Below are 144,179 nucleotides of genomic sequence, written 5' to 3'. Positions count from 1 at the left end.
AGATGCCCTCCAAATGGGCGGCTACAACCCCTCCACAGCAGCCAGGCCCACAGCCCTCACTCAGCCTGCAGGGACATGCTCCCCAGGACAGCCCCTGCCCTCCAGAGGGACGATGCTAAGGTTCCTCGGGAGCGTCCCCAGCAGTCACGGGGACCACGAGCTCAGCAGTAACTCACCCTGCACTTGCTTCCCCAACGTCCTCATGTCGCCCTCCTGCATCCCATTCCTGCTTCTGGGGACCACCTCTCCCCAGAATACCAATCCCCAAGTCCTCGCCTCAGGCTCTGCATTCGAGGGTCCCAAACGAGAACAGACGGCCAACGTCAAGCTCGCACTAGGTCACTGGGGGCCTTCTGGTCAAGACAAGCCCAGCTGAGTGAGGCGTGTACACACTCCTGGTCATTTCTGGTCAAAGCCGGTGGGCTATTTTGTACTGTTAGAAATTCCCGATTTAGAAAGCCAAGGAAATACTTGGTTCCATTAATAAGATACACTTACACTCAGCTAAAACTGGAGAAAAGCAAAGGGTATTCATATCCCGACTGACATTTTTACATTAAAAACGTATAAAGGCACTGCGGCTCACTCAGGTCCAGGCTGGAGGCCATCAGAGTTCATGGTTCCCGAGGAACTTCTGACTCTAAGCTGGGCCTGTATCCCGGTTCAGGCCCCGCTTCAGACCCCTGTGGGTCCCAGCCCACAGGTCAGCAGGGAAGCCCACCCCCACCTTCTGAAAGCATCACGAGTTAGGACCTTCGGTCACCCACACCTAGGGCTCTGCTCGAAGGTCACCTCCTCAAATCCCCAGGCTTCAGTGTTACTCTCCTAGGCTGCTGTTACAAACTGCTACAAACTTGGTGGCTTAAGACCAATTTATTCTTACAGTCTGGAGGCCAGAAATCTGAAACCAGTTTCACTGGGCGAAAGTCAAGGTATTGCTGGGTCTGGTGCTTTGTGGAGGCTCTAAAAGGAGAATCCGTTTCCCTGCTGGCATCCTAGCAGCCACCTGGATTCCCTGCATGTGGCCCCTTCCTCCATCTTCAAAGCCCATCACTCTGTCTCTGTTTCCATCATCACATGGCCTTCTGCTCCATAATCACATCGCCCTCTGCCTCTCTCATAAAATGACAATGGTCATTACATTACATTCAGGGCCCCTCCGGATACACAGGGTAATCTCTCGTCCCAAGATCCTTAGATTATCACACCTGCCAAGTCCTTTTTGCCATCTAAAGTCACATGCACAGGTTCTGGGAATTAGCATGTGACAGTCCCTGGGGGGCCATTATTCAGCCTACTACACACCCTCTCAAAACAACACAGCTCTTCTGCCCACGCCTCCACCTGGCTTCAGGGATCACCTCCAACATTCTTTGTTTATCATCTGTTTATTTCCTTTCTCCTCCACCAGAGAAAATGCTCCTTGAAGGCAAGGACTCCATGCTGTACATCCGGAACCACCTGGAACACAGCAGGCACTCAGCGAATTGCTACAGAATCCCCTCAAGGAATCAGCATTTGTACCTTTCACAAGCTCATCTGTAGGGTCCATGGGCAGGAATCCACCCTCCTGACTCAATGTTGCATCCCAGTCCCTGCACGGAGCACGAGGTAAGATGCTCTTAGTACCTGCTGCTTGAACATAAAAGAAAAGTCCCCCCAGGTACCTGTGATCTGCATCCCAGTTTGGGAGCAAATGATCAGCTATCTCCCGGATGGTCCCAGTTGCACCTACACCATCCATACTCCGGCTCCCTCACCTTCAGCGATTATTCCCCTACCCATGAACACACAGTGCCCTTCTCCCTCCTGCCACCACCCCACCCGGGGGCCAGGCTTCTCTGCCCCGGCTTAAGCTCTCCCCAGCTTGGCCCCATCCCACCAGCCTCCTTAGCACCCACTGCCAATTCCCTTCACTCCGGCCAGATCAGCCACCCACCAGAAAACTCCTACACACACATCCCACCTCCTCCTTCAAGGCCCAGTGGCTAGCCAGGGCTCCCACAAAGAGACCTGTGATTCCAGGTCTTGGTGACACGCACGCCTCCTCCCCACCACCCCCGCCCCGGTTAAGGGACGGCACTTCCGGGCAGTCCGGTGCAGGTGAGCTTGTGATGCCTCTGGTCCCCTGGGCGTGAGCCTCTGATGAGCACTTCTGTTCTCCAGGGAAGATGACGCTCCATTTCTCCTGTGCCCTCCAGCCTCTGGGCTTCGAGTGACAAAGCAGGAGGACTCTGACGTTTATGAGCTACTCGAGCCGTCCAGCACGCCCTCCGTCCATAAAATGGGCGCAACATGACCGCCTGACCGCAAGCTTTACCCCAGCAGGTGAGAGCGACCGGCCCAGCGCCGGCACGAATAAGTGTCCAAACACAAAAGGGACAACCCTGGAAAAGCCACAGGTGCCACCAGCCAGCCAAGAGCAGGCGACATCCCTCCTCATCTGGGAGAGACCAAGAGAGACCAAGCCCGAGGACCACAAAGTATCACCGGGGGTGAGGTGGGGGAGGTGTTAGGGCCTCCAGATAAAATCCAGGACACCCAGTTAAATTTGAACTTCAGATACGCAACAAATAATTTTATTACTCTAAGTATGTCTCGAAGAGTCAAACATACTGGGATGTAGTACATTTTTACTTGCTAAACCTGGAGGAAGGGGGGTGTGAGGGTGGGCCCCCAGTCTGTACCAATCAGAGGGGGCTCCCCAAGAAGTCCAACCTCAAGGGGAGAGGTGGGAGGTGGCCACCCTGGGAGGGGGCAGGGTGAGCGAAGCCCCCATGGGTCCAGGTCCTCTCCTTCCAGAGTTCACTGACAAAGAGATGCACTCCACGGTATCAACTTCCCATTAAAGAGCTTTCTCAAAAAAGAAAACCTTTCTTGCTAGCTATAAAAAGGAGGCGTTTCAAGAATATTTTTTCATGCCGGCATAATTCTACAAGAAACCACAAACAAAGCCGTGATTCTGACAACAAAGATTGCCATGGAAACGAATCACCTCGATCCTGAAAATCATGACTTCACCTCACATTCCACCAGAAACCGACCCCAGATTGTTAGCAGAAGAATCCTTGTGCAAACAAACACCAGCCAACTGTGGCTGAATGGCAGGAAGTGTAGCCGCTTTTTCTAATTTTAACTTCCTCCAGGAATGCATTCGTTCTAAACAGGCTGGGCCCAGGCTCCCCAGACCCCGCGTTCCTTTTGTAAAACACCCACCTCCAGGGGCCACAGTGAAATGCAGATTTAAAGCTGCAGGGCCGGGAGGAAGTGCACCCCGCGCCCGCCTGACGTCCAGTGCTGACTCAGATTTTCTCCAAAAATGACTAAGAGACTAAAGCAAGCAGTTTGAGCAGGAAAGCACTCCCAGACCAGGGGGCGAGCCAAGAGGGGAACAGAAAGGGAGAGACACCTTGTGAAGGCAGCAACAAATAATTACAATAAGCGGGACCTAATCTCCCAGCCACGATGCCTTGGCCAAGACCAAGGACCCATGGGCCAGAACTGGAAACGCCTGGAAAACGGTTCTGCAAATTATCGCCCAGGACTGGATTCGGGAAGTGCCTCGCTGGATATCTGAAGCCCGTGTGGGCAAGTAAACTGGGAGGCAATATTTGCAATGCTCACAGCCAAGAAAGGCCTATTTTCCAGAAAATTCAAAGAACTACGATACGGTAAGAAAAATAGGAAAAACCATGAAAACGATCTTCAGATCAGAAGAAACTGGAGCGGCCAATAAACATTAGTTTACGGCTGATAATGAAGATAGCGTAAATTAAAAGCCCTCTCACCTCCGTCAGGCCTCCTCCCAAAACGAACAGTCAGACAACATCAGGGATGGAGGGACGGTGAGGATGTGGAACAACATGAATGACCTGGAATGTGGTTGGTGGGACGTGAAGGGGACACCCTCCATCCCCTGGCCAGATTTGTCCCACAGATGGGTACAGAGATGCTGTGCTGAAAAGGTGACTTGTAACAGCAAAGTGCTGAAAAGAGCTCTGATGCCCAAGAGCAGAAGGAATAAGGAAACTGAGGTCCAGTACACGTGGAAAACCATGTCAGAGAACTGCAGCTGTGGACCTCAAGAACACATGAGCCAGGAGGGAACACTCAGAAGGATGTCTATCAGTTACCTACTGCTGGGTAACAAAAGACCACAAACAGGAATCCAGGTGTGACTTAGCTGGGTCCTTTGCTTCAGGCTGCGGTCAATGCCTAGGCCGGGCTGGGGTCTCACTGAAGGCTCGACCGGGGAAGGTTCTCCTCCTACACTCCCATGCTTCATGGCAGCACTCGGTCCCTGGCTGGCTGTTGGACTGAGGGCCTCAGCTCCTTGCCATGTGGGCCCCTCTATATGGAAGCTTGCTTCGCCATAGCTAGCCAGAGAGAAAGTCCGTTCTCAAGAAGGACGTTATAATCTTATGTAGCCTGTTCGTGGCAGGGACACCCATCACTTTGGACGAATTCCGTCAGTTAGAAGCAGGTTGCTAGGCTGGCCACATCCTGGGGAGGATGACACAAGGCTGTGAATGCCTGCAGGTGGGGACCACAGGGGCCACATTAGGGATGGCCAGCCACAGACAGATAGCGCGTGGCTCCATTTACATAAATGAGAAGACGTGGAAAACAAACGATATTGCTTGAGGAGACGATGCTAGCTATGCTGTACAACTATAAATAGCAAGGGAATGACAACCACAGAATTCCTGAGGGACTACTTTGAACACCTATATGGCATATCAGATAAAACACATTCGGAAGGGGGCAGGTGAGAGGGTGCTGGGATTGGGGAGGGGCCCCAGAACTCCAAAGTCAAGGTAAAGATCCACTTCTTGGCCTTGGTAGAGGCTATACCAGTCTATACGAGTGTTCACTGTTTCTGCAATTTGCTATTCATCCCAGATATTTAAGTTTTATTTGTATCTATTCAAGATTTAGGGACCACATGGCTTGGCCCCTGATACCCCAAGGAATAGAAGGGGCAAAGCACTTCAGGGCTGGGGATCAAGCCACTGCTTCCCGTTCGCCTCGCCCTGCAGAGAAACAGACCAGCTGTGACCTGAAGTAGGGCCCCACCTAGAAGTCCTCCTCCCAAACCAAACTCACAGGCCTCCAGCTTCACCTGGAAGCCATGTCCTCCTGGGCTGGATTAGGACTCTCAGAATTCACCCCGCCTCTTCCCACTCACTCCCCTGCAATTAAAGGCGCAGGTCCTAGACGCTGCTGAGCTGGGCTCTTCATTAATCCAGGGCTCCCCACAGGGCCCTGAAATGCCCTGTGATTGTGGGGTTTGTCCCTCTTCAGGCAGCAGAAAACAAGAACCTTTGGTTTCTGGAAGTTGGGAGTGACCCAGACCACATCCTGTTTGGCTGCGGCATGGATTCAATCACGGCAATATCATGGAACAAAAGAACTTTCTACGCGGGCTGATGGGCGAGACTGCAGCCTGCAGCAGGGAAGGAGCCCAGCCAGAGGTCCGCGCACAGGGTGACCCTGTTCGGTGAGCACACACGGCCAAGTAAGTGCACACCAGCTGGGCCTGGGGGGTCGTGAGATGCAGGGAAAGGGTATCTGGTCCCCGCTGCCCACAGACGGAAAGCAGACTGTGCAGGGAGCCCTGCCCTTTGCCCACGCCCTACACCCCCGGACACAGCGGGCTCTCAAGTACTTGTTGAATGAATGGGTGACAAAGCACGTTCCAGATGGAGTGAGGAAGGAAGGTGAAGCTGCTCTTGGCCGTGAGAGCAAAGCCCGAGGACCACGGCAAGGCGGCCACCCTGCTCCTGGGGCTCCTGTCCCACAGCCGGCAGAGGCACAGGGAACATTCAGTACCGAAAAATCAGGCCCTCTGTAGAAAATCCTCCACAAGCTGCACAGCCTGCTTGCACTGAAGAGCTGAAAAGACCAGAAAAGGTGTTTTCACAGCACACCCGAAGCGTGTAAGGAATCTGGAGGAGTTTCTTCCAGGAAGGCCTGGGGAATGTGGTGGTATTATCTCAAACGGGGGATGAGATCGGCAGACCTGAGTTTGGGAAGCAAAGAGTGGTGAAGAGAGAACCTTTGGGAAAGCCCAGACAGCAAGGAAGAGGCCCCAGGTGGGATCAGAACACCAAAGCGGCCATCCCGGCTCTACGTCCATCACGTACGTGAGCCTCCGGACCCAGCGCTCGTCTGAGAGAAGGGTGACCCCAGAAGTTCCCAGGACCCGGAGCTCACCCAGTGCAGGGACCCTAAGCTCCGGTCTGATGCTCGTCCGTGTAAACACATCGGCTGGGAAACCCCACCTAAGCAGGTGCCGGGCTGGGTGGGTTGCCCAGGGTCCAGAAGCACAGCTCCCACTCTCGTCCCACCAGTGGGACTAAAGCAAGGAGCAGACCTGCCCTCATCTCTAAAAAGGTGCAAAAGGGGCCTCCCTGGCGGTCCAGTGGTTAGGATTCTGCGCTTCCACTGCAGGCGGCACGAGTGCGATCCCTGATCAGGGAACTAAGATCCCTCATGCTGCACGGCATGGCAAAAAAATTAATTAAAATAAATAAATAAAAAGGCGCAAAAACGGCATCCAAATGGACATCCAACTCGCAGGCTGCTGTGGGGAGTGAATGGTACACATGAAGTGCTTAGAACAGCTCCGGGTCCTCGGTCGACACTACCTAGGTGCTCGCGGTTTTACTCTCCAATGAGGGACCACGTGTGCGCACAAGGGCCGCCCAGGACGGCTGCCATCTCTCCTGCTCTCCCACCTGCCACCCCCTGGTCGCTTGCCAGCTGAATCTCATCCCTGTTCTCACGTTCAGGCTTACCTCCCGATTTATCCACCTGAAAAAATTTCAGTCCCGGCCCCCAAGGAGAAGCATGGGCCCCACTCCTTGCAGAAGTCACCCCCCACCAGCCCAGACTGAGCCTCTGCCACTCAGAGTGCGGTCCCCACGCCGGCCACCTCCTTCCTGTCACTCGGGAGCTGGTCAGGAACGCCCGGGCGATTCCTGGGCACGTAAGATTGGCCGGAGGACGGCAGGTCCAGCTGGAGATGGACATTTGTCCCCACGCCGTCCTGGAGCTCGGTCCTCTAGGAAAGCCTTCTGGCCTAAGAAGATTACAAGCTCCAGGGCATGCAGGGGCCCTGTGCCCGCGTGCGTGTGTATGCGTGTGCATGTGAGTTCGGTGACTTCCCCAGTGCTGGGCGTGTAACAGCACTCACTCCCTGAGCCCTGACTCACCGCATCAGCAGACGCCTCGATGCAGCCGTGCATACTTTAATCAGCCATCTTCGGAGGAGAGACAGTCTCACCATCTCATGCCATTTTCCGTGCATCAACCCCTGAGCCGCTAACAGGATTAGGGGGACCCTCGGTCACCACCGCAACTCCCACCGCCAGCCTAATGCTCCACATTCCGAATCTGAGAGCAGTTTATAAACAGGCCCATTGTCCCCGCTGCTCTGCTGCCTTTCTCAAGTTCACCTGGCAGAGATGACCTGTGTTTGTGTTTGGAAGCCGGCTGCCTTGCTGGCTGGGAGAGCAGCTCACCGTTCAAAGTCTGGTCCAGGAGAGAACAAAGAACACGCTGGCCGGAAGAGACAGGCCATGGCCTCACCTCGAGGGGGCTGGGCACCATGTTTGGCAGAAAAGGCAACTACTAGCCCGGGTGTGGAGGCCTGGGCTTCTCCCTGGCAGGGGGCGACCGGTACCACTGGCCGGCACCGCAGGGCACCCTCCGGACACCAGCTGCGGTCACTGTGTAAAGCAGATGTAAGAGCAGAGGGCCATTCCTGGCCTGAGAGCCGTGCCATGGAATCCCTGTCACCCACTGGCCTTCCCTTCCGCTGTTTTGTCTCTTTTCTAAAATAAACTTTCTTTCAGAATAGGTTTAGATTTACAGAAAGGATAGCACCGGGCATTCCCATACGCCAAGCAACACCTAATTTCCCAACGATTAAATCGCGCACTAGGACAGCCCGTTCGCCAACGAATGAGGATGACATGTTATTACGATCTAAAGTCCGCCCTTTGTTCAGATTCCCTTAGTTTCTCCCTAATGTCCTTCTTCTGCTCCAGGATCCCATCCAAGTGCCACATGACATTCAGCCCTGTCTCCTGAGGCTCCTCTGGGCTGTGACAATTCCATAGACGCTCTTTGTTTTCAACGACCTTGACAGTTTTGAGCAGGACCAGGCAGGTAGCTTGTAAGTGTCCCTCAGCTGGAATGTGTCTGATGGTTTTTTTTCATGGTGAGACTAGGTTTGTGGATTCAGGGGAGGAAGGGGGCAGAGGTGAAGTACCCTCATCACACCGTATCAAGGGCACGTACTGTCAACGGGTACTTAATACTGGTGATGTTGACCTTGGTCACCTGGCCTGGCATCTATGAGCCCCCTTCTCCAGGTCCCTCCCTCCTTCTCCGCTGAAAGTCCCCCTACATCCATTGCCAGCCAGAAGGGAAAAAAATACAAGCTTTTCTATTTATTATAAAACAAGCAACAGAAGTGCTCAGCCCAAGTGCAAGAGAACAAAAGCCTAGCACGGCTGCAGGAAGCTCTATGTAAAGGCCTCTCAACCACACACACACTACCCTCCGCCCTCCTAAGGATTTAAGTTGGCGACTCAGAGCTTTCAGTTGACTATAACATCATCAGGAAGTCACAACCTGAGAGGCCTGGATAAATAAATAGAGGTGAAAACCAGGCCTGTATTTATAAAAAAACAATTTCTAGGAGAAGGGCCCAAATACCACCTGTCCTGTTTGGGCCTTTATACATACCTGGCCAGGTGACCTGGGGGGCCCCCCTGCACGGATGGATGGATTACCTGATGAGGTCCCTCAAGTCTGTGGGCGTCCTTCAGAGGGGTCACTGGATGAGAGCTGGGCCCCGAACCCTAGGAGACGCCGGCATGTATGGGGACATACACTGTCCCTGACACTGAACTCTGCCCCAGACCCCTGTGCTCTGGAGTCATCAATCAGTTTAGAGAATTGCTCAGCGTCTGTGTGCGACCTGGAAACTTTGGGTGGAGGAGCCCCGAGGATGAGACGGGAGGAAAGAAACACATCCACTTTTAGCTCCTTTCTGGAAGAGAAGCAGCAGAGTGGCTGGGGGCTGGGGAGGGAAGTGAGAAGGCTCCAAGTCAAACCACTTTTGTTCGATTTTTGACCCTCCAAGTTCGGGGGAACTTCTTGATGCCTCGGTTTCCCCAAACGCTGCATGAAGAAGCTCACAGTGCCTGCTTCCTAGGTAGGATTCTAGAACCAGGCATGAGCCTCCAAGCAAAGGAAGGTAAAAGCTGGTTACAGGATGGAATTCAGGCCCTGGATGGAAGGGGCCCCAAGCTCGGGGGCAGCAGGATGTCTGGGTTCAGGTCTGCCACGGTGGCCTTGGCACGTGACTGAACTTCCCCAGGGAAGTTTTTCCAACTGTGAAAGTGACAAGGGGCAGAGGGCTCAGTACCGCGCTGCCCCAGAGCTCACAGGCTGGAAGGATTCCTGTTGGGGAAAACAACTCAACCCAAACCGAGCTCCTTTCTCCCGAAGAGCTCTCCAAAACAGAGCTGCTGGACACTGGCAGGCACGTCCAGCTCTGCACCAAGCCAATCCCAAGAAATCACCGTACCCCCAGCCAACACACACCCATGTCCCTGCCCTGTCTCCTCGGGGTGCCAGGCCGCTACCAGCTGGGCTGAGATGTGAGCCAGGCACACTTCACACGCGCCTGTAATCGGGGTTAAGTTTTACGATTATCCCCATCACAAATCACCACGTGTCTCGGGCAGCAGGCCTGAGCGGTTAAGGATGAGCTGCATGCCCCGGGGTGGGCACACGGACTGGCTCAGAGCCACCTAATTCCTGCCCCTCCTCCCACCCAGCGGCCAAAAGCAACCCAGTACCTGCCAGTGAATGGGGAAGCCGGTGGGGGGGCTACAGAGAAGCCGGAGCAGCTGTGCTGGGCACGAACCCCTCACTCTTTCTGAGCTAGGGAAGCTGGTCCATGCAGCGAGGGAACAGAGCTCCAGCCTCGCGGAGCAGCTGAAGGGCCAGCCCATCAAGGCAGAAGCCTCAGGGCCAAGTGGAGCTAAAGATTCCGGAAGCTTCTGGGCTCCCAGCGGGCCTGGCAAACCCAGAGTTGCATTTCAGGTTAACTGTTAGCCAAGGGCTGCGAGTCCACAGGGCCGCCCACCCTACCCGCCCCCGACACTGCACATTTTAGGGGGCAGCAAAGGATCCAGTTCACGCCTTTCCCGAATCTCCAACTGACCTTCCCCCAGGTGAGGAGCTGACCCACTGAGGCAAGTGAAAACATTCCTTCTTGAAGGTTCCAAACCACACCTACCAAAGTGGACGCAGGAAAAACACTTCGAGATTGGCTCGCACTCGTGTGGGCAGTGCGAGCTACAGTCCCCAAATTCAGGCTTCAGAAAAAGGAGGGGTCTCTGGGAAGCGTCCAGCTGAAGGGGCGAGGCAGCCTCCCTGTCCCAGAGGGTGTGTAACGTGCATTTCTTCTCCGGAAGCTGGAATCGCTTTCAGCCTGGTGCCACCACAGAACAGGCAGTGATGAGATAGCTCCTTGCCGGCTCCATTTCGGAACAGAGCACTGAAACTACCAACCTGCACCTCATCCTGCAGAGAAGTGAAGTGAAGAAGGTGCTTCTCCTGCCGGAGGACGCCTGCTACAATTCCACCTTAGGCAGCGAGGCTGGGAGGGAGATGTCCAAACTGGAATGCACAGGAGTGGGTGAGCTACTGCTTTCAATCAATGCAGGGGTCGTGAAGAAGTGCCGACATCACGTCCTCAGACCACGGCACTCAACTCGTCCCAGGGACGGCTAAGGAGCCGCATGGCATGGGTGACATTGGTGTGGCCAGAGAACGCTGTTCCACACAGCTGCCGAGTGAAAAAAGCAGGCTGCAGGAGTGAGCACGAATGACCCCGTTTCTAACACCACATCCATGTGACAGTGATGGGGTGACAGGCAGTCAGATGCCTTTTCATTTCTCCTGCAGGCTGTATTTTCTAAATCAGTGATAAGCATGGATTACATGTAAAGAAACAGAGAAGACAACCGATGGCCCCTCTTTTAGAGGCACTGGGTGGCTTCAATTCTTACATTTCAAGTCTACAGGGTGACAGTCGTCACGACACACTTGAACTATATCAACTCCTTAAGGAACCCGCAAAGGGGAACGTAACTTTCCGGGATGAATGCGGGGAAGAGGGCGGGTGGGAGCGGGGCTGTGCCCACTTTTCACAAGGAGCTCCCCCTTCTAAATGGTCTATTCAGAAATAAGCTCCCCCAGCACATGTACGTGGGAGAACCCCTCAAAATCTCCATCAATTCACTTGAGTTTTCATTTTTACCACAAGTACCTATAAAGAAAAAGGCTCCTCAAAAACGCTGTAAAGAAAATCTAACTAAATACTGTTTAAAAAGGGCAGGCTAAGCCAATAAGCGTATGAAAAGATGCTCAGTACCACTGTAGAGAATGCAAATCAAAACCATGGGCTGTCACCTCACACCCCTTAGGCTGGCTACGGGCAAAAAACGGAAACTGACAAGTGTGGACGAGAATGGAAAAACTGGAACCCTTGTGCGGCGTTGGTGGGAATGTAAACTGGTACAACCGCTGTGGAAAATGGTATGGAGGATCCTCAGAAAGTTAAACATAAAACTATCCCATGATAAAGTAACCCCACCTCTGGGTGTCCGTCCAAAGGAAGTGAAGGCAGCATCTCAAAGAGATATCTGCCCACCCACATTCATAGTAGCGCGATTCGCAACAGCCAAGAGGTACAAAACAAATGTCCAAGAACAGAGGGATGGATAAACAAATTGTGGTCTCTCCATATAATAGAATATCTTTCAGCCTTAAGAAGGAAGGCAGTTGTCATGTGCTACAACCTGGATGAACCCTGAGGACATTATAAGTGAAATAAACACCAGTCACAAAAAGACAAATACTATATGATTCCACTTATATGGGCTGTGTAAAAGAGTCAGAGTCACAGAAACAGAAAGTAGAACGGTGGTTAGTTATCAGGTGGTGCTAGGGGAGAGGGGGAAATGGGGAAAAGTTTAATGGGTAAGTTTCAGTTTTCCAAGAGGAAAAAGTTTTAATGACCTGTTGTACCACCATGTGAATACAATTTACACTACTCAACTGTACACTTTGAAGAACTGTTAAGATGGTAAATTTTTTACTAGGTTTTTCTTTTTTAAACCACAATTCAAAATAAATAAAATTTTTAAAAAGAGAGGGAGGGGGCTTCCCTGGTGGCGCAGTGGTTGAGAGTCCGCCTGCCGATGCAGGGGACGCGGGTCCGTGCCCCGGTCCGGGAAGATCCCACATGCCGCGGAGCGGCTGGGCCCGTGAGCCATGGCCGCTGAGCCTGTGCGTCCGGAGCCTGTGCTCCGCAACGGGAGAGGCCACAACAGTGAGAGGCCCGCGTACCGCAAAAAAAAAAAAAAAAAAGCAAGATAAATGCACTAATATCAATATGATTAAAACATGAATATAAACTTGGAAGATCAATCATTACAGCACTGAGGTTTAAAATGTTAGATAACCAGGGACTTCCCTGGTGGTGCAGTGGTCAAGGCTCTGCACTCCCAACGCAGTGGGCCCGCGCTTCGATCCCTGGTCAGGGAACTAGATCCTGCATGCCGCAACTAAGAGTTTGCATGCCGCAACTAAGGAGCTGGCGAGCTGCAACTAAGGAGCCCATGAGCCACAGCTAAGGAGCCTGCCTGCTGCAACTAAGACCCAGTGCAACCAAATAAGTAAGTAAATAATTAACTAATTAATTAATTAAAAACAAAACAAAAGCCCACTTTGAAGAGGGCTTAAGGAACAGAAAAATAGAAAATGAAAAAGAGGGGAGTAGGGAACCTTTGCTTTTAAGGCTGGAGAGTTTCCAGAGAATTTCTCTTTCAAAGAGTTGTGGGTGGGGCTTCCCTGGTGGCGCAGTGGTTGAGAGTCTGCCTGCCGATGCAGGGGACGCGGGTTCGTGCCCCGGTCCGGGAAGATCCCACATGCCGCGGAGCGGCTGGGCCCGTGAGCCATGGCCGCTGAGCCTGCGCGTCCGGAGCCTGTGCTCCGCAACGGGAGAGGCCGCAACAGTGAGAGGCCCCCGTACCACAAAAAAAAAAAAAGAAAGAAAGAAAAAAGAAAAGAGAGGGAGGTCCTATACAGTAGCCTATTTTGTTTTCTTCAAGTAGTTTCTGCAATTTCAGTCTGGCAACGCCCCGCAGCAACACACATGGAACTCCTTTCCACTGGGGCCTGGGGCCCCACAAGACAGGTCTAAAGCACTTTACAAAAAAGTCTCCTTGCCAATCGCTTTATGAGGCAAAAAGTGATCCTGACCCCTAAAGCTAACAAACCAAAAAGGAAACTATACCCAAGCCCCGCTTGGGAATACAGACTCGGAAACCTGAGCGATACAGGTCGGCAGAAGAATCCGCAACACAATGGAATTAGCCCGAGGAAGGTGGTTAAAAGCAGAGACACAGCCTGCTCCAGTGGGGACGAGTGACTCACTTTTCACTTGCCAGGTGTCGGTAATATTTGGAATTGTTACAAAAGCACCCTATTCTGACGATAAAACAATTTAATAAGCACTGCGACATTTTTGAAAAACCATCATCTAAGGAATGATGCCATTCAAGACATGGGTTCCAATGGGGGTCACTCTAAGCTGGGCATAGAGTCACCTAGGATGCTTTTAAAACGAAGGATGCAAGGGGCCCAGCCCAAGGCCAACTGACTGTAAGGGAGGGACCTGCGCAACCCTCACAGGTGAATGTGATGCTCGGAGGACAAGAGAAGCCCAGCTGAGGTACAGAGGTTCACCAAGACCCCCCCTTAAGTTCAGGAGCAAAGGAAGGATGGCATCCAGGCCAGTCCTCAATACCAATGACTGCGACTGTTGTGACCAACGTAGCCGGAGCTAACACAGGAAGACATTAGGGGCTACAGCGAGTGAGAGAGAGAGGGAGAGAGTGAGTGTGAGTGTGAGTGTGTGTGTGTGTGTGTGTGTGTGTGTGTGTGTGACATTTAGCCTGAAGGCCTGAGGAGGCGGGTGTACACGCGTCAGGTAGGGGGCCACTGCGGCATCTCAGGGACCGGCGGGCAGCTGCAGAGACGGGCAGGCCAGACAGAAAGCTCGAAGGCCGGCCTGTCAGACCCAATGCGGTGCTGAAGAGCTCAGGCTTACTCTGTGAAACCAGGAAGGCCTTGGAGTGCGCAGGTCAGGAAGAAACACGATCAGCTTGTGTTCTCAGTTCTTGGCAAAGGGCAAAGGGCATGGCTGAACCGTGTCCAGCACGCTGAAGCCACCAGGAGTGTCCGCTGAGGGAACCAAGGAATGAGCAGCAAGGACGGGGGTGGGGGGGAGGGTCGGCCTCCCAGGCAAAGGCAGGTCACAGAGCCACGCCAGGCACAACTGAGGCCAGCACCCGGTGCCACGTGACCATGGGGTCCCACCGAAACCCTGTCCACGTGACAACACACAACCTCCCAGACACACAGAAGGGACCGAGCGCTGGGGAGGGGGCCCCGAAAGTCTACAGGCCAGGCTCTGACTGCACCTCAGTCATCCCCAGATCCAAGTGTTACACACACAAAATCAAACCACACTCAAGACTGCAAACCCCAACTGATTAGAGAACCAGAGAGCTCGGCAGCATCACGGATGCAACATCACAGGAGGAAAACAGCACCCGTGGACCCTGGGAAGAGGGGACCTGGGGGAGGAAGCCCGGCTGAAACGCTCACTTTGTCCGGGGAGCAGCAGACCCGAGTCCTGACACGGCTCTCAACACGCACCAAGCACTTACAGCAGGAATTTCTCCTTTTCAATGAATGTAACTAAGCCACGGGCCACGGGTCTGCCTTCCAAACCACAGTCAGCAAGAGGACACGAGAAGCAAGCCCTTCAAGGAACAGGGCAGCAATGGAACCGAGCGTATGAGTTAGTACACCAAACGTGAATCACCCAGGAAGGGGCTCTAACCCAGTGAGGAGAAGCATTTGTCTCTGCGTGAAACACACCTGAAAATGACCCAGAAGGGGTGACAGTAAAGCGGTATCAGGAAAGGTAAAATTCAGGCCACAAACACTGAATACACACACAAGAGCATTTTTTGATTGACAAAATGGTGAAGCGATCAAAAGATCCAATTATGCTGAAAGAACAACTAACACGTACGAAGGAGAAGCTGCTACAGTTGATCCAGAGAACTTGACAAAACCGCAGTCACGTCGGGAAACAGGAGCCCGACCCTCGAATCTGACAGCACAGCGGACAGAGCATCATCTAGTTACAACGTGAAACATAACATAATCAACGAGCATAATTTAAATGACCCACACCCACCTCCACGTCCTGGACAAGATGCAAAAGGCCGTGCGAGTATCCAAGGAACATCCGCAAACACTCAGAAGCATTCTTGACACCCGAAAAACCCTCCAAATTAGAAAACTGTATGGGACAGCCCCTGGCCCCAGTGCAGTCAAACCAGAAGTTAACTAGAAAGTAAGAGGGAGGAAAAAGGGGAAAATAGACAAGGAAAAAAATTAAATACTTAACCAAATAACTCTTGGGTTAAAGAGGATATTAAAATAGAAACGAGAGATGCCTTAGAAAACAACAAGGACGGCACTGGGGTCCACCTGGCGCCAGGCACTCAGGTGCCTCTCCAGAGTACCCCAGCACGGAAACACCACTGTAAAGCCACCCACCCCACGGCCCACCAATGGTTCTACTGATGTTGCTGCTTCCAAATATTCCCCCATGAGTTCAAGCGGCCAAAGAGGCAAGATCTGGAACCTTTCATCAGTCATCACTGTGGTCACCAAGGTAACCGGGGTCCCAGATCCCTTGGTGGACCAAAGCCCACCTTTCATCCCATCAGCCGTGGATGGATGGGTCCCAGAGGACCAGACGGCCACCCTCGCTTGACAGAGGGAAGTCCAGTGGGGCTCCTCCATGGCTGGCAGGCAGGAAAACCGGAGGCACCATGACGGTAAGCAGGGAGCTTCCCACACTGCACTAATTATTAGTTGAACATGTCATGGCTAATCAGAAAAGCACCATAAAACAGAGTTACTTGAGTACAAGCTCTTTAGGTACAAAGATTTACCTCTAAAACATTTACCACGCAGAGTCATGAAGACACCTTGACCGAATGTCTGGCACAGGGCCTGATGGGTGTAGATCTTGATAAACGACAGCTTTGAAGGAGGCAGGAGAGGACTGGGCCACAGCAGGAGGGCTCACATGTGTGCCAAGTGTGACAGTGCAGTGTGTGGGGGGGGTGGATTGAGACCCCCCCCCTTCCTGCCCAGTTCCCCTGCCGCCCCCCAGCATTAAGGTCTCTCTCCTGTGCTCAAGCCTTGGCTCCGGCTGGGGGTTGGGAATCGTCCCCGTCAGACGGGCCACCTGGCTGTTACCTGCCCATCCTCATCTCACCTGAGACCTCACATTTCCTGACCTGTCCGCCCCCCGCCCCCGACCTGGTTCCCATAAGCAACTTGTTGGCCCCAGGATTTCCCTGCCTGGGGGAGACCTGGCCCCCGGTGCGGGGCAGAACAGGTAAAAGTTGATGGCTCAGACCCAAATCCTGGCTTCTGCACTCATGGGTCAGACAAGTCCCTTCCCCTTTGGCACCCTAGCTTCCCTGTGATCCAGACATGCTAAGTGTCCCTCCCATCATAGGTTGGAAAGATGAATAGTTTAGAGGTAAAATGCTGAAGACGTTGGCTGGCATACGGCAGATGCTACTGGTGTCCTAATTATTACCACCGTTATGAGCACAGCATAAAGGTGCTACGCAAGAACGCCAGACCAGGACCCAAAGGAGAGGGGATGCGTAAACACGGTTTGTTAGCAAAGTGGGATTACATATCTTTGTACTACTCCTATTATCAAGGGTAATGTCAGCTTCGTTAAGGAGAGCATGTATGCTTTCTCCACAGACAGGCAATGTGTAATTAGTTTGATACGGGCACTATTTACCATCAATGAAAAGAACTATTTCCGAAGTTTCTGATCCTTGTAATTCAGAGGAAGATAAGAGAGTCAAGGCACAGGCGTCCTCAAATGCAGGACGTGAGAAAGAGTCGATATAACGTTAAAAACAAGATGCCGCTGTCTAAGACGGGCCCACAGGGGCGAGAAGTGGGAGGCGTGTGGCAGCGCTGATCTGACAGGTGCTCGGGAATGAATACCCTCCAGGGCAACGTCTGGTTCTGTGTCATTTTCAATGCACTTAATCCTCCCACTCCAATAGTCCACGTATCCACAATGGGACAGCTGCATGTACGGCCCGGCATTCATGTTTTGGGTAAATAACGCCCTCAGTTAATATCCAGGCATAAAGACCACATAAAAGTTTACTCCCTGGTATATTCCGATACTCGCTGTGTCCATGGACACGATAACTATCCTTTGGGTTTCAGTTTCATCATCGGTTAAGATGTGAACAATGCCACCTACCCCTCTGTGTTTTGGGAGGATCTCACGTGTAAGTGAGAGGACCTGGTATACTGACTGCCTGTAGGTGTTTTACAAATATTAGCTGTCATTTCTCCTTTTTCTCCCCAAAACATGTTAAATTTACAGTTTACTTTGTTTTGTTAAAGACAACGGAGGGGGGTGCGGTTGGGTGGGAGATGACAGCCCCAGACCTGCCCACCAATTTTCACACCCAAACCACTGTTATTTCTTCTGTTCACTCCCTTCCAGCCCTGTGTGCAAGCTCTACAGAGCTGCCCATCTGCAATTCCCAGCACTAAAACCTGAAGGCAAAGGACAACCGCAAACAACCTGACATATTCAAAGTCACACATGCTCAAGTTTTCCCCTTATGCCTAATTTACAATCATCTGCTAAACCGTAACGGCTTGTCCTGAACGCCTTACTCACCTGTTACTCTCAGGCTGCCAACACCGGACCCCCAGGGAATCACTACTACTCTTTCCATTTTCCTGCTCATATAACCCCGCTTCTTTCCAGAATAATAATGACCCTCAATTTAGCAAGCAGCCAACTTCTTGACAATTTCACTAATGACAGAAAAAGCGGTGTTTATGACATCATTTTCCAGCTTTCAGTTCTGTCCCTTTTAACCTTGATAAAGTCACGGTGTTACCCCAAGCAAGTTGAGGACAGCTGGTTGTCCAACTGGAGCAGAAGTTTTTCCCCAGAAGTAGACACAGGATTAGCCAGGTTAATGTGGGGTAGACACAGAAATCCTCCAGAAGGCCAGCAAAGCTCCAACTCTGCAGTGACCAACTCAAGTGGGGTAGAGAAGGGGGATGTCAGGCGGGGAATGACTGCCCGGCCTGGTGAGGTTTGCAACCTGACAAGGAAAACCAGGACTCGCCCTGCCTGTGCTCCCGAGCCGTGTCCTGGGGGGACAGCCACGCTCAGAGACCGCCAGGGACTCAACCGACCAGGGCCAGGTTGCTCTGATCTGTCTCACTGGGTCCCTCTGATGTGGTTTTATCTGGAAAATCTCCACACCTTCATCAGTACCTTTTCCTTTCTGGAATATAAGACGCTGGGACTCTTAACGACCTGACAGTTGGCTCAGTTTCTAAGTGTCATTTTGGGTAAGAAGCGTAACTCTTAAAACTGAACAGGTTGGTCATTTAATCAATTGGATGATTCTATGAGACTCTCACAGCAGGTCAGGAGGGAGAGGTACCCCGTGTGGGTCGCAGAGTGGGGTGCCAGGAGCCCCAGGAGGGGAACCCAAGGTGGCTGTGGGGCAGCAGGGCTGTGAAAGGGAGGCCCCAGTCATCAGCTCACCTCCCGGGCCCCTTGCAAGTCAGGCTCACACGTGTAATCGTCTTCCTGGCGGCTGAGATAAAAGTTCAAAGCTGACTGAAGCCCAGAAGGACCTGCCCTTCCAGCCACCTGCCACCTGCCTCTCGCATCCCCACCCGGTGCTCCCAGAAAGCCGGCACCCCTATCGGTTCCTGGCACTCACTCAACCACCCGCTGCCCCCAAGTCCCCCCTGTGAGCACCACCCAATTCCTTCCAGTCCCCCTACTTAGTAGGGCTTCTTTGGGGAGCCTGTCCCGAACCCCAGCACACCCGGGGAAACTCGACCTCCTCTCCTGGGGCACTGGTGGCCGATTCCCTGCACAGAGGCTGTCCCTGATGGTCTCTCCATCCCCCCAATCCCCCACAGCCCATCTGGCACACAGTGGATTCGGAGTGAGGGAGGGAATGAATGAGTTCAAGTCAAACACGAGCTAACGGGGGGCGGGGGGGGGTGGCTAGGGCAACGTCCCAGAGAGTTACAAGAGGGCCTGGCTCTCAAGCCCCCCAAAACTCCATGAGGTGGACCTGGCACCCAGAGCAAACAGCCAGCATGAAAGGACAGCCCGAAAAGTGCCGCCTCATCTAACACCAGCGAACCATGACTCATGGATACCTCGGAGCCAAGACAGAGGAGGCAGCCAGGCCCCCTGCAGAACCACACGCAGGACACAGGCCAACAAATATTCCGCCCGTAACTCAGCTTCCCTCTCCTGCCAGAATGAAGAAGTCCTGTGACACCAGACCACAGCTAGAAATCAAAATTACGGCCTTCCCATCAGCGGAAGGTATTAAGCACCTTCTCCTCTTACCGAACCCAAAGGTCTCAAAAATCAAGTCTGTGCCGTCACCGTGTGCCAAGTCAAACTGCAGCTCCTCAAGGGACGCAGCTCCACGAATCACTCAACGGCCACAGTGACAGGACCCTGGGGAGCCTGGAGTGCCAGTTCCCGAAGCCGAGCGCGTAGAAATCAGACTCGTCCGCTTCTGGGAAGGAGTGAGCCCTTGAAGACGCCCCCCAGAAACATCTCCTAAGTTTTAGGACACACGGTTTCCCCCCTATGTTACTGTTTCTGAAAGTGGCATGTATGTGCTGTCCCTAAAATTGACATGTGCACTTCCAACCCCTGCCCGCGAAGCTCACGCTGCAGAGAACATTAGCACTCTTGATGATCAGAAATCAGTTTCCCCCAAAGGAGTCCCAGCAAGGCTAAGACTGGTCTCAAAGTTCACCAAGTCTTCTTCAAAGTACTTATTACCTTCCACTGATGGAACTTTCCTGAATATCACTACCTTTGGACATGCTTTTCTGAGCAGCAATTATACAGTTCACTCAACCGTTAATATAGTTAAAAGTTCTTTATACATTTTAAGGATAAAAGCACAAAACTCACTGGAAGAAGAAACTTGCATGTAGTGAAAGATGTTCACTGCAGTGCTGTTTATAATTTCAAAGTCACTGGAAACTGTCCATGAATGCGGACTTGTTAAAGAGGGTGCATCCCCGTACAAATGTGACACAAAGTACAGGATGCAAACCTGTACTTATTGATCTGGAGATAGGTCAACAATTTTCAATAAAAAGCATAATGTTCATTCAACAATGAGTGACTGATTGAAGGATTACTACACATCAGGTATCTAGTGAACTAAAAACGAGTTCCCACTCCACCATCCTGTTTTGTTTGGAAGAGTCTAGATTTACATGTGAAAATACCTGAAAGACACAAAAATGCCCAGAGCAGTTACCATGAGTGGCAGAATTCCACTGATGAAACTTTTTTCTCCTTTTGCATTTTCTAAGGTTTCTAAGATGAACATACGATTACTTGAGTAACTGTGGGGGGGTGGCAGGGGGGACTTAAGCAGACAGGGTTTTTTTAAGAAAAGAATGAAAAATCACAGCAAACTCTTTCCCTCTTCCCATAACAATTCGTATCTAGAAAGGACATATGTTGAACACAAGATGCTTCACCTCCCTCCCCCACCCCCAAGGTAGCTAGGGCAGGTAAGGCCTTCTTGCAAAGAGGCACAGAGGCCTCCAGCCACTGGCTGCTGGTCCCCCCAGCCTACCAGCCAGGGCCATTCTGGATCTCAGGTCTCGGACTGGGGTGTCACTTGCTGACTCCACCCCTCTCCTCACTTGTCACCTTCCAGTCCGTGAAAACTTATTTCAGCTATTTCTGTTCCCTGACGATGCGCTGGGTACAAAAAACAGTGTTTAGAAGAACACGATGGATGGTTAGTCACTTAATTCTTGAATCACCTATAATGAATTTCAGTTGTGCAAATCGTGTTGCTTCATATTTGATTGACGGAAAAGAAAGAGCCATGTACAGAAGACTCCAACGTGAGCCTGAAATGCGACCAAAATTTGAAATGTTGGTTTCCTAATCCAGCACATAAAAGTGAGATAGCCAAATGGCTGCCAACCGGCACAAAACCAGAACAGAGCTGTCCTCCTAAAAATGTCGGAAACACTGATTTCCGAAGTCACAAGGGGGAAAAACCCACAACTTCTGCAAGAGGATATTTGGGACGGGATGATGGGGAGGAAAAGTGAGACCAGACCATAGTAGGTGACTGCTTTTACACCATCACTACCGCCACCACAGGCTGCCAAGTGGCCCTGGATCACAGGCCCTGGCCCAGCCCTTTACATGAATTACTTATATGTGCTATCGATACACCAGCTCCAACCATTATTCCCAGTTAAATTCAAACACGGACCTTTATTTTCTACTTCTGTAAGGGACATATACAAATATTTGACACCACTTGTCAAAACAATGATTCTCAGGGTAATTTTAAAATGCTTAAAGGTACCTGCATTTTTCAGATACTCCATTTACAGATGGTCCCTGACTTACATCTCTTGACTTTACGAGGGTGTGAAAGCAATATGCATTCAGTAGAAACGGTACTTCGAATTTTGAATTTTGCTCTTTTCTGGAGCCAGCGTATGTGGGTTTGACGCTTTCCCATGATGCTGGGCAGGGCAGGGAGTGATCATCGGGGCCAGGAACCGACACACTTAAAATGATTCTGCACCCCGACAATCATTGTTTTTCACTTTCAGTACAATATTCAATCAATTACGTGAGATATTCAAAACTCGATCACCAAACAGGCTTTGTGTTCGATGATTCTGTCGGCTCCTCTAAGCGTTTGGAGAACGTTTAAGTTAGAGAAGGCTAAACTATGATGTTGGGTAGTTTAGGTGTAATTAAATGCACTTTCAACTGACGATATTTTCAGTGTACGATGGATTTATCGGGACACAACCCCATCCTAAGTTGAGGAAGAGTTGTATTTCTCTGTATCCGAAAGCTATAAACATTAAAATCCTTCCCAAAAGGGCCACAGCACGAACGGGTAAACAAAGGCGGGAAGCCGGACTCAATGAAACGGTAAAGGGCAGAGCTGCAAGGGGGCCACTGAACAGCGTTTACAAGTCAGCTGATCATTATTCATAGAAATTACTTCTATCCTCTAGCGTAATTTTTAGCTGTGAAGATGTCTAAGAAGGCTCTCAGCGTTGCCGCTGTCTGGTTACTTGGTAAGGCACCACCCTCGGTCTTCATCCTGGCTGGTCCCTCTTCGCTCACGGAATGTGCTGTCTGTGCAGCGAGGATGCAGAGATAAAGATGCAAGCCCCATGCCTAGCAGAGCCCTGCCTAGGGGGACAACGGACAGGTGAGGAAGCAGCTGTCAGCTCCTGGCCTGGGCAGTCAGGAAAGCCTTCGTTGAGGAGCCTCAGGGAGCTGGGACTTCGGGGCAAATGAGGCCCCCAGCCAACCCCCAAAAAAGGCTGGTGAAAAGGCACGGGGGCGAGGGAGTCTTCTAACCAGTTGCTCCCAATGACAACCACTTACACCTACCTCTATCCCTCACAGTCCACGGGGCCGCCACACCCCCTCACTGGACCCTGCATCTCTCCGCGCTGGTCCTAACACCCCGTCAGCCCCCGGCCAGGCCTCCGCAGCCCGGAGCATCCCAGGCCCTCTGACGCAACTCTGGGTCCTTCCTGCCTTGATATCCTCAAAAGACAGTCCTTTTTCTTTTATCACTAACTCAGTGGCCTATGCCCCTTGTCCTTGGTTTTCTAGAAGCTTCCCCACTACCACAGTCACACGGCTCTAACAAGCCAAACCCAGTGGCCCCTAGACTTCCGGGTGTTACTTCTCTGATGATTCGTAACCAGAACTGTCCTGTTTGCACGGGGCTCCCTTCCCCCACACCCCAACCTTCTCCTCGGCTTCAGGGACACGCGGTACACATTCTCCCACCATAGCTGCTTCTTTCCCCCGCCCCCTTGGCCTTCCCGCCCCTCTTCATGGGGTGACTGAGAAGCGTGCTCCCAGGCCCACTCCACACTCAAGGCTGCAGTGAGCTCTTCCACGATCACGGGTTCGGCTCTAAGGAAGTGAGGCCCGAGCCAGCCCTCTCTCACACGGGTGACCCCTGACCAGCAGGGCGGACCCTGCGTGTGTACAACCCAAGGGTGATGCCTCCTTAAGTCTGCACCTGAGGGCCTGGCTGGCCCCTCCCGGCTCACAAGCCTGGCTCAGAAGTTCAGTGACACTCCCCTTCCCACGCGCCTGCTGCCTCTCAAGGAAGCTCTTACATTTTAAATAATTGGACTGCTAATTATGACAGAGAAAAAGCAATCAGCTTACGTGAGCAACCAAGCTCAGATGCTTGAAGAGCCCTCAGCCATCGAGTTTCTCCTTTCTTCACTTGGACGGTCCTGGGAAGCTCCTCTAGACGCCGGCTCTCTGCTGCAACATCTGAGGTCAACTCACCAAACCCACCCAAGGAGCCGTCTCCCCAAGGAGCGATCTCTCACTTCGTCCTGAACCCTCCCTTCCTCCGCAAAGGCCCATCTGTGTTCCAGACCAGCAGAAGCAACCAAGGCCCAACAATGTCGTCCGCCCCCGTGGAGGGCCACTGGAGTCAGACCGGCGACTGGCAACTGGGAACATGTGGGCCCTTCCTCCACTCCGAGGCTTCTGCTGGAAAACCTTCCCTCACCCCACACGGAAAACGTTCAACTCCTTGGCCTCAAATACAGGGTCTGCCATGCCTCATCTCAAACCACACCTCTAATTTTCTTCTTACACAAATTCCCTGCATCCGTGGAGTTCAACCCTGGACACACACAGAATGCCGATTCCACTGGGCAGCTTTGAAAATCCCCCGGGGTGATTTTAATGTGGAGTCTGAGTTTTGAAGCACTCAACTCTTGCTGGCCAAACTAGGCTACTCAGTGACATCCAAACCCTCTCAGTACATACAGCTCCTGGGCAGCCGTGGTCCAAGCAGAAGCCCAGGCAACCATTTCATCCATTCTACAAGGGGGGCTGTGCTGCTGGGCTCAGTGCGATGAAAGGCAAGCTGCAGCCCACTCTAACTGGCTACACGGATTGTCAAATACTTAGTAATACTGCCAGACCCGACTGGCAGCTTGAAATCAGCCATGGTGGGAGGATTTACACCAGGGCAGTTGACGGATGCTACCATCAAGACGCTTTGTTTTTTTCCGGGGAGCAGGTTGCCCAGCACACTTCGGGCTCAGGGACCTGCAACATGGAAAAAGCCACGAAAAGGAACATGTGAATTCCTTCCAGGCCTACAGAGCTTAGGAGGCTTCCCTGTTTCGTAAGAACAGGGCAGGGTTTTCCTCAGTGAAGCAGACTGGGAGAACAGGGAAGGGGAGAGAGATGAGAGGGAGATTTAGTGAGAATACGGAACCACAAAAATCCTTTCACGGAAAGGATTCTTTTCAATTTGTTCAGAAGAGTTGGGCTACCAGGCATCAGCTCTGAGAGTTCCCCGAAGACCTAGCTTTGATGGAGCAGGTAGGAATAATCTCATTAGTATACCCTTTATTTGATTGTAAAGTGGAAGGCGGACCCTTATCTTACATTTACTCCACAGCCTTCCCATAATCTTAATCTTATTCTAGTAACCTCATCTGCCCAGAATACCCTCTTTTCATGGTACAAGGACAAACTTCAGAGCAAATTCTGTCTGAGTTGTCCCACCTCCAAAATCGCAATCTTCCAAATACATCAAACTTTACCTTGCAGACCGGGCGCAAGGGCACGGCTCCCGGGGAGCAAAGGTGCAAACGGGTCGCTTTCCATTTAGACGACGAAGATTCCTAGGGTTTTAAAGATTTCATCACCTTTTTTTGGTCATTGTGTAAGGGAGACAGGCACTCTGCTATCTCCATCCCTGTGTCTTCACGCTCCCGAAGTTGTGACCTGTTTCTTTCTTTCTGGCACACTGGGAGTTATGACGAAGAGCTCTGGGCCCAGGCAGGTCCAGAATCAAATCAAGCACTTACTGGGACGATTAGATTGGAGCAACTACTTCAATTCTAGCTTCCCTGTAAAATGGAACCCCTAGCTGTTTTTGCAAGGATAAAAGTGTGCACACCGGGGCTTCCCTGGTGGCGCAGCGGTTGAGAGTCCGCCTGCCGATGCAGGGGACACGGGTTCGTGCCCCGGTCCGGGAAGATCCCACATGCCGCGGAGCGGCTGGGCCCGTGAACCACGGCCGCTGAGCCTGTGCGTCCGGAGCCTGTGCTCCGCAACGGGAGAAGCCGCAACAGTGAGAGGCCCGTGTACCGCAAAAAAAAAAGTGTGCACACTGGACCTGGTCTATCACAAACCCTCAGCAAGCTATGCCCGTTAAAAAACACCCCGAATCTCGACTTAAATTAGTTGAACTCAGTACACCATTCTATTCCCACAAGCCCATATTTTCTTACTGAAGGTTTGGGAAGCTACTTTCTACACCTGGTGAATGGGAAGCAGTGAGGCACGATAAGGAATTTCACCCTTCCTAGAAACACATCACACACACTGTTTCTAAAATACCTTCAGCATTCTCTTGCCTTCTAAAGGCTGAACACCGCGACACCCTTTCCCCTGAGACGCTGATACTCATGGCATCAGACACGTGGTCCAGTAACACACGATGCCCTCGGGGCCCACGGAGAAGCAGGCTCGGGCTCCCCGGAAGACCCTGAGTAAGTAGCTGGATGGTTCCCTTGTGTGTGAGGGCTGGCTGAACTGTTTTTTTGTTACTCTCCAGGGTGTGATGGGAGAACATGGGACTTCTATTGTGCAAACAGCTGGGGAGGCGGGGGACCCAGCTCGCTGGAAGCCCAGTGCAACACTGGATGGCCCCCGGGTTCCCCTCCAGGCCACGCAGTCATGGTGAAGTCTACTTAGCTGCATGGTGACCCTTCCTAGTTCCTGGTTATCAGGCAGTGACCTCAGGGCAAAGAAGTCCTAGTGTCCATCTCCAGGGCCTTAGGAAATATCCCAGGGGCCTGAATCCAATTCTCAGAAGAAAAACTGCGACGTGGCCCAATTCCAGTGTCGAATTTGAAAATAACAAAGCTAAGGGAGACCCACGTGGATGGAGCAAGGCCCACTGGCTGAACAACGGCTTCTCCTCAGTTGAGTATCGGGCAGGCACACGGCTGGTTCCTCAAACACGGAGCCATGGAGGTTTGCCCCGAGCATGGGGTGAGGTCAGCCAGGGCCCAGCGCAGCGGTTAACTCCTAACCTTGTTCGGGCCAAGGGCTCCCCTTAAGAAGCTGAGGGAAGCCAGCTGGCCTCCTCCCCGGGAAGAAGGAAGCGCACACACCCTCCCACACTTCACAGGCCTGAGTGCCAGGACTTAAACTCAGGAATGGCCTCCCAGAACCCGGGGTGCAAACCCCATTGACCTCAGCAAGTCTTATCCTCACACTACAACTATTAGAATAAGGAAAAGGTCTGTTGAAGCAGCCGGCAGGAAAACAATTCCAGGCTGCTGGGTAACCAGAAATCCAGTTAGCAAACAGCTGCAGAGAAGAAAATCCAGGAAGACTCCCCCTCTCCCCCCTACGCGGAGAAAATTCGGGGCACAGTACTAAGAGCCGATGAGCCCCGGAAGGACACTTATCAGCAACTTGTCCAGACCATTTTCTGGGTCCCCCCTGTGTCTGGGCTGTGGTCAGCTACTAGACACTGGGCAGAACAAAGTGCTGGTGGGAGCGACAATGAAAAAAAAATGAAACTATCGAATGACAAACTGGAGCCCTGGAGACCTGCTAAAGAAAGAGGAGCTTCCTTCACGGCTGCTTTGCAAGAGGAACAAAAGGCAACCTGTGTGGCACCTCCGGCTCTCGGTATCAGACGTTAACAAATGATATGAGTTTCTCCCAATTGTTTAAAAAGCCCCGTAAAGCACGATGCCAGAGGCTTGGGACAACAGGAAAAAAATTAAAGCTCACAGAAGCTTCTCAGGCCCCGCAGATCTGAGCTAGTCATTGTTCATTTCGTAAACAAGGGAGCCATAAAACAAATGCCTAGGAAGCCAGGGTTGTTCACAGCCTGAGCCCTTCTCCCAGAACTAACTGTTCCCTCTTGGATCAGCAGGCCTCGTCATTCTGGATGGCCGGGCATCAGGCCTGTGAATCCTGGGGCCCGTCTTAACGTCAAAGCCCCCTTACACATCTGCCCACGTGCAGAAAGCAGACAGGGAAGGTGGATTGGGGAGTTCTGTCTCCTTCCAAGCCCCCCATTTTCTGAGGGGCTTAGCCTGGGCCGACTGTACTGAGCAGGGAACCAGGAACCTTCTCCAGACCCCACCGGTCACTCCTGGCGCCCGTTTCCTGGTCAGGATGGCCAAGTAGGAGACAGACTGTTTTATTTGATGACGAAAGCAAGGGACACCCCCAGCCCCGCAAAGTACAGCGGCTGTCCACCCAAGGGTGTCAAAACGCTTTGCAAACCACCCATTAACTTTTATGGTGCTCTGAGCAGCAGATTGAGAATCATTACCTTCATTTTTTCAAGGCAAGGAACCAAAACCACAGCCAATCCAGTCTGAGCCAGTGGTCTAGCTGACTGCTGGCTTCTCTCTCCACCTCCAGCCTACAGAAGGCATGGAGAACACCACACACTGGAAAGGGGACTCAGCCTGAGAAGGGAGCCTGGCCGATACACCCAAACTTTGGTGCTCGGAGACAAACCCATTTAGAAGGGTGGGAAGGGGAGAGTTGCACAAAGGGATTGCTTTCATTTAGTCAAGAGAGCCTCCACTGGTAAACTTACCGATTAGATCGGCAAGCCTGTGAAATGTGAATATCAAAGAGTGTAAATACTGAGGCCGGTAGGAACTGTGGGATCAATGATGGTTTGTTTTACTGTTTATACTTCTGATTTCTACCCAGAGAATATACTGCTTTTGTGATCGGAACAAAAGTTATGCGAACTTCTTACTACTGACAAAGCACACGGTACCGATCTGCTGCACTAACTTGGAAAGAATAAGCACGGATAAGATCCAGCCCGGCGTTCCCTTTTTAAATCTCATTGACCGGTGAGGCTCCACCGGCCTCTCCGCACGCAGGAAGCCCGGCCGCCGTCCCGCTGCGCCCCCCTGGCGGCACCGCCGGCCGCCCAACACCCCGGGGAAGGGCCAGCGCGGCCTGGTCCCACTGGCTGCACGACCGGCCCCGGGCTAGGAGTCGCCGCACTCCAAGGCAGGGATCCTACAGACCACCAATCCGCACCGCGGAGCGGGCTTCCCGGGAAACACCACTCAGCAACGTGCGTCTCTGCCGGCCGTCCCCACCCGCCCGCCGCCGGCGCTGTCACCTCGCGGCTGCTCGGTCCCCGGACGGCTAAGCCAGAAATCGGGGTTTTCATTTCCATCCTAAAATGAAAGGTCTCCGAAGAAGTTGAAATATGCATTGTCACCAAGTTTAACCCGGGACCGCGCGCCCTTCCCTCCTCCCCAGGGCCGCGCCAGTGGACGCCCCGGCCCCTCCAGCCCTCAGAGCGCCCAAGCCCCCCGAGCTGAGCGCCCCGAGGACGCGTCCGGTCGCCGAGGGGGGCCACCCTTCAGGGCCAGCCTCGGGAAGCGCTAGGGCCAGGGGAGAGGGATCCCCCGGGCGTACGCGGGGGCCATGAGTGCCGCTCCGGGCCCGGAACCCCGGCTCGCCCGCCTGCGCCGGGGTGACTGGGTCCCCCAGGAGCACGAGGGGCGCGAGAGGCTTCCCGAAGCCGTCCGGCGCCAGCCGCGCCCGGGCACCCCGGAGCCCCGAACTCAGGCGGCAGGGGAACGAGCAGCGCCCGCGAGGCGTGCAAACCCGCCGAGCCCCAGCAGGCGCCGCGGGAGAGAGGCTGGGAGCGGGGCTGGAGCGGCCCGCAGCGGAGAGCCCGGAGTGCAGCCTGCCTACCTGGCTCGCATTGCGTCCCACGGGTTCCTGCGGCTCGCCTCGCGGTCTGAGAGCTCTCCCGGCCGGCGGCGCGCGCGGAACCGCGGGAACCACCGCGCGGCGGCGGTGGCGGCGAAGGGCCGGGACAGCCGAGAGTGCCCCGAGCGCTTGGCCCCCGCCTCCGCGGGCGGAGGGTGGTCCCCGCACCGGGGCGGGGCCGCGGGGGCGGGGGCGGGGCGCGGGAGACCAGGTCCAAGGAGCCAGCTGCAGGGGTGGTCTCCCGACCCGGGCGGGGTCCAGGGGGCGGGGGCTCGGAGGCGGGGCCACGGGCGAGGGGTGGTCCTGAGCCGGCGCTGGGCCTTGGGCGGCGGGGGCAGAGTCTGAGCCGAGCCCCCTGGGGAAACTGGGGTGGGAGGAAAACCTGGAGAAGGAGGTGACCGGTCCTAGCCTGGGCCTCCGGGAGGCAGGGGCGGAGTGTGGACTAGCAGAGGGAGGGGCAAGCTCAGAGGGGGCGGGGTCTAGAAGGCGGCCGAAAGGCGGGGCGGGGTGTGAATAATTAGTGGGTGAGGCTATAGTGGAGGGGCGGGGCCTATGTGAAGCTGCCGAGGGGAGGGCGGGGGTGAGGGGTGGAAAAGCAGGGGGTGGGGCCGAGCCTTTGTCGCCTGGAGGCTGGGGGAGGGGCAAGCGGCGGCGGCCGGTAGGCGGGGGTGGGGTGTGGTCCGCGGGGGCGGGGCGAGGGATGAGGGGCGCGGCCGAGCCGGGGCGCGCGGGGAGGCCGGGCGGGGGAGCGCGCGCAGGCTAGGTCTGGCGCCGCGTCTCCCCGAGCCCCGGCGGGGATCCGGCCTGGGCGTCTCCTCCTCTTCCTCCTTTAGGCGCCGGCCAGGGAGCGAGGTCCAGGCGGCCGGGCGCCCCCGGGATCGTGGTCCTTGATACCGAGCAAATCTAGAAGTGGCTGTTGCATATCGACATTTTGGCAGCGCTCTTAAGCCCCTGGCATCTCCATCCTCCCACTCCTTCTCTGGGAGCCCCACGCGGAGACCCCTGGGTGAGGTTTGGATCCGCAAGCTGGCGTTGACCAGGCCGCGGACGGTGGCGCCTGATTCTCAAAATCCTTCTTACAATACACTTGTCTAGGACCGTGGAAAAAAAGCAGGTGCGAGACTGCGGACCAGCGCAAAGTTTAAGAAGTAAGAACTAGAAAAAGGCAGTCGCATCGAGAATTACAAAGAACTTCCTGCGAAACAGATCGCAAATGGAATACATAGCGTCTAGCCATTTACACTTTCAATGGCCGGTACACCGCTGGGTCACCAGCGCCTAGAACATGCCTGACACGTAGCAGGTACTCAATAAATGCTCTGTGAATGAACGCACCACTTACTGTGTGGCAAGCACTTTCCATGGACTGGAACATTTAATCCTCAAGAAATCCCACACTTGGCTACCCTCCTTAGTCCATTTCACGTATGAGTAGCCTGAACCTTGGAGAATTAATTTGACAGCAACAAACTGGTAGAACCAGAATTTGACCCAAGGCCACTCCAGAGGTTAGGCTCTAACCACTTCGGGGACCACCAACTACCCTACTGCAGGCCTGGAAGCCTCCTGGCAACGCAGAAACCAGAGGGAAGCACAGGTCTTTAGCAGGAGAAACGCCAACATTTGTTGTTCCGTGGCCAGAACTAGACACTCCTTGAGTCATTCATCACCATTACCTAGCAAAGCCAAGAGTATTACTCTTCCCATTTTGTAGGTGACTTTAGACCTATGTACTGTGTCATGATCCCTTGGGGCATGAGTCTAAATTTAAACCCAGTATTTTCTGGATCCCAAGCCCTTGCAGCTCCGTTGGTCTTGGAGACCTCCCTTTACCTCAGGGATCTGCTTTTCTACCACCTAAACTTGAAGTCCGTGTTGAATTTTCAGAAGGAGACACAGGAAGATAGAGACATGGATCTGGAAGGGTGGAGACTGGTGTTCTGATTTGGGTGTCATCTATGTGTTAGGACAATTGAATTTCTGAAAATGGATACAATTAGCCCTAAAATATATGTTGCAGATTTCAAAAGGAAGCAGTCACCCTGAAAGGACAGGTAGAAAAACCTCGGAGAGGAGGAGGGTGTCTAGGGCGTATGAGGGCCCAGGATGTCCTTAGTGGTATAAGAACACGTTTGGAGCACTAACCTGGGAGCCAGACTGCTGGGCTTGAATCTCTGTGACTGAGGTTCCTAAATGAGAATGAAAATTCAGTGGAGCATGCAAAGTGCGTAGCAGAGGGCCTGACGCAGAGTAGCATTCGTTATGCTTTAGCTACTATCATTACTGCTTCTCCCAACGACTAATAGCCTTACTGTGTAAACATGCCTGTAAAGCACTGAACAAGACATGTCGGTAGAGAATGGACAAAGGGTATGAAAAGACAATTCCCAGAAGCACACAAATGGCCCAACGCATGGAAAAGCTTGCAAGGGCAAAACACAAAAACAATCAAATAAGAAAGTCAAGGTCCAGTCTGGGAAAAGCTGAGTTCACTGATCAGTGAGGGAGGAAGAGGTGTTAAAATGCACACAGAACAAATTGCGGTAGAAATGCAGGGTACGGTGCAAGTAAGCAAAGCATCTGCTGCGTTCACCTTGAGGGACAAATAGCATGTCTCATGGTGTCCACAGCTGTCCCAGCCCAGTACTTGGTATCGCGGTGCCACGAGCATCTTCAAACCAGCCGGCATCCTTCGAGAGGATGAATTTATGGAAGTCAGAATGTTTTGTTTGTTTGTTTTTGCTTTTTGCAGTACGTGGGCCTCTCACCGCTGTGGCCTCTCCCGTTGCAGAGCACAGGCTCCGGACGCGCAGGCTCAGCGGCCATGGCTCACGGGCCCAGCCGCTCTGCGGCATGTGGGATCTTCCGGACCGGGGCACGAACCCGCGTCCCCTGCATCGGCAGGCGGACTCCCAATCACTGCGCTACCAGGGAAGCCCTGGAAGTCAGAATGTTTAAAGAGAGTTGCGAAAAAGACATGAACAGATTCTCTTGTACTCTCTTACTGCCGAAGCTCTTGGATCTGAGGCAGGAATGAGCTGGAGAGACAGTGTCCCATGGCCAGGGGTAAGTCGTCTGCGGACTGTTCTGTCCTTGGTGTTCTGGAAGGCAGGGAGGTCTCAAGATGCTACTGCTGTTAACATTATGCTTTCTCATCCTGCCAGCTTTTCCTACCTGCCCTTCCAAAGGCAAAAGAAGAGAAAAAAAATGAGCCATACTTAACATTCAGCGACTCAGTAAGCATTTCTAGTGGAGACATTCCGCAAAATCGATAACTTGGTTTTTGAAGTACAGAAATAATCCATATTTGTTTCAAAGGATTCAAATGATTAGAGGAGTAGGGTAACAAGTAGGCATCGACCCCCAATTTCATACCCTTTCCCACAGTTAACAGAGTACTGTGTCCACCCAGAAACTTTTCTTAAGCATTTACATATATGTTAGCATGTGTGTATGTATACATGATACATGTGTGTGATGTGGATGTGTGTTCATATACATATAGGAATGTACATATGCACAAATAAATAGAGTACTGAAATCAAGCTGCCTGGGGTCGAATGCCAGCCCCACCACTTAATGGCTGGGTGTTTTCTCATCTTGAGGTGGGCACAATACTTGCGAGGATTAAATGAAATATTTTGTGAAGATTGCTCGGCGTAGAGCACACAGCATTTATAAATATAAGCTATTGTTATCATGTACACACACACATACTTACAAGTTATTCTTTCATTCCTGGTTTTTTATCAGCAATACATAGACATACCTTTTGGCAAGCCACCTTAGTTCCCAAGGAGCCGACCTCATTACCCTGAGGGAAAAGTGTTGATGAGAGAGTCCAAGAAAGTGACCTTCAGACTTCACAAAATGACTTCACCTGCCAAATTTCTCCAGGAGTGTGGGCTCCTCTATAACGGCATGTACTCAGTGTATCAGAGAAAATACCATTTTAGGAAGTCTCCTGTGTGTAGGAAAGTGAAGTTAGAGGAGGCTGGAGTGGATCTGGGCCGTCAACATGCCAGCGCTTTCATTTAAGGCAGCGGTGGTGTGAGCTTAATCCACACCAACCATCACCATCAAAGATTCCTTCTTGGGGCTTCCCAAAGTACATACAGCACAGCCAGAAATAGCAGCTCAAACAAGAATAACTCCTAAGGGATATACACTGCCCTGAACTCTACCAAAGCTTGCTAATGTTGTAGCATTCTAGCCACCTGTAAAAATATTCTTCACATTAGAAGTAACTACTCAGAAATCTCAGGTGGGCTCATGGTGAAAATATCTTTCTATGTACAAGGGCATTCTCAACAAGGAAATAAGAATAATGTTCTTTTGGTGAAGTGAAATCAGTAATGACCAAATGGCCACGTCATGGGGAAAAGAGAATAAAAAGATACAAAACACACCAGCTAAGGGAGAAAAGACGAGCGTGAGGCATAAGGTATTTTTCCAGTGGAATCTATATCATCAATGTGGCCGAATGGAATTTCAAATTTGCTGTCTCTGACTCCGAATGTGAAGAGGGGGTCCTTGGGAAAACCCTAGCCTGGCTGAGTACCCTCTGTGGATTGCAGTTGAGGGAGAAGATGCTCCCGGCATGAGCCACAAGCCTAAAGAGTGACAGTTATGCACTTGAGAAATATTTATTGAACACCTGTGTACTAGGCCCTGGGCTCAGCCCTGAGGGTAGGAGGTTGGGCGAGACAGCATCAGCTCTGCCCCCTTGGTGCTGAGAGTCCAGTGGCGGTTTGAGACAGAAGGAGAGGACAGGCCTGTGGGTGGTACATGCTCTAAAGGAGATCACCTGAGCCAAGAGGTAATGAGACGCCTGACTTAGGTAGGACAGCTAGAGAGGGCCCTCAGGGGAGGGGACATCAGGCCCAAAGTGAAAGAAATCAGGGAGGGGCACGCCAGGCAGAGAGAACAGCATATGCGAAGACTCTGAGGTGTCGATGGAAAAAAATGGCACAACCTAAAAGTTGAGTGTTATGTTTTATTTGGCAGACATTCCGAGGACTTCAAGCCCAGGATACAGCATCTCAGATAACGCTAAGGAACTGTTCTGAAGAGGCAAGGGCGCTGGAGGGAGCCAGGATATATAGGAGTTTTTGCAACAAAGACCAGGTAGTCGGAACATCAAAAGATTACTTACTGTTAATAAAGGAAAACCAGGTATCTCGAGTCAAGGAGCGTAGCGCATTTTTACGTATGGGAAGATGCAAGAGTCTGGGCGTACTGAAATCAATCCTTTGATATCCACCTCAGCTATCTGGGGCCAGTATCCTGGGCTCTCTTATCCCGAGTCTCCTCTGGTGCACCATGCGTGAAGTGGGTGGCTGCAGCCTGATAATTCGATGGGGGGGCGGGGCATCCTGCCTCCATTCAGAGTTCCCTTGGGGCTCACCATCAGGGTAGCTTTAATGTGATGGCTTGATGGCTGCAACGTCCTTTGTGTACTGATACAACAGGCAATAATTTAGTTCACAGAGGCTAGAAAAAGCTTCATGCCCTTCTGGAACTGCCATGACAGCAGTGCAGTTGGAATGAAAGAGTGAGGTGGAGAACTGTGAGAGGTGTCGGTGGAGAGATTCACAGGTGCTGGGCCCCCAAAGCCCAGCGACTGTGCAGGGATGCGGGGAATCAAGGGGCGTTCAGATGCTGCTCCATCCTCAGCTGCTCCCCCACTCAGCTCAGAATTCAACAAGTCACGAGCTGCAAGAGTGTCTCTGGTCAGAAAATGTTGGGTGACCTATTTGCCATTCTCGGAAGCCTCTATCCTTCCCACCCTAAAACGCTGTGACACTGAGCCCTCCATCCTGCTGGCTGTCCTTGATCCATTCATACGCACAGGGGCATGACTAGGATGTCAGGGGTGCACGTGCAGAATCCAGAAGGGAGAGAGACAAAAAAGTCAGCTGAAAGGAGTTCTGTGGCTTTCCAGAAACTTCTAGAAATACTTCTAAATAAATATCCATTTCTTTCCTCATTTATTCAGTTACTCATTTAACAAATATGTCTAGAATTCCTATTATATAGCAGGCAGTGTGCTAGGAGCCCGGGATAAGAACGTAAGTACAACCTAGATCCTTTTATCTAAGAATCAGACAGCCGTGGGAACAAGAAGTTACCCTGTATGGTGTTAGGCAGTCAGTTAGGTGTCAGGGTGCACACAGGACAGCCCCCTGACCCAGCCTGGACGCAGGTCGGCGTGGGCACCCTCAGGGCTGGATTGCAAAGGGCAAGTATAATTTGTCTTAGGCTTAGAAGCCGGGAAGAGGGGCAGAGTCCCAAGCAGAACCTGCTCTGGGAAGGAAACAAGCTGTTTACTGGGTGTCGTGCCAGGTGGGACGTGTGACCCCAGGGACGCTGTGGCTGGACAGACAGGCTAGCTCCAATCCTGGGGTGTCCTGCACAGCACAGAACCCCAATTGCATAAGGCTGTCCTCACCACAGTGAATATTTCAATGTCAAACTATGGGAGTTTAACAAAATTCAGTCAGTTTGAGAATTTAAGGGTGAGGTCAGTTTGGGAATTGCAAGCGGTGCTTAGGAAGCAGCACAAAGAGCAGAAAAGTCTGCCTGGAGGTCTGAGATTTGCCTGGACTTGTCCCTGTTGTGCGCACATGGCTTTCCACGTGACCAGGGGCATGCTGGTTTCTTCTTTTTCAAAAAAATCAGTTCCTACTGGTCATATCAACATGGGTTTAAATTAGGCTTAAATATGGGTTCAAATTGGGATTAGAATTTTCCAGAACCAGTAAAAATTGTTGCACTGCTGCTGTAGGGAGTGCTGATTCCTTTTCGCAGTGCCCTTGCAGTAAAACACGTAGTCCACTGCTTTCTGTTCAGGAGTCCGTTGGGAAAGACCCTTGGGTGGATTTCAAATATGTCAGCATGGTGGGAAGGAGAGCCTTAGAATCCTTAGAATCCTAGGTGTCTAAAACCTTCCAGGGGGAAGTCATTGTTTATAAGAATTCATTGTTTGTACGAAAAAGAGAATTACACTGGAAAATAGTACCTTGGTCCAAAACCCACCAAGTCTTTCATAAAACTCAACTATCAACATACATTTTTCAATTTGTATAGAGCATGAACGGCCACAAGCAGCGTTAGACTCTTCCTAATGACAGAGAATTGATGTGGACACAGATTCCTTAGCAAAGTTTTTCTTCTGTTTTGCTGTTATGTCTCCTGGTGGAGTGGGTTTTTCTATGTATAAGATTTTAAGAAGAGCATTCTTCTCCTTCCCTCCCTCCCTCCCTCCTTTCCTTCCTTCTTCTTTCCTTTCTCTTTTTCTCTTCTGTGATAGGAAGCTTTTCTTCACATTGTACCCATCTTAGCCACATTTTTGTTTTCATAGTCTTTTTTGGGGTCAGAGAGAAAAATGGACTTGAGGTGACTATTTAAATAGAATGTTTCTCACTGGATAGAGATAAAGTTCTGGTCATCATGTGGTTTTTAACCCTTCAAAAGTTAACAACAACCATTTGAACTACTGGCTTCTAGTGTGTGCTTGGATTATCTTATCTACCATCTAAACCCCCTCAGTTTCTTTCAGGGAATCATACTCTCATATGTGTGCTTCTAGTAGGGCTCACCCCACCCCCAGCTCCAGGCCCTGCCAATCAGAACTTCCAAATCTGGGACTTCCCTGGTGGAGCAGTGGTTGAGAATCTGCCTGCCAATGCAGGGGACACGAGTTTGAGCCCTGGTCCGGGAAGATCCCACATGCCGCAGAGTGACCAAGCCCGCGAGCCACAACTACTGAGCGCGTGTGCTGCAACTACTGCACGTGTGCTGCAACTACTGAAGCCTGTGCGCCTAGAGCCCGTGCTCCGCAGCAAGAGAAGCCACCACAGTGAGAAGCCCGCACACCACAACGAAGGGTAGCCCCCGCTCGCCACAACTAGGGAAAGCCCACGTGCAGCAACGAAGACCCAACACAGCCAAAAATAAATAAGTTAAATAAATTAAAAAAAAAAAAAAAAAGAACCTCCAAATCTTAGGTATGGACACAGAACAAGTCAGCCAACAGGACATAAACCTGTCACTTTTTCTGGAAGCGTGGCCGTGGGATGTAGAGGTTTTCAGGTAATAAAGATGGTAATAATTGCCACAGTGTATCAGTCCTGGCAGGGACCTCGCGCCAGCACCTTAGGTGGGTGACTATCTCAGTCCCCATAGCAGCCCTAGAAGGTGGGCATAATCCTCATCATCCCCACTCTGAAGTTATGGAAACTGTTTTCAGGGTACCCAGGATTTGTCCTAATCACGTATGCTAGGGCATGCAGATGCAGAAGTGACAAAGACAGTTCCCTAGAAACAGGAGACGTGGCACACAGGGCCATATGGAGAGGCACCAGGCTTTGGTGGGAGGCAGAGGGCGTAGGGGGATGTGGGCAAGAAAGCTGTACTGTGCTTTCCAAGGAAAGAATGGGCACGGCAGGGTAAGCAGGCTTGGACTGGCTATTTTGAATAATTGCAGCAGGTTCTGGGGCATAGAGCTGCCCCTAGCTGTCTGCTATCTGGCCCTAGTGTGATTAGGGCAGGTGGATAATAGCCTGGAATGTGAGGGCCTAATAAATGAGGTGGTCGAGTGTGAACTCTGGACTGGTTGCTCTGCATTTGAAAAGCGTGCTTCAGGGCAGGTTGTTTACTATGTCGAGGAATTGGCCCCAGGTGTCAAAGTACCACATGGTTAATCCAGAAACAGAGACTCAGAGAATTTGAATGACTTGACTAAGAATAGACATAGACTTTGACTCTGGGTCTGCCCCACTCTAAAATCTGAGATTCCAGCCACTGACGAGTGCACGGGCCCTATTTCTCCAGTCCACTTGGCATCAAGGGGAGGTCATGCTCATTGGGCCTCCACAACAGTCTCAGTCTCTTTTTTTTTTGCGGTTCGCGGGCCTCTCACTGTTGCAGCCTCTCCCGTTGCGGAGCACAGGCTCTGGACGCGCAGGCCCAGCGGCCGTGGCTCACGGTCCCAGCCGCTCCGCGGCACGTGGGATCCTCCCGGACCGGGTCACGAACCCGCGTCCCCTGCATCGGCAGGCGGACTCTCAACCACTGCGCCACCAGGGAAGCCCTCAGTCTTGACTTCATGATTCATTCTTCCCCAGACACCAGCAGACCTTACTGCTTATCTGAATGTCCTGGAAGTGAATCTGGAAGCCGTCAGGCAGACCTGCCGTCTGGTCAGCAGCAAGTGAAGCATCCTGGAAACCACTACACAGGAGGAGAGGATGGTGCTGGGAGGTGGCCTGCTCTGGGCTTGGCCCTGGGGTGACCCCACCCGGGCTCCAGTGCCTCCCTTTGAGCTGATTGTTCAGCGTATCCGCCTGAGGACCTTCAGCCACTGTCCCCCAGACAAGGCCAAATTAGGCTTAGGGGAGGGCAGAGGGCAAGCGGCAGGTGATCTGCCCTCTCTCCAGATAACCGGGTATGTTCAGAGAGAACCGTCACGAGACAGCAGTCGGATAGATTCTCTGTCCAGATGCACTTAGAAAGAGGGCCCATGGGGCTTTTTTGTTTCCACTCTGAGCATCAGAATCTAAGCTTTCAGAGATGGGGGAGGGGAGCCATCTGTTTCTGGAGTCGAATATATTAGAGGTTCTTTTGGACAGCAGCAAAAGCACTTGCGCTTGAAGTATGGATCGAGAGCTGTCACATGTTATAAGTGCATAACTATATACTGCACAGAAAAAAAGATGCCCAGGTGTCTGGTGCCCATTTCTGGTTCTTCCTCCTAGAGGCCAGGGTGTGGCCTTAAGGGAGCTGGATGCTGGTTCCTGGGTTGTTCCTTAGTTCTTTGCTGAGCTGGTCTATTTTTTGTTGTTGTTTTTTTGTTTTGCGGTACGCGGGCCTCTCACTGTTGTGGCCTCTCCCGTTGCGGAGCACAGGCTCCGGACGCGCAGGCTCAGCGGCCATGGCCCACGGGCCCAGCCGCTCCGCGGCATGTGGGATCTTCCCGGACCGGGGCACGAACCCGTGTGCCCCGCATCGGCAGGCGGACTCTCAACCACTGCGCCACCAGGGAAGCCCTGAGCTGATCTATTTCATCTGCACTAGGACCCTGTGGCTAGGTCCTTGGTACTACATCTCTCAGACGAGGACTCTTAGGCCCAGGTGATTGGCGCTCTGTTTACACACTTGCTCAGAATACCAGCTTTGGATTCCAAGTCTTTATCAGTTGTTTCCATGGGAAGCTCCTCCCGACATTTATTCTGCTCTGCACCGTGCAGGTGGACCACCTAGCCTGAGCTTGGGGACTCTCTGATCCCCTCACCTCTGGGTCTAGCTTCACAGGCCGCTGCAAAAAGAGTCAAAGGCACAGGTGACCTCCATCATCACAGGATCCCGAGCATGCTTTCCAAGGCAGCTCTTCCCCAGGAAACACTGAGTCAAATTTAATTCTCGGTTCTTAAGTGCTTCTAGCATGCCAGATGTTATGCTACATGCTTGACCTCATATTATTTTCATTTTTACAAAAGTCATTCTAAATGATTAAATAGGTGCTCAAGATCACACATAGCTAGAAAGTGGCACAGCGGAGACTTGAACCCAGGTCTGTTTAACATCAGATGTTCTTCACCAGCCACTGTTGCACCTGCTACTGCTTCCTAGCAAGTGAGGCCTGTAGTCCTAGGTGTGGCCACCACTGCCTCTGTGACCATGAATGGTTTACTTTTCCTCTCTAAGTTTGGGTCAAATAAGCAGATGGCCCAGACCATCTCTGAAGTCCCCTCAAGCTCCAAGATTCTAGCTTCATTTATTCACTTAACAAATATTGAAGAGCTGTATGGGCTGAATTGTGTCCCCCATGCACCATATTCCCAAGTTGTAGCCCTAACTGACTGTATTTGGTGACAGAGGCTTTAGGGAGTTAATTAAGGTTAAATGAGGTCATGAGGGTGGGGCCCTAATCTAAGAGGATTGGTGTCCTTATAAGAAGAGCAAGAGACACCGGAGAGCTCTCCCTTTCCAAGCCAAGGAAAGGCCATGTGAAGACACAGTGAGAAGGTGGCCATCTGCAAGCCAGGAAGAGAGCTCTCACAAGAAACCACATTTTCCACACCTTGATCTTGGACTTCCAACCTCCAGAACTGTAAGAAAATAAACACCTCTTATTGAAGCAACCCAGTCTTTGATATTTTGCATGACAGCCCAGTGGATTAATAGAAGAGCTTTCTATGTGCCAGGGGTTGTTGTAACCATGGGGAATATAGCCGGGGGTATGCACTCATAGCATTAAAAATCTGGTAGAAGAAACAAACAATAAGTAACTACATTAAAAAGTCTAGGTTGGTTGTTTTTCTTTCTCCTTTCCCCAAACAGACAACCATTGCAAAAGAAGATCATCAATGGTTCAGAGGGAAGAAAGAACAGTTCAGAACAAGGGGTGGCTACCATCAGCAGGGGTGCCCTGGGCTGCAGGTAAGCCCCCATCAGGGGCTGGACACACCTGAAAATGTGTGATGGAAAGAAGGGAGATCTTCCTTCAGGCTTATTTTTCATGCTCACGTGTCTCCCAAAGGATTTAGACAGTTTATGATAAATAATACGTAGACCATAAAGCGATTAAACAGAAAATAAATGTTTAAGAGTCTTGAAATATTATTTAAAGATGGAAGTAGTTTTTCCCCTAGCAAAACTTGACCGATCAGAGTGCCTGCAATTGAGTCTAGAATTGAACTCTGTGCTCCCTGGCAACCAAAGAGAAGGGAAAACCCAGGAAACCATGCATAAGTAAGTTATCTATTAACAAGAACTTTATCACTTCATCCAGAGAGACCAACGGTTTTTACATCTAATGTGCAGAGCCCATCTTATGGATGTATATTTTTTCTCTCTCTCAATGTACTTAGAAACTTCTTTGTTTCCAGGTTGTGAAATTTCTTGAGCTCTCTCTTGATGTTTTTCGTCTATTCTGCTTTGTGATGGATAATTTAACAGCCCTTTCAATCTGGAAACATATATCTTTAAATTGTGGGAAATTTTTCTGAATTTTTTTCTTTAATAAACCGATAAATAGTCACTCCATTTTCTCTTTCTGGAGCTCCTATTATTCAGATGTTTGACTTCCTGGATTGATGCCCTGTTTTTCTTATATTTTACCCCCACCTATTTTCTATCTCTTTGTCCGTTTGCTCTGTTTTTTTCTCTTTTTTTGTGTGTGTGTGTGGTTTTTATTCTTTTTTTTTAACATCTTTATTGGAGTATAATTGCTTTACAAGGTTGTGTTAGCTTCTGCTATATAACAAAGTGAATCAGCCAGGCATGTACATATATCCCCATATCCCCTCCCTCTTGTGTGCTCTGTTTTTAAAAGATATCACCTCCATTTTCTTTTTCAAATATTTTACCAAATTATCTTTGCTTCTGCTATTGTATTTCTAATATTCTTTTTTGCCCACAAATGATAGCATCCCATGCACAACAGTCTGCAGCTTGCTTTTTTTCATAAACAGAAAATCCTACAGATGCTTCTGAAGCAGTTTACAGAGCTCTGCCTCCTTCTGTTTAATGAGAATAGTGTTTCTTTATATGGATGTGCCAGCATTTACTTAACCAGCTGGGGATGTATTTTGAAGAATGATAGGCATAAATTAATTGAAGAGGTTCCAGACATTATAAGCAGAGGAACAAGGGAGGCGGGTGGGGGAAGGCATGGGGATACAGAACAGCAAGAGATAAAGACAGGGCTAACTGGTGACTCAGGGGTGGGATGGAAGAGTGTGTGTGCCTGTGTGTGTGTGTGTGTTGGGGAGGAGTACACTTAAGAGTCAAATAATGGACAGATCCCCTTTCCAAGTGATTTGGACTCAAAAGTCTAGACTTAAAGCAGGGTAGGAATATAGTGAAATCAGTTCTTCAAATGTCCCCTCTGTCAGGCATATACAGGAGGGACCAGAAGAGGATCAGATTTAGGCCAGAAGAACAATTAACTGGTTGTTACATTTGTGGCGAGAAGCGCTGAGTACTGGGACCAGGATGGTGACATTGTAACAAGGCAGAGGGCACAGGTGGAGGTGGTAGGTCTAAAGGAGCAGAAACTATACAGTTTGGTGGTTGTGTGGGGGGGATGAGGGAGGAGGGGTTTGGAGAGAGGCCTCAAGTTGAGCCCGGTGGCCTTAGTGGACCATGACTCCTTTCCTGGCATGGCAAATCCTAGATGAGGAGAAGTTCTGGGGGGAAATGATGTAATCAGGTTTGGACATGTTGAGTCTGAGATGCATATGGCACATCTGAGTAGAGCTGTCTTAACTAGGATCTGATTCTTCACTGAGAAGTTTGAGCTGAAGTAGACTTGGCCTCACTGGGATGGAAGTTCTAGGCTTGGATGATGTCCCTCTCTGAAAATATACAGAGGAAAGAGACTAATGGCAGCTCCCTGGAGAACACTGACCTTCCTCCTTGGTGTGCAGGTGCCTTTGTCATTTACCCCTGGACACCTTTGCTTTCACTTTCCCTCTCGTCTTCCTTCTCCCACCATATTCCCCCTGCTGCTCTTGGAACATGCCTAATAGACACCTACCTCAGCATCTTTGGACTTGCTGTTCTATTTTCCAGATGCACAGTCCCCCAGGTCTTCACATTGGTCACTCGCTCACATTATTCCAGCTCTGAGGAAGTGTCTCCTTGGAGACGTCTTCTCTGATCACCTTAATCCAATGAAAGATCCCATCCCACTGTTACTCTCTATTAGATTTGCCTTGCTTTATTTTGCTGCCTAGAACTTATAACCCTTTGACATCAGATGACATACTTACTCATTCATCTCTCGCTCCTTGCTCTTCCTCCCTCCCCCCACATCGGATTGTAAGTTCCACTAGAGAAGAGACTATTGTCACTGCTCTATCCACCGGCCAATAGTTGGTGCTCCATAAATATTTGTTGAGTGAATGAATGGGTATCCAAAGAGTAGTTGAGAGAAGCCTAAGAAGGGACAGACAAAGTCATAGAAAGGAAGTCAGGGTAGACAAGGGTCTCTCAAGGAAAATAGTGAAAATATTTCTAGTAAGAGAAAGGGTTCGGCAGTGTCAAATGTCAGAGAGATGACTAAAAAATGAATGCAGGAAAACATTGGCTTGGCCACAGGAAGATTGTGGGTCACTTTAGTGATGGCCTGGCAGAGCGGCAGGGGGGAAGAGGACTTTCTCAAGAAATTGGACTGAATGAATAAGGACACGAGGACACTAACAAGAGGGTGACCAATTTTTTTCAACTTGCTGTATGTTGGTTTTAGGGGCAGCAGCCAGAAAGATGAGAGGGTGCAGTCTGAATGGGAGTCTGGAGGCACCATTTCAGAGGTGGAAACATTTGGGATGGTGGTCACAAAGGTGGGTGATGGGAGGGACCATGGTGGCTCTGCCTCTGCTTTCTTCAATATTCATCCCTCTGAGGTCAAGTCAGGATTAGAGTCTCCTCCTGCTTCATCCCTTCTGCTGCTCCTGATTTCCTTTTAAGTGGTATGCTGACAAAACTGGCTTCTGTAAATATCTATTTTCTGCCAGGGACAGTGCTGCTAGAAGCAAATAGAAGAAGCACAGCCCATTGTCTTATAAAGGGGGGTGTAAGTGTATGTTTTTGTCCCCCTAAAATTCATATGTTGAAACCCTAACCCACAAGGTGATGGTATTTGGAGATGGGGGTTTGGGAGGTCATTAGGTCATGAGGGTGGAGCCCTCATTGTGGGATTAGTGCCCTTATAAGAGATACCCTAGAGGGCTTCCTCATCTCTCTGCTCTCCACCATGTGGAGACACAGTGAGGAGTTGGCCATTTGCAAACCAGGAAGAGGGTTCACACCTCGCCTGATAGAGCTGGTTCCCTGATCTCAGACTTCCAGCCTCCAGAACTGTGAGACATAAAAGTCTATTGTTTAAGTCACCTAGTCTGTGGTGTTTGTCAGAGCAGCCTGATCTGACTAAACTAAGAGAGAAAGAAAAACTATATGAAGGACAGCTCTAAAGATTACAGATCATAGCCTTTCAGAAAGAGAGTGCAGAATGGAGATGGAGCAAAACCAATAATTAAAGAAGTAGTGGAATTAAAGAAATTTTAAAAATAGTGGAATAAAATAAAAATCAGCCCTAAAATAGAACTGAAAGTTGAGGAAATCATGGCTGGAAAGAGCAGAGGGTGAGCAGAGTTAAATACTGAAATAAAGGTAATTTTTAAACAAACCCACTGCCTTCCTCAAGGGATATTACAATGTCTACCTACCTGCTGACTTTGGTGGCTGGTTTCCCTTAAGGTTAAGAATGAATTTTAACTGCATTTAAAAAATCTATGATGTGACAATTAACGGAGTTAAAAGGCTATTTGCCCTACAGATCACAAAGAAGTCTAGTATCACAAAAGAAAAAAAAAGGAAACACAAAAACCTATCCAAACAAAATAGACTAGAAAGCAAACAATCAGAAAACAAAGAAAAGAGCATGAAACAAGGAGACAGAAGCAAGTTGGAGTATAAATGATGATGCTGAGTAAAAATGGGTTATTTCTCTGAGTAAAAGAGGACAATTGAATTAAAAAACCAAAAAAAAACCCATGATATGCTCCTTACAAAATCAGGCCTAAAATATGATGATGAAAGAAGTGGTACATAGAGGCAAACACATATCAGGTAAACTAGAACTAAAAAGGAAGTGAGGGAAGATACTTAGTAACTGTCAACAAGTTTAATGTGAGAAGCATCCCCAGGAAACTGGAGGTCAGTTCACTTTGATGAGAGAGAACTCACGTCTCTCCCTGCACCTGGTTCATTATCAGTCATGTGCTAACCACCCCTAATTTACACCTCAGGCCCAGATCCATCCTATCCACTCCATACAATTGTCTGCTCACCACCCCTTCCCAGCAGTGACCACTCCTACCTGCTAGGTGACCCACCAATTTCCAGTTTGCCCGGGACTGAGTGACTTTTGGCACTGAACCGGGACAGTCTCAGGCAAACCAGGATGGTCGGTCAGCCTGAGTCCCTCCATCACAAGGTGTCACAAGAAGGGAGACGTCTTGCCACTTTCCTCAGAGTCGCTCACCAGATTGTTTTCGTTCCAGGCTTACTTCTGTTTCCTTGTCTCTAAGTTCAGGAGGGCAAAGCCTGTGCTTGGGTGTGTTTGCCTTTGTGTGCCACCCTCTGTCACAGTGTCTGATGCTCAGTCAGTCCTGGTTGGATGAGAGAATATATGAATGATGGCATTATAGTCAGGAAACTTCCTGTGCTACGTAACAGCATCAGAACATGCAAGGCAACTTCCAAATAATTTGCTCATTGAAACACATTTCTAAAAAACAGTACAAAATGACAAAGCATAACTGCACGTGTGTGTGTGTGTGTGTGTGTGTGTGTGTGTGTATTCCATTTGGTCATCTTCTCTCACAGAGATCATTCTGGAACACTTCTGTCTCCACAAAACCCATCCCCTGCCCTTCAGTTGTCTGCATCCCTTTGTTTTGCTTCCCCAAAGCTTAACTTTTGCAGGCATTTTAGTCTCCTAAGGTTTTGGAATTTCTTCCATTTCGTTGAGTAAGTTCGGATTCCCCAAATCAAGAATTAAAATAGATTCACTGCTTATTACCAACTAAAGATTTTCCTCTTGACATAAGAATTGCTCATCTTGGTACCATTTATAGAAACACTTTCACTTCCCTAAATATTTATTAATGAAATATTTTTATCGGCCAATATGCCTTCTAAATATTTACTTCTTAGGAATCCTCTTACAATGCTTTGTTTAGAAAAGTGCTCGGAACAGGCGAGAGCAACTCTGCATTCACGGGACTGGAGTGACTTTGACAACCGAGGTGAAAATTTGTTTGGCTCTTGGCTTCGCTGTTATTTTCTGAGTAGATCTGATGCTGTCATGTTTTGTGCAGTTGTTCCAATGTTTAGAAATACTTATCCAAGAATAGATGCACGTAGATTCTCTGGAGGGGCTCTCCTGTTAGTCCCAAAGAGGAGAGTGAAACGTGAGACTCAGGACTGGGGGCTCTAATTTTTGGTTCACAGCAGTGCAGGCTGGTGGACACAGCCCCATGCTGCCTCGCCAGGCACAAAGACACACCTACCACGCACACCTCATGCTCACATGGATCGGGCAGCTCCCCCCATTCCTCTCTGCCCTCTGGATCTCTTTCCATCCCTAAATGTCCACTTCTGTCCTCATTTGGGCTGAGCATCTCAGTGCTTCCCTGACTTCACCACATCTTAGATTTTACAGGACCATCTTGAATTTAAATATTTAGTCTGTTTTTTGACCATCTGCAGCAGATGTATTCCAATTTGGGGCTTGGAAAATGTGATCTTCCCAGAGCTGGGTGCCTTTCAGTACTGTACTTGGTAAAAGAGAAGATATTCTTTAGTGTGCCTATTCCCAGCTCCCTAGGAGACTTTGGGCTTAGATTTAATGTGTTTAGTTGCTTGCAAAATAAATGCCTTTTTTTTTGGAGTGTGTCACTTAAGATGATGACGTTGTTTTATTCTATACTCTGGGTTAGCTCGTTTCATCTGGGCTGTTGCAACACGCGGGGGTAGCCTGCATGCCTGGTGTACTCCAAGTAATTTGTTACAGGCAACGTGTAAAGGACTAAAGTTGGTGAATGACTTAACTTTACAACAAGTCAGAGATGCTACTTCCAGGATGGAATCCTCACTGACTCACACGTGTTTTGTTTGTTGGAAGGGGAGGAGGGTCGGAATGACAGCCAGCAAGCGGGGTCTTGCTCCTACACCGGGCAAAGCCCCGGGACTGTGTCACTGTGTCAGTGACTGTGTCACTGTGTTCACGCCTGTGAGCATCATCTGGTCAGTGTTACTGGGGGAGCCAAGCTTGAGGACACCTGCATTATGTCATTTGTCTTCCAGAAATGCTTCCAGCTCTTTTCTTTCTCTCGGAGGTGAAGGAGGCAGTTCTGGGAAAGGTGCTGGATGTCTTATTGGAAATGGAAACCTTTAAGCAGAGCTAAGGAAATCGTTGATTACAAGATTCATAATAGTTTCGATGTACTTTATACAACGAAATTATTTGTGCTAATGGAGGAGGTAATGAGAAGACAATGCAAAATGGGTGCAAAACCTAACTGTCTTTATTTTTAGCTTTAGATTGCGTCTCTGTGTGTCTCCAACCAATTGTCCTGCCCAATTCTATTTTCCCATTTGTGGTGAGCAAGCTGTAGCCAATCACAAGAAATGTGTCCAAAATGCCTATACAAGAAAACCTAGAACCTAATGTTCATTATAGAAATCCACGAATTGGATACTCTGCACTCCCTTAGTTGCGTGTTAGTTAAAAACAGACAGGGGTGAGGGGCTGCGAGGGATAAATTAGGAGCTTGGGATTAACAGATGCACACCACTATATATGAAATAGATAAACAGCAAGGACCTACTGTCTGGCACAGAGACTATATTCAATATCTTATAATAACCTGTAATGGAAAATAATCTGCAAAAGAATATAATGTATATAAAACTGCATCACGTCGCTGTACACCTGAAGCTAACACAACATTGTAAATCAACTACACTTCAATTAAAAACAACACAACAGACAAACAGAAACCAGCACTGTGTCCAAGTCAATGGAAATGTAATAATTTATGAAGGCTCTAATAATGAGTGATGTCATCACGATCTAGTGAAACTGACCACTTAATGAACTTATCCTAATTACTCATTCTGCTGAAAAAATGTCTTCTAGACGTCTATAGGGGTATGTCTAAAATTCAGTATTCTTCAAATAGCAATTTTATCTTTAAAATTCACCTAGCAATTATTCCTCAACTGCCATAGGGTATCCATCCAATTGTTTAGCCACTATTTAGAATTTTAATTATTCAACTTTTCTCATGCTTTCTTTTCATCTGTCCAGTATTAGGGATTATTTTAGTAACCAGAACCCTCTGAAGGGCCGAGAACAATGTCTACATGGGATAAAGTTCCAGCCAATTTTAATTCGATTTGCTTCTCTCCTCTCAGAGCACAAGGTCTCCTCTCCTTTCAAGGTCACGTGTTCACAGAGAATGTTAAATACCATCTCTTTACACAGACAGGACTCACCCCAGACGTGGGGTTCAGAAAGCATCACCTCAGGGCTGGAGAGAGGACCACAGGGTGCGCTGGGTTAACGGAGCACCTGTGTGGTTGATGTTGTTTTAGCTTCGGCCACTTTGAGGATGTTGTTGAGAAACCTGGATGATTCTCCGTCTCGCAGCCCCGTGGGGGGGTTGAGCACCACCCGCTGCCCTCCACTGCTTGGCCCTAGAGCTGAGCTCCTTGTGGGCGCCCACCATCAGCGCAGTTGTCTTTCTTCACCGCCTTTGTCTCTGAACAACGGTGAGCCGTGGAGTTTCACTGTAAATGCTTTGTCCCAGTGATGTGCTCTTGACCCAGCTGTATATCCAGGATCTGATATGGGCAGGCCAGACAGACCGGGCAGCTCTCACTGATGGAAGAGCTGGCTCCTTGAGTTTTCCCCGGGAATTACAGGTTTTCCAGCAGGTCATGCAGAGCGTGTCTTTCGTGCCCCAGTCTGGCGTGGGACTCGAACACGTTTCCCGGTGTGCCCAGCTCGGTCGTGAAGGACTAGCTGGAGAACTCCTGAGGCCACCTGTGGACACTTGAGCTCTACTTTTCTTGTCTTCTTTATAATCCCCCCATGACAAAATTCATACAGATGAATGCATTTTCTAGAAACATGGAAAACACATCAGGAACAAATTACAAAATGTTCATGATTCCTCCTACTGTGTTTCCTAAATTAGACTGAATATAAAACGATGTATATTGGAGTCTTGCTGTTCTAGTAACAGAATTTATGACTCGGGATTATGTTGAGAAGCAAGTCTTAAATATGTCTCCCCTGGTATTTCCAGGAATTTGTCCTCTAAAATGGACTTGAGGGACTTCCCAGGTGGTCCAGTGGTTAAGACTTGGCACTTCCAATGCAGGGACCTCCGGTTCCATCCCTGGTCGGGGAGCTAAGATCCCATATGCCGCGTGGCGTGGCCAAAAAAAAAAAAAATAATAATAATAATAAATAAAATGGACTTTGAGATGGAGGCTGCTTATACCACCCTGTTTTACTGTGGATGACTCTGAGTGAGCTCTGAAGAGTGCTAACCCTGCATTCCTATTTTCTGAATATTTAACATCCCACAAATGTGTGTAATGTACCATCTGAATGCATAACCATTTATCTTTCACTGTAAAATGCATGGTCAAAATGATGTACTGTTCACTGAGCTGTATGTGGGTCAAAGATTTGATATCAAATGTCTTAGTCCAATTATAAGGGTTCTCAAACAGGCAGGTATGGCTGGAGGTACTATATCACCATAGAAACTGGAAGCTTCTAACAGAGAGTGAAATAATTAGCATCATGTTATCCTGAAATCTTGAAAATTCATTATTGTTAAGGAAAGTCTACATTTCCATCTATCTATCATCTATCTATCTATCCATCTATCCATCTATCTATCATCCTCCATACCTGTAAGAAGGTGTAAATTTTACTAGCTTAAGAATTAGGACTAGAATTTTTCTTGGGAAAACAGCTGTCTATTGAAGAAAATAGTGTGATAAGCCACTTGAAAATCTAAAACCCTGAGAGTATTGGATGGTAAAGCACAGAGAGACAAAAAGTTAGCTAATCTGCTTCATTTTAAAACGATATGCAGGAAAAAATGGATGAGAGGACTAAGGGGAGGTGAGTGATGTAGGCAACTATGCTAGAATCTCAGTTGTGAAACTAGGTAGAGGACTTCTAAGATTTGGCACGTTGGCCATTATATTTTAAAAAACTAATTTAATATTATAAAATTATACATACATAAATATTTATAAGTCGTCTTGAAATCAGGTAGTGTTAACTCTTCAACCCATTCTTTTTTCAATATTGTTTTTGCTATTCTAGATTCTTTGCATTTCCAAATAAATTGTAGAATCGGCTTGTAGAATCCCAACTACCAAAATGCTTGTTGGGATTTTGGTTGGGATTGCATTAAATCTATAGATCACTTTGGGGACGTTTGACATTTTAACAATATTGGATTATCCAGTTCATTAACTTGATATACCTCTTTATTTATTTCGGTCTCTTTTAATTATTTGCAGCAGCACTTTGTAATTTCCAGCGTAGAGACCTTGCACGTAGTTTGTTAAATTTCTCCCTCAGTATACCATAGTTTTTTGATGCTCTTGTAAATGGTGTTGTTTTTGTTTCAAATTTTATTTTCCAATTATTTGTTGCTAGTATATAGAAATTCAATTGCTCTTCGTATACGTATTGTTACTTTATCCTGTGATCTTGCTAAATTCACTTAGTAGTTCTAATAGCTTTGTTATCATCAGATCCTTTGGACTTTCCCTATGAATGATTTGCAAACAAAACAGCTTTACTTCTTCTTTTCCAATTTTTTTTTTTTTTTTTTTTTTTTGCGGTACGTGGGCCTCTCACTGTTGTGGCCTCTCCCGTTGCAGAGCACAGGCTCCGGACGCGCAGGCTCAGCGGCCAGGGCTCACGGGCCCAGCCACTCCGCAGCACGTGGGATCTTCCCGGACCGGGGCACGAACCCGTGTCCCCTGCATCGGCAGGCGGACTCTCAACCACTGCGCCACCAGGGAAGCCCTCAATCTCTTTAATAGATATAGAGCTACTCAGATTTTATATTTTTTGTTTTGTCAGTTTTGGTTATTTGTGTTTTTCAAGGAATTTATCTAAGTTATTATTGACATGAAAATGTTCATGATATTTCCTTATTATTCTTTTAATATCTCTAATATCTCTAGCAATGTCTTCTTTGTTATTTCTGATATTAATTTGTATATTTTTGTTTCCTTAATGACTTTAGCTAAGGTTTATCCATTTTAATAATTATTTTTCAAAAAATCAGCTTTTGGTTTTATCATTATTCCGTGTTATTTATCTGTTTGCAATTTTATTCATTTTTACTCATTTTAAAATTTCTTCTACTTACTTTGGTTCTAATGCTCTTAATTTTTACCTTAGATTGGAAGATTAAATAATTGTTATTAAACTTTTCTAATATAAGCATTTAAGCTATAAATTCCTTTATAAGTGCAGTTTTGACATATTGTATTTTTATCTTCATTCATTTGGAAATATTTTCTTGTATCTCTTCTTTTTCCTTAAACCAATGGGTTATTTAAAAATGTGTTATTTAACTTCCACATGTTTGGAAGTTTTCCAGATTTCTTTTTCTTATGGATTTCTAATTTAATTCCATTATGTTTAGAGAACATACTCTGTGATTTCAGTCCTTCTGTATTTATTAAGGCTTGCTTTATGGACAGCACAAGGTTTTTCTAGGTGAATGGTCTGTATGCATTTGTAAAGAATGTTTTGTAAATAATTGTAAAGAATGTAAAGAACTGCATTTTTGGGGTGGACTTTTCTAGCAAAGTCAATTATGTTATGTTGGTTTACAGTGTTGTTCAGGTCTCCTACATTTTTATTCATTTTCTGTCTATTTGTTCTATCAGTATCACTTTTTAGGTTGCTAGCACTGCCACAACATAACTATTTCCATCTTCCTTAACACAAATGCCTTTTCTAAATGTTTTATGGACTAATCCAATTTAAAAGGCTGAAGTTCAATGCAATCAGAAGAGAGACAGCCCAAGGAGCATGGAGACAAGGTACCAAAATTGAATTGTTAGAAATCCCAGAGGGTAAGAACCAGAAGTATCCATGGAATATCTAGACCTCCCTAGAAAACCTGGAGAAGGCTTGGGGGAGGAGGGGTCATTGGACTATTATATAATATATGGAGAGTGATTTAAAGCAACTCTATCTGGAATCCAAGAGACGGAGGGACACTAACGTCTATACATTAAGCCAGTATTTTTTAATTGTGCACTTACTATGTTGCAAATACTATTCTGGGCTTTGAGTCACAGTAGTGAAGAGAGTAGTTACTCCCCTTCCTAGTACAGATTACATTTTAGTGGAGAAGACATCTATTAAGCAAATAATTAGATGTATAAAGTACAGGTGATAATAAACCTATGAAGACAAATGAAGCAGAATATGAATATGGAGAGTAATGGGCACATGTACTTTTAGACATGTGATTGTGGAAGACCACCCTAAGGAGGTAACATTGTGTGGAGGTCTGAACATAGACCATGTGAAGGTTTGAAAGCAGAGAGACTATTTCAGAAAGAGCAGCTAGTGCAAAGGGCCTGAGGTGGCAGCTCGCTTGAAGGGGAGTTATAGTTTTGTTATTGCAATACCACCAGAAGAGGGAAACTTCTGTGTCCTGATAGAGGTTGCAGGAGAAGATGAGGATGGAGTGCTCATGGTGGTGGGGCATACATACTGATTTTGAATGAGGGGTAAGGCTGTTCCATGAAGGAGATACTTTCTCTTTGGAATACTCTGAGGCCTTTGGAAAAAAGCTAGGAAAGGCCTCCCACCATCAACCCAGGGTCTCTAAAGCAGGGAAGAAGGACACAAAAAATGCAGGTATAGTGACTGGCTTTCTTGTTTGCCCCAAACTAAGTCAGTTCTCAGGACACATCCTGGGCAAACCAGGACCAGCTGGTCACTCTGGGAGCAGATCCAGGCTATGGGCTGTACCTTCTTGTCCCCTGAGGCACAGTCCTCTCCTAGGGGTCCTAGGACCTGTTGACCACCCAGCCAGGACTCGGGATACTCCACGCTTGAGGTTCTTTACAACTGGGTGGAGCTGAGCTCCGTGGCAAGGAGCCAGCTTTTTGCACAGACCATGGCTGATGCAAGGGGTCTCGTGAGGCCCCAGTGACGTCTCTTAAGGGAATCGCCTGCTCAGCCAAACCTTGTTGAAGAGTTAGGAAACCTGGGAGCCGACGCCAAGAGGGCTACTGAGAGCCCATTGCAAAGATTGCCCCTTATCCCACTTCTCCAAGCAAAAAAGGATCCTTGGGCAAGGAAAGAAGCATTGGCAAAGGACAACAAAGTTTTACTCAGGAAGGGAAACCATGGAACCTCAACTTGAGTGTGAGCTTTGTCTACCCACGGCTGGACACTTAGCTGCATGTCACCATGGAGACCAGACTCTGTATGTGGTCTCCACGACGTTTCCCTTGGGGGGTTCCCAGCAATGACTGGGGGTGAGGTGGGCCGGGAGTTGACATAGCAGACGCTGGCCAGAACAACAACAAATTCTATGAATGATCATTATGGGGATCAGAAACTTCTCTCCAGGGTGGTGTTATCTGGATCCCTTACCTGTGTAGCTCTTTGTCATTCATGATGCTGAGTCATTCGCCATACTACAGTGGACATGTGCCAGAAGCTCTTATTTGCTCTTCACCACATTTTTGCATCAGAGAAGAGTACTCTAAGTGTGGCACCTACAATTAGAGATCAAAAGGAACAGCAAAAGAAGCAGAAACGAGAACGACCCCGACTTCATGGCTTCCGCTGGATGTGGCTGTAGGCGTATGTGAAACGGGACTTGGAAAGACAGCTCTGGGTTAGAGGGACTGCCGTTAATCCAGGTAGAAATATGCACTCCGCCAGACAAGGGAAAATGAGACCCATCTGCTGGTTAGCATTTCTCTATTTAATGACTCCTTCTTTATGGAAGATTTAAGGCCTGTTAAGAAGTGAGTCGTAAAAGATACACAGGTTCTAGGACCAGGATTTTGGGGGCTCGAGGGACAATTTAAACTTATGACAGTGAACTTTCCTCTATAAGATGTGATTTTTCCTAGGTTAGGTTAGTGAATATGCTGAAAATATGACTCTCCTTAAAGAGTTGTTTGAAAGTATATTTCACGTTGATTCATGAGACAAAGGGAAAGGAATAAAAAAATGGAGGCTGCTCATTTGAACCATGAATACAGAAGTGACTGGACATTTTTCTCATGAAAAAAAGAAGGAAGATAGTAAATGAAGCCAATATAGAATTATGCATAAAGTCTCTGAGAACTTTTCTGTGTGTTAGGGATGTGGTTACGTACCTCCGCAGGTCTGTGTGCTTGCCGTGCTTTCTGACGAGAGTGGCCCTGGCAATGAGGGCGTCCGGGCCACTGTCACCTTAGGGACCACTGAGGTGGTTGCTCCAATCCTTCGTGTGGCCTGAGGGCAGGATTGGACAGTGCCCTTTGTCACACCCAATATCTCATCTCCTGTCTCTGGGCATCCCCGTTGTCACCAAGGATGGACCATGGGGGAACCACCAGTGTCATGCGTGCCCCAACCCGGAAGTTCAGGGCCGTGATGTTCTGATGAACAAGCTTTGACCAACAGGGGTGGAGGCTGGAGGATCCATTTTTCTCCACGCCTCCCTCTGGTTGGACAGTTTGGATCTGCAGTCACTCTTAAGAGTACATATAGCTGATTCATTTTGTTGTACAGCAGAAACCAACACAACGTTGTAAAGCAAATATACTCCAATAAAAAGAAAAAGAGTCTCTCTAAAACTGTCCCGTGAGACACTCAGTCAGCTTGTCCCAAAGCGGTGGCCAGCTGGGTAACAGGTTCTTTACACCCACTGCTCCCCTTCTCTGCCAAGTTAAATCTGGGCCTCTAAGTACTCAATGAGGTTTGAAAATAAATAACTTTTAAAAATTTCATAGGGGGTGCCTTCAAGATGGTGGAGGAGTAAGATGTGGAGATCACCTTCCTCCCCACCGGTACAGCAAAACTACATCTACATATGGAACAACTCCTACAGAACACCTACTGAGTGCTGACAGAAGACCTCAGACGTCCCAAAAGATGCCCTCAGGCGACCTACATGCAGAGGTGGGACAAATCCAAAGCTGAACCCCAGGAGCTGTGTGAACAAAGAAGAGAAAGGGAAATCTCTCCCAGCAGCCTCAGGAGCAGCAGATTAAATCTCCACAATCAACTTGATGTACCTGCATCTGTGGAATACATGAATAGACAACAAATCATCCCAAATTGAGAAGGTGGACTTTGGGAGCAGCTGTAGACTTGGGGTTTGCTTTCTGCATCTAACTTGTTTCTGGTTTTATGTTTATCTTAGTTTAGTATTTAGAGCTTATTATCATTGGTAGATTTGTTTATTAATTTGGTTGCTCTCTTCCTTTTTAAAATTTTTTATATATATATTTTTTCTTTGTGCTCTTTTTGTGAATGTGTATGTGTATGCTTCTTTGTGTGATTTTTGTCTGTATAGCTTTGCTTTTGCCATTTGTCCTAGGGTTCTGACGGACTGTTTTTTATTTTTTTGGGTTTTGTTTTTAGTATAGTTTTTAGTGCTTTTTCTCATTGGTTGATTTGGTTTGGTTGCTCTCTTCTTTCTCTCCTTTTTTTTTTATTACTTTTTAATTTTTAATAAATTTTTTCTATTTTAAGAACTTTATTTTATTTATTTATTTATTTTCTTTCTTTCTTTCTTTCTTTTCTCCTCCCTTTTCTTCTGAGCTGTGTGGCTGACAGGGTCTTGGTGTTCTGGCTGGTGTCAGGCCTGAGCCTCTGAGGTGGTAGAGCCGAGTTCAGGACATTGGTCCACCAGACACCTCCTGGTCCCATGTAATATCAAACAGTGAAAGCTCTCCCAGAGATCTCCATCTCAATGCTAAGACCCAGCTCCACTCAATGATCAGCAAGCTACAGTGCTGGACACCCTATGCCAAATTCATTCTACAAGGCCACCAACACCCTGATACCAAAACCAGACAAAGATGCCACAAAAAAAGAAAACTACAGGCCAATATCACTGATGAATATAGATGCAAAAATCCTCAACAAAATACTAGCAAACAGAATACAACAGCACATTAAAAGGATCATGCACCATGATCAAGTGGGGTTTATCCCAGGAATGAAAGGATTCTTCAATATACACAAGTCAATCAATGTGATAAACCATATTAACAAATTGAAGGAGAAAAACCATATGATCATCTCAATACATGCAAAAAAAGCTTTTGACAAAATTCAACACCCATTTATGATAAAAACCCTGCAGAAAGTAGGCATAGAGGGAACTTACCTCAACATAATCAAGGCCATATATGACAAACCCACAGCCAACATTGTTCTCAGTGGTGAAAAACTGAAACCATTTCTACTAAGATCAGGAACAAGATAAGGTTGCCCACTCTCACCATTATTATTCAACATAGTTTTGGAAGTTTTAGCCACAGCAATCAGAGAAGAAAAAGAAATAAAAAGAATCCGAATCAGAAAAGAAGGAGTAAAACTGTCACTGTTTGCAGATGACATAATACTACACATAAAGAATCCTAAAGATGCTACCAGAAAACTACTAGAGCTAATCAATGAATTTTGTAAAGTAGCAGGATACAAAATTAATGCACAGAAATCTCTTGCATTCCTATACACTAGTGATAAAAAATCTGAAAGAGAAATTAAGGAAACACTCCCATTTACCACTGCAACAAAAAGAATAAAATACCCAGGAATAAACCTACCTAAGGAGACAAAAGACCTGTATGCAGAAAACAGTAAGACAGTGATGAAAGAAATTAAAGGTGATACAAACAGATGGAGAGAAATACCATGTTCTTGGATTGGAAGAATCAACATTGTGAAAATGACTCTACTACCCAAAGCAATCTACATATTCAATGCAATCCCTATCAAACTACCAATGGCATTTTTCATAGAACTAGAACAAAGAATTTCACAATTTGTATGGAAACACAAAAGACCTTGAATAGCCAAAGTAATCTTGAGAAAGAAAAATGGAGCTGGAGGAATCAGGCTCCTGGACTTCAGATTATACTACAAAGCTACAGTTATCAAGACAGTATGGTACTAGTACAACAACAGAAATATAGGTCAGTGGAACAGGATAGAAAGCCCAGAGATAAACTCATGCACATATGGTCACCTTATCTTTGATAAAGGAGGCAAGAATATACGATGGAGAAAAGACAGCCTCTTCAGTAAGTGGTGCTGGGAAAACTGGACAGCTACATGCAAAACAATGAAATTAAAACACTCCCTAACACCATTTACAAAAATAAACTCAAAATGGATTAAAGACCTAAATGTAAGGCCAGACACTATAAAACTCTTAGAGGAAAACATAGGCAGAACACTCTATGACATAAATCACAGCAAGATCCTTTTTGACCCACCTCCTAGAGAAATAGAAATACAAACAACAATAAACAAATGGGACCTAATGAAACTTGAAAGCTTTTGCACAGCAAAGGAAACCATAAACAAGACAAAAAGCCAACACTCAGAATGGGAGAAAATATTTGCAAATGAAGCAGTTGACAAAGGATTAATCTCCAAAATATACAAGCAGCTCATGAAGCTCAATATCAAAAGAACAAACAACCCAATCCAAAATGGGCAGAAGACCTAAATAGACATTTCTCCAAAGAAGATCTACAGATTGCCAACGAACACATGACAGGATGCTCAGCATCACTAATCATTAGAGAAGTGCAAATCAAAACTACAATGACGTATCACCTCACACCAGTCAGAATGGTCATCATCAAAAATTCTAGAAACAATAAATGCTGGAGAGGGTGTGGAGAAAAGGGACCTCTCTTGCACTGTTGGTGGGAATGCAAATTGATACAGCCACTATGGAGAACAGTATGGAGGTTCCTTAAAAAACTAAAAATAGAACTACCATACGACCCAGCATTCCCACTACTGGGCATATACCCTGAGAAAACCATATTTCAAAAAGAGTCATGTACCACAGTGTTCACTGAAGCTCTATTTACAATAGCCAGGACATGGAAGCAACCTAAGTGTCCATGGACAGAGGAATGGATAAAGAAGTTGTGGCACATATATATACAATGGAATATTTCTTAGCCATAGAAAGAACGAAGTTGAGTTATTTGTAGTGAGGTGGATAGACCTAGAGTCTGTCATACAGAGTGAAGTAAGTCAGAAAGAGAAAAACAAATACCGTATGCTAACACATATATATGGAATCTAAAAAAAAAAAAAAAAGGTTCTGAAGAACCTAGTGGCAGGACAGGAATAAAGACACAGAGATAGAAAATGGACTTGAGGACACAGGGAGGGGGAAGGGTAAGCTGGGACGAAGTGAGAGAGTGGCATGGACATATACACACTACCAGATGTAAAATAGCTAGCTAGTGGGAAGCAGCTGCATAGCACAGGGAGATCAGCTCAGTGCTTTGTGACCACCTAGAGGAGTGGGATAGGGAGGGTGGGAGGGAGACACAAGAGGGAGGAGATATGCAGATGTATGTATATGTATAGCTGATTCACTTTGTTATAAAGCAGAAAGTAACACACCATTGTAAAGCAATTATACTCCAATAAAGATATTAAAAAAATATTTCGGAGATATTTGGAACATTTCACTGTTAGCTGTTTTGAATATTTATATGTATATATACATGAAAGTATGTATATTCTGAATATGTATACACGCACATATACAAACGTATATATTCAAAGCTAATGTACTTCAATTCATCAATTCAGTTATACCTTTATTATTCCTTTATTTCAAATTGAAATTTGCAAGGGCTGTCACGTCTGTTGATTATTTGGCTGACTAATGATAATTTGTAGGTCAGGATGGTTGCTCTTTCTACTGTAGGGTAATTGCATTGAAACGTCTCTGCTGGACATCATCACTGCTGGTCACTGAAGCCTGGGCTGTGGGCACAGCCATGCCCCTCCTTCCCATGTGCCCCCTTTTTTTTTTTTTTCGGTAGGCGGGCCTCTCACTGTTGCGACCTCTCCCGTTGCAGAGCACAGGCTCCGGACGCGCAGGCTCAGCGGCCACAGCTCACGGGCCCAGCCACTCTGCAGCATGTGGGATCTTCCCGGACCGGGGCACGAACCCGCGTCCCCTGCATCGGCAGGCGGACTCTCAACCACTGCGCCACCAGGGAAGCCCCCGTGTGCCCTTTTTAAGTGACCAGAGTCCAGTTGGTCATCCTGGCAGCTCTTTCTCAGGTGTGTTCAGACTGTAGCCTGCCTGCTGACAGCAGCCCGCACTCCTGTTTAGTGATGGATAAACAGAGGTTTTTGCTTTATATTGAGAAAACTTTTTCAACCCAATATTTGATGATTTAGATCCGTGCTTTAGGATTTTACCTTTGTAATTGATTATAAGCCCCATGTTCAAAGCCAAATCCAGTTGAATTTAATGGTGTGGAATCACAGAAATCAGAGCTAGTGTAGTTCACCTTCATTGCCCCCGAAGGGAAACTGAGTCCCAGAGTCCCCTTTACACGGACTTACCCAGGGCCTCGCGATCAATGCCAGCCCTGAGACTGGAGCCCAGGTCTTCAAATGACCAGTTCACAGTTCTTCTGTCACAAGTACTGTTTTTTGTTTGTTTGTTTACTTTATTTGTTCATGTTTCAGTACATGTAACTTCAACCTTTTATCTTTCCATATGATTGAGTATTCTCAACTGTTTTGCAGTATTAAAAGAGAATCTTTCAAAAGAGATATAAACATGAGTCATACTGATTTAGGAGAAACACTTCTTGCTATTTAACTCATCAATAAATGAGGGAACCAGTGAGATGTTACGACCTGTTCAAAGGAGAATTCCAAGTGCCACACATATAACGGCAGATGAGAGATACAGAAAAGATCCTACAGATAGATGCAAACGGGTCAGTAATCAATTGCATTACGCCACGTGCAAATAATTTACATTTTTATGGGCAAAAATAATTTGTATTAGTGTCAATTTTCTAAAACTTACAAAGTTGTAAAATAATTCAAAGACAGTGAACAGGGGCCTTGGAAGGGTGTGCTAGACGGGACACACAGTAATTTTTTCCCCCACTTTAAAGTCTTTTACAATTTTCCCTAACAATAGTAGGAACTAATAGGTGTGATTTAAGAACTGAGAGTCTATAGTAACAGGTTTTTAAGCAAAGTTCGTTTGTGATTTTCTTCTCTTGGTATATGCACTATTCACTGACTGAACAGAAATCTGATTTTGAAAGCAATTAAGTTTGGGAGCAAATACTAATTATTGCCTCCTCCCCTTTCTCCCTGTTTTTACAATAGGGGTTTTACAATCACTGGGTCAAATGAAATGATTTTATAGCCTTGGCGGAATGATTTCTGTTTAATCGTATTTTCTAGGGCCGTTCCCACTTCTTCTGTAGCCCAGACTCCAAGTTCCTCTTCTTTCTTTAGCAGGGGTTATAGGGACATTCCATCCTCCCTTTTCCTATCTGGTCAGATATTTAAACTTGTCCAGACCAACCCTGAGAGGCTGAGCAAGGTTTCCCTTTCGCAGCAAGCGTCACTCCGACCAGACGGCCGTTATAAATGAATCCTCTTTTATTCCTGAGCCCCAAGACACTGGACCCATTGCAGATCCAGGTAATTCCACCTGGACCTTGGATTTGGTCCTTATTTTCCCTCCTGTGATGGGTCTGGTGTCTGTCCCACTTCACTTATGGCCCTGACCCGTGGGTGCTGGATGTGCCCATCTCGGGAACTGAAATCTAACACATCCCTGTGGTCCCCTCCCTCTACAGACCAGTGACAACTTCCTGCCTGATGTTGACCATTTTCCATCCCATATCAGCAAGCCTCCCCCACCATGATCTTGCCGTTGATTTCCTGAGCCGTGTCTGGATATCTTTACATCCCTTCCACCTGGTGGTTCCCACTGGACGGAGCATCTCTGTAAGATCCCCCAGCATCTGCCTTGCCCCAGTGCAGTCTAGTGCCAAAGCCAAGGGCTTCTCTCCCGCAGAATTGACCATAATGAGTTAGCAGTTCGAGATCTCACAAATAGATTGTGCGCATTCATTAAACAGATATTTAACAAGTGCCTACTATGTGCCTGCGCTCCCAGGCTTCTTCTCATTTTTTTTTTTTTTTTGTTAATTTTTATTGGAGTTGCTTTACAATGTTGTGGTAGTTTTTGCTGTACAGCAAAGTGAATCAGTTACCAGGCTTATTATTAGAAAACAGAAGCGTGGGGTGTGATGTGAGTTCAGGCCAATTGCTGAAGTACCGCCACACGTGAACACCAGCGGTGTGACCCATGGGGAAACAGTGTCTCAGAAATCTCTTGCAATCTTAGCAAAATTCATGTGATTAAAATTATGCATTTGTCTACGTGTATTGGAAGTCTGGTTATGCCTACACCGTGTCAGCTGTTTTTACAAAAATTCTTCAATCTCTCTAACTCCATGGTAGATCAGCACAGTGCAAATAACAACAACAGCAACAATAGCAATATTAGTAATCACAACTTAGATGAGTCGTTGGAGAAGAGCAATGGAGAGAGAGGCAGGTGTCTGTACGTTTGTTCTCTACATCTGTGTCTCTATTTCTGCTTTGCAAATAAGATCATCTATACCACTTTTTTAGATTCCACATACATGTGTTAATATACAATATTTGTTTTTCTCTTTCTGACTTACTTCACTCTGTATGGCAGTCTCTAGGTCCATCTGTGTCTCTACAAATGACCCAATTTCGTTCCTTTTTATGACTGAGTAATATTCCATTGTATATATGTACCACATCTTCTTTATCCATTCCTCTGTTGATTTGTAAAGCAACTATACTCCAATAAATTTTTTTTAAAAAAGTATTATGTGAACAAAACTAATAAAAGTGATATCCGCCCCCCCACAAAGAAAAAAAAGAGAGAGAGAGGCAGGAATTTTAAGGCCTTGGAATCTGCATGGCTTAAAAGGGGACATTGACCTTCTATCAGTGAAGCTTCTGGGAGGCAGAAGAAACTGACCTTGGCCACAGTTAGTTGCTTGGGAGCACTTTTTAGAGCAAATGCCCTCCACGTCCTGCTATTTCAGACTCAAGAAGGTATAAATACACACTCTTCCTGGTTTTTCTAGATGGTGCTTATTTAACAAAAACAATTTCACATGTAATCCAGAAATTCTGCTTTAGAGACCACCTTTGAAGGAGGCAAGCAGTTAACCCTTTTGTTTTCAATTTGTCTGTTATTTCCAGGATCAAATGCTATTACCAGGGAGAACTTCTCTGTGGAATAGAGATGGCAATGTGTATGGGGGCCCAGGAGAGAAGCAGAGGGCAGGAATCTACTGGATCAATGGAAAACAGCCCTTTTTCGGAAAACTAAAATTTAGGGTTGTAATTATCTCAGCTTAGTTAAATCTAGGATAAAATTAGTACCACTGTCTTTAGTATAGTATTCCAGTGAGAATGTAGCTATGAAAAGGATGACTTAGAAAAAAGTGTGTTCTGATCTTATTTGAGCCTCTATTACTTAATACATAATTCTACGATATAGTGGAAAATGGGGGTGGTTTCCAAGACTTGGCTCTTGTAATATTTCTTTTTAACAGTGACTTGTGAAGTCCTTTGTTTAGCAGCTAGTGGCAAATAAAAATAATTCATTTTTAGCCTCACTGGCTGTTTGTCCTAAGATTCTAGTTAAATGTTTATTGATAATTTAAATTAATAACGGCAGCAGAAAATTCTTGGCTATGTGTTTTATGAAAGAAGAAGTGACATTTTAGATATAGAGTCCAATAACTCCAAGCAAAAGCTGGTGAGTTTAATTTCTGTGCTAGTGGAGGCCGAGGCTATTTAAAATAGCATCGGGTCCCGGATTTGCAAATCTGTTTTTGGCAAAGCCATCAGTTTTCTGACTCGCTCTTTAAGAGATCCCTGGTGACCTCCCGAGGACCATGGACTATATTTTTTTCTCAGGGCAAATGAGAAAAAGGCTGTCAGATATCAAACAAGTGCCCCCTGAAAGTGTCTGGCACAGCTCCTCACACATCATGGGCCCTTGGAGCCACGCTGGTGATGGTTACTCTCCATCACCTTGACAACAGCAAACACCGGGGCAGCCTGTCTTTTCCTGCCTCTCCGGACCCCAAAGGTGAAGTAAGGAAGGCCCTCCCCTTCTGGATTGCTCTGTGGCTTTTGACCACTGCCACCACTGCCTGAAATAGCATCCTTGGTGCCCTTACAGATTTCCCAGCCCCACTTCCTTGTGGGCTCCCATCCTTGCTTCTCTCAAAAGGCAGGTCTTCTCCTAAACCTGCAAATAGCACCCTTGAGGCTGCCCAGGATCTCCGCCATGGCTCTTTTACCAGGAAGGTAAGGCCTATTGTTAAGTTTGAATTACATACATCTATTTATATGCTATATATTTTTAAATATATTTATATATTTTATACATGCATTTATATATATAGTTTGTCTTCTATAGTCTTTCTTTCATGAATTGTTTGGTGTCATTATCCTTACACATCTTACATTGGGAACACTTGTGAAACCATTTGTACAATTGGTTTTTTACATAGTAATGCTATTAAGCATTGGTTTGCTGTGTATGTGACACACATATATTTGAGTTTGCTAGTTCGTTTTTTTGACTTTATTCGTGGGTTCCAGTTTGTTTTATGAGAAGGTAATTTTTCATTGTTATCAAAGCCAGTGCCTCTTAGGGACTGGTACAGTGGGGTCTGTACCCTAAATAACAGCTCTTTTGACTAACAACATTCAGCTTCCTAGAAAACTTTCTCACCTCTTGCTCATGTCCTTAAAACAAAGGGGACTGTGTCTCCATACTAGGACGGTGTGTGTGCTGTGAGCAGCTAAAGCTGGGAAGAGCAGCTGCTCCCGAGTGGGGAGAGCTGAGGGACACAAGTGCTCTGGGGAGAAAAAAGACAGACTGGTCAAACCCTGCCTCTTGGAGAGTACGAAATAAATATAGTCTGGCATATTAAAATGCAATTTAATCGTTGGATTGAGTGCCCACTTTCTTGCCTCTTTGTGTGTGCAAATTCTTGAATCTGGAGGTCTTTTTTTTTTTTTTTTGGAGGTCTTTCTATTTACAGTTGCACATGGTGGTCAAGGAACATGTTGCAATACTGAATAACTCATAGTCTCTCTGTCTCTCTCTCTCTCTCTATATATATATGTACACACACTGCTCTCTGTAAGGGTTAATATCATACACATATACACACACATACGTGTAAATACAACGGGTGTAAAGGATGATTCCGTTTCTTTCTATTCACAAGAACAGCGAATGTTGGACTTGCAAATGCTTTTGTTTTATTAAAATATTTAGTAAGATTTAATAAAAATAAATTTGAAGTTTCAGTTCTGCATAGATAATAGTGATTTAAAATTCTTGTAACCATGAGTTTAAACTTTGCCTTTTAATTTTTTAATTAATTTTTTACTGGAGTATAGTTGCTTTACAATGTTGTGTTAGTTTCTGCTGTACAGCAAAGTGAATCAGCTATACGTATACATATATCCCCTCTTTTTTGGATTTCCTTTCCATTTAGGTCACCACAGAGCATTGGGTAGAGTTCCCTGTGCTACACAATAGGTTCTCATTAGTCACCTACTTTATACATAGTATCAGTAGTGTATATATATCAATCCCAATCTCCCAGTTCACCCCCCTTTTTCCCCCCTTGGTATCCATACGTTTGTTCTCTACATCTGTGTATCTGTATCATTTTTCTAGATTCCACATATAAGCAATATCATATTTGTTTTTCTCTTTCTGACTTACTTCCCTCTGTATGACAGTGTCTAGGTCCATCCATGTCTCTGAAAATGGTACAATTTCGTTCCTTTTATGGCTGAGTAATATTCCATTGGATATATGTACCACATCCTCTTTATCCGTTCATCTTTCGATGGGCATTTAGGTTGCTTCCACGTCCTGGCTATTGTAAATAGTGCTCCAGTGAACATTGGGGTGCATGTATCTTTTTGAATTATGATTTTATCCGGGTATATGCCCAGGAGTGGGATTGCTGGGTCATATGGTAGAAACTTTGCCTTTTAATTTTAATTAAAATCTTGAATATCTTAGAAGAAAAATATCCTTTGAAAATTCACGAAAATAATTTTAGATGTTTTATCTTCATTCAGTTTTTATTTTGAAGAAAATAGTTCAAATTTTATATATTTGGAATGCAATTAAATTTTACTTTTTAATCCTTTAAATCATTAGTATCAATGGAATGCAAATTATGCAGAAAAAATAATATAGTGATTTTTGAGAAGTGAAAACAAGAAAATAATTTTATTGAATAAATATAACATGTTAATCGTGCACACATTTGTTGTATGACTTCCCCAGATACTGCTGGCTTGGCGATAGAACATCCAGACACAATGCAATAATGGTTAAGTTTGGATTCTGATATTTTGCCAGCTTCCAGTCATATAAACACCATGGCTTTATGCAAAGTTTTTTGCTTTTGTTGTTTGCTGTGATAGTATATTTGTCAACTTAAAAGCATACATCATATTTAACTTAACAACGTGTTAACTTGTTTTATGAGTTGCAGATATTTACACGTGTGAAATGCAGGCCGTCACGTGTACACTGTGTTTCTGGCCTCGTAAATGTCTGGCAGTCCTGGTTGAAACCATCCCGGTGACCTACCTGTCTGCTTTTGGTGTTGAGTTTCTAAGTCCCCATTTCACTTTCATGTAATATAAGTCTTTCACCAGTATTTTTTCTCTTATTTTTATGGCTTTGGATAAATTTTTAAGGATACAAATCCTTCATCTGTCAGGAATTCATTTTGGTTTAAGATGAAAAGTAAGGACTTAATCATATCTCCCAAAACCTTAGCCAATTGTACAAATATGATTTTGATGAAAAATATCTTTCATTTCCTTACTAATTTGCAATTTTACCTTTATCATATGTTACCTTTATTTGTATCATGTGTTTTCGTCATTTCTGTTTTGTTTAATTGTTTCTGGGCCATCATTGTACTGTTGGTCGTCACTGTTTTGCTTTATAATATTCTTTAGAGTATGTCTCACGTCACCATCTTTATTTTTCAAAAATGATACAGATAGTCTTAAGAATTTATTTCTCAGATGAACTTTACAATATCTGGCATGTAAAATACAATTTTCTTCTTTGTTAGAACAAGAACAAAATATTTATGAAATTTTGGGTATGAAAGAGAAAGATACGATAGCTCTTACAGTATTTTTTTTAAAAAAAGTTTCCTTTCAGACTTTGGAGGCAATGCAAACACATTTTCCACGTTGACAAGTACTGTTCTGCTTTGCTTTTTGTACCTACTGGGGCATGCTGGGAATCTGTGTTGTGGTCAAGCCCTTTGTTCAGTGAGGGACCCCCCCTGCCCCCCACCCAAATGGGTTGGTGAGGCTGGCTTTGCTCAGCGGTGAGAAATCCAGGGAGAAGGGTAGTGGGGAGGCTTGCTGACAGTCCTAGCAGAACAATGAGAGATTCTGCATGGAATCCACTTAGAGAAAGGAGCTGTGTTTCTAGGATTCTGTCCTGCTACATCCTGGGCACAAAGGGAAGGGGTCTGGAAAGAACAGGAGGGAGGGAGTGATCTAACCAGAGGTTCAAGATGGGCCTTGACTCTGGGAGGGACTTAGGGCAGGAAGTTAGTCAAGATGGACTGTAAACCAGTGGTTGAAGCTGAGACTGGTCTGTGGGTAGAAGTGAGGGAAGAGGCATTGTGATGTAGGGTGTACAGGAGACACAGGTGCTGGGGGGCTGGGGGCTTGAAGTTTACCAATTCTGCGCGCCTGGGTGATCTTTGAGAGCTGAAATGTCATCCAACAGCCCTTCAACGTACTATAGGATTCTTTTTTGTTCAATCTTCTCCTTCAGGCATTGGAGATTGCAAAAACATATTTTTGCATATTGATGCATTCCAATCCTACTGGAAACATACCACTTTCAAGGCAGGCTGCCTAGGAACGCCTTAAACAGCCTGATCACAGAGTCTCTACCGGGCTTCCTTCCATGAAAACCAAGCGGGAAATTCAGCGACATCCTGCCCAAGCCTCACAGGGACGGTCCTTTCCTGGTGGACCTGCTGCCATAGGGCACAAAGTGTGTGCAGTTTCCTCAGCATCCAGTGATCAAAGGTATGAGGGTATGGATTTTAGAAAAGGCTCCTCTCCGAACAAAACTAGCTACATAAGTTGCATGGCCTAGCGCAGAAACAAGGAAGTTCTAGATGCAAGAGCAGAACATTAAACCTGGTGCTGTCTGCCTGAGCTCGGGGCCTGTGAAGTGGCTCCTCCTCCAAAAGGGCCTTGATGGTGTATGATGTCTGAAAACCACACGTTCCAATCACCGAATGTTTCATCTGTGCAAGGAGAATCATAATGGTCCTGGGAGAAAATTTTTGTCTTGAGAGTCTCGAGATAAACAAGGTGAACATTTTTAGAGAATCATCATTGAAGGAGAAGAAAGATTCATGAAGGGAAACTGGGGAGCAGAGAGAAAGGGAAAAAAGTACCAAGCATGCCAGGTGCTTGTGGGGTACACACTGTGATAGCCACCGTTCTCGTGAACATCATACAAAGTACAGCGTGAGAAGAAATCACGTTGATGATGGTGACAAAGCTAGTAAAACCATTGTGCAAATTATTGAGAGGCCCAGAGGCAAAAGGTAACGTCTGGCCCAATAATAACATAAACGAAATAAAGGGAGCAAGAGAGATGAAGTCTCAAATAATAAAAGATTCATATGTTCAGATAGATAAAATCAGACTTTAAGAAACAACAGAGATGTAATAATGGCAAGACTAAATGCAAGGGTTGAAAAAAAAGTGAAAAAAAACCTATAAAATACTTTAAAATGATTGCATAAGTTTGCTAAGGCTGTTATACACAGTATCACATACTGGGGGCTTGAACAACAGAAATGTATTGTCTTTCAGTTCTGGAGGCTGGAAGTCTGAGATCAAGGTGTCAGTAGGACTGGTTTCTTCTAAGGCTCTGAGGAGAATCTGTCCCAGGCCTCTCCCCTGCTTCTGGTGGTTTGCTGGCAACTTTTGGTGTTCTTTGGCTTTCAGAAATGTCATCCTGATCTCAGCTTTCGGGTTCACCTGGCCTTCTCCCTGCATGCATCCCTATGTCAAAATTTCCCCTTTTTATAAGGACACCAGTCATTTTAGATTAAGGCCCATCCTACTCCAGCATGACCTCCTCTTAACTAATTACATCTGCAACGACCCCATTTCTACACACCATCACATTCTGACATACTGGGGTTTAGGACTTCAACATATGAATTTGGGGGGATGGGACATAATTCAACCCATGACAATGATAAACAAGATAAAGATAGAACCAGGACAGTAAAGAGATAATTTAAAAGGCAAACAGTAAGAGAGCTAGATTTCATAGTGTAGGCTATACTACAACAGGCAAATATAAGACTTTCAAAATTAGAATATTAAACAGAAATCTTTCATGTGAATGAAACAACAAATGAAAGTCAAACCCTTCTGTAAAACAAAACCAGAACAAAGCAAACAGACAAATAAAATAATGGGCGCCTCTAACTCCCTAAAGCAGCTCCTTTTGACTGAAGCCTCTGCAGGTGTCCCCAGGGCAGAGAGCCCAGAGTGGTGGCTGACCCGAAACAAAATAGAGAATATCTCCACATCAGAGTCCACCATGTGATCCCCACCATTCTGCATGGGAAAATTCTTGCTGTACCTACTACTTTCTTTTTTCCAGTTTGGCTACTCTGTGTGTGTTTTCAGAGCCCAGAGCATAGAGAAAGTAGTCAGGATTTTGAAAGAGACAGTGCGTCTATTGGAAAGAGAATCTACAAGTTCTGGTAGAATAGCAGGGAGAAGAGAAGGACAGGAGTAATGGTGGCCAGGTTGCAGAGAAAGCATTTCGAAGGGCTTATTTGGAGAAGAATGACATCTGAGGAAGCTGTAGTTGGTTGTGGAGCCAGGGAATAATGACAGAGAAAAGGCAAGGCAAGGACATTAAAGAAAGCTGGCTTCTCCGTGTTGTCTGTTTCCCTTTGGCGTTTTGGAGACACTGAAGTAAAGATCTGAATTCCTTTCACCTCTTTGCATCCTTGGATGTGACTCCATGGGCCAAGCAGGGTGTTGCTTTCACACTGATTGCAATTTGCTGGTGTTATGTATTGAGCTCATACTAAGCGTAGGGGATGGACACAGCAGAGAGTCTCACGAGCGTGACCCACTCTCTGGGGAGGTCTTATTCAGAGAACAGGCTAAGCTGTCTGCGCATCACGTAGAAAAGCTGAGTCTGCATTCCAGCTTTTCCTTGTGTTACCTAGAAGTAACAGACTTTCTTGTCCTCATTTTCCCTCATTTTTCCTATGGAGACAGTGAACTATAATGTTATTCTAATATCACTCATTGAAATATTTAATAAATAATAGCTCTCTGCAAGTTTTTTGTCAATGCTGCAGATGGTCATGCTGAAACGTTAGGGGGCGTTATCTGTAGAGGCTAAAAAGAAGAAAGGCACAGAGCTATTTACAGCAGCTCTGCACTGAGTGTAGAGACCCCTTCATCCATCCCGAGTTGGCCTGGTATGAATGTCAACTCACCCTTTCCTGTGGGGCCTTCTCCTGTGATCCCTCTCGTGAGTTCCACCTGACTTGTTTCAACCAGGGAAACTCCAAACATTTCGTCTGGGTTAATGATTATTCGTCTCATGATCTCAAACTTTCCAACATTAGTGTTGAAGCACCCAGTGTGGTACAAGGACATATATGGTGCAGAATACAGGATGGATGTTCCCTGGGTCCCCAGGGCCTCTGGTGGCTCGAGACCCAGACCCGGTGGTAACTTGAAAAGAAAACAGTGGTTCGTACTTGTCTTCAATCTCAACAGCTGCGCCTCCTTCCAGCAGTCTTGATTCCAGGCTCTCACTGGGTCCTTTCAGGAGGAGAAATAAGAAATGCTCCAGCAAGCAGAATGAGTCAGTGCAGAAAGGGTGAGAAATTCATTATCACACAAACAGACTAGAATTTATTTGAATGAATAATAAGGAAAATATATCCATTTTTGTCCTATGAGAATATTTGAAATTCAAGATAACTGATGTTTATACATATTTACAGCATCTATTATTATAGGTCTTAGTTGCCCATTCCATTAGGAAAGATGTGTGTTTTCTAACAAGAGATGAGCTCAAAGTGACTTATAATGGAGCTGGGTGCACGCCTCCCCTCCCATCCCACACCCCCTGCCCGGAATGGGGAGTGACTGTGCCAGCCTCTGATCCTTCTTGCCTCGCCCATCTGCCCACAGGAAGCTGGACTTGTGCTTGACCACACTTGTACAGGTGGCCAGGGAAAGTCCAAGGGCAATTATAGTTTGGGCACAGATAATCCACCAAGTGGAGAAAATATCCATAAATGATGTCAGTCAGGGGAGGACTGAGAGCATATCTGTTTAGCAATAAAGATTATTCTTTTCAATTCATGTATTTTGACCTTAAAAAACAAACTTGTTTCTGCTATGAGGGTGCCCACATTTTTCTTTAATGGCTTCCTGTGGCAGCCGCTGAAAGAACTTTTATTTTATTTGAGTATACTTGTCCTGGTTGGCAATATATGAAAAGTAAGGTAATTTTTTCCTTCAGTGAATTCATTCAATTTTCTGCAATACCCAGGTGTTTCCAACTTGGAGGTTATTTCCAAAGATACCTGATGATTTCCATCTGTTTGCACACTGGAGATAAGAAGAGGATATTCAGAGAATATATTTAACATAACATTTCCTCAGCAGATAACTTTATAGGCTGTATGCACTTCTGCTTCTATGGGTCACAGACTTGCATTTCAAGACCGCCACCCCGGGACTTCCCTGGTGGCGCAGTGGTTAAGAATCCACCTGCTAATGCAGGGGACATGGGTTCGAGCCTTGGTCCGGGAAGATCCCACATGCCGCAGAGCAACTAAGCCCGTGCGCCACAACTACTGAGCCTGCGCTCTAGAGCCCGTGAGGCACAACTACTGAACCTTCATGCCACAACTGCTGAAGCCTGTGCGCCTAGAGCCCGTGCTCCGCAACAAGAGAAGCCACCGCCATGAGAAGTCCGTGCACCGCAACGAAGGGCAGCCCCCGCTCGCCGCAACTAGAGAAAGCCCGCACGCAGCAACAAAGACCCAATGCAGCCATAAAAAAATAATAATAAATAAATGTTTATATATATATAAAAAGGACTCCACCCCCTCAGCTAAAATCCTGTACATATTATTGTTATTACAAGGCCCAGCGTGGGTAGCACCAATTTCTGTATAATTTTTATTGTTTTTTAAAAACAACTTCCCCAGGTAATTAGTCTCTTTGGAATATACTGGCTGTACGCCTGTCTCTCCCAGTGGAATATGGAGGTAGCACTACAGGATGACAGTGATGTTTCTTACAGGAAGTTGCAAACCACCCATCTTCCACCAAGTGGTGACATTCTATCCTTGAAAGCGGCTGGTCCCTGGCTGACAGTGAACAAAGACATGGCTCTCTGTGATGACCCCCTCGATGCTCTGTTCTCCCCATGTTCATGCTGTGATGCCCAGGGAGACTTCTCTATTTCCCCCAACATCTGTTCCGGCAGGTGTGGACCGCTTCGCAACCCCGGGATCATGTCACTTAGCCCGGTTCGTTCTCAGGGACAGTCCCCTGGGTGTTGCCGGGAGACAGTAATCAAAAGGCCCTTCATCGGTCATCACCACCTCTTTTCTGAGCCACCTCTGGGCCCACCATTTCTGCTCTGCTTCTCTGTCTCGCTGTTGAGGCTACCTGAGAAAACTACACATGTTCTTGCTGTAAGGCCACACAGGGAACATGCAAGCTGGGCTGCTCTCCACTGTCACGTCTGTAAGACTGTCAAGGGCTTTCAGAGTCACAGGGAGAAGAAACAATTTGAAAACTTTGACACAAGGTCACCTCCTTGACCCAAGAATTCCTTAAGAACTTCTTTAAGAGGTTCTAAAAGAATTAGAAATGTTTCTAAGCAAAAGAAATACTGTTTGCAGTACGGGGGTTAAAGTCACGGGCTCTGGAGAGTCAGACAGGCCAAGGGCAAGGCCTGGCGCCACCACTTCCCAGCCGAGAGACCTCCAGCAGGTCACGCCTCCACACCAAACATGCTTTTCATCTTAGAAACAAAGATAGTGACAGTACCGGGCCTCTCACTGTTGCAGCCTCTCCCGTTGCGGAGCACAGGCTCCGGACGCGCAGGCTCAGTGGCCGTGGTTCACGGGCCCAGCCGCTCCGTGGCATGTGGGATCTTCGCGGACCGGGGCACAAACCCGCGTCCCCTGCATTGGCAGGTGGACTCTCAACCACTGCGCCACCAGGGAAGCCCTGCTCTTGTTTTGACTTTGAGGAAATAAAAGCATGTTCTTTATTCCCCTGGTGAGATGTAGTCATCAGACCTTCGCCTCCCATTCATCCATGGTCTGGTGGGGGTGGGCCGAGGGGAGGGTAACTATACACACCCAGCAAGAGCCCCTCCTCCTCCAAACAAGAATGTCACGGGCTCCTGATCAGATGGAAACTGTTGGCGGCTGGTCTCTTCAGGGCTCAGGGAACAAAGCTGCCTTCTGGTTAATTTGTCTACCACTAAGATGCTTTTACCGGCTCAATTATGTTCCCCCCAAATTCAACCCCCAGGATCTCAGAATGTGACTGTATTTAGAGATGAGGCCTTTAACTGGGTGATTAAGTTAAAACACGGCCGTCAGGATGGGCCCTAATCTGATGTGACTGGTGACCTCATAAGAAGAGGAGATTAGGACACAAAGAGAAGCCAGGTATGTCTGTGCACAGAGGTCAGACCACGTGAGGGTGTGGTGAGAAGGCGCCACCTGCAAACCAACGAGAGGGTCTCGCCAGAAACCAGCCCTGCCCACACCTTGAGCTTGAACGTCCAGCCTCCAGGACTGTGAGGAAATAGAGCCTGCTGTTTAAGCCACCTGGTCTCTGGTATTCTGTCACAGTGGCCTGAGCTCCCTAACACAGGTGCCATCACACCTGACAGAAGCTCCTCCTGGTGTCTCCCCCCACCTGTGGATGAACCAGCCTCTCCAGGAGGACCTGATGCAGGCAGCGCAAACTCAGCCCATCTGGCTTCCTCCAATTACCTCTTCTTCCTCGTTCTTTGTCTCAGTTCAGAACCCCCTCCAGCCACCTTGGCCCAAAACCTCAGTGGTTCTCAACTCCAGCTGGTTGCTGGGATCACCCACAGGGCTCCTGTCAGAAGTAGCAATGTCCTCGCACTATTGTTTAAGAAGCGAGACACTCCCTGGTGATTGCCATGGGCACCCACCCACCCGGCTGTGACCCTGTCCTATCCCGACTTCCTCTTCCCTCTTCCCGTCGGTAGCCAGGCTGCTCACCTGAACTTGGCCTCCATCCCTCCTCTCCAAGCTCTTGGCCTCTGGTCTAGATCAGGTCACTGCAATGACTTCCAGACGTACCTGCTTGTCGCTAGTTCCTGTGTCTCCGAGCTCTCCTCCAGAGGGTCCTGCTAGCATCCACCCGGTCGTGTCCCCACTCTGTCCTTTCAGTGATATTTGCTGGCTCCCTCTCAAGTTAGGATTAGTCTTACACCCTTGACAGTCAAGCTTGGGCTCTACCACTTATTTCCACCCTTGCTCCGGGCCCCTCCCTGCTGTGGACCACTTTCTGTTGTCACACTGAACTGTTATGACATCTTGACCCTGGGGAGCCTCCAGGCCTCCCACATGGGCTCTCAGGGCTGCTCTGCCTGGGCTGGACTAGCCTCTTCCTTGTAGGGTCTCCCCCGGAGGGGCCCTCCTCACCTCCCCCACCAGATGTTTACATCTCCTCATATTGTCACGTATGTCAGGTACAAACACATACATACATATATACAAAACACACATACATATATACGTACATAAGCATATACATGCACGTATATATACTATATATAGTCTACATTTATGTGTGCAAGTTATAAGTGCCATACAAGTGAAAATGTTTTGTTCACCTTTATTTAGTCTTTGGTGTGATGAATGGGGCGATTGGGATTGACATGTATAGACTGTTGTGTATCAAATGGACAACTAATAAGAAGCTGCTGTATAAAAAAAAGAAAAAAAGAAAGAGATCAGATTTGTTGTTATCAGAAGCGGGGGGTGGAAAGAGGGGAAACTGGATGAAGGTGGTCCAAGGGTACAAACTTACAGCTGTAAGATAAATAAGTACTAGGGATGCAGTGCGCCACATGAAAAATAGAATGAACACTGCTGCACGTTATATATGAAAGCTGTTGAGGGAGTAGATCCTAAGAGCTCTCATCACAAGGAAAACTTTGTTTCTTTCATTTCGTATCTATAAGAGATGATGGATACTCACCAAACTTACTGTGACAGTGGTTTCATGATGTATGTAAGTCATATCATTATGTGGTACATCTGAAACTTAGGCAGTGCTGTATGTCAATAATAGCTCAATAAAACTGGAAGGAAAAGAAATTTGTCTACGTAGAATATATAAACAAATATAATAAACTATTTTTCAAACAAAATGTATAAAAATATAAAATAAGTATTTAAAGTACATATGTAATTTTGCAAGATATAGAAATGCAGAAATAGTCTATACATAAATATATCAACATATAAGTATATTGACATATAGACAAATATTTATAAGGACATTATTTTCCAAGTGAAAACCTGAATTTATCCCCAGTCAGGAGGGAAAAGATTTGAAATGTTATCTCTGTATTAAACCAGATTTTCATATCTACACGTGTCTATTTCTGAATTCTCTATTTTGTTCTATGAATACATGTCCTTTCTTATGCCAATATCACACTCTTTTAATTATAGCTTTGTAATGTGTTTTGATACTTGATAGGATAATTTCCTTTTCATTCTTTTTCTTTTTAAAATGTCATTGCTATTTTTGCATATTTTCTTTTCTGTATGAATTTGAGAATCAAGTTCCAATAAATCCTGCAGGAATTTCAATCGGAATGACATTGAATTTACAGATTACTTAGAGTGAAAACTGACGTCATTATGATAACAGAAATTCCCATCCAGGAATATTCTGTTTCTCTATTTGAGTCCTTAGGTTTTTCAGTTAGGTGTTATCGATTTTTTTTTATAGGTACATTTCTTGGAAGGTTTAATTTACTGTGTTTGTTTCTTCTTGTTGTAAATGGGATACTTAAAAAAAAACCTTTTATAGTGGAAAGTTTCAAAAGAACATACAACTTGAGAGAAAGAACCCTTACGTACCCAAACCCAAACTTCAACAATGATTAACTCATGACTTAGTCTCACTTCCTCTCTACCCCACCCAGTCCCCTCCTCCCTGCACAGTTATTTTGAAGCAAATCCTGGATTTCACATCATTTCCATCATTGACTCTTTCATGTTAATTTATTATTAGTTTTAGCAACATGTAGTTAATTTACTTTGCTTTTTTAGGTGGAGACTCTTCAATTTCTCTCTCTAGTCCTCAGCAGGAAACAGAACACAAGGTAGGTCATTAATACTCAGATGGTTCAAAAATAAATTTGTTCCTAACTCGTGGTCATGATTACATCTCTCACTTGCTGTGTGACCCTAGGAGGTCATCTAAACCCTAGTGTCACGTGACACCAATGGGCAGTTCTTCCCAGCAAACAGCAGCCTTAAACTCACTCTCAGGTTTAGCAGAGCGATGCCATCGTCCTCTGCTATTTCACATTCCACGGACAACGAGCTCCTTGGCCATCAGGAAAAACATCCAATGGTTTGGACCAGCCTCTCCTTACCTCCTCCGAGCCCCCAGGTCTCCGTCCTCAGATGTGTGTGCCTTGGGTTTGTTTTCCAAGGACAGCGGCAGCAGAAACAAAAGTGGGGCAAAGTTCACCTGAGCACAAAACTGAGCACAGCCTGGATAATCATTTCTGTAGCATTTCTACTGCTCAGAACCTGAATCCATTATTCAGCCTTAAAACAGGAATAAAATATGCAAATGCAGCATGCAGAAGTGCACACACAGCACACATCATACTTCAGTTTTGGCAACTGCTAGACCCACTGGAGTTTGAGAGAGAGAGAGAGAGAGAGAGAGAGAGGGAGAGAGAGAGAGAGATGTTTCATTTCCTCTGCCTGCAAATCAATAGAAAGAGATGAAAGCCTTAGTCATGGCCCGGGCATTTCCTGATACAAGGGCACCGGCCAATTGTTTGCCTTTAGACGTGACCTTCAGAGATGCCCTCATCAGCACCCAGCAACACAGGAACACAAGACCTACCTCCCCCGAGGCCTTGGGTCACGTCACCCCCATGGTTCCCCCCTGAAAGAGATAAACTGTGTCTTTTGTGGTCAGTTTCAAATGCAAGTATACGCCCTTCTCAATCCTATTCTACTGTAAAATAATCTATTTTGGATGTCATCATATATTAATATAAACCCCCTTTGAAATTTTTTGTTTGACATTTTGGGTTATCACGTTCTGCTGTGTATTGGGTAAAGCAGACACATTTTTTTGACTCACTTATCCACGTTGATCAGGTAATTTGCTGAGGAGTGCTGTACACGCGCCTCACCCACCCCCGCCGTGATCTTCAGATTCATCCATAATACATCCCGAAGGTTCCTCGTTTGAGAAGCTGACCCTTCTCACAGCTCCCAAGGCATCCTCGATGCTGGCACCCCTTCTGGTTCTTCTCTGGCTCAGTGGGGCTTTCTTTGGTTCTCTCATCCGAAATGGAAACCAGCTTGGTCGTCTGCTTGGTCAAGGAAGATTTACTGTCATTTAAAAAGTAGCTGTGGGGCTTCCCTGGTGGCGCAGTGGTTGAGAGTCCGCCTGCCGATGCAGGGGACACGGGTTTGTGCCCTGGTCCGGGAAGATCCCACATGTTGCGGAGCGGCTGGCCCCGTGAGCCATGGCCACTGAGACTGCGTGTCCGGAGCCTGTGCTCCGCAACGGAAGAGGCCACAACAGTGAGAGGCCCGCGTACCGCAAAAAAAAAAAAAAAAAAAAAAGTAGCTGTGGACTTCCCTGGTGGCGCAGTGATTAAGAATCCGCCTGCCAATGCAGGGGACACGAGTTCAAGCCCTGGTCCAGGAAGATCTCACATGCCGCGGAGCAACTAATCCTGTGCGCCACAACTACTGAGCCCGCGAGCCACAACTACTGAAGCCCGTGTGCCTAGAACCCGTGCTTCGCAATAAGAGAAGCCACCGCAATGAGAAGCCCGTGTGCCACAAGGAAGAGTAGCCCCCACTCGCCGCAACTAGAGAGAAAGCACGTGCGCAGCAACGAAGACCCAACACAGCCGAAAAAAAAAAAAAGGAGCTGTTGTTTAATGGAGAGAGGGCTGAATTTCAAATCCTAAAATATGGGTTCAGGGCCTGCGTGCACAACTTATTACTGGGGCCATCCTGGGAGGGTCATTTTATATGCTGGGGCTTCAGTGGTTACATCTGTGAAATGGGGTAGCAGTTATCTCTGAGTGTTGTGTAGAATCAGAATGATGGGTGTGAAAGCATTTGGCAAGTGTGTTGTTTGTGCTAACATCACTGGTACTGTATCCAACTGACAGGCACTGGAACACAGAGCCAGTTGTTAAAGTGTTGACGTCCTTCTGTCCTACTTTGCAAACCACTGCCCTCCCAAGCCCCCTCCCCACCCCGGCGGAACTCCTCACGGCTCTAACTGCCTCAATCCCGTTTACCCCTTTCTCCCCATCCCACCATCTAGCGACAAGCACTCTTCATGAGACTCACAATTTTCTGCTTCGCCTCCAAGCAACACACATTTATTTTCAGCATATTGACTAGAGCTTAACCCAGTGCTAAAATCTAGAAAATGCAGAAATTAAAATTGGCCACTTTAGGCAAATTCTCTCTCCCTCTCTCTGACTGTATGAATTGCTACTTCTACCTTCTGGGTAAGATGGACTGAATATAATGGCCCTAATCTTGTTTGTTCCAGTAGAATAGTTCATACAGTAGAGGAAGGCTAAATTATGTGTTTGGAAATTCCCTGAAGCTGCAATTCAAGAAACGTATAATTAAGCCCCAGCACTATCAAAAAGTAGAAAATATTTTTCTTCCAACTTTCCTGTGGTGTAAAAGCTATTCAGGGTTTTGACTTTGATGACAGCAGTGTAGATAACATATCAAAACTCTAAGAACCACTGTTAAATAGTAAACGAAGGTCAAAGAATATTTTTATACTGCTTAGATGTTTTTATTAGTTTCCTAGGGCTGCCGTAATAAATTACCCAAAACCCCCTGGCTTAAAAACACCTAAATGTATTCTTTTACAGTTCTGGAGGTCAGAGATCCAAAATCAAGATGTCAGCAGGACCAGGGACTTCCCTGGTGGCACAGTGGTTAAGAATCTACCTGCCAATGCAGGGGACACGGGTTTGAGTCCCCGTCCGGCAAGATCCCACATGCCACGGAGCAACTAAGCCCGTGAGCCACAACTACTGAGCCTGCGCTCTAGAGCCTGTGAGCCACAACTAGTGAAGCCCACGCACCTAGAGCCCATGCTCTGCAACAAGAGAAGCCACACCGCAATGAGAAGCCTGCGCACCACAACGAAGAGTAGCCCCCGCTCGCCACAACTAGAGAAAGCCCGTGTGCAGCAACGAAGACCCAACGCAGCCAAAAATAAATAAATTTTAAGACACACACACACACACAAAAAGAATTCTTAGAAAAGAAAAAACAGATGTCAGCAGGACCATGTTCCGTCTGGGGCTCCAGGTGTTCCTTGGCTTATGGCAGCATCACTCCAATCTCTGCCTGTGTCTTCACATGGTCACCTTTCTCTTCTCTTGAAATGGCACCTATCTTTGGATTTAAGGGTCATCCTAAATCTAGGATGACCTCACTTTTAGATCCTTAACTTGATTACATCTGCAAAGACCCTATTTCCCAATAAGGTCACATTCACGGGTACTGGGCATTAGGACTCGGACATAATTTAATTGACTATAGATATATATATTGAAAAATCCCAGGAAAAGTATCTAAGGGATTGATAACGGTTACTCATCTCTTTGGAGAGAGTGATAGAAAGTGGAGAGAAGGCAACAGGAGAGAAAGGGAGAATTTTGCCTCTAAATCATTTTCAAATCACTTAAGTTTTTCAGCCCGGTCAATAGGTTACTTATTAAATCCCAAATAACCAAAGTTAATTTAAAATTGATAAAACAGAAGTAACATCAGTTATGATGTCAATTTAGATTGCCAACACAATGAAAGCCTAAAGACAAAACACCGTTAAGATTTTTAGGAAAAGAAAGTGGGAGGTTTTAAAAGTTGATGTTCATTTTTACATATCACAAGCTACACAAATGTCAGCCCCAAAATGTAGAAAAACAAAATTGTATTGGTCTGATGCTTGTTATGACTCCATGATCATTCATTCCGCATGCATGTGTGTTCGGACCTGCCCAGTCATTCACACAAGATTTACTGAGCAGTTGCTATGTGCCGGTTGCTATCACCCTGCTCAGTGGGATACACAATGAACAGAATGAACAATAATCATTGAAGGGAATGAATCATCTCATTTAATCCTTAGAATGAACCTGAAAGGGGTCATTTATTAAAAACCTCATCTTACAGATAAGGAAGCAGGTGGATTGAGATTTCTTGCTCACGGTCAAATAGCTAGAAAGTGGTAGACTTTTCTGAGCCAAGAGCTGTTTGACTTCAGAAGCACATCCTCTTAATCACCATACTTCACTGCATGAGAGGTCAGACCACAATTATAAAGTTAGTTTTTGAGTGTGGAATTATATCGATGGAAATTTATTGGAATTTTGGAGAAATTTATTAATTCTTTATCAAAGCTTAAAATATATTAAAAAAACCCTAAACATTCCTAAATGGAAAATAGAAGAAACTCTTAATCCTATATAAATAGCTTGTTACTTTCTGGCCTTGTTCTATTCATATAAACAAGTAAATAAATATATATTCATACTTTCAGAACATAATTGGTAATGTGAAGTACACATATTTATTCTGCTTTTTCAGTTGTGTTATGGTGATCTTGACATGTACACTGCTAAATATTCTTTTAAAAACATCCTTTTTACTGCCTGAAAAAAACATCACCCAAATGATAAAATCTATTTATAGCCAAACCTACACTGTTGGACATTTAGGTTGTTTGTAATGCTTTGCTTTTATAACGCAGGAAGAATACCCTGATACATATTTATTTATTTACGTCAGTTAGATAATCTGAGAACTACTGTCATAGTTTCACCTCGATTTACCTAAGAAGAGAATTTGATATTTGAACAGGTAGCATCTCACCTAATATGCTGGGGACATTGACATACTCATTCCTGGGGTTCATTTATCTCAACTCTTTTCTCTGTCTTGTTAAAAAATTATAGTACCAATAGCAACCACTTACTGCTTTAAATTAAAAAAAATTTTATTTTATATTGGAGTATAGTTGATTTACAGTGTTGTGTTTGTAGCAGGTATACAGCAGGCAACCATTTACCTTAACTGTTCATCAGGCTCTTAGCGGCAAGGAACATAGAATTAGTCAAATTATGCTGAGTAATGAGAGATAAGTTACAAGGATAAGTGTGGTAAAAACCAAAATTTCAGCCACATATCCAGACCTCATTAGAAATGCAGAAATGGTAGTAGAGCTCGGACCACACAGAGACGGAAACGGGAGGTCATCGCAAGCTAAGGAAAATACCTTGGTCCCGGAAGTTTATGAACAGTCTTTATGGTGCTTCAGGTATTTTCTTCTCTGGATTCTTCTCTTGGTACTTAGTGATGATGCTTCCCCCATTGTTACAGCTCTGTTTAAACTCCCAAGAGTGAGGACCTGATTGGCCAAGCTAATTACTCTGATTCTTGTTACCGAGCGGCAGGGCCAGCTTTGTGGACATACCACCTGCTCTCAGGGGGTCCCTATGGTTGGTTTAATGCTTTGCTACTCAAAATTAACAAGTTCATGTTTGAACTTGTATTTTGAGGTGAAACCCAATGGGACGATGGAGCACATATGTGAGCAGAGGAGACACACACAATATGTGTGTCCCCATTCACACATTGCATTTGTGACGCCCCATGAGCACAGAATTCCCATGACACCATGCTGCATGGCGGTCATCTTGCAGCATCTATGACTGAGCAAGGGGAGGGAGCCCCAGATGACCCCCAGAGGCCATACTTTCCGTCGGATCTAGAACTTGTGTTACCTAACACAAGTTCATGTGCCCAATGCACAGTGAGGCCAAACAAACAAAAACAACTGAGTTTGGAGCAGAGAAAGGTTTGTTGCAGTGCCGTGCAAGGAGACAGCTGGCTTGTGCCCCCAAAACTGCGAACTCCCCAAAGAGTTTCAGCAAAGCATCTTTAAAGGTTAGGTGAGGGAGGGGTGTGGTTGGTCATTGCAAACTTCTTGGTGTCAGCATCCTTTGGTTTTGCAACTGTCCAGGTAGGTCAGGTAAGGACTTTCCTGTAAACCTCCAACAAGTTCTGCAACTTTTTATCTCTATACGAATGGAAAAGTGTTACATCCTTAAAGGTCAGAGCCTTGAGAATGAGCTATCCTGTATATTTCAGGCTCTAGGCAACATTCTTAACTTGTAGCAAAAGCAATTGAATACAAAGGTTAAAGTAAAAGAAACAGATCCCATACAGAGTCAGATTTGTTTTTCCTTATTACATTCGCTTCAGATGCAAGAAGAACTCGATGCCAGAAGCACAAATGACCGAGGAATCCTATCATACCCTTTCTGACGTATGTTACTTCCCTGTCTTAGTCAACCTATGCTGGAATTGATGCCATAGAAGGAAAGGACAGGAGAAGGGAGCCTTTTATTTTTATTTTTCAGTCCTTCCATACTCATCAGTAAAGCAAAAGCAGAGAGCATCAGTAGAATATGGTGTATCAAGAAGTGAAATAGAAACCGTTGAGTTAATGTTTTGCAATTTTCAGTGTTGAGTTAATGTTTTGCAATTTTCAGTGTTCCGGTAAGAAGGAAATACGTATGCATGTACCAGATACAAAATACAAAACGTGTAATTTTGGCTACTTAGCGTCTCAGTTAAACGCTCTTTTATTTGCATTTTCAATAGGAATTGCGCAATATAAAAAGAAATGGTAAAATTCATGGTAAAAATTTTTAATTTTATTTTTTCTTTACTTAACACGACATTAAAGAGCAAATTAAAAACACCATGATAAATCGAGGGAGAGACTGTGGAAGAAAGGGAAAAGCTTTCTGTTTTATTATGTTTAGTGGCACTTTCCACCTCCTTTTTAAAAAAAATGTATTTTTTAATATAAGCTTTATTGAGATTTAATTCACATACTTACGATTTACCTATTTAAAGTGTACATTTCAATGGTTTTAGTAGACATGTTTAGTATATTTCAGTGTATTGTGGTACAACTGTCACCATAATCCATTTTAGAATATTTTCATCACCCCCAAGAGAAACTGTAGCCATTATCAGTCATTCTCCATACCTCCCCAGCCCTCCCAGCCCTAGGCGACCACCAATATATTTGGACCCTGGATTTGCCTAATTTAGACATTTCATGTAAGTGGAATATAGCAATATGTGGTCCTTGTGACTGGTTTGTTTCACTTAACATAATTTTTTAAGGTTCATCCACATTGTAGTGTGCATTAGTGCTTTCCTTCTTTTCATGGCCAATGCCAGATTTTATTTATCTACTCATCATTTCATGGATATTTAAGCTCTTTCACTTCTTGGCTATTATGAATAATGCTGCTACAAACATTTGTGTACAAGTTTTTGTGTGGATATATATTTCCATTTCTCTTGGATATATATCTAGAAGTGAATTAATCTTTTGAGGAAATGTCAGACTGTTTTCCAAAGCAGCTGCACTATTTCGCCTTTCTCTCAGCGATGTAGTATATGAGGGTTCCAATGTCTGTACATCCTTTCCAACAGTTACTGTTGTCCATCTTTTCAATTATAGCCATCTTCGTGGGTAGGAGATGGTATCTCACTGTGGGTTTTTTTTTTTCTTTTCATCTTTATTGGAGTAAAATTGCTTTACAATGTTGTATTAGTTTCTGCTGTACAACAAAGGGAATCACCTATATGTATACATCCACTTGCTTTTTGAACAAGAGAATCTGCTTTGCAGTGGGCCCTGCAAATTGGCAGTGATCCCAGCAGGGAGCCGCATCACAGGGTCTCATCAGACTGTGGGCCAAGGGTCACGCGACAGAACTCTGGCTGCTTCTGGGGAGTTTTTCTTAGAGGGAAAGGCAATTTTTAAATGCTGTAATTTTTAAAAACATTTTAAATAAATAAATTAATTTATTTTTGGCTGTGTTGGGGCTTCCTTGCTGCGCACAGAGAGCGGGGGCTGCTCTTTGTTGCGGTGCGTGGGCTTCTCATTGTGGTGACTTCTCTTGTTGCGGAGCACAGGCTCTAGGCACGCGGGCTTCAGTAGTTGTGGCACGCACGGGCTCAGTAGCTGTGGCTCGCGGGCTCTAGAGCACAGGCTCAGTAGTTATGGTGCACGGGCTTAGGTGCTCCGCGGCATGTGGGATCTTCCGGGACCAGGGCTCGAACCTCTGTCCCCTGCATTGGCAGGCGGATTCTTAACCACTGCGCCACCAGGGAAGTCCTAACGCTGCAGTATTTTGGCAGTCTTCCTTCCCTCTCCTCATCCGTGGGGTACTTGTTGCATTGCTATGTTTTAAAACAATATCATGCCAAGTTTGGGGCATGATGTTTCCTCAGCCTGTGAAACTGAAGAGTGTCATTTTTTAATTGCTTCTGAGTAACTGTTAAATGGGTGTTCCCTCCCTTTTTATTGGTCTAAACTACATCTTTTACATACTAGGCTTCACGTTAATTAGAAAGTAACCAATTATTTTGAGTAAAGGCAAAAACAGTGAAATGATTTGAAGGTATTGAAGCATTTCAGGTGACGCTTAGCACAATTAATTATGCCAACAACAGAATTTCCACGTAGTCTCTCTGAAGAAAACTGGATCTTAATGAAATTTTAGGACTTCAAGTCTGTTTTGTTTTTTCATTTTTGCCTTTATTTGTTATTTAGATGTGCAGATCTGTGACAGCACTCCTCTTTTATAAGCAGGAGGCTCTAACTTTAGTTCTTCCTGAGCACAAATCACTAAAGATGCATAAACCTCTCTCTGGCTGTTTTCTCAGGTTGCTGCACGGAAATCCTCCCATACCTGGCAGTCATGACTGTCCACATCAGGGTTCGTGTCTGTGCACTAGCCCATGTACCCACCTCCACCTACCTGTCCACCCTCACACTACCTCCTAACCTCCCCGCAACCAGAATTGCAATCAGGGACTATTGGTCCAATCTCAAACGCTAGTAACAGAGCAGCAAGCCCCACGCTTGCAGGCAATGTGGCATTCCCATGGAGTTCCCCGGGAACTTCAGGAAGACTCACCAACCCAGAGGCTACAGCGCTCTCAATAGCCCCTGTTCTTTCAGGGGAAAAGTGCAAATCTAGACTCAGGGTTTCTCCACCAGTTTCCACAGAGAGTAAATATTAGCAGCTCTGCAAGGCCAGGTGTGATTTGGTATCCAAGCACCGGTTCATGATGTCATAATTGCTCACCAGAGACCAGGGCAGGGATCTGATTTCCTACAGTCAAGTGCAGTGCACCTGGGAAATGCATAATAGCTCTACGAAGATTCACATTACATCAGCTATGATTCACAGCTATGACCTGGTTCTAGGCTGGAATCTGATAACACAAACCAAATATTTCAACTGCTAGGAGATGCTTAATTGGAAAAAATAAAACAAAGTTTTGCTTTTCCTTCTGATTTAGTCTTAACTATATATGTATATATTCCCAAAAATCCACATGACTGTTAAACAATTAAAAAAAAAAGACCTCAAGGGAACAGGATCTAAAAGGTATTTATCATGCTGAACTTGGATGCACTTTAGGGTCATGAGCAAGCAGCGCCAAGCAGCATATGAAATCGGTGAGATAAGCTTCGATGCCTATTAGCTGTGTGACCTTAGGCAAATGACTCAAACTCTCTGAGCTGAAGTTTTCTTTATCTGTGAAATAAAGATTAGCAATGCCAATCTTAAAGGATTGTTGCGAGGATTAAATTAGATAATAAAAGCCTCTTGCTCCATGCCTGGTACACAACATAGGCTCAGCACAAGACGGTCATTTTCTCCTTTCCATCCGTGGAAAATACTATGTGGGCCACAGACTGACTTTCTCACTGACATGCCTGGCCACCTCTCTCACTGTGCAGCAGCCAGGCTTGGTTGGGATTGCCTTCTCCAGGGCTCTAGGGGCGTGTCTTGATTGACCTGAGCCAATTAGAGTTACCTGTTCCTCCTCCTGCCATGTGATTGGTTTTGACAACTGCTGGCCGAAGTTTATCAGCAGGTGTCAGTCGCTTGGCCACAGACTGGCCCAGTCAGCACAAAGCTCAGCCATGTATTTTTCTCCCTCTGGATGTGAGCAGAGCAGCTGAAGCCCTGGCTTCTGTGGAAGGCTTCTTATGACTTTGAGAGAAGCCTGCTGTGAGACAAAGCCAGAGACAGAAAAGGGTGGAACAGAGAGAGTCTCTAAGTAACAGGCAGGAGCCCAGTCTGAACAAAACCTGCACTGGACGTTTGAGTTACATGTCCGCTCTGCCCCCGCTTTAATGCACCAACGTCCTCTCCGAACTTCCACAAGAAGAGATCGTCATTGACTCTCTCCTTGGGGTTTTGATCCAGAGCAACCACTAGGCAAGGAGCACCCGTAGAGCACCCGTTCCAGCATTTCCACCAACTGATTCTTTTCTAATGGATTTTAAGACCAAATCTTCCACCTTAGCTGCATGAGTGAAACTTTCACTATTAGACACAGCTCAGTTGTATACAGTTGCTTCTATTCTTCCATAATGGTGGGAACCACCTGCAGAATGCTGCACCTCTGCAATCCCTCCAGACCGTGGGAATTGGCACAGTTCCTAAGCATGCCATTTAACCCAGTAATCTAACGTCTAATTTCCTTGAGACATAGCCTTAAAGAAGGAAAACAGCTTGGACTGCTGTTATTGCAGCATTATTTATTTATATGTTTTAATTAAGATTAGAAAAGCATTGCATTTAATTGTAGAGACTCTGATAGTAGAAAACGATATAAAGTGAAATATATTAGCACATTCCTACCACACGACCTCCAGCTCCGTTCTCACTCCTCAGAGGTAATCACTGTTACCATTATTATTCTGAAATGTTTTATTTACATAAATGAATAGATTGGAGACATTTCTGTAAAAGCCCTAGTGTGTGTTTTGGAAAGATTTAAGGGAATACTGAAACAATAACGGGGTCCGTGATATCATACTGCAAGCGAGAACCAACCAATGAAGCAATGAATTCTGAAGCAACCTAAATGCCATCAGTATGGGACTGGGCAAGTGAATTTGGTATTATCTAATGGAATACTATACATCCATTACAATGCTATACATGTATACAGTGCTATACATACATAAAAAAGAATGAAGAAGACCTCCATGTACTGAAATATAAAGATGTTTAAGGTATGCCATTAAGTGAAAAAAAGCAAGTTACAAAATAGTATGTGTAGTATTGTCCCTTTACGGTACAATAGTATAGTTTGTATACTATACTATTGCTTCACTTTTTATCCTACAAGCTTGTCATAATCCGTATTAGTTCCAAGAGTTCTTTGGTCAGTTCTTTCAGATTTTCTACGTAGATGATCAAGACATCAACAAACAAGCACAGTTTTATGTCTTCCTTCCTAATCTGTATACCCTTTATTTCCTTTTCTTCCCTTATTGCATTAGCAAGAACTTCCAGTACGGTGTTGAAAAGGAGTAATGAGAGGGAATATCCTTGCTTCAGTCTTAGTGGGCAAGCTTCTAGTTGCTCACCATTAATTGTGATATTAGCTGTAGGTTTTTGGTAGACAGTTTTTGTCAAGTTGAGAAGGTTCCCCTCTATTCCTAGTTTACTGACAGTTCTAATCATGAATGGGTGTTAGATTTTGTCAGATGCTTTTTCTGCATCTGTTGACATAATCATGTGATTTTTCTTTAGTCTCTTGATGCGGTGGATTATAGTACTGTACTATTTAATTTGTATTCATAAATCAAGATATTTTTGGAAAAGTCACAATACTTTGGGAGCATGAATCTCAGGATTTGTGCTCTAGTATTAGTTGCTGGGTGTCAGAAGGAACATGGGAAGAGGTAATGAAGTGGTAATGAACTGATAACTGGTAATGAAGTGATGCTCCGTGTTGCTACAGCCACTGGTTCAGTAGTCTCTACACAATGCCGAGTACCTGATCTAGCTAACCAAATCCCTGTAAACGCTTTTAAGTTTCATTGAGCCCAGAGAATCTGGAAGGGTTGAAAACAATATGTGTCAGACTCTATGTTGATTCCCAATAGTAAACAATCAGGGATTACCATTTACAAGAACTAATAAAGATAAGAAAACATAGCTTTATAAAAGAATATTATAGAGAAATCACTAGTCAATGCAACAAGCTACTTCCAAAGAAGACAGAGCAAATGTTTTCCAATGAAATAGAGTCTGCAGGGAATTGGAGAAAATATGACACAGTTTCTACTGTGTATCCCTTGAAACATTCAGGAAGATTGCACCTGTGAAAGGTGAACAGACAGCCATAGAGAAAGACCAGTGAGATCAGGAAAGATAAAAAACACAGTAGCAAAATTTTAAAAATCCTAAATGGAAACATTGAGAAACAGATTGAATGTTTGTTGAAACAAACAGAAAATCTGATTGGTTAAGAGGAGGATACATGTGAGAAGTTCTCCTGTACCTAAAAATGAAAGTCAAGGATATGAAACAGATGAGGAAGTGAAGATGATGAGAGGAAAAAAGGGACAAAGATGACAGTTCAGGGAAGCCTTATGTGTGTGTTGGAAAGCATAGAACAAACGGAAAAGAAGCATTAAACAAATAGAAACTTTCTTGAGCTACAGAAAGAATTGGACCTTCAGATTGAAAAGGCTCATCAAATACAAGGCAAAATTAGTTAAAGGAGCCCAACATTTAGGCTTGGTGTACTGACACTTTCAAATTTCAGGCATAAAGAAGGGACTCATGACAAACAGGAAGAAACCCCCCCACAAAACAACAACAACATAAGTAATCCCAAAAGAACCAAAAATCACCCTGGCTTCAGACTTCTCCACAGAAATCTGCATCAAAATCTAGACAACAGCGGAGTTGAGTCCCTAGAATTCTGAGAGAAAATGATTGTGAGACAAAAATAACTGCCTAGAGAAAAAGGTCAGTGCATTTGGACAGGTAAGGCGAGGAAACAGCTGAATGTTAGAAATGCAGAGGTGAAAAGGTGTTTGTTCTTCATGTGTGCAAATTTAAAAGCACCTCTAGCAAATGAAAATATTAGTCAAAACCCCCCATAAACACCAGAAAAGAGACAAATGTAGCAAAATGGAGAGAATAATGTTTCTGTGCCAGGCAGCAGAAAGACATGTCAATAATTTTCCTTTAAGGCAAATCAGGAAGAATCTCAGAAACGTGCTTGCCTGTACCTTGAAAGCAACAACAGATGTTGACATGCTCAAGTTTTGCATCCTGTCCAGAAAAATCTCAGGAAGCACCCCATGCCCGCCCTCCTCCCCACTTTCCGAAGGCCCCGGGCACGTGGGTGTCACTCGGGCAGCGTCTGCACTTTCGCTCGGAGGGGAGCTCAGACCCGATGACTCAGCAGATGGAATGCTTAGTTGGGGCGGCGCTGTCTCCTTGTCAGAGAGGGTGAGAGAATCCCATCTGGCTCACCTTCCTTAAGATTCAGTCTCCCAGTGTGCGCAGGAAACCAGCCTGCGCAGCCCGAGGAAGGACGCGACGGCTGAGACGTTGTTTTCAGAGCCCGCCTCAGCCCTGCTCACCTGTCCTCTCTGTGCACCTCTCTCCCGTCCTCCAGAGGTGCAGCCTGCACCTGAAAAGCTGTTTGGCTCAATCTACCCAAACACCCATTGTGGTTTCCAACCTTTTCGCCTCCGTTCCTTGTATTTCCACACCCGTCCACTCCGTTCTCTCAGTCTGATGTACCATGATTCTACCCAAGCTTCAGGTACCCGTTGTGCTTTGTAGTCACGCCAGGTGGGCCCATTACTGGAAGCAACATCCTCCCCAGCCTGGTTGGGAAACAAGGCCAGTGCTGGGACACCTTTCCCGAAGGAAAAGCCTCAACTCTTATTCTCCGACTCCTAGTTTGCTATTTGGTGATAGGAAATGTCTGTTTCTTTTCTAGTTTCCCACCCACCTGACAACAGGCTTCCAGTGCCTTCCCACCCTCGTCCTGAGGATCGTTGCCAGTCTCTGTGTCCCCAGAACCGGGCAGTTGCTGTGGCCGAGGTGCAGCGCTTGAAGGCTTTGTCCTGCCAAGTTTCCAAGGTGATGCAGGACCATGTGGGGTGTCCTGGGAACACGCCCTCACCCATCTTCCTACCTTAGCCCGGCAGCTGGGCACCCACCACTCCCACTGGGTCTGTCCAGTCCACCTCTGAGCTTGTCCTCTGATTTTCCCCAATACCGTTGGCTTTCCCAGAGTCTTGGGCCTTCCTCTGACACCCCCTTGTCCCCCTTTCTCTGCACTTTCCCAGAGAGACATCCTGCCATGTTCTGTCCTTGGTTCCAGTGTGATCTTCCCACATCCGAGGACACAATTCAGATCAGCCCAGTGATGAGACGGCTCCCTTATTCCAGTGTCTCTTTTCTGCCCTGGGTGTATCTTGAGGTCCCAGTGCCTCCTGCCCAAACCTTCTCAAGCTGTACTACAGGGTCACCAAGGCCCACCCAGATGTCCCCTGAAGACCGGCTTCAGGTCAGGTCTGAAGATAGCCTTTGCCACTGTTTCACGGATGAGTCTTTCTCTCTCTGACTACTTAATACTGCAATTTGTAGCCCACACGCTAGATTAGCCAGCAGGAAGTTGGCTTATTGTTCAAGGTTATGGGTCCCGAGAAAACATCCTTTACTCCTCACCTGGGGACATGGCCAAATCTGGTTTAAATCTGGACTCTGCTGGCTGGAATGACCTCGAACAAGGTATGGAACTTCTCTGAGCCTCAGTTTCCTCATGTGTAATAGGAAAATAATAATACCAAGTTCTGGGGCTGTTGTGAGAATTAAATGGGGTCAAAGTGTAAGAACACCGGAAAGACTCAATCAACGCCCCTTCTCTTTCTTTCCCTGCCGAGTCCCGGGAGCCCACATCTGTCTATTCAGGCAGGGACCCAGAGACGTCAGCCTCTATTTTTAAACATAGATCAGCTTTGATGAGAAGCTGTTATATATTTGCAAAATGTTGTTACATGTAAGGCAGAAACGATTACCTTAGTGTGCTTGGCAAATATTCTTTTTTTGCGTTTCCTGAGACGTTGTCCTGGGTAATCCAAAGTGGAAAATTACCTAGCTGAGATTTTTATGTAACAGATTCAGAGGGCAAGCAAACTCTGCTCTGGCCTTTTATGCCATTTGAAATAGGACAGCATGAGGTTTATCGAGGTGATTGATTTGGAAACATTTCGTAGTTAAAGAAGGTTCAGAAATTGGTTATATTTAAGAGGATGACACATTAGATGGTCATTAAGAGGCAGAGGACCAGAATGTTTTTCAAATATCATGGGGACCGATGCGTGACCCTCTAAATGAGAAACAAGAGGGCAAATGAAGATGGATTTCTGACTCGTGGCTCTCGGCAGTCAGAAGATGCTCAATTTAAACGGGAAAGAAAAGAACAGCTACAGTGTAGACTCCAGTGGACATTTCTTCACATCCTCCTGTGAGAAAACAACTTCACACCATGCACTGTGCTGTCAGAGTCAAGTCAGGCCCTGAGCTATTGACCTGACTCTTATGGAGATGTTGCTGGCCTTTGACTAAAAACGCCAAAGAAGTTTCGGCACCAATTGTCCTCCCCTGCCCCTCGGCGGCGCCGAAGCTGTGCTCTGATTATACTCTCTGTTTTTTTTTATTTTTTAAAGAAAGCAAAGTTACCGACATAAAATGGGGCAAGTTCCTGAGAATTTGAGACAGAGCCTAAGAGGGGCCTCATTCACTGAGCATTTAATCCCTAATCCATGCAACTCAAAGAGAGAGGGAGAAGTCACAGCCATTATGCACAGACACTTTCTTTATCGTGCAGAGAAAACAGTGTTGTCCCCAGGGTCATAGGCCAGGGAAAAACCGTTAGAACTACAAACAGTCTTTTGTTGTTCTGGGCGAATTCTCTGTAAGAGGATGAAACACAGAACAAGAGTGGGTGTTAAAGGACGGTGCCTGCGTCGGCCCGTTCCTTAGACTGTCATCCCGAGGCTGACGGGGCAGGGAGCCCTCCCCGGGTAAGCGACTTAGTCTGAGCCTTTCAGTGAACTGAGAGGGGACACTGCATGGAGTCCATTCAGAAGGAGGCCGAGGAGAGCATAGTTTAGACCCTCTGAACCTGCCAACAATGGGGAAAGTGCTAATCAGGATCTCCAGTGCTTTCCAGCCAAGGCAGCAGTGTCCCCACCTGTCCCCATTACCAGATCTAATGAGCGAACTTAGGTCCTTCCATAAAGATTTATTATATCCAAGGCCATGAGAAGTTTATCATTACTATTTAATTTTTAAATTGAAGTCTAGTTGATTTACAATGTTGTGTTTGTTTCAGCTGTACAGCAAAGTGATTCAGTTATGCATACATATATATCTTTTTTTTCCAGATTCTTTTCCCTTATAGGTTATTATAAAATATTGAGTAGAGTTCCCTGTGTTATACAGTAGGTCCTTGCTGGTTATCTATTTTACATATATGGTGTGTATATATTAATCCCAAACTCCTAATTTATTCCTCCTCACCCTCTTCCCCCTTTGGTAGCCATAAGCTTGTTTTCTTATTTTTTAAAAAACCTCATTGACATAGAGTTGATTTACAATGTTGTGTTAATTTCTGCTGTACAGCAAAGTGATTCGGTTATACATATATATTCTTTTTCGTATTCTTTTTTACTATGGTTTATCACAGGATATTGAATACAGTCCCCTGTGCTATACAGTGGGACCTTGTTTATCCATTCTAAATATAATAGTTTGTATCAGCTAATCCCAAACTCCCAATCCATCCCTCCCCCACGCCCCCTCCCCCTTGGCAACCACAAGTCTGTTCTCTATCTCTGTGTGTCTGTTTTTGTTCTGTAGATAAGTTCGTGTCATACTTTAGATTCCACGTATAAGTGATATCATATGATGTTAGTCTTTCTCTTTCTGACTTACTTTGCTTAGTATGACAATCTCTAGGTCTATCCGTGTTGCTGCAAATGGCATTGTCTCATTCTTTTTTATGGCTGAGTAGTATTCCATTGTATATATATATGTACCACATCTTCTTTATCCATTCATCTGTTGATGGACACTTAGCTTGTTTCCATGTTTTAAGGCCATGAAAAGTTTAAAGAAAGATTAGAATTTCATAGAGTCCTGAGTAACTTCTTGGAAGTTTTTTTCCTTTGACTTGTGTGATATGGCCATTGTCTTCTCTCTTTAACCGAATATCCTCTGTCAAAACGGATTTAGAAAGGCAAGTCTTAGGTTTACTTGAACACAGAATACGTTGACTTTAACATACCGGCAACACACTGGGGGGACGTGGACAGGAAGAAATTTCCTTTCTGGTACAGGAGAAATAAGAATATAGGAGAAGGTCACTGAAAAGAGGTTTTGACTCTTCTTTATTTTTTTTAGGAGAATATTTCTATTTATTTATTTAGGCTGCTCAGGGTCTTCATTGGGGCATGCAGACTCTTAGCTGTGGCATGCACGCGGGATCTAGTTCCCCGACCAGGGATAGAACCCAGGCCCCCTGCATTGGGAGTGCAGAGTCTTACCCACTGGACCCCCAGGGAAGGCCCTTGACTCTCCTAATCTCAGCTGTTGGGTCAGGAGTGCGAGAGTACAGTGGGCCCATTATGCAAAGGCTTAAATTAGGAGGAAAATGAGCCATGTGTATTTGGTGCATATGGACAACCTAAGGGTGGGGCAGGCCAGGAGAGGCCAGCTGCAGCATGCCCTGGGGTGCCCGGCTGCCCGGGGGGGTGTACGACCACAGGCCGTTTCTGTTGACGTAAAAATCTAGTGAGAAAATTTCCACTTAGGTGGGCACCTCTGTCTGTCCAATAAACACCCAGAGGAAAGCTGCCCTCCTGACCCAGCAGTGTCTATTTTAACCTTCCCGAGTCCTCAGGTAACCCCCCCAAGAATGTGACGAATGCTACAAACAGGTTTTTGCGAGAAAAGAAATGCGTACACACAAACGCAAAAACATGCTGCCAATGATTTCAAGGGATTTACGTATGTCCTCAAGCACTTCCGGGACTCCGCGTCAGGAGGACTAACAAAACTATGACAACAGTATTATTCTCATTTTAAAACAGAAGAAAAGGATTTGGGGTATGTCTATGTGAAGAGAATGAATTGGTAAAATCTGTGGAATAATTCAAACTATGACTTTAGTGCATATAACGCAAACTGGACTGAATCTTTCTGACATTGGTTGACTTGCCTTTGGAAGATGTAATTCTAAGAATGAAACGTCTGAGCTATTACTACCTTGACACACTGGGGAAGATCTATTGCGTTACGAATGGGGAGAAATTAAAATATAAGGATAATCTCCTTGAAAGTAATAGAACACAGTAATTTTTAAAATGCACGAATGAATTCCAGATTAGGAAATGAATCAGGAGCCATAAATCCGAATACACGATAGCAAGAGTAACTTTTGCAATGCTTCATCACATTTATCAAGGCAGTCATTAGTCATTGTGGACACATCATTAATTTTGACGAAAGTGAGCTGCTTTGGTGGATAGACCTCTCAGATTTGCAGAGGTTTGTGAACCCATTCAGGTCTGTTCTAGGTGTCTTTACAGAAAAGATTTCAAACTGTGCTTCTTGGAAGCAATCTGTATGATAATTGGAAAGACACAATTCGTGGCAATCAAAACAGCCTAGTAAATATTTTGTGGTTCACATTTATTATGAATGCCACGTAGGTAAAGCGCCTCTGTCTGCTTTGGTAGCCTGGCTTATGTCTTTGTCCCATGTAAATATTGAGTGTCCCTTTTAGCTCTGAAAAGCGCCCCAAGTGGATGATAAATGATTTGGTCCTTTTGTTAACTGAGTAAGTAGGAAAGACCATTTCTAAAGGTAGGATGCAGATTTGTGTAGCTAAAAGGCAATGCTTTTGTGCTGGACTTATATTCTAAATATTTTAAACCTGGTGATTTCTTAAGGGACCAATACAGAGTAATGACATTCAAGAACTGCCCCTTTTAATGTATTTTGACCCAATGATAACAATTATGTTTTTTTGGTATCAGATGCCTCATACTCAAAACATAGTGCGATTAGAAGCATTTGAAAAAAGGCATATTTAATGTGAAATTATGGTCCTTTTTTTGGTAAGCTTTTTCTGCTAAACATGCCACAGAATTCTATGAATACATAGTAACACAATTAACTTACTTACAGACATTACTCAAGCCCTCCCTGCCTCCAATTTTGCAAGAGGAAAATAAGGGAAAACAAATACAGAGAGCTGACAATAAACCGATTATGTCTCAATATGAGAACTGAAATGTATTTTACTTAGAAATTAAAGCTAAGGTTACTTAAACTGTGCTTCTAAACTACAGTTAACTGCATCTGACTTTTATATTAGTTTCCCCTCTAACAGGCTTCTTGTCTGTGTTTCCCAGGCTGAAATTTTGTATCAGCAGGAACACACTTCTCCATTGAGCAGCCTGTCCTTCTCCTTATCTTACTGAGGAGACGTCTATTGTTTGCCATTTGGAACTTCAGAAATTTTAATTATTAAATACTACTTTTGATTTAAGTAACATTTAAACGATCAATGCATTTACAAACGTTAACGCTCAGAAACCCAAATGGTACACAGTGAAAATTACCTCTGATCCATGTCGTCCTTCAAGCCCGGCTCCGACGTCAAGTTCAAATCTCATGGATCCTTTTAGAGACCTACGAGCAAATACAAATACACAAGTCTTATCTTCCATTCCCTCTTTTTTTTACCAAAATGGTGGCGTGACATGCACATTGCTCTTCTTGCTTTTTTTCACTTAACAATATATCCCGGAGTTGTTTCCATGTCGCACCTAGAGAGTTTTAGCGTGCTATTATTTTTTTTCTTACAGCTATGTAGTATTTCACAGAGTGGCAAAATGGATGTATCATTATATGATCAATCCCCTACTGATAGGTGTTTGGGTTGTTTCCAATATTTTACTACTACAAACAACGCTGCAGTGTATCATTTCATTCCTCCGTGGACAGCTCTGTCAGATAAATTCCCCAATAGAATGGATGGACAAAGGGAACTGATTTATAATTTTGATAGATGTGGTCCAATTGCTCTTCCAAGGGACTGTACACACTTCACTCCCCTCAGCTACATATGAAAGTGTTTCTCTCTTGAGACCCTTGCCAGACGCCAGTTATTACACTTTTGAATTCCAGTGTAGCTTTAATTTGCTTTTCTTATTATGAGTGACGTTCAGTGTATTTTCATTGCACCAACCGCCCTTTGTATTCTTTTCCATGAAGTATCTATTCACATCCTTCATGCCATTTGTCCTTGTTTTTTTAAAAAGTCTTATTCTTTTCTTTTTTCTTTTTTTGCGGTACGCAGGCCTCTCACTGCTGTGGCCTCTCCCGTTGCGGAGCACAGGCTCCGGACGTGCAGGCTCAGCGGCCATGGCTCACAGGCTCAGCTGCTCCGCGGCATGTGGGATCCTCCCGGACCGGGGCACGAACCCGTGTCCCCTGCATCGGCAGGCGGACTCCCAGCCACTGCGCCACCAGGGAAGCCCTATATTTTTTTTTAACACACTCTCCAGGTGTTTGTTTCTGAGTAAACCAGTGTTCCAGATCACTGTGGTTCAGACGTGAATTCCTGGCACTTGGCCGGGACTAGCCTATGTCCTAATTGGCCCTAAAGCCCTCTAAGGTTTTCAGAGCCCTGGATTATAAGACTCTCTGGCTCCTTGGCACTCCCCTTAGCTCCCATCTATCTTTCCCTTAAAGATGGAGCAGGGGCTGAGCGTACACTAGTTGTTGGAGTCTTATGAGGTAAGAGATGATTATGAAAGCAAGCTTTCTGAGTAATTACTTCTACACTTGTGGGAGCTTGGTTGAAACATCTTTTGTTGTGGTTGTTTTGTATCAAATAATAGCTAGTGTTTTTTTCCAGCTCTCTGGCAGACTGTGTTTTCCAAAGATGGCCTTCACAACATTGCCCCCGCAAGATGTGGAGTCCAAACCTCCTCTCCTTGAAGCTGGGCTCCCTTGCAATCAACAGAATGTGGCAGAAGTGCCTCCATGTGACTTTCAAAGCCGGGTCCGGAGAGGCCATGCAGTTTCCTCCTCCATCTCTTAGGACTCACCCTGAGGGAAGCAGCCACCACATAAGAGGTCCAATCGCCCCAGGCCGCCATGCTGGGGAGGCCACCATGTCGACGCCTGGGTGGACAGTCCCAGCGGAGTGCAGCTGTCCACCATTTCCACAGAAACACCAGAAAGGATCCATTCTCATTTTTCACAGACTACAAATTTGTGTGATCCTACTCACTAAAATGTATTTGTAACCCCAAGTCCACACTTGCAGCGTCTTTGTGGGCCTTCGGGGATGTGCCCAGAGTGGCAACACACGTGCACGTCCCAGCTGAGTCCATCTCACACAGGAAACAAAGGCCCTTTTCGTGGTCCATTTGTTGCTGCATTTTCGGCATTTTTGTGCTTTGTGTTGGGGATTTTGCCATTTAAAGTAGCCCCAGGCCTTGTGCTGAAGTGCTATCTAGCGTCCTAAGTGCAGGAAAGCTGTGCTGTGCCTTACAGAGAAAAGACTCATGTTAGATGAATTTCGTTTAGTGCTGTTAGCCGTGAGTTCAGTGTTAATGAACCAACAACATGGTACACCTCGGCAAAGGAAGAGGACATTTGCCCATCCCTCCAGAAGTTGCGCCAGTGTTAACGTGTTACAGTAGGTATGAATTTATAGAAAAGATGGAAAAGTGGCTAAATTTGTGAACTCATGAAATAATGACTGATCACAGTGTGGCGGACGGCTTGTGGTGAGGCTGGCAGTCAAAGAACATTCAGGTCACATTCCCCAGCGTTGGGAGGATGCCGAACCTGCCCCAGCTAGGGTTTTAGTGTTTAGAATAAAGACGTACCACTAAATTATCATGATAACTAATCTAATCAATTATTTTGAAGAACTATAGATTAAATAGTGTCTTTAAACAGAAACACTTATAAAACAAGGGTATGTACGTGTTGCTCAGTTGACAGAAATGTTGGGACCTAACCCTGAAATTCCCCCAGGAGCCATCAGTATCCAGGGTTCCTGGCAGTTTTATAAAACATAACCACCGTGAATAGTGAGCCTCAGCTATTTCTCAGTGAAGCTGCTCTGCGCCCTCCAGACCAGGCATCGCCAGCTGATCACGAGACATCAGCCGACAGCGCGAGGAGCACGGGACTCTCCCAGCCAAGCCAGACCACGATTCCTGGCTCACAGAATCTGTGAGATACAATGAAATGGTTGCTGTTTAATCCACTGTGTTTTGGGGGAGCTGGAGATACAGCAATAGGCAATCAGAACAGAATTTCGTACCAGATGTGGTAACTTTGGTGGGCGTCTCCTCTCTCCTTTCTTCTAACCCTAATACTGCATATTGGGTTATTCCCAACAATTTACAGATGAGGAAAATGAGGTTTGGAGAGCCTAAGCGGCTCGGGGTCACCCCGGTTGAAAGTGGCAGCACAGTGACTCAAACCCAGCAACGACTTAGTTCAGACTCACACCCTCCCCTGGGGCTACACCGTCTGCTGAAATAATTAAAATCGACCATCTGAGGTGATCATGACCAAGCTTCTTCTTTCCTGTTATGTCCTTCAGGTTGTGTCTCGATGATAATTAAGAACACTGCAGAATTTATTCCTTTCCGCAGCCCTTTTAGTGGAGGGTTTTAGCAGAACCTTTAGTTACGTAAGGGCTGCAGAGACTCGCATGGTGACTAGTGCATATATTAAGAGAAAGGCCACCTGGAAATAAGGCGTCCTGTAGTTAGGAACTGTTCAGGCTTTGAAAAAGGGTTAAGGGTGACTTGAGGGAAAGGTCCTGAGGACTGTAAGAACAGCCACCGGGAGGAAGGACTCAGAGAGAGTCAAAGCTGGGAATTATTGTACAACCTGGCTGACTCCCGTCCACACAGGGGCTTCCTGTGTCCTTATTGTTCACGGAAGAGGCTGACCACGCGCTTGGCTCCTGAGAGCGCGGCTGTGTTACTTCAAGGCACATAAGGGCGGGTGTCTGCTCCAGGAGCGATCCTGGGGCTTGGCTCCCAAATGTTGACGGGGAGGTTGGTGTATGTGCAGTTTGTGTCCATTAGGGAGCCCAGTCAGTGTCATCGCTGCTGGCGGGTTAGGGTGGAACATGAAATAGGGGGTCTGGGCATAGAGCGTGTTTGTCGTTTGTATTCCAGGCAGACAAAGGCAAAAGGGAGTTTGGCTGAGACATGGCAGGTGATTGCGTTTCCTGATTGGCTGGCTGGCTGGGCAAAGTGGGATGGGAGCCTTTACTGGGATGGGGACAGGGTAAGATGGTGGGAGTCCTCCATCTTCATGGTGTTCGTGTACCCCAGTGTATCCAGCTTCCTGAGAAATCTGCTCAGCACGTGGCGAGCATGGCGCAGCTGGCCCTCACGTGGGCCTCACCGCCACACCGTGGACAGGATCGCAATCACCTGCAGATGTCTGTGTCCTCATGTCCAGAACCTGTGACGATGTGACCTTACAAGGCAAAGGGGATTAAGGTTGCTAATCCATTTATCTTAAAATAGGGAGCTTGTCTTAGATTATCCAGATGGGCCCAGTGTAATCCCCAGGGTCCTTATAAACAAAGCAGCAGGCAGTGAAGTCAGTGATGTCATGTGAGAAAGACCGGACCAGCAGCTATTGGCTTTGAAGGTGGAGGATGAGACCACCAGGCTAGGAAGGTGGGCAGCTTCTGGAAGCTGGAAAAGGCAAGAACACAGGTTTTCCCCCAGAGTCTCCAAAGGAGCATGGCCTGCTAACACCTAGACCTCGGCCCAAGGAGACCCATTTTAGCCTCCTGGCCTCCTAGATGGGAAGATAATAAGTGTGGGTTGTTCGAATCCACCGTGTTTGTGATCATTGTTACCGTGGGGATTAGAAACTGATCCAGATTTTATTTCCCACACTTTAGATGTTGAACGGAGACTTGGTCAAACCAAGTAACTTATCCAAACCAGCGACATTTACGGGCAAAAACTTGAGCTGACATTTGGTCCGCGTGAGTCCAGAGTCCGCACCGGCTGGTTCTCCATCAGAACTCAGGCTGTTTCTTCCTCTTGGAATTAGACTTGGCAGATGTTAGAGATGCCAGTGTGAGTGGGAGAGAGAGGGTCACCTCAGTGCTGGGGACGTGGCCTGACGTGGGCGTGTGACATCGCCGCCAGACCGGGTCAGGAGTAACTCAGTAGAAATGCAAACGTTGAGGTATGGGTGGGAAGGCTAAAATAATAATAGAATTAAGCATCTGCATTAAGGGCCGCATCTGCATTCAGCCTGGCTCCTTGTCCCAGGAACTGTCAAGGCAGAGTTCAAATTTAGTATTCAGAAACTGCTGAGCCAGAGGTCATTAATATTTATGAAGTGTCAGCGCCTGAGGGTCTGACACGTCGGCAGGAGGAGGGGGATGCCTGGTGTTGGTAGCTCTGTCCTCTGTCCCTGCCTGAGACGATGCCCCGATGTTACGTGCTCTATCCATCCCTGCGCTCAGCCATCGCCAAGCCTTTCCCAAGGGGCCTCCTCTCTTCTCTCTATTTTTAAAAATGTCACCTGAGGGAAAGGTCACATTGTCCTCTTTGTCAGCCTCTCTTTTCACACGGGGACTGAGGTGGTGACACTCTCTGGGAAACATATTCAACCGATAAATATCGACATCATCATATACCAGGCACTTTCCTAGCCTCTGGAGAGAGAGCCTTAAACAAAAGAGACAGGAATGCCTGCCCTCGGAGAGCTGCGACCTCAGTGAAGTGCGACAGTCATGCTGGGGCATCCCTGGGGCATCCCTGGGATATTCCTGCATTCTGCTCCTTCTTGGCCCCAAGACTGGAGTTAAAATGCGCGTAATTTTCACGCTTAGGCATGTATTTTCTTCTCCCTGCTTGCTGTTTGATGGCCTTGGCCCCTCCACCCGCTCATTCTGGAGGTCTCCAGGATATGCCCCATTTGTACTTTAAGAACCTGTGACTCGGGCCCCTCCTTGGCATCAGCTGCTTCCCAGCCCTCCCAGCTCTTCCAGTCCCTCTGCTGACCCCGTGGCCCCTTCCCAGGGGGCTGCCCCTGAGGAGCAAAGCCCCTCTCCTCTTCTGCGCCCCGAGGTCTGACTGATGGTGACGAGGACCTCTCTTCCTCTCTTGGGGCCAAGTCTCCTCCCCCGGATTTCGGCCAGATGTCTATGGACCGGATCAAGGTCACCTGGGCTGGCACAGAGTCTGCGGACTCTGATGACTAAGGCTTTGTTCCAGGCTGACCTTGCCTCCCGGCCCTCTTGGGGGAAAATTCTGTCCCAAGAGGCTCTCCTGACAATCCCTTCTCAGAATGGGCTCCTGTCAAGTAGTCCCAGCAGCTTTCTAGACAACCCTGATTGGGCCCCATGCCAGCTGTGAATTTAGCTTTTCCTGACACTGTGCCCTCTCCCCACACCAGTCTTCTGTCCTTCAATAAATTGGGGGTTCCCCTTGTCCCCAGACTTCTGGACGGGGCCAGCTGCCCTGTCCATCCTTAACCTCAATGATTCTGAATGACACAGTCATTTATAAGATAGTCACTGCTGGGAAGAATGGGCAAGTCCCGGAGGCTTACATTGCACAGAAAATGTCCCTAGACTTGCAGACTATGGGAAAAACACCCTTGCCTTCCATTCTCAGATAGAACAGAAAGAATTTCTATACAGGAAACAGACTAATTCCCAGCCTAGCCCCACCGGCCTGGTCTCAGCAATCCTTACTGAATTCGAACACACAGTGTAGTGGCCAAAAGTCATTCCAGATTTACCTGAGCTTCCTGAAAAAGGGTGAAGCTGACCTCATCCTAATTTCTGACAATAATTTGCAAAGCCCTCAGTTTTCTCAGTTTGTGCCCCCACTCCCCCCGCCACCCCCCCTTGTCCCGGGCCTCAGCCAGCAGGGCCCTCCCCTCTCGGACTAGAAGGATGAGGAGATTCCAGAGGTTAGAAGTGCTCACATGTTAATACATTTTGTTTCTAAACTTTGCTTTTTTTTCCTTGAGAATGGAGCTGGTCCAAACCCTCACCACTCCTCACCCTGCCTTCCTTCCCCCCAGTTACGAGATTTCCTCTGCCTCTGCTGTTCCAAAAGCTTGAGAACGAAGGTGTCCAGGGCCACCAATGTAGAGCTGGTGTCTCCTGGCCGTGGGCTGTCCTCTTGGCCCCCTCGTGGTCCTTGCCTTCCTCAGGGGCAGGGGTGCGGGCTGATAGAAACAGGCAAGATGTTGGCACACATGGTGTCTTAAACATTTTAATTACACTTAAAACAGTACATTTCACATAAAGATCCAGGTTTCTGGCTTGTCTTGAGAAGTTGGACAATTCGGTAGCTCAGGGTCCTGGAGGGGCAGGCAGCTGGGGCTGGTTCTCTTGGGCGTCACATAGGCCACTAGGCCCACTTCACCCCCCTTTCCTGTCCCGCCCCTGCAGGCTCTTGTGTTCTCAAGCCCTCCCTTTGTTGTAATGGCTTTAGAAATAGCTTGAGTTAATTTTAGAGCTTCCATTCATTTCCTCGGGGCCACACACATTTTCACCCAAGTGAGAACTCTGTACCCAGATGAAGAAGAGGGAGAAGACTCTATTCAGTCGTTGAAAAGAAGGAAAGGGCAAATGAAGGTCGCCAGTTGCCTCTCTCATCTCATTGCCACTGATGGTTTCAATCAGGGAGAGACTCTCCAGTTGGTACTCCTTCCTCAGGACAAATGTGGCTGCTGATGGAGCTGGTGGTCCGCCTCTCGGACCAGGCAATGGTTGCCCACCATGCTATTTTCTGTTGCTTGAGTCATGGGCTCGCAGTGGGTCTCAGACACCATTGGATCATGGCAGCCTCCCTCAGCACCCCAAACCAGGTGCAGCCTTCTTGGCCTGTTCTGCTGTCCTCTGTCTGAGTGGGCAGTTCCCTAGGCCCCTGCCCCAGGACTGGCTGTGAAAAGTAAGAATCTAATCCCTCATGAGGATTACTTACTTCTAAATCCAGGTGAAAGCAGACACTTGATTACTTTTGGCTCAACTGCTCTCTCTGATTTAGAGACACATGTTTTGTACAGTAGAAATAAAAACACTTCCATGGTTAGGTCATGCTGAATGATATAAAATTATCTCTCATTAATTAAATGTTTTAAAACAAGGCATATTCCCCATGTGTACCATGAATCCTTCAATATGATCTTTTTAACTTTTTATTTTGCAATAATTATAGATTCATAGGGAGTGGCAAAAATAGCACAGAGTGGTCCCCTGTACCCTTCATCCAGTTTCCCCCAATGGTAACATTTTATATATTTATAGTACAATAGCAAAACCAGGAAATTGACATAGCTACAATCCACAGACCTTATTCAGATTTCATCAGTTTTACAGGCACTCCTCTGTGTGTGTGTGTGTATGTGTGTGTGTGTGTGTGTGTGTGAGCACGTGTGGTTCTATACAACTTTATCACCTGTGTAGATGTGTAATCACCACCCCAGTCAAGATACACAGCTATTCCGTCATCCCAAAGATCTCTCCTGCTGTCCCTTTATAGTCACATCCATCCTTTCCCACTAACCCCGTGCAGCCACTAGTCTGTAAATAACATCTTGCTGTATGTACCTGTCTTAGTCTCTTAGGGCTGCTATAACAATGTACCATAAACTGGGTGACTTATAAAAACAGGAACAGTCCTAGAAACTGGGAAGTCCAAGACCAAGGCTCAGGCAGATTTGGTGTCTGTTGAGGACCCTCTTCCTGGTTCACAGATGGCTGTCTTCTTGCTGTGTCCTCACATAGTGGAGGGGGCAAGGGAGCTCCCTGGGTCTCTTTTATAAGGACACTAATCCCATTCATCAGAGCTCTATCCCCATGACCTAATCACTTCCCAAATGCCCGCCTCCTCATATCGTCACCTTGGGAGTTAGGATTTCAGCATATGAATTTTAGGGGAAACACAAACATTCAATCTATAGCAATATCCTGTTAGAGATGGGCTTTTTTCTTCAGTGTAATTGCCTTGAGATCCATCCGAGCTGTGTGTGTATCAGTAGCTCAGTCCTTTTCATTGCTGAGTCTATTCCATGGTATCAATGTACTACCGTGTGTTAACTCACTCACCCATTGAAGAACGTCTGTGTTGTTTCCAGTTTTTGGCTGTTATGAATACAGTTGCTACAAACATTTAGGTACAGGTTTCCGTGTGGACATTCCGATATGACTTTTTGCTTTTCATTTCAGAAGGGAAATACCATTATTTTTTATAGGGAAATTCCCATAAAGAGACTGACACCCGATTTACTTTTTACAATCCAACCCTTCCCTCCACCTCCAGTTTAGATTGATCCCCTCAAAATCCTTTTAATGAGCGTTTACTCTAGGCAAGATTCTCTGTGCACAGGTCTGCCAGAGATCCTGCTTCATGAAGTTTACATTCTAAACACACACACAGAGACATAAATAAGTGCTCTGGACAAAATTAAACTGCATACTGAGCTAGAGAGTTGTAGGATAGAGAAGCACAAACAGAACTTCTAGAAAATCCTATGCAGCTCTGCCTCTCAAACTACAGTGTCCACACTCCTTGGAGTTCGAGGCAGAGCAACTTTTCTCCAATCTTGACATGTGAATGAGTCACTCCAGGATCTGGTTAAAATGCAGGTCCTGATTCTCTTGGCTGGGAGGGGGCCAAGATGCTGCATTTCCTACTGCTCCCGGGGGATGCTGAGGCTGCCAGATGGAGGCCCACGCTTGGAGTGGTAGGTGGCAGACTAAGTATAAGATGAAGCCCTCAGGAAACACACAGCACATTAATCGCTTGACGGTAATCTTTTGGATGCTATTAAGTAGATATGGAATACATATGGAATTGGATAATGTGTTCCCAGGAATTTTAAATATAAATAATGAAATTGACTTTAGTCCAGCTCTTTAGGGCTGTGGCTCCAGCCCCTATATGTGTGTCCGCTGTTCTGTCTTTGGAAGACTTGGGTGGAAAATTTGAGAGGCACTGCATCTGGGCCTTTTCTCGTGAGCTTACTTGGGAAGCCCAGCCCTGGCTGCTGGCCATGTGGTTCTCACGGTCTGTCTCCTGTGCACTTGGCCCCTTCTGCTGAGGCTTCCCTTGCTCCAGCTCCAGGACTGGAGCTCTGTGTGCCTGTGGAAGCAGCTTGCCTTTGGAGCTTGGGATGCATTTACTGAATCTCATCTGTGGGTCATATCTGCGTCTTTGAGGACCCTATTAGACTTTAAAGAGAGACTTGACTTCTAAAGCCTTCTCCTTAGTAGGGAATCTTAGGGTCCTCCAGCCAGGTTTAAACAATAAATGTAGTTCAATCTGATGTCCAGTTCTTGCCTGAGTTTGCTACAGGCTCAGTATTAACTCACCCACATCCCACACCTTCTCTTCCATCTCGTTCCTTTGGGATTTCACGTGGGTGATGCCCGCATGGTTGGGAGGACTGTGCACATTTCAGTCTCTGTGCAGATGAGATGGCCTGTCCCTGCCCCTCCTCTGCGGCCGGCCGTGGGAGGGATGAGAGCAAAGTGGGGGAGGAGAGCTGTTGGTGAGGGCGTGCAAGGTTTCTTATTTCCCCTAAGTGGCCCGGAGCACTCTGCAATGAGAAAAGCTTGGTTCTTCTTTTCTCTTGATATGTCATCCAAATCCACCCTTGCCTTTCAGTAAAATGTTGGAAATTAGATCAATAAGTGGGAGGCTGTCTTTGCAGCAGAGGGACCCTGGCCGTGGAAGGCCTGACAAGGACCTGGGTCCAGGCTGTCCCGAGCAATGGACCCAGAAATAGACGCTGTCTGCCTGGTACATTGTGGATTCTGTCCAGCGTTCATCCGGGAGGTGTTGATCGACGGTGTTGGGCTCCCGGTTTCCCTCTCCCAAGTGCAGGACTCCGCAGCCCCGGTGGACGTGGCGGAGGTGCTAGTCTGCATGTAGAGGTTTGTTTAGGCCCAGGATAGGAAGCTCAGGAAGACCTGTGCTGGCTTCCCCTCCTGGGCGTCCCACCCGTATAGGTAGTGGGAGCCACACGACTGAGATGGGGCTGATGCAACACAGGCAGAAGGGTCCAACCCCACTTGCAGGCCTGGCCCAAAGAATCTCCCTTGCAGGATCCTGTCCCCTGCCATGGCACCTCCGCTACCCACCCCCAAGATTGAGCTGAAAAAATCCTTCACTGTCTTAAGTCAATAAGGTTCCAACGTTGTTCCTAACAGGCTGCCTTGTTGAATGATAGAACTGAGGGCCGTTCTCTGAAGTTGAGGGGCTGGACAGGCAGAACCTGGGAACCCCCTTCCCCTGGGCTTCCGTTTCCTCGTGAACTTGACGGCCAGTCATGGTGGCACAACTGCAGATGTGCGGCAAGGACAAAGCTATCCGGGGTCTCAGATGTGATTTCAGATTATCTTCCTCCGTATGCCTCCCTGTTTTTCACTTCAGAAAATTATAATTCTTAGCTGAATCCATGCTCAATGTAGAAAATGTGGGTCATACACAGAACCATAAAGATGGAAAAAAAATCCCCCATCACTTGCTTATTCAGAGATAATCACCGGCAACAGTTGGATGTGTGTTTTTCAGTCATTGTATACGTGTATGTTAGATTTTATACGTATATAATATCTTAGTATATTATATTGCGAGCATTTTCTTATGTCGTTGAAAACATGGAAGGATAGTTTCACTGGGTGAATAACCTTCATTTAACGGCTCTATTCTAATTTATTTAAGTGTTCTTCTGTTGCGGGGTACCTAGGTTTCTCACATTCTCCTAAAAGCAAACGGTGCTTCCATCTTAGTATAAAGATCTTTATTCAAATCTCTGCTGTGGTCCCAGGATGCACCTTAAGGCTGGTCCTTAGGAGTTCTTACTGGGTGGCGGAGGATGACAGTTCCAAGTCTTTTGAACCTCTGGCTAAACTACTCTCTGGAAAGATGACTGACTTACCCTTCTGCCCAGGAGGGGAGCTATAGCTTCACTCTCTTTAGAACTGACAATACTTTTGCTTGACGTCCTCCTTGTCATTTTATTGAAGGGAGCGTAATAGGAGTCGAGATCTCATTCTGAACCACCGGTTCTTAATTTGGGGGCAGGGTGATGGCTATAGGTTCATTTAAGATCCTGGAGAAAGGGATGGGGCCTCCACCTCCCTTTACCCTCCCCTCTGCCACACGGCACAGTTCGGTGTTCAGAATGGATTAATCGGCACGGGTGGGTGGGTGGGAACAGGGAGACCCATGAAGACACTGGTGGGGAATGATGGCGCTGGGAGGGAGTGAGGGCAGTCAGGGTGGAGGGGAGGGGACACGCCCAAGTGAGACAGGGGGCAGAGTCCACAAGGCCTGGGGACCAGCTGGACCAGGTCAGGGGAGAGGGGTATTTACTTTCTGGGATTTGAGGCTTTCAGATTATTATAAGTGCTTTATTAACCCTGAGCCGGAACCCTCACTGCCTCCCTGGCTCTGTGTTCAGAATAATTGTCCTTCTTCCCTCTTTCTATTGTTCAGTGTATAGTCAGCATGTGTGGGCCAGGCCCCGCATCAAGCAATGTGAGTACAACTCTGGATATGCCCATTGGCTCCCCCCTCACAGGAGGAGAAGGAGATAAACAGCAAACAAATTAAAAACCGAATAAAACAGCAGCTCGTGATAAAGTGTGACGAGGAAAGAAATAGGGTGCTACGGTGGAGAACACTGAGAGGTGTGTTAGCTATCTACTGCTGCATCACAAATTACCGCAAACTTCACAGCCAGAAACAACGAACATCTATTATCTCAGGTTCTGTGGATCGGGGATCTGGGAGCAGCTTAACTGGGTGCTTCACGAAGCTTTAGTCAAGCTGTTGCCCTGGGCTGAGACCTCATCTTACGGCTCAACTGGGGCTGAAGGACCTGGTTCCAGGCTGACTCCTGGGGTTGCTGTTAAGCCTCAGATCTGCACGAGTTGTTGAGCTGAGGTCTCCCCCAAACCGCAGTTCCTCAACTGTGATCCCCTGCGCAGGGCAGCTCATAGCCTAGCAGCCGCCTTCTCCCAGAGCGAATGGCCCAAGAAGAAGAGGAAGAGAGATGGTGTGTATCCAAGGCGGAAGCCAGTCTTTTCCTAACCTAATCTGAGAAGTGACACACCATCACTTCTACCGTATTCTCGTCATTTGAAGGGAGTCTCTTATTCCAATCCTCATTCACAGGGAGGAGAATGAAGCTCCCCATGTTGAAGGAAGGAACGGCAAGGAATTTGTGTGAACGACTGCAAGGAGGGATGGTGGAGGTTGACACCGTCACGGGATGATCCTGTAGATGTTTAAAGGTATATTTCAAATACTATTGAGTTATATTGCGACGAATGTATAGTGGTCCAAATTCTTCGCTAAAAATTTTAAGGCAGGGCTTCCCCGGTGGCGCAGTGGTTGAGAGTCCGCCTGCCGATGCAGGGGACGCGGGTTCGTGCCCCGGTCCGGGAAGATCCCATATGCTGCAGAGCGGCTGGGCCCGTGAGCCGTGGCCACTGAGCCTGCGCGTCCGGAGCCTGTGCTCGGCAACGGGAGAGGCCGCAACAGTGAGAGGCCCGCGTACCGCAAAAAAAAAAAAAAAAAATTTAAGGCAGATATGCTTCTGATTTCAGAATCCTTGAGATTTTAAGGAAGTAATACACTATATGTGTCATATGTTATATAAAACCCCCTAGTGAGATCTGGGGCTTCAGCCTCTAATTAAGTGCCTTAATGTTTCTACAGTGAAACCTCTGAATATTCATACCATGTAGGAGAAATAGAGACTCTGAATAGCCTCAGGTGAGTTAAGGTCAGATTTGTGGACAAATAAATTTGTGCCAAATATCGAAAAGACATTCTGTTTCTCGAGCTCTTTGGATGTTGCAGTTGTGGGTAATAAGTCTTCAATAATATACTCATCTAAAATAAAGAGTGATTACTTATTCCGTAAACTATTTCTTTGCCTGACACCATGCAAAATTAATGAAATGATTTTTCAAAATTCTGAAAGCCCACAGGAGATTTACCCCATTGAGGGAGGGGTTTGTTATTTCCAAGATTGGAACCTCCCGTTGTAGGAACGAAGAGCAGCCATTCTGTGACGGCCTTTGCACGGCAGCCCGAGATCCCTGGCCTGGATCCTGGAAACTATGGGGAACCATTGAAGAGTTTTGCCCCCTGAGTGCAGAATAATGCCTTCTGAATGAGAGTTTGATAATTAAGCTCACAACTGGATTTTGGCAAATGCTCGTTTCATTGCTTCCCTGTGAAACCCATCACCAGGACAGCAGCTGTGTAGCCAGGCGGGCTGGATACTGGTGTCTTTCTCCCTGGCTTGCTCTGTGATGCAGTGGTCCTTGCAGTGGAGAACTCCTCCTGCAATTTCCCTCACTTGGGCTCCTTTACATCTCAAAGCATCTCCCAGGGCAGAGACATCCTATGGACTGGAGGAGGGAGGCGCTGAAGCCAGGCAGGCAGATGGCAGGGGAGGTCAGGGCGTCAGGAGATGGAGGCAGGTTGGGGGTGGTGCTTTGAGATGGAGGGATGAGTGAGAAGCAGTAGGGAGTCACAAGGACTCTGCGAGGCTCTCTCCTCAGGGGAGACCCGGAGAGGAAAGCGGGGCACCCGAGTTCTAATCCTGTTATCAGAGTAGCACCTCCCAGACTCTGGAGGGGAGGCAGGCTTAGGGTCAAGGGCTCTGGAATTAGATGCGTTGACTTTGAAGAGGTGGAGGGGCTTTGAGGGAAGAGGGGTGAGCCTCAGTTGGTGGTTGGGAAATGTGGGACCAAACCGTGGATTTGGCCAAGTTACTACCGTGAGGAGAACCCTGACTGGGGGTCAGGTAGCTCCACCCGTGGAATAGTCCTTAAAAGGCTTGACCCCAGGAAACTTTAGTTTTCCTTTTTTTCTTTAAACTAGAAAAGAAAGAAAGGAAGAAAGGATATGTGTTGACGAGGCAGGAAAGAGAACACCTGTGGCCCCATTGGAGACTCGACTAGGGGAGGGGCTTATGAGGAATCAGACCAGTTTGCCCCTGGTGAGCAGCCCTGATGGTGGGTTATAGAGAAGCTGAAAGTGGCAGTTTGGTTTATCGAGATATTAATTCATGTTTTGTTTTGACTCTGTGGAAGGGTCCAGAAGAAGGAGAACCATTCTTCTTTGCCATCTCTAACTCTGCCCCTTTTTTCTGCCTTAAGTTCTGGAAAACCTGGGCAACCTCAGCACCCAGGTCAGAGGTAAGAAGCTTCTGCTTTAGAAAGGGCTGAGCAGAGTGTCCTGGAGGCTGCGTGGAGCTCTGGGAGATGCAGGACGTGGAAATGGATGTGGAGAGAGCCTCACTTACGATGGGAAGAGGCAGAGACGTGGGGTCCCAGGACTCGGGGGGACTTGCCTTGCTTCCCACAGCATCGGGGGGGGGTGGCAGGTACATGGCTGGGTGCTGCTCCTAGAGATGGCTGGACCCTGAGCTCAGAACATCCCAGCCTGGATGAAGATCCTGTGTTCAAGCTTGGACACTGAGCCAATCGAAGGTGACCAGTGTGGACCGACATAAGCTTCCGGGTCATCACAAAAGTTCCACCGGGTGGGGACGGAGCCTCAGAAGAGGCAGCCACTGGATTCACTAATAGCCCTGTGCTTGTGGGTACAGAGCCTGTGACACTTGCTTTATAGAAATAAAAAATCCAGATACTTCCTACGTCTTGTGTATTGGAGTGAAAGCCCCAGGATCTACAAAACTCTTTACAAAAGCTCCCCTATTGGGTTATCTATCCCGACCCACTTCTCTGAAACTTGGGTTGTCTTGTCCTCCTCTTTCTTGGGCTTCCTTTCTTATTAACTTTAAATGATGCATTACTCTTCTCTTATAGCCACGCCGGGGAGTGTTCGTCCCAGACTGTCTGCTTCCTGTTCTTGTCTCTACCTCCTGGTTGCCCTGTTTCAGCAGGAACGTTGAGCAGCCGTTAAAGTGACAGCATTCAGACAGCAGGTGCCGAGTCCCTCAAGACTGACTAAGATGAGGGTAGCTCTCCACCACTCCCTTTGCACTGTGGCCTCGGAGCTCCCACTGTCAGGGGAAGTGGAGTCTATTTTCCTGCCCCTGGGACCTGCGACTGGCCTTGTCACTTGCTCTGGCCACTAGGATGAGGAGGAGCTTGTTCTGAGCTCCGCCTTAGGAGGTAGAGGGCACTTCCTCTCTAGAAACCTCCGGATGCCAGGAGACAAGCCCAGCCTCATCTGCTGGGGGACGAGACACCACGTGGAGGAGAGCTGAAGGGACCCAACCAAGGCCACTGGACACCAAACAGCCCATAGCTGGCCACAGATGCTTGAGTGGGCAGAGCTGACATTAGCACAGCCGGGCCAACCAACCTAAGGACTCGTGAGAAACAATACATGGTATTGTCTTAAATCATTAAGTTTCAGGGTGGTTTGTTATGTAAGGACAGCTAACTAATAAAGCTCGTATATCTGGGAAGTCTTGAATTTCCAGGATTATTAAAAACAAAATCAATCAGACGCTAACTAGACCTCAAAGCAACTTGTTTTCTCATTATTAAAAAAAAAATACATGTTTTTAGGAGTCTAGAAAGTTTTCCTGGCTCTAACTCTTCCCAGGACAACATCCTGCTTTAATACTGTAACCTCCAGCATTCAGATTCGGCAGATGCAACGACTGATGAACGTTTAAAACGCCACTGGTTTCTTTTTCCGGATGGGAGCTGATCTATGATTCCTTTACAGAATTAGAGCCTCGGGATATTTGTCCCAAAAAGAGCTTAAATCGGGTGCTTCATTACCTGAGTTCTCGGGGAGGCACAGCCAGACGCCCCTTAGATTTATGCTCTTCTGACATCTGGTGCAACCGGCAAGCAGAATTCCTGGATCAACACCCAAGATGTGCTCAGTCATAGGAGCCTGGATTTGCTTTCTTTTCTCTTTCTGTTTCTTTACAAGAACAGGGCTGAGACGTGGGTTTGGGGTCCTTACCTCTGTGTCACAGGACCGGGCTGCATGACTCCAGTTTTGTTCCCGGCACAACTATTTGTCACCAGCAGAGACAAGAAATAGACAAAGACCTGGGGTCTTTGTATGTTACATCAAATTAAACTCTGATCCTTCTGGTAAATGAACAGGTTAATGTTTCTGGGAAAAATATGAAAATGAAAGCAACGCACTAGAGTTTTTGCTGTGGGAATAGAGCACTGAGGTGAATACTACGGACATCAATTTAATTTAAAAAAATTCTGTTTTATCTAGAAACTGAGCTCTAAGGGGAATCAACCAGAGGGCACAGAGACAAAATGAAAAGAAAATACTACCATCTCATTGATTTCTTGCAGTACACTTTAGAACTCAGGGGCTCATCTCTGCTGCAAGACAGAAAATAAGAAAAGAAGTTTTGGTGTGAAATGCTTGCTGGGGAAGACAGAGAAGGAACCCGTGTTTACTGAATATTACTATCTAGCAGGATAAGTTTCTGGGTGGCAGATATTTTTCCATCAGCATGTCAGGGAGCTAAATAATGTTTACCGCTGGGTCCAAAGGTGATATTACGCATTTTAAAATGAGGGCATGGTTGAAATGCCAGCTGTGTCAGTTTTGATGTTTGGGTCTTGATGGCAAAAAGAAGCATCAGGTCATGTTTAAAAGCTTCCCACCAGGACGAGGAGGAGCCATATTTGATTAAAAAAGTAAGATGAGGGCTTCCCTGGTGGCGCAGTGGTTGAGAGTCCGCCTGCCGATGCAGGGGACGCGGGTCCGTGCCCCGGTCCGGGAGGATCCCACATGCCGCGGAGCGGCTGGGCCCGTGAGCCACGGCCGCTGAGCCTGCGCATCCGGAGCCTGTGCTCCGCAATGGGAGAGGCCACAACAGTGAGAGGCCCGCGTACAGCATAAAAAAAAAAAAAAAAGTAAGATGAAATTGAAAAACCCAAATAGTGAGTAGTTCTGAGGTTTCCAAAGAACACAAATTAAAATTTCTGGTGCTTCACTCTGGTCAGAATGGCCATCATCAAAAAGTCTACAAATAATAAGTGCTGGAGAGGATGTGGAGAAAAGGAAACCCTCCTACACTGTTGGTGGGAATGTAAACGGGTGCAGCCACTGTGGAGAACAGTCTGGAGTTCCTTAAAAAAGTAAAAATAGAGCTGCTATACGATCCTGCAAAGCCACTCTTGGGCATATATCCAGAGAAAACTCTAACTTGAAAAGAAACATGCACCCCACTATTCATTGCAGCACTATTTACAATAGCCAAGACATGGAAGCAGCCTAAGTGTCCATTGACAGATGAATGGATAAAAAAGATGTGAGATATATATATATATATATATATATATATATATATATATATATATTTATGATGGAATATTACTCGGCCATAAAAAAGAATGAAATAATGCCATTTGCAGCAACATGGGTGGACCTAGAGATTATCATACTAAGCAAAGTAAGTCAGAAAGGGAAAGATGAAGTTATGAAAAATGAAAAAAAGATACAAATGAACTTATTTATAAAACGGAAAGAGATTCACAGACTTAAAAAACAAACTTATGGTTACCAAAGGGGAAAGATGTGGGGGAGAAGGATAAATTAGGAGATTGGGATTAGCAGATATACACTCGTATATATAAAATAGATAACCGACAAGGACCTACTGTTATAGCACAGGGAACTATACTCGATATTTTGTAATAACCTATAAGGGAAAAGAGTCTGAAAAAGAGTATATATATAAAACTGAATCACTGTGCTGTATACCTGAAACTAACATGATATTATAAATCAATTATACTTCAATAAAAAAATCAGTCTGAAAAATAATTTCTGGTGCTTATGAAGATATCTGTCTTTGGAGTTTGCTCTATACTCATACCTCCACAGCCTGGTCTGGGAGAGTGGGTCAGGCCGTACTGCAAAGCACTTTCCTTCCAAAACATTCTTAGTGAAGGGATGAAAGGCACAGGGCAGAGCCCACTGTCCAGAAGCTGAGTGGGGTAAGGAGAATGAATTGGAATTCCCAGATCTTGGGTGAGCTGAAGAGAGGTCGCCATGATCTGAGTGGGCAGAAGAATCCTCCAAGGATACAACGAAGGTCAATTCCAAACCCTGGGTAGGGCTGGAGACTCCTAGGAGAATAGCAGCCTACCTGGGCTGTGGCCAGCGGGCACCCAACTTAGGGCTGGTGACTCTGTGAAGCACTTTGAAATTTATAATCCTATTTTACCATAGGATTTGTTATCCCCAATTTGCAGATGGAGAAATTGAGTGTCAGAACAATCATGTAGCATGCCTGCCTGAGTAAGGAGGAAACTTGGGACTTGGTCTCTAATCCAAACCTGGGCATCCATCAGAAAATCCTACCCCCAAGGGGATGGTATTAAGAGGTGGAGACTTTGGGAGGTGATTGGTCGTGAGGGTGGAGCCCCCATGAATGGGATTAGTGCCCTTTACAAAAGAGACCCACAAAACTTCCTCACTCCCTCCACCACGTGAGGACAGAGGGAGAAGACGCTGGCTATGAACCAGAGCAGCCCTTCACCAGAACATGGTCACGCACAGCCATCTTGACCTTAGACCTCTAGCCTCCAGAACTGTGAGGAATACATTTCTGTTGTTTATGGGCCACCTAGGCTGTGGTATTCTGTTATAGCAGCCCGAACGGGCTAGGATATCCACACATGCAGGTCAATATTTGGGATTTCGTCTGCTCTCACCAGCAGAAGTAGTCACTTCCCTGACCAGCCCAAACCGGCCACGGGACCCTGGTCAGTCACTGTGCTAAAGGTCCTCCTCTTGAGTCCTTCTCTCTCCTTCCTGCCACCCTGGCAGGACTGGCCAGGTGTCAGGGTCCAGGCCTCCTAGCCCTCCACGGCCTTCCTTCTCTCATTCTCCCTTCCCTGCAGGACACTTGGCTGGTCCCAGGGTCTAGATATAAGCCTAATCCAGACATTTAATTTTAACTCTTACCTGAGTGGCCTGAGTGGGAGTATCTGATGCGTCTTCATCTGAGCTGTGCGGCCACATCACGGGGTGCATCACCTGAGAGTGTCACACAAAGCCCTTGGAACAGACCAACCCAGAGTGAGTCCTGAGGGGCTCTTAGGCATATTGAGCAGCTCTTGGTACAGTCATGTTTCCTCTTTGGCCATTGCTTTTGAGTTTGGCCTCACGAGGAGGGAACCTCGCAGACAGCAGGTGGTGCTGGCATCCTCCAACCCCTGATCTCGGCGACAGACCCAAGAAACCCCCTCAGGAGTCAGCACCTGAGTCCGTGCACCGAGGGCCCACAGTGAGCCTCCGGCTGGCCTGGGGTTCATTAGCAAGACTAGGTTTAATGAAAGAGGGAAGCTAATGATGGAAACTGACATATTAGAGCACGCAGCTCCTAATTCTCACTGTAGACTCATGCATTAGGAGCACAGGGGCTCAGGGAGGTGACATCCCCTTGCCCAATGTCACCAGCCATCGTCACACCCCCTCCTCCCAGCAAGGCTCCCGTTCTTCCCATCACCCCAGTCGCCACATGCGGGGGGCGGCTGCCGTCTCTTCTGTCTGTAAAATGCTGCTCTCTCTCTTTCTTCCAATGGTAAAATATTCCTCTGGGGACAGAGGTAATGAAAACTTTCTGCATTTTGATGTTATACCTCTTTACTCTTTTGAAATACCAGGCTTTTTGCTAGTTTTGCTTTTAGCCAAAATATTATGTAAAGGTCTCCAAATGTTTCAGGACTCTGTTTGGCCCAGAGGTGGATTTGGGATAGATGACATAAGTAGAGTCTGGTTCCTCCATCCAGACAAATCTTTAGCGCTTTTTCACCTGAAGTTCCTATTTGCTTATATTCATATTTGCTCCCCTTCCTTCCCATAGCCATTTCTTTTGCAGGCTTGTTTTTAGAAGGAAATGTCAACCTCATGGTCATGTATTATTGTTCATGAACAGCTGTCTCCCCATCCTCCCAAAATTCACTCCTTTGGTTGAATATTTGTGCTCCTGCAAAAAGGATGCATGAAAAGTAACATGCCATGTGCAAAAGATGCCCATCTGTATTTACATTTATGCCTCTGAAAATTTCAAGGCAAATTAAACGTGAAGTTAAGAAAACGATAGCTCCCTATCAGTGGGATAATGTAGAGCCCTTGCAAGACAGCGCAGTGGAAAGCACCTAAGACAGGTGAAATGTACAGGATCCTGGAGGGGGCGCCTCCCTGCCCTCCAGTATGGAACGTTCTGTATGAGTCACGTTCAATAAGACAACCTTTTAATGAACATGTACTATGTGCCAGGCCCAGTGTGAGGTGTTTCCTTGTGCCTTTCTCACTAATGCTTGTGGCAAACATAAACTAGGCATCATGACTTCTTAGACAGAGGTGTCCCAGCCAGAGGTCCATGTTGGGGTACTGTGGAAGGGATTTGGGTTACAGGACACTGAGGCCTGTTCCAATTTGGGATTCCATGAGCCACCATAACTCTTATGCTTGAATCCCATTCATCCTTTTCCCAGGAGCAGGATTCCAGGCACCTCTTCTCAGACCCCTCTTTGCTCTTGTCACGGTCCTGGTGGCAAAGCCGCTCTCATCCAGTGAAACCATAGGACGGGTCTGGAGAGTTGGCCAAAGTTCATAAACCAAGACATTCCTTCTTTCTGTAATTATTTTTAAAAATTTAAATAGGCAATATGTACCAAATTCAGAAGATATAAAAGGGGTAGAGAGTAAATTTCAGGCCACTTCTACTGGCCCCAGTCGCCCTGTTTCCTGTCCCCACTGGCAATCACTGTATCCCGTTTCTTGCGTCATCTTCTAGAGATGGTTCGAGTATAAAGAAACGCATCCTAAGCATGAATCTCTTCAGCCCTCTTTGTGTAGCCACAGCTCCGCATCCTTTCCGGACGCCTTTCCTACTCTGACACTTAGGGCTGTCTCTTAGCACTCATTTCGCATCAGTCTGCTTCCCTCTTCTTTAAAAGGTTGCACAGATTTCATTTTACGTGACTTTATCTGAATATTCTTTCTTCAAGGATATTTAGTTGTTTTTTTCCCCAATTTTTCTCAACACAAATAATGCTACAGTGAAAGTGCCTGGACATGTATCATTTCAACACACGGGTATATGTGTTCCATAAATTCATGGAAGGGAAAGTGTCAAAGAACGCGAGAATTTTAAACGTTGACAATCATTCCAAATTGCTTAGTACCGGGGCAGACACAGTTTAGCGCCCCCAGTGGTATTTGAGTTAGGCTCCAGACCATTCACATTCTCGCTCAAATATGCAGCTGGGGCTGGAAGAACATAGGTTGGTCCCAATGGTATGAACCGGGGCCACTCACTTCCCCTCCATGAACCTTGGTTTCCGGAGCCATCAAAAGGTAATGCCACCCACCCAAGCAGCGTCACGGCTTGTGTAAAGACTTAGGAAGCGTTCATCATCCTGCCCTGTCAGCTCCAGAATGTTCAACACTTGCTTTGTCCACTGTAAAGCTTCGTGGGTGCGCCTGCAAAAAGCCTGTTGGGAGTTCTGTCCTCTTTTCCACGCTGGGCTATGCTCTGTCGGCTTAGGAGTCCTAGAGCATCCTCAGAAGCAGATGAAGGGGACGAGTCAGTGGCGCCACCTTTGAAAGGACTTGTAGACATTGTAGGTTGGTCTGTTATCCCCTCAGCGACGCAGGCTGGAAAACGGCCAAGGACACACGAAGCTGACAGACGCATGGTCCTGAGACCTGGACTTGCCCGGGGATGGCAGCGTCTGTCACACCTTTGGGAAACCACTTTGCTGCCAGAAGACCACAGCGGGATCTGGGGACCACAAATTTCAAACTTTCATCTTGGCATTTTGGGGAGAAGAATGAGTTGAATTCTAATTAAATCATTTTATACAGAACGACGTGATTAGATGAATGAGGTCCTGCCTGGTTTCTTGCAGATGCTGCTTTAGCATTTATAAAATATAATCTTTAAAGAGCATCTTTTTAAAAAAAGAGTCATTGAATGACTTCCAGAAGTCAATATTTTTGTATCTTCATTTTTAAAATAATAAAATAATACATAATTATTGTGAAAACTTCAGTGAATATAGAAGTGTGTAAAGTGTGAAATTCCCCAATCTGTTTCCCCATCCCCAGCCTCACCACCTACGTGTAACATCAGGGGCACAGATATTTCTCCTTTCATAGGCTTTTATCTGGGCATATTAATAACTGTGTACGTACACATGTATATTAGTCTATATGTATAAATAGCCATGGTACAAAAATGGAACCTACTGACAAATTGTTCTGTAGCTTGTTTTTATGGCTAGCTGGTCATCTTAATAGAGGTCGAGGATTTTAGAACAAAGAGCATGGTGCCTGCAATCTACTTCTGGTCCTGCACATACAGAGTGTGGTGTGAGTTCACCACGCTGTGTTCACCAGGCTGGGGGACGGATCCGAGCCATGTCCCAGAGGAACAAGTGAGCCAAGGATGTTTACCCTGGAGGACAGAAGAGGACTCAAGGAGTTGGACAGTCGTCTTCAAATATCTGAAGGGTTGCAGAGGTTGGTGGACCCTAGAGAGCTGGGTCCGGACCAGCTGATGGAAGCTTCAGGGAAGCAGAGCCCAGCAAATCCTAAGTAGCATCCTAAGAGTGCTGGCTTTGTTTGTTTGTTTTTTACATCTTTATTGCAGTATAATTGCTTTACAATGGTGTGTTAGTTTCTGCTTTATAAGGAAGTGAATCAGTTATACACATACATATGTTCCCATATCTGTTCCCTCTTGCGTCTCCCTCCCTCCCACCCTCCCTATCCCACCCCTCCAGGCAGTCACAAAGCACCGAGCTGATCTCCCTGTGCTACGCAGCTGCTTCCCACTAGCTATCTACCTTACGTTTGGTAGTGTATATATGTCCATGCCTCTCTCGCTTTGTCACAGCTTACCCTTCCCCCTCCCCATATCCTCAAGTCCATTCTCTAGTAGGTCTGTGTCTTTATTCCTGTCTTACCCCTAGGTTCTTCATGACATTTTTTCCCTTAAATTCCATATATATGTGTTAGCATACGGTATTTGTCTTTCTCTTTCTGACTTACTTCACTCTGTATGTTAGACTCTAGGCCCATCCACCTCATTACAAATAGCTCAATTTCATTTCTTTTTATGGCTGAGTAGTATTCCATTGTATATATGTGCCACATCTTCTTTATCCATTCATCCGATGATGGGCACTTAGGTGGTTTCCATCTCCGGGCTATTGTAAATAGAGCTGCAATGAACATATTGGTACATGACTCTTTTTGAATTATGGTTTTCTCAGTGTATATGCCCAGTAGTGGGATTGCTGGGTCATACTGGCTTTGGGGCAAACCGCCTGAGTTCTAATCTTGACTCTCTTTTTTTTTTTTTTTTTTTGCGATACACAGGCCTCTCACTGCTGTGGCCTCTTCCCGTTGCAGAGCATAGGCTCCGGACGTGCAGGCCCAGCAGCCATGGCTCACAGGCCCAGCTGCTCCGTGGCATGTGGGATCTTCCCGGACTGGGGCACGAACCCACGTCCCCTGCATCGGCAGGCGGACTCTCAACCACTGCGCCACCAGGGAAGCCCTAATCTTGACTCTTGTACCTTGTAGCTGAAACAAATCTATGCCTCAGTTTCCTCATCTGTGAAATGGGGTTAGCAAGTGCTATTCTGTGCTGATCCTGTGAAGATTTGTTGAGACGTTCCATGTAAAGCTCTCAAAATAGTGCCTGGAGTGGAGGGAACCCTCCATCAGCACAATTAACATGATCATACGTGTGGTTAGTAACCTGAACGTCCCTGAGCTCTCTGGTCACCGATCGCCGTATGACCTTTCAAGGCTCAAATGAGTAATACTCTATGTCCTTAGCTAGTATGGCTTTAGAAAATCCCGTCTTTTACCACATTTCCTTTCTTGTGCATTTCTAGGAAGATCCTGACTCCAAATGTACCTGATTCACAGCTCTGCTCTGGCTCTTTCTCACCACATCAACAGGTTGTCTGAACAAGGGTGGCTTCCTCCAGGCTGGGTAGGTGTCTTCCCTGCCCTGCTCCACCCAAGCATGACCCCAGCTCCTCCTAATTTCCCACAGCACTGCAAGGAACAGATCATATCATTTCATGACCCTTACTCCATGGAGAGGAAAGCCTCAGGTTCCTGGTCCTGCCTCTGGGGCTTGCTGGTGGCCCGTACAACGTCATTTCTGTCTTCCACCCATGAAGCCCCGTCTCCAGGCACGGTGAGCCCATCAAATCAAGTCTGGGTTGCTCACACCTTTTAAAATGCAGTGACTTGTCTTAAAAGGTCTGCCCTTTGGCCAGATCTGTTTCCTTCTTCTCTAGCTGAGGCCATTGTGTGCTGGTGAATCATCTCAAAAAAAAAGGCATGATTTGTAGCATTTGCCAATTTCTGTGACTCCCACCATAGTCTATTTCAAGCTACCAACAATGTAACAACGAGCTTACACAATTCCTGCCTGTTTGATTATAAGTTCTGATACAGTTCTGGGTACAAGCCTGTGCAAAGCCAAGTTGGTTCTGGGCTTGGTATTGGGTACTAATAAGCAAGAAAACAGCCAGCAACGAGCCCACTTCATGCTGCAGAGTTTCTGCGGCAACTCCTCCTGGCTTGGGTTCCAGAACTAGATGTGGGGGCTCGTGTGAGGATTTCTTTAATCTGTGTTACTGCACGCTGAGCCCTCTTGTCGTACGTCTGTAAGAACCCTCCCTTGAATGGACCCCAGAGCTCTAGTTTGAGGGTAAGCAATAGTATAGCAGGGCCAGCTTTCTAGAATTATCTGTGCTATTTTTAATTTGCTGGGTATGAAAGAGAATTTGTAGGTATATGTGACCATCACAAATGCTTTCAGAATGTTCTGTTCATATCAACCATTTGAAATTTTGTTTAAGAAATCAACAAGAATGTAAATCCACAATGCTTCAAGAAAGAAAGAAAGAAAGAAATCAACAAGGAATGCAAGTCTTTGGAGCTCAACCCTGAGGTCCATTCTTATTCACAAGTCCTTATCTCCTAGTGTGCAGACTTGGAGAAAAGGAATAAATGAAACTTTCTTCTCACTCAGTATTTTCCATCTCCAACAGAATACATAGCAACCTCAGGAAACAGATACATCTGTAGCTTTGTGAAGGAATAATAACATCCCTTCCCCTCCCAGGATGGGAGAGAGTCACGGTCCCCTATGTGCCCCAGAAGGATGCCAGATGCAAGGGAGTTTCCTCTCCTTGGCTGGACTTTCAAGTAAAGTGAAGAATTCCTGGAGTGTGAGTCATCCGTCCTGACTGCAGGCAGCAAGCCTGGCCAGGACCTCCTGGGGACCAGGGAGAGTGAGAACAGGCGGGCCCCGCTGTCCTGTGGCTCCGAGAAGGGCTCCCAGTTGCAGCCCATCTTCACAGACCTCTGCCCTCTGCTTTTCACATGACAGCTGCGGTTTTCAAAGTGAGGCTTAAGGACATGGGGCCACACATAGAACCAGCAACGCATGAACTGGAACTGCAGGAGACCCAGGAGAAGAGGAGAGCGTCTTGCGTTCCAGGGCCTGGGCCTCAGGGCACAGCTTGAACTGTGTAAAGGACCCGCCCTTCTTTCCTCTGCAGAACCCAGACCAATCCAGAGGCTCCAGAAAAGCCAACTTCCCCAAAGGAGTGAAGGTCTAAAGGCAAATATGCCCTGTTGGTGAAAAGGGCCCGTTTCCAGGACAAAACTCCGGCATTCTGAGGAGTAAGCAGAAGACATCTCCTTGTGGCCACCAGGCAGCAGCTGTGCCAGTTTGTTTTAAAGCAAACGTGTAATTTAGGAGGTGGAAACGTATGTTACCAAAGGAGTCTTCACTTTGTCAAGGGAGTCTTTACATAGAATTGCATAGGTTTTTTTTTTTTTTAATTGAACTATAGGTAATTTACAATGTTGTGTTAGTTTCAGGTATACAGCACTGTGATTCCGTTTTTTACATATATATATATTTATACATATATTTATATACATTTTAATATATATATATAATATATATTCTTTTTGGGGATTCTTTTCCATTATAGTTTATTACAAGATATTCAATATAGTTCCCTGTGTAGGACTTTTGAGAGTTTATTACAAGGTATTGAATATAGTTCCCTGTGTAGGGCTTTTGAGTGTTTGCTTCAAGTTCATTAACTCCTTGAACGGCCAGAAAAGCCTCCAATGTCAAAGCCACTGAGGAGGGAAGGGAAAGGGCCCTGGACGTGCCCCCCAGGTCTTCCATCTTGGGTGGTCTTGACCCCGAGAGCCTTAGGACACGAGTCACCTAAGTTTGGAAATGGTTAGCTGGGTCTCTTTACTGCGAACCTTCTCAGACCTCTGCATAGGAGCAGTTGCTTTGTGAGTGTCCTGGAGTGGGTCGTGCTTCAGTTCCCATGATTGTATCTGACTGCATAATCCTATGCGTTTGCATCTCTTCTTGCCCACCCTGTTCTGAGGACTAGAGAATTAGGAAAATCTCGTGTCCCAACCACGCTCCGTAAACACAGCTAGTGTTCCACAGAGGACACGTTTTCCTGCAAAGCATGTTTGCAGATTATTGAAATGGGGAATAAGTCTCTCATGTCTGCTCAAGGCTTCTGAAGACTCCACCTGTGGAGCCTGGTGGCAGAGAGGGGGGTGTTTGCCATTTGTTCCCACTTTTCCAGGGGGCTCCTACTCCCCTGAGGAGCTGGCCAGGACTTGGTGGGGACCCGATACCTGCCCAGGGGACAGTGTCACATTCACCACTGCATTATCCACTCCTACAGCCCCTTCCTGAGGAAGAAACTACCTAACTTTTCTCAAAGCCTAGTACTGTGTTGGCCTGGATTCTGCCAAACAAACTGTGGCAGCATTTTGGCTTTGCTATAAAAATAAACACGGGGTTGCCTAATCGATTCTGGTGTGAAGGGCTGGCATGGGCTTCAGGGGAACTTTCAGCTAATGATCAACGATCCAGTGTCTTGACCTAGTCAGTTTACCAGAAGCAGGCTTTGCTTTTCTTCCCCACAGACATCTGCCCCATTACCTGTGGTCCTGCGTCCTCACAGTACTAATACTCTCCTGGGCTTTTCTTTCCGGAGGCTGCTAAGCTTGATGGGAAATCTGATGGCCAACCGTGCTGTGTTTGTTTTAAAACAACCATCCAGGTTAGGATTGTTGAACATAAAATACACTTCATAAAGGCTGTATGATGCTCTTTCCTTTGAGCCTCTGCGAAGTCATCTTCTGAAGGTGATTTTGATGAACTTCACTCCAAAACGAATGAAAACACACTTCACCAAGTAGCCTATAGAGTCAGAATCCACTTGCATTTGTAACCTTAATGGATTCCTAAAAACAAGCGTGAAGCCAAATCATAGAACACATTATTTTAATGATTTTTGTTTTTTTTTTAGCTCCCTGGAAACACGTTGTTTATTTGCAGAATTCTTAATGCTTTCTTTCTATCATCAATATTCAGAGTGAGAGTGTGTGTCTGTGAGTGTGTATCTATGTGTGTTAATGGAAGAATAGCACAAAGAATGGATGTATCTTAAGGGTTTACATTTAATTATTTGGCTTGGAATTGACTTAAATATAAGTTCCTCTGCTGAGTACATGGGGAATTATACACTATGCATTCTTTTTTTAAAAAAATAAATTTATTTATTTTATTTTATTTATTTTATTGTTGGCTGCGCTGGGTCTCTGTTGCTGTGCGTGGGCTTTCTCTAGTTGTAGCAAGCGGGGGCTACACTTTGTTGTGGTGTGCGGGCTTCTTATTGCGGTGGCATCTCTTGTTGTGAAGCAAGGTGCACAGGCTTCAGTAGCTGTGGCACGTGGGCTCAGTAGTTGTGGCTCACAGGCTTCGTTGCCCCACAGCACATGGGATCTTCCTGGGCCAGAGATCGAACCCGTGTCCCCTGCGTTGGCAGGCAGATTCTTAACCACTGTGCCACCAGGGAAGCCCACACTATGCATTCTTGATCCTTATTGAAATTGAAAGAGAAATCTCTCTTCATCAAGATTTGCCTAATAATCAGTGTAACTGCCACAATAGTGGGTATGCAGTAGCCCGCCTGCTGATGCTGGGAGACTTTGAAAGCGCCACTAGCAAGGATGGTGGCAGGATGGTGGAGTGGTTGGGGGTTGAGCTCTGGCCCCTCTGTTTACGCCTCTTTGATTGTCACCCCTCTGAGTGCCAGATCCCTGTCTGTGAAATAATCATGCACCGGGAGCTGGACTCAGCTCAGGGAACCAGGACAGAGTGCAGTCCCCTTAAGAATACTTAACAAATGTTGGTCCTCGGTCTCCCAAGGTAGTGAACAGAAGGGAAGAGGCGCTCTTGCCTTGTAAATATCCCCCCACCATCCGGGTTTTCTTATGCTGCTGTAACTTCTGTTATAAACACGTCCAGCGCAGGGAGGGGAAAGGCTGCAGATGCTCCCCAGTTAGCGATCACGTGACAAAGTGCCTGCATATCCCTGTGTGTGAGAGGAGCAGGTAGGAACTCCCGTCTGGGAGGTACGTCTCCCGGCCTGCTAAGCACCCCGCTAGCCAGGGCTCCACGGCCAAAGGCTGACACACATCCGGCAGCATCTGCTTCCTTCCCAGGACTCACTCTGTGGCTTGACATCTACATCGACCTCGCACACCAAAGAGAGCTGCAAGGCCTGGGATTCGTGCTGGTCAAGAGAGGCAAAAGCATGCTTCTAGATTTGCTCCCCATAAAGAAAACTCTGATTTCAAAACTGACTGCTGCTAAAGCCCCTGGATTTCCCACCCACAACATCCTACTTTGTTTTGGAAAATGCCTGTAGAGCAGTGTGTGTGTGTGTGTGTGCGTGTGTGTGTGTGTGTGTCTAAACTGTGCTAACAAGAGCTGAGGGGGAAGGAGTCTGGCCCGGGGTGGGGGCAGAGGGAGGGCCCAGGAGGAGAGAGGGAGGGCCAGAGGTGCTTAGCGGAGGTCAGGACCGGCAGAAAGCAGCAGCAGGAAGCGTCACCCATCGTTAAGGACTGGAATGATGTTTCTGCATCAGGGAGGCTGACATTTAATGTGAGTCGTTCGCTGCCTCGTGGCGGGCCACTACCAGTCTCGCGCTGGGGTGATTCGGGGGACAAGGGAGGGGAGCGTGTAGCAGAGCAAAGCAACCTGGGCGAGAAACCTGGCGGGGGCTGCCTGGCCCTGATTTGGAGCGGCAGAGGGACAGGTGGTGATGGGGCTGCCTCAACAGGGTGTGAGACACCTCCTCCTCCACATGTCAGAGGAGGGCACCCCTGGAGAGGGGACGTCACTCGGTCAGAGGGGAAACACACGCCCTTGGCCTGCTTTCCTTGTCTCCGTGCTCATAGGTAATTTAGAATTTGACGGCCTGGGAAAAGCTACAGACGTGGAGACGCTCCTCAGAGCATCATTTATGACGGCCCCAAAGTAGAAGCTCTGGGTGTCTAACAATATTGGAATGGTTAATTACATGTCAGCATTTAATAGTCATGGTCTATTACGTGGGTGTCAAAACCGACAGTTATGAAGACTGTGGAGCAACACAGGCAAAGCTCACGGTGGGATTTCAACGCAAAGCAGGGCGTGAATCTTCCACAAGGTGTGATGACCACGACCAATCTCCGGCAACATTTTACTCAGCAGCCACCATGAGCCCAGGAGGAACGGGCTCTGGCTCCTAAACGGGAAGGGCTTGCTCTCTTCGAGAACGGGGCCCGCGGCAGGTAATGGAGCAGATGAATGCCCAGTGAGAAGTCATGGAAAAATCTAAGCAAGTGGCCCCCAAACATAGATATGTAATAACAACGTGTGAATGTCCATTGATTTAAAACACTCCTACAGGTCACCATTAGGTAAGTGTTCAGGGAATCATTAAAGTATTAAAGGTACTAAAATATCATATTAAAGGAAGACGGAGGATCCTTCTAAATTTTAAATAGTTGTGTCAATTGTTTTTAAGGATGAAAAAACCGGCAGTTACTAAAATCCTGTTGTATCTATAATAGCAATAGATAGAAGTCATAAGTATTATTTGAAATGACTGAAATAAAGACATCTTCACAGCTATCCAAGAAAAGTATAGGTAACCCTTCCCTAAAAGGTGTAAAGTTCGGGGACATCCATATTTACTAAATAATTGACCTCTGTTTTGTAAACCATGCAAATCACAATTCTCAGATGTTTACATCAGAAAAACAAGATGGCCACCCTTGGTTGTAAGATGGCTGTCTCACCCACATCCAAAGGGAGAGGAAGGAGCCTGCCCTCCAAACACACACACACCCCCCATCAGTAGCCTGAGCTCTGCACCGATTAAGCTCGCAGACCTGCCCTGCCTACAACAATGCCAGGCCTGCAGGAACAAGAGCTTCAGAGATGTTTGCAACCTTTACTGACTGACTCCATGTTTACTACCTCAGCTAATCCTCACTACGGCCCTTGGAGACTGATACTGTTTTTTTTTTTTTTTTTTTGCGGTAAGCGGGCCTCTCACTGCTGTGGCCTCTCCCGTCGCGGAGCACAGGCTCTGGACGCGCAGGCGCAGCGGCCATGGCTCACGGGCCTAGCCACTCGGCGGCACGTGGGATCTTCCCGGACCGGGGCACGAACCCCTGTCCCCTGCATCGGCAGGCGGACTCTCAGCCACTACACCACCAGGGAAGCCCAAGACTGATACTGTTTTATCCCTATTTTATAGCTGTGGGAACTGAGGTTCAGAGATGCTAATTAACTCCCTGAAGGTCCCCGGAGTGAGTGAAGGAGCTAAGAACTCAGCGCGCCTGGCTGCTCCTTGCTCCCTGTCCCGCGTTGTCGGGCGGGGGGAGCGTCTCAGTATCACCTGAGCACAATGGCCGCGAGCAGATGGCTGGCAGATTTCCGAGAACACGGTGGCGCAGGGCTGCACTCTAATAATCAGTGAGCTTGTGGGAGGCTGTCCTTCCCGGGGCTGCTCCTGACCAGCGACTGGGCACGGCAGCCAGGAGCTTTCACCACGACCCTCTCCACATCGGAACAAAAGAGCCCTCCTCTCCCTCCCCACTCAGCCACAAGCTCTCGTTTCCACGGTGTCCCGAATCCATTCCTTTCTAACGTTGCTTGGTGACAGTGATGGTTCCAACTCTACGGCCTCATCACCGGGATTGCTGTGATTGCATCTTGAATTTCTGCAAGTTTCACGTTCGTGGTGATAACTTACCTGCCACTGTCTTGTTACCGCCATCTGCATAACTGGGACTGCAGCCCACCCACGGGTCCCTCCCAGGATTCCCAGTGACTGAGTCACATGTTCTTCTGCGTGAGTCTTTTCTGGAAGGCTCTGCTGCTCCCCTAGCTCATCCTCTTATCGGTTGGCCATCCTTCTCCCATGGCAGTAAAGCTGTGTGACCAGAGATGGCATCACTGTTGAGGCTAGTGAAACAGTTTTGCTTACATGGAGACCCTTCGAAGATGCTGAAGGTGTCCTAGCTTTGCGTTCACATGGTCATATGTATTTGAAGATTTGCTAAACTAAGATATTTTGATGACAATTAGTTAAGACAGCTGCCTGTTTCCAACTTCTCTTGTGTCCCTGTGTCACAGCCCCCTCATATATATATCCCACTATATATATATTCAAATTTACATTGTTGGTGACAAGCTTGTTAATGCATCAATTCAAATAATACTTATCATAATTTACTAGATTAGATACTCTGAAATACCCCAAAATATCTCTTGCAAATCATATTTAATATAAATTTTATGGAAATATCTGCAGATTTGATAACATTTCTGAAAATGTATATGACATTACCAATAAAAATTTGAGAAGCTGAAACTCTCCTAAACCATCACCATTAAAAAAAAACCCCAAAACTAGTTTTGTTCAACCGGGCTACAACAAAGACTAACTTATCTTTTTTACTTTCTAAAGAAAATGATATTATAAAGTTGCTGACAGGTTGAAAAGGCAATGAGTGTGTACAGCGAAAAAAACCTGGAAAAAGAAAATCATTATACAAGCACGTCCAGTAGTTAATAAAATATTTTTATTCTGGATTGTGTGTTGTTTGTTATTTAACAGTTGTATTTTATTATAATTTCTCATTTCATTCAAAATAGGTATTTGCTTTTGTGTTCTATTATATTGTAATTTTGTATTCTTTTGGTGAGTGAGGGCCCCTAATGTGGAAGCATCAGCCCCCATGCAAGCTGGAGTCTCCTCTGTACAGTGGCTGGTGACCAACTGCAAGAGGAAGGTGGGGTCTCCTTCCTAATTATGTTTCACACAGTTCCCCAGATCCTTGCAAAGGCCCTCCCAGAAGCAGGTCTTCTGGGATCTGCTTGCAGCCCTGCTTCTTCTTCTTGGGGTTGGGCTGGAGAAGAGAGATCTTGCTGCTCTCCTCTCTTCCTGCTGCTTTCCTCTCTGGTTCACCTTTCCATCTCTAGGGGCTCAAGCACAAAATCTCCCCCCTCCCCATCTCTCACACAAACCACCAGCTCATGTCCATGCAGCCCAGGGCTCCCTTGGCTCACAGCCTAGAGGAACCTGGCTCAGCTAACCACACTGTACCATCCAGTTCTGATGCGTCCCCCATCATTTCTTGTCTCTCTGTTATCTACTGCTCTCTGCAACCAGCTTCATCTTCCTAAAACACCACTGTTCACACATTAGACCTGGACCCGAAGTCTCCAATGGCTCCCCACTCCCCGAAGGAAGGAGTCCAAATCCTTAAGTTGGTATTCAAGGTCATTCACAGTCGGTTCTCTTCCTACTTTTGACTCTGAATCTCACTTCCTTCGATGGACTCCTCCGCTTACGGCATTTATCCAGCCAAATGGTTTTAGTCAATTGGCGCTATGAAAAGACTCTCTTCTGAGTCTTCACTCACAGCTAATCTCATGCTTGGTGCCTTCTCCAAAGATCCATGGTGGTGTGCTTCCCATAGAATGGCATGGAATAGAATGTCCACTCCCTTCTCTTGGAAATTTAAGATCTTTTATTATCCCCATGAATAATTTGATGATGCTTTTTTTTTTTTTTAATACTCCATGACTGTTGTGGCCTTAGATGTTGCATTTAAATAACTTTTGTAATCTTTAAGAAAATCCATTTTATATCTAAAGAGGAAAGGGTTTTCATTGATCTATAAGGATATCCACTTTTGTTTGAGATCATTAAATGAGTGGATTTACTAATCTGGCTTCTAAAGCATTTACTGCAAACATTTAGTATTCATTTCCATTTCTTCAAAAATGCATCTATATTTATTCACATTGCTCCTTTTGAAGCAAGCTTAATCTTCCAAAATCTTGGAAGAAAAGATAAAAATTACAAGAGACCCTTGGGGTACATACTTTTCCTCTATTTACACTTATACAGAATTAGATAGCTCTGCCCAGTATGTTTTCAGCTAATAAATGCTATCATCAATTAACCTAGGTATACACTGGAAGGGGAAAACCTACACTCTAGCAGTCATCACAAGAGCCTTGGACATGAACCATCATGGCTAGTGTTCTCTCTGAAGGAATTGAGCTGTAGAGCTTTTACTCATCGGAGGAAATAAACAGGTTAGTGTTTACATCACAATACGCTGAATTCAGAACCCCATGTGTGAAGCCAGATATTCCAGTGGTCCCTCAGGGAATGGTCTAGGTGATCACGGATATAGCCTGGCCTGGGACTTACTGGGTTGAGAAAGAAAGAGAATGCTGATGATGGTGAGAATATAGGAAGCAGAAGAAAACGAAGGAGTCAAGAAAGACAGAGCATAAGAAATACTGAATGAATAAGATCTTGACCTCAATTTGCTTTACCAGTCTAGACTCTCTTTAGTTGCAACTAAAACAGACAGAAATACAACTCAGATTACCTCAAGCAAAGCAAAACAAAACCCCTACCCCCACCATAATTGTCTCATATGTAAAAGTCTAGGGATACCAGATTTCAGACACAGCTGGACCATCACAGGGCTCCGTCTCTACCTCCATCTTTTGGCTCTGCTCTCCTCAGGAATGCTTTTATTCTCCAGCAGAACATGGTGGTAAGGATGGCCACTGGCAGCTGCTGGCTCACAAGGTCTTATGAGGATAAGCTCTAAGCTTGAGATCCCTGCAGGAAGAGAGGCCACCCCCATCTCCACCATGTGCACATGCCAGTTTTCATGCAGGATTCTAGTTGGTTCTGCCGGGTCACATGCCCACTGCATGGAGGGGTATAATGAATAGTGATTGGCCAGGCCAGGTCACACGACGATCCTTAAAGCCAGGAATGGGATTCCAAGCGACACTGAAACCAAGTAGAATGGAAGAGACATCTTCCACCAAAGGAAGTGATTTGTGGGGAGATAACCTGTGCGCTCTACTCTGCTGGTATAAATTATATGTGCATAGCTTCTGTAGAACTGTAGCTAACCATTGGAACAGCCTGGAATTCCCCAAGTGGGGGCAGGGGGCAGGTGATATATTTCAGTATTTCTTCAGTGGCCCCAGCAGGAGAAGCATACTTTGAAGGAACCATCCAAGAACCCTATCATATCTCTTGAATTTTAGTTAAAGGGAAAAATTGGTTGTTTGTGCTGCTGACCATACTCTGTTTCTATGACCTCAAAATTAAGTTTGCTCCACAAAGTTTGGGATCTTAAATGTGAAAATTGTTAGGCATATTTAATTTGTTAGCTGAAAAAAGTATGATTATGAAGGTGTTAACAAAGGAATAATAGATCATTACACTCACCCTGCTTGTCTAGTATCTGATTTGTTACCTTCTGGGTACCTGGGATCAGTAAGAATAGAGACACTTTGGGCACAACATTTAAGGAGGCACTTATTCTCAGGCCCTTGCAAATGCACCATCTATACATGAAAGTGAATATCTCTTTAAAATTTTCCAACCTGAGCACCTCTCTCTTAAGGAGGCACAGATTCAGGGGCTGACTCTGCACTTGCACTCCTGAGACTGAGTGCCTCCTTAAGTGTTGTGCTCTGAACACCTGTTTGATTTTGCCCTAGGCTGGCCCCAGGCAGGGCAGGGATGCAACATAGTGATGACATGGATGCAGTGTGTCCCTTAGGCAAAGCCAATGTTTAAGCTGGGTTGCTCAAGGCTCTTGAATGGTCCAGAAAGGAAATCAAATCCAAATATTCCTGGACTCCAAGCCTGTGCATTTCAGTCCCAAAGCCATTGCCAAAGCATAGAGTGGGGTCCAATAACAAAATAAGTTGTAATAGAAGCTGAGTCTTAAAGATGAACAGGTAAGTATAGTAGCCAGATGACAAACAGGAAAGGCAAGACCTCAAAAAGATCAAAGCACAGGCTGTCCTGGGGGTGGAGGTCAACAGGATCTTCACAATCTCACATTTTATTTGTTATATACTATTTCATCATGAGAATAGAGTATAATTATTTTTGGTCACAGCTTTATTGAGATATAATTTGTATAGCATATGATTTGCTCATTTAAAGTGTACAACTCGGTTGTTGACTATGTTGTTTAGCACAGTCACAGACCTGTTCAACCGTCACCAAAATTTTACAGCATTTGCATTACTCCAAAGAGAAACCTCATGCTCTTTACCTATCACTTCCAACCCTCCTCCTCCTCCCAGCCCTAGGCAACCACTAGTGTAATTGATTTTCAAATGTTTGCGTTATTGTTATTGATCATCTGTGTTCTTTTCACTGTTTAGCAATTGTAAGAAACGCTCCACAGGACATCTGTAAAGGAGGAATAAGTTTCCCCTTATAACCGGGGTTGCTTTCTGGTGGATCCTGTATATGGAAGCACTTTGCACCTTGCTGGGCACCTTGCTGACGTGGGTGAACAGAGGAAGGTGGGACCAGAATTTGGCTGTAGGAGGGGAGTGAATCCTGGGGTAATGGGAGAATTATTTTCAGACTGGGAGGAGGTGTAACACTAGGTGGGAGGTGTTGAGGAAGTCAGATGGGAAAGGACAAAAACACAAGAGGATTGAGTGGAAATTCTTCAACGGCCTGGTGAGGGGCCAAAGGATATTTTAAAAGCAGGGATACCCACTTGTCAATTCAAAGTTGGCTCTGTGGTTGTGACACACTGTCCTGTCCCCACCCATGTCAGTCTTCTATAATTGCCATTGTACTCACTCATGAACTCTTGGAAGCCATGTGCCTGTGTCTGTGCCTATGTGCATGTAGCTGTGTCAATAAGGAAGACACTGAGGCTCCTGTCAGAGTGGACATGATGTTAGTGAGGACAGCGTGTGCAGAAGCAAGAGCCTGAGGACTGCAGTGACTGTGAGAAGGTAAGTGCCCTTAAAATTCACCAAGCCTTGGCAGCACTGCGGTGGAATTGAAGAATTCAATCAATGGTAATGTTATCCAACCAGGGCTTGTGTGCCTCCAGCACAGAAAGCCAAACTCTGACAGCAGGTGTTTGCAGCAAAGTAAGGGTTTATTTTCAAGGTGCCAAACAAGGAGAACGGGCAGCTCATGCTCAGAAGACCTAAACTCCCTGATGGCTTTCAGGCAAGAGTTTCTGGAGACAGTGTTAGGGGCCAGGGTCATGGGATGTGTGAATAGCTCATGGACTTTCTTCTGATTGGTTGTTGGTGAGGTAACAGAATGGTGTTTCAGGAATCTCAACCTTCTGGTTCCAACCAGGCTGGGGTCTAAGTACCTGTGGTCAGCATGGAGTCACCATCCTCCACCTGGGTGGTGGGGGGTGTTAGTTTCTGCAGAACAACTCAAAGATACATGTCAGATTGTTATCTATATCCCTCCAGGAGGACATGGAAGTCCTGTGACTCTATTGCTCTCATACTTGAGCGCATGCTCTCTGGAACTCTGAGAAGCCACAGGAGAGTAAGCCATTTCTTCTACAAACAAGAAATGGAGAGGTTTTTGTACCTGGGAGGGCCCCAAAGGGTCCTGCTTGGTTTCAGTTCCCCCTTTTCTTTGATATTCCTCAATCCTGAGGGGAACAGGGGCAGGACAAGAAAAAGAATAAAGTTTTGGACAGAAATTCGTCATAAACTCAGCAAGGAAACTCAGTTTTAGGGGGACTGAGTTTTAGTTAGGGCTCCCTGAGCAGTGACGTTCTGGAGTGGGCATCTTTATGAACGTATCACTTACTTTTAAAGATGTTGTTTCCAAAGGAACTTTTCCCAGGACTGAAATGGCTGATATAGAATGAATCAAGACTTTTGTGACTTGTGAAATGTGAATGATTTTCCCAGAGGGTTGCTCCAGCCTCCAGGGATGCCGGTAATGAATTGTATGCATCAACTCCAGACACTCTCCAGTTTAGTGGTGAAAAATCACTCCTGGTTCTTGTCTTACCTGATGTCCCAGTGATAGACCCCAGGATATCATTCTAAGGTGGGAGATCTCTTCTTTAAGGAATTGCCCTCTCATACAATGTAAGGTCCCAGTAGAGTAAGTGGCAGAATTAAGATGACAAATCAGGATTTTAGACTCCTGGCCGTTTGTGAGTTCTCTCAGCTCTACTTCTCAGATACAATTAAGCTCAGAATGTCTGGAGAGAAATGTTTAGAAAGAGGGAAATAGTTTGGAGGGGATTGTATCTCGACAGGAGAAATAAAAAGACACAAAGGTCCAAGTGCATCAGAGTTGGTAATGCTCCTAAAAGTGGCTCTTGCTGTAGGAAATGATGTCATTTTTAGACAAAAGGACATAAGTATTTCCACATCTCTAAACTTAATATCATAAACTAGGAAAGTGAAGAATGTTGAAGACGTCTGTACACTTGCCTTCATACTGTTGATTAATAAGCTTTTGAGACAGTAACTTGAACTTAATCACATATCATAGTTTATTCTTTGCAGGAAGTTCTTTTTAGAATGTAACAAATGCTGAAGGAAGAATTATACTATTAATAGAACAGTGCCTGGCACAGAGTAGGTGCTCAAGAAATAATTAGTGAAGCAGTAGATGAATAGAGGACAGACGTAACCAAAAATCAAAATTACCTTCATTTCTCAAGTCAAGGATGAACTTTCAGTTAAGCAACTTTGGTTATGATTTCTTTGGCTGTTCCTGGAGATTTCTGTGTGTATATGCAGTGTTTTTTTCTTCATTTAGAAGATTGGGCTCTTTCTGCAGCCCAGTTTGATGGTCTTGATTTAAATAATACCGATAACAGGCATTTTTGAGGAAGTCAATTGACAACACATATGCTTATACATATGCAACGAGATCTCATTATTAATAAAGCCTTATGTATAAATGCCACACAAACACACCTAATTTATTCTGTACGTGGCAGTGGGTTCCATGTTATGACACTGCCTTACAGTCTCATACTCCTGGTGTGCAGACGCTTTTAGTACAATTCCTGTGTGGGAATCATGGAAATATTATAATTTCTATGCACAGACTAATGTCAATACATTTGCATGTAAGTCTTCAAGTGTGCCACTAAATCACTTCCTTCCTTTTTAGGCATATTTTTCTCATCTGGATTTGATGTAGATTTGCTCTCACATAAGCATCTGAGGAATGAGTCTGGACATCGCTAAACAGGGCTGCTAGCAGGGGAGGAGAGGAAGCATAACGCCGATCATTAACTGTGTGGGCGTTTGTTTGGGAAAAACCAGCTGGTGGAACAACGGTACTACATCTGGTTCACAGACATGGGCAGTGACCCCAAGGTCTGGCCAAGGAGCAGTCACATGCCTTTGGTGACTTCTTGTTTACTCTCAGAGTTTAACTGTGACTTGAAATCCATTCTTTGCCAAAATTTAGATTTAATTAAACATGTCTAATTCTAATTTTAGAACTGAGCTTGGACCTTTTTTCTAGTTACTGCTCCAAAGTGGAGCTCAGGGGAAAAGAAAGGTTTCTTCAAGATCATCTCTCTCTTATAATATTCAAGTGCATCCTGGCTCAGAGGAGCTGAGCGTCTGCACTAGGTCAGCATCAGAAAGTCCTTTGAATTGCAAAATAGGGCTTATACAACAAGGTGAGATCACGCCTGGGCAAAAGAAAAAAGAGAAGGGAAAACACTAAAGATCTCCAACATATGTAACCAGATTTTAGTTGAAGTAATCATTATCTAGTAGGAAAATCAGGTCCTGGAAAGCTTGTCTTCGCTTAACATTGATTTTTAACGTAGTTTGGACTCTGATAATATTACACGTCATTGAGCCTGTTAAAGTTTTCTTTTCTCTTTTCTTTTTCAAAAACTTTTAAAATTGAAGTATAGTTAATTTACAATGTTGTGTTAGTTTCAATTATACAACAAAGTGATTCCATTTTATATATATGTATCCACAGGCACACACACACACACACACATATTCTTTTTCAGATTCTTTTCCATTATAGGTTATTACAAGATATTGAGTATAGTTCCTTTTGCTGTATAGTAGGTCCTTGTTGTTTACCCATTTTATATATAGTGGTGTGTATATGTTAATCCCAAACTCCTAATTTATCCCTCCCGCCCCCACTTTCCCCTATGGTAATTGTAAATTTGTTTTCTATGTCTGTGAGTCCATTTCTGTTTTGTAAATAAGTTCATTTGTATCATTTTTTTTTAGTTTCTACATACAAGTGATATCATGTGATATTTGTCTTTCTAGCCTGTTGAATTTAAAATGGTGACAAAGTATAGTGGAATAAAAGGACCCCCAAGTCACTTGTTTCATTTATTCAGTCAAAAAACATTTACTGGCCACCTTCCTTATGAGCAGAACACTGAGCCTTGTCAAGGCCATCTGACAGCTTTCAGACCCACCATCCCAACACCACCATCACAAGCACCATCAGCACCATCTTATCACCATCACCACCATCATCACCAGCACCAACATCATCAGCACCGTCATCATTAACATGACCACCATCCCAAACCAACACCATCCCAGTGCCATCCCCTTCCAGCACCATCACCAACACTGTTCTCCTCTGGAGCTCTAGGCTTTGTTCAGACACTAGCATTTCATTTTCACCCCAACCCTATGAGACAGATATTATAGTCCCCACTTATTTTTGATGGAGCTGGAGGCTGAGAACTGTGACATTATTTGTGTGAGCCACGTGCTAATGAGGGGAGGAACCATGTCAATTCTACACCTCCCCGGATGTTCAGTTTTCTGGAGGATGTGCCAGGAGGCCACCCCACAATAATCCTGAGGATGAAAACCTTAGTAATAATATGCTATGTTTATATCAGTGTTTACATATCTTAAAGTACCTTTACGTCTTTACATTTATTACATCCTTTAAGCTTATAACAAGGGTGTGTTATCATAATCAAATTTAAAACATGTTTTACTGGATATCTCAGTCCCAAAGAAAATGTGCAGAAAATTAAGCATCTGATAGCACATTTCCAAAATCAATCGTCAAGTGTGATGTAGACACAGAGGTTATTCCAGGACCTTTGGTCAATTCTGGATCAGCCTCCTCCTGGTCACTGGCATGTGAAAAGCGAAACTGGAAAGTTCCTGTATTCAAAATGGCCAAAGTGCTAATTAGGGTTGAGAAGTTTGTTGAATTGGAAATAGCACTTTTTAAAATAAACATTTATACATGGGTGTCCCAGATAACGGATTCAATCATTGATTGACCACTTCCTACATGTCAGATGCTGGGCTGGGCTGTGGATACAGGATGAATGGGACACAGGTTCAGCCTGTGATTACTTCCCCTCTGATGAGGGCCAGACACACAGGGACAGTGTTCCACCCAAGGACAGTACCGTGACAGCTGCACCCCCAGACCTCCATGGGTACAGAGTAGAGGTGCCAGCATGAAGCCAAGAAACACTTCCAGGCTGAGAAGCCTCCTTTGCTGAGTCTTGAAGCATAAATAGCAGTTAATCAGGTAAAAAGGGGGACTAGGGAAAAGGTGCAGGCTAACTGAACAGCACAAAGCAACACTTCATGTTGGAAAATCATAGCTGGGTAATAGGGAACTTGTCTCAGTCAGTTCGGGCTGCTGTAACAGAATACCTTGGCCTGGGGCCTTAAACAACGACACGAATTTCACACAGTTCCAGAGGCTGGAAGTCCAGAATCAAGGTGCTGGCTGATTTGGTTTCTGGTGAAATCTGCTTCCTGGCTTGTAGACAGCCACTTTCTCAATGTGTGCTTACAATACCCTTCCTCACTGTGTGCCTGTGGAAGGGGAGAGAGATCTCTGTCTTCTTTTCCTTATAAAGGCACTAATCCCATCATGGGGGCCCCACCCTCATGACCTCATCCAAACCTGTTTACCTCCCAAAAGCTCCATCTCAGCTACCATCACATGGGGTCTTAAGGCTTCAACATAGGGATTTTGGGGGGTGGGACACAAGCATTCAGTCCATAACAGAACTACAGGCAGTTCAGTATTTCTAGAGTGGAAAGCAATTTGTCTCCATTTGCCTTGGATTTTCCTGGTTTTAGAACTGAAGGTCCCACATCCTGGGAACCTCCTTAGTCCTGGGAAAACTGGGACAGACGGTCACCCTAGGTGGCAGGGTTGAAAAGAGAGGCAGTGGCTAAATTATGGAGGGTTTTGTGTGTCAAGAGATGGTAGTTTGGAATTTATCTTGTGGGTGACAAAGATCCATCGAAGTGTTTCAACCAGGAATATCACATGGCCAGGTAGGGACAGAAGAGGATTTCCTGATAGCATGGAGGCGGGCAGAGGAGAGGATTGGGCATTGTAACCTCAGTGGGATCTGGCATTGGATTTGAGATGCCTGACTTGGTGAAGCAATTTGGGGTGGGAACAACAGGTGTGCAAAGGGTTGATTAGACCATGGTAGTTTGATTTCAGATCTGTTGCATTTAAGATGTCTATGTGATCTTCACATACTTAAAAGCCCAGCAGACAACCTCCATCTTCCCAGGAGTGACTATTTCTACCACTCTTTTAGAGCTGATTTGCCAGGAGTTGCAGCTCGAGGGCATTTCTTGAGAACCCATTTCTTGTGACCTATGCTTTATAATTAGGTACAACAGATACAAAGATGCAAAGCCATGGTGTTAAATAGGACAGAAAACTTCTCAAGTCAGGAAAAGATTAATTATCAATGTAACATTAAAATCCAATTCTTTAAGGCAAAATTTTTCTAAGAGACTTTCTTCAACTCACAACGGCTTGAATTCATTTCCTTTTGTTCATATCAGCTGTGCTGTGTGGGTGGGAATTCTACCACTGGGCAAAGAATTGGGTTCTGGAAGGCTCAGGAGGACAGGCCTGACCTCGGCATGGCTGAAGAAAGCTCCTGGACACGTGGCCTCTGCACCCAGGGCATGGGAACAGACCTCAGGACCACCACACAGTCCAATTTGAGTCTCTGTCCAACCTTGCCCTCTCCACCCTCCATCCTGAGCCACGAGGGTGGCACCCACACATGGATCACTGTTCATCCACGGAGGCAGAGATCCAAGGAACTTTATATAAGGGGGACCACGTGTGTCACATACCAGGAAATGAAGCTGGTGCATTTGGGACTGATAATTGAAGGGGAACAGGAGATGGGACGCCCCAATGGCCACGTGAGGGCAGATCCCAGGCAGGCGAAGGTATCAGTGTCTGGAAGGGTGAGGGTTTCAGGGTCAAGCCTGAGGCATTCCACTATTCGCCTGTCACTATTATCTTTTTGGAACATGTCCATCATTGGACCGTATGGGGGCTCAGCGAGGGAGTCCTTGCTTGCCAGGTAGATGAGCAGCCCCAGCTTTGGGGGATTAAGGGCTCAGAGGTTTCAGGATCCCAGAAGCTGAGTGGCCACCCCAGGACCTCTTCTGGGCTCTGTGACTGTCTTGCATTGAACTTGCTCATCTATAGGGACTATGCCCACCTGCCCCCAAACTTCCTTCACTCTTCTCCTCCACCAATGCTGTAGATTCACGCATTAAGCCTGCAAGGGACGGTTATCTAATTCAGACCAGCTTAGGTGTAAATGGAGAATGTTGGAAGGATCACGTGGCCTCACACATACCTGGGCCGGGCCTCCAGTGAGTCTGCCGGGCCATCCTCCTGCTTCTCATCAACGACATCAGCCTCAGTACTTCACCCTGGAGATGGGCTTTCTCCACCTCGTGGGGAATGAGGCTGCTGACAGCTCCCCATTACCATATCCTGTTCATCTTCATGTCAGAAAGGTACTGACCCCTCTCTCCCTCTGACCCCAAGTTCCAAAGTCCTAGGAGGAACTGTGATGGTTCAGGTTGGCCATGGGTCTACCCTGTGCTGCAGGGCCAGGTCTGCCAGAGGATAACAGCTCCCACCTGTATCACCTGTTGGAGGTTGTAAAAGGACATCTCCCAAAAAGGAGAAGAGAGGTGCCGAGCTGACAAAATTCTAGGCATGTTGGAGGTCTTTACAGACAGAGGGAGACATACATATGCCAAGATGCTGCCTTATTGGGAAACTCAGGAGGGCAGCCAATGACAGCTAGTAGCACAGCGAGGTTGGGGAGCAGGGTGTCTGAGGGTCTGGAGTAGTGCAGACAAGGCTGGACAAGCAAGCAGAGGTCGGATAACAAAGGCCTTTGGCCATTATGCCAAGGATGGCATATTTTGTTCTATAGGTGACTCTGAGCTGTGGAAAAGTTGCTAGCAAAGGAGGGATAAGATCAGATCAGCTTGCTCTGGATTGGTGTGAAGGATGGATTAGGAAAAGGAGAAACTGAGTCAGGAGTTTGATTAACAGCAGGGCAGACATGCTGGTGATTGAGAGGAGAGGGTGAACCTGGGAGGTAGATGGAATCAAAAAGGCTCTTTAATTGGGACTTCCCTGGTGGTTCAGTGGTTAGGACTCCAAGTTTCCACTGCAGGGGGCATGGGTTGGATACCTGGTTGGGGAATTAAGATCCCATGTGCCACGCAGTGGGGCTAAAAAAAAAAGAAGACTGTAATTGATTGGTCTGGGGTACACAGGTAGGGAAAAGGGGGCATCTAAGATGATTCTTAAGTAAGTTGATGTAACCCATGGCTGTAATATCTTCTACAGGGTGAAGACTGCTAGATTTGGGTCTCCAGCTCTGGGGCAGATGAGTGTATCTCACTGCTTGCATATCATCTCTATTTGGGTAATGCACACACAGCTCAAACCCTGCACATCCAACTCAGCTAGCTTGGTCTGCCTTCACCTTCCCACACTTCAGAACTGTTCCTTTTCTATTTTTCTCCCTTCTGAGTAAAATCACTCCCATTCCTTTACTTGGCTAACTGCCTTTCAGCCACACAAGCTTTTCCTTGGTTACTCAAATGTCCCCCTGCCCCAGGGCCTTTGCATGTGCTGTTCTCTCTACTTGGGATGCTGTGGTCCCCACACTCCACTTGTTATCTCTTCTGCTCAGAGAGGCAACCCCTGGTCCCATATCAGTCTATCTTATAGTACTGCATTCTTTTCCATCAGAGTACTCAGTACAGTTTAGAATTGTATATTTATTGTATATTTAAATGATTAATAATATCTGGCCTCCCTGCCAGCATGAATCATCTACTTCATTCATCACTGTAGCTGGCACTCAGTAGGCACTTCTTGAGACAGTGGATCTCAAGCTTGGCTAAAAGTTGGAATCAGCTGAAAATTTTTTACAATTCTGATGCCTGTGTCTTTCCCACAGTGTTTCTGATTCAATTGGGCACTGGTTTTTTTTGGTAAAGCTCCCAAGGAGATTCTAATGTTCAACAAAGTTCAAGATTGTTAAAAATTCGTATTCTTGGACCTACACCAGATTTACAGAATTGTCTTTGTGGGTAGGAGCCTGGGAATTTGCGCTTTGATAGACCACCCAGGAAATTCTTATGCAACCTCAAATTTGAATCCCATGGGTGCAGGGAGCTACACCAATGTGGTTGTGGAAGAGACCTCAGTGGGCAGTATGGGGAGGGGAGTAGGGTGGATGCCAGCTGGAGGCCCCAGAGCTGGTACAGGGTCCTGTACATCAGCTGAAATTACCAACACTGGAGGCTGTTACAAAATTCAGGTGTTCAAGCCTCACTCTCACCCTCCACCCCCCACCTCAATACAGTCTTATTTAATTTATCTTTGGTGCCGTCCTGGTCTCGTATTGCTTAAAAACTCACCTTGTAATTCTGATGCAGCCAAGGCTTATACTGGCAGGTAGGAGAAACACAGCAGAAGAGACCTGAGCAGGTGGGATGGAAGGAGGGGGCTGAGCTCTGGGTGGAGCTGGCAGCTAAAAGGAGGTGGAATAACCCAGGGTTTGGAGACTGTGGCTGAACCACCAGGTTCTATGTCAGGAGAGTACATTCACTTCTTTAAGCTGAGAAACAACTTACCACAACTCTGTGGCTTAAAACAACAGAAATATATTCTTTCACAGTTCTGGTGGCCATAAACCCCCAATCAAGGTGTTGGCAGTGTTGGTTCCTTCTGGTTGCTCAGAGGAAGAATCCATTTATCCTTTTCTCCCACTTCTGGTGGCAGCTGCCAATCCCTGGCCTGTAGATGCATCCCTTGGCTCTCTGCCTCTGTCTTCACATTCCCTCTCCCTTGAGCTTCTCCTCTGTCTCTATGTTTTCAATCTCTGCTCCTTTCTCTTGTAAGGACATCCGGCATAGGGTTTAGAACCCACCCTAAATCCAGTTTGGGCTCATCTCGAGGTCCTTGCATCTACAAAGACACTATTTCTAAATAAGGTCACATTCACAGGTCCTGGGAGTTAGGACTTGGAGACAACTTTTGGGGGACACAAGTCAATCTACTCGAGAGGATAACGAACTTCTCAGTTCCCTCCAAATGGTGCAGATGACTGGTGAGGAAGCCCCTGGCAAGGACGGCTCACTCAGAGATCCCTGGGATGGGAGTAGGACCTCCTCCTCCTGCTTCAGAAACTGAGTCAACGAAGACATAGCACATGGTGAGAGTTAATGGTGATGGGGAGCGGGGAGATTCTCAGATTTGAAATCAACAGCTTTGAAATTTTACACACACACACAGCCACACACGTACACACATGCTCTGTTAATCAAGGTTCTATGTGGGTGGCCAGGATCCTGCCATTTCCCCTATGAAGCCATCCTGGGAGGAGGTGCTCCGAGGAGGCTATTCTTATGCAGATCTTATATTTAAGCTTTATTATTATTAATTTCATTAGTTATTTTCATATGAAAAGTATTTTATTCATAAACATGGCTTTGGACAGCTGCGAAGATCTGCGCACTTCCAAGTTTTAAAGGAAACAAAATACTTGGCAGACAGAAAGAGTTTTCCTTTCCTAATGCACAGAGAGGAGCAAAGCTTGATGGGTTTTTACTGCAGGGTGTGGCTGACATTTTTGTTTACACTAAATTGAGGAAAGAATTCTCTGGCAAAGCAAATTGCTAAATATGAATGTCTCCACGTAGGAAATCGTCTTGTGGTCCTCCTCTCCTGCTTTGTGGTTAAAGAGGCCGTAATGGGTCTGTAGAATATTCTCTCACCCAGAGTTGCTGAGACATTATTTATCACAGGGAATACCTCAAATTTCAGGTCCTTTGAATGCAAGAAAGGGGCAACATCCCCCTTCTCCACCCAGTACATTTATGGTTTTATTTAAACATCAAACTCTGAAACATGTGTTTCCCTGATTTTGTTCAATGGGCTGAAAACTGTCAGTTTAGGTAAAATAAATGTTTTACATCCATTTCAACTGAGGCTTCAGGCAGTGAGCTGTAGGCAGAGCTGCCTGGGGGATCCAATTACTATCCTGAGAAATCACACATCCCAGAAAAACCTGAACATCTCAAAACGTGTTTTAAGAAAAAGTTTAAAAAACACAAGAAGATAGGAAAGAATTTGCCTTTCTTATCCAAACGTCTTTCAAAACCTATTTTCCCATTACCTTGTAGACAGTATGAATTAAAAATATTTTAAAAAGTAAGATGTTTTTCTTATTTTGAAAAATCATCCGTGTTTATTGTGGGACAGATCAGGAAAAAAATATAAAGAAGAAAATTAAATCATGAGAACTCTCGCCTCCCAGTAACTGTACGTGTTTCCCTGAGTAGCTGATTTCTGGGTCCTTCCGGGCAAAATGAGCTGCTCTTGAACCCTTTGGGAACGGTTTTATCGGCTATGGCAGGACTCCGCTGGGCTCTTATCATGTCGTCTCACACCAGCCTTTCTTTCCTCTCCTGCTCGCTGGTGATCTTCCAGACCATCGTACTGCTAGAACCATTTCATGTGAATTCCCACGGGACCAGATCTTTTTTTTCCTTCCATTGTTGAAGGCTCTCACTCTAAGTTGCAAACTTAGTTTTGGTCTCCAAATTTAAATGACGTAAAACTAATTTTATTTGGGGTCACTGAATAGAGGGATGGTTGGATAGGTGGCTGCAAGCTAAATAGCATTAGTTCTCAGCTGCAGCCTCCAGGCATTGAGAGCAACTTTTCTGAGCATTTATATCTCACCTGGGCAGCAAATCAGCCACATTGAAGTCTTTTGGGCCATAAGGGTACCATTTACTCCATGATTTCTGCAGGATGTATTCATACCCTTGAAGGACCTCAGAAACGTCCAGAGGCTGCAGGAAACAAACAAGAAATTAAACCTTAACAGCTCTGTTCAACTCCTGCGTTCCTGACCCCCTCCCTCCCTCTATAACAAAATTAGTTTAATCATATCTGGAATGGAGATGAAATCAAATTTGGTCTTTAGTTCTGCTGTTTGGGTAGAGACTTTCTCAAGGGGACTGGAAAGAAGTATCTTGTCCTCTGGGAATTCAAGGGAATATTTCCTGGCAAACTGTATTTTTTGCGATCCGCAGTTAGTCGAGAAGGAAATTGTGTAGCGGTCCGAAAAGAGATGATAATTATTCCAATGAGCGCTGCTTTTATGTGGCACATTAAAAAAAATCTTCCATAATAAGAAACCCAGAGGTGGAGATGTTCCCGAACTGAGTGTGATGAGCTCAGCATAGACATCAGGGTCCCCGTCTCTCTGCATCTCTGTGCTCAGCCATCCTCGGCCACTGGGCTGGAGCCCAGTGTGTGCCCAGGGTCATGTGGCCATCCTTCACTGCTGCAAGGACATCAGGGAAACACCTGCTTCTTCCTGGTTCCCTCCTTGCTCCAAGTTGCAATAAAACACACATAACACAGGTATATGCATAACTGAATCACTTTGCTGTATACCTGAAACTAACACAACATTGTAAATCAACTATACTTCGATATAAAATTGAAAAAACACAGAATTCACCATTTTAACCATTTTAAAGGGTAAATCATTAGCGTTTAGTACATTCACGGTGTTGTGCAACCGTCACCTCCATCTTGCTGCAGAATGTTTTCATCACCCCAAACAGCACCGTTAACAGTCACTGCACGTTCTCCCTTCTGTCCAGGCCATGATGACCACTACTGTGTTTCTGTCTCTATAGGTCTGCTTTTCCTGTATATTTCATATACAGGAGGAGGTGGCTTTTGTGTTTGGCTTCTTTCGCTTAGCATCATGTTTTTAAGTTCATCCCTGTTATAGCAGGTATCATTCCTCCTTATGGCCAAATAAGATCCCATCGTATGGGCACAACACATTTTGTTTATCCTGGTTGTCTCTTTTGAAGAGCCTGGAAGATTTTTTTCCTGGAGCTCCTGGTAGATTCCTCCTCCATCTCAAGGACCAGACCTGGGTTCCACGCTAGCTTCAGTCGCAAAGACGGACAGGGAAATGGGATTCCGGGCACTCCTCACCTTCCATCTGGGGAAATGCCCCTTCCCTGGGATCTTGGAAGCCTGCAGGGAGCGTGCTGAATAAATATGCCAGCAAGGATGGGCGTGGAAAGTCCATTTGGGTAGGTAATCCACTGTGTCTGCTACAGCATCTACCTCCTAAGTTTATGACATATTTCCCTGACTTATGACATACGCACAGCACGTTTAATGAAGCATGTGGTTATCTGTCACACGTTCCAGTGCGATAGATATCATGTACCAAACGGCCTATGAGGTCAGACGGAATTTACACAAGAGAGTCTTTTAAAAATACGTTTCACAAGTCCTAAGCACTCATCTAGGATTAAGGATGTACCAAGGGATCCGA

The sequence above is a fragment of the Phocoena phocoena genome, chromosome 7, assembly GCF_963924675.1.
Source record: "Phocoena phocoena chromosome 7, mPhoPho1.1, whole genome shotgun sequence".
Lineage (NCBI taxonomy): Eukaryota > Metazoa > Chordata > Mammalia > Artiodactyla > Phocoenidae > Phocoena > Phocoena phocoena.
The sequence above is the reverse complement of the archived record's forward strand: the minus strand, read 5'-3'. Positions refer to the sequence as shown.